Raw genomic sequence first — 140679 nt, forward strand, 5'->3', positions numbered from 1 at the left:
CATTCATCTGTGTCCTCCCCACAGACCTGAAAGAAGAGAAAGGACACAAATCTTAAGTTATAAGTAAATTGTAAAACAAGAATAAAAATGTATTATGTATTACGGATATGATTAGTTGGAACTTGGAAGAGAATAATATTTCATTTCCAATTCATGTGAAAGAGCACACAGGTTCTTGCACATGCTCTCTGCTCAAGAAATTTCGTTCAAGCATTGTATTGGAGGATCCAACATATATAAACCAAACCATACCTGCATTGTGCAGCCTGTTTTAGAAGTGAGGAAATCTTGTTCACGCTACAAACATCCACAATGGTTAGGTCAGAAACGTGTGTGTTTCCGTTTGCAACAAGTTTGTACTGCTTGCCAGGAACACTATTGTCTGTTCGTGTCTGGTCAATCCCACATGGCCTATTTGATAACAAATCCCTGATGGTCTCATTATATATTTCCAAGCTTGATGCCTACAAATGTTAACAGAATATTTCAGCTCCCATTCATACGTATAACCACATGAAAACCAGGACGAAGTATACTAGGTACCAACCTGCATTTTGTACTTCCAACCCTGATCTTTCAAAGATTGACTAATCTGGAATATCTATTCTAGAGAACGTGGTATCAACCCTTTCAAATCTGGAGCATCAGGCCTGCCTATCCTTGTGTAAGTTTTCCCCGAACCTGTTTGCTCATACGCAAAGATACACACCTGCCATAACAAGCCATGACCCTCTTGTCAATGCAGTTTGTACCAAAAAGAAAACCTAAAGTGTTGAGTATGCCATGTCAAAGTAAAAAATCAACCTTGTATCCATCAAGTGCACTCTGCACCAGCGGGGATATGTCTAGGAATACGTCATTCTGAGAAGCGTCGTGATTAAACACCCTGTCAAAGGTAAAAAGATGCTTCTTCCCTGTTGATCATCAACATGGCATTGTTATACTTGTTTGGCAAGCATAGGCACTAAGTGAAAATCATAACAAACAATAATAGCAGAGAGAATGGTGCTAAGAAATTTGTGCATATACCATTGTGAACCAATTCAATTCCCCGGCCAAGTACTTCTGTTGAAGAAACGGCCATCTTAGTTCCTGTGCCATCATCTGATAGCAAAGGTCCACACGGCAGAACACACGAATATTTCCTTTGAGCTCCTACAATTTGAAAATTAGAATAATGACCATTGGTACATTTGACATACAACTGAAGAGGAAATGTGGAGATGAGTATTACCATATTGGTGTTGTGCATTTCATTCCTCAGCTTCTCTCTTTCAACTATTTGAACTTCCTTAGCTGCTAATTTATCCTGCAGTTCATGTATGATTCTGGTCTGATCTTCAAGCATAGACCTAGCATCCATCTAAAAAAAATAAAATAGATGTTGGCATCAAATCTAGTAATCAAATGAGGACTATATATATAATACCATTTAATTATTTCCAATAAAATTTTAACAAAGCCACAAAGGTAAGAAACCTCTCCATGTGATACATATAAGTCAAATTGCCCTACCTCAACTTCTTGTGAGTTGCTAACTGCTCCTCCTGTTTGGATATTATCTCCTTTTGAGAAGAACAAGTCTCCTATAAAGAAAGCCCACTCTACTACGATATTATAACTTATGGGCACAGAAGTGTATAATAAAAAGGATAAAAAATTACAACGTTGGAAATCTGTACAAACCTCAATGCTGCATTTGTTTCTGAGAACAGGATAGGACAAGACACTGATGGACAGAGACACAAAATTTTGTGTTCTTGTATTCTGTTTGGTGATAAATTAGAACAAATTATGAAAATCCAATTTATTCTCATTTTTTTTGTTCAAAAAATTTAAGATGAAAAATATAATAATAAAAAATATAATTATGAAAAATTAACAAGAATAATAAAAGAAAAAATGAAAAATAAGTTGTGTCCCTTATTAGTGTCTCTGTGTCTTTTCTATCAGGATGGACACAAAATACACTAATTCAGCGTCTCTGGACACATTATTTCTGTCTATGTCTTTTCCGCCAAACATGATTTTGTGTCTCTGTGTCAGTGTCCTCTCTACGCAGTCCAAGGGCCTTTGTTTTATCTATCAAGGAATCCAATTGTTTACATGATTCCCCCATACATTCTTTGCACTTTGCTACTTCTGCTGTTAAATCCTTTACTTGCTTCTGTTGACAATCACGGTAAGCAAAGTGAAAGAAAGAAAGACCATGTTAGGAATCAGAATACAAGTTGAATTCCAGTGCCATCATGAAGAACGATGCCAGCATAGAAAACAGCAGAACTGCATTAGCAGGTGAGAAAGAAAGATCAGACTAAAAAAACTTACTTTAACAGTCTCGTTAGCTGCTTCAAGATCTGACAGACGACTCATATTGTACTCTTGTGATCTTTGGTACAAGTCCTCATTTGAATTTGCCTGCAAAATTCAACAGTTTCAAAGAAAAAATGATAAATAAATAACAACGAGGGAATCACCAGGAATCAAATAACTGACTAGCATCATTAAATCAAGTGAGGAATAATCCAAGAGAGAAATATTTTTGCCTGACATATTTGACCAGTTTTTTTTTGAAAGAAAGAGCTCAACACACATGTGGAGCAAAAAAGATAAAATAATCCATAATAGTTGTGCAACTCCTATGTCATCTTCGGCATTGCCATCAACAACATGAGTCACTTACAACACCATTCCGTGGCATATGAAAAGGATTGATCAACGCATTCTCTAACCCCTGTTATCTTATTGTGAAAAATGAGATCATTCCTGCGTAACCAAATAGTCCATATCACTGAGAAGAAACTAACTAGCCAATACTTGCAAACATCTTTTCTCATTGGGACAGATCTCCAACTCTCAAATTGCTATTTCACAGTACCAGGGATAATCTACTCCTGGCCAAACGCCAGGTCCAAGCACACCACACCTGCCAAGAGTACTCACAGGTAATAAGCAGATGTTTTATATTTTCAGCTTCTTTCTTACATAACGTACACATAGTATCATTCTGTTGTATGATTCCCAGTCTACTAAGCCAATCCTTTGTATTAACTCGGCCTACCAAAACAAACCATGTGAACAACTCCACTCGTGGCGGAACTAGGCCTTTCCAAATTTCTTTTGTGAATTTGTAGCTCAGCATCTCCTCATCCATAGTCTCTTCCCGTAAAAGCTGCACAAATGAATTAGTTGAATAAATGCCTTCCTTGTTAAATTTTCACACCGCTCTATCTTGCACATCTGCTATCAATCTAACAAATTGCAGGACATGTAGTAGTTGGTTCAGTACATTTGTCTCCCATTGTCATAGTTCCCTTCTCCATTGGAAGTGCCACACCCACTCTATCCCATCCCAGAACCCACAATCCCCGACAATTGATACTTTTTGGTTTGAAATCAAGAAGAGTCTCGGAAAGTTATCTTTCAATTTTCCCACTTGTAGCCATGTATCTTTCTAAAATCTGGTGGACCTACCATCTCCTACTTCCAGAGCTAGCCCATCAATCATCTTCTGTCTGACATGTTGCTCCTTTATTTATACTTGACATATGTCTCTCCACAGTCCTCCCCTCTTTGGTAGTATTTGAGTTGACAACAAGTGATTTGGGTTCAAGCTATTGCAAGAACATACAATCCTCTTCCATAGGGGGACAATCCTCCTTAGAGAACCGCCACCACCATTTAAACAATAATGCTGTGTTTTGGACCACCACATCACCCACCCCCAATCCTTCTAGCTTCTTTGGTGCCTGGATCATCTCTCATTTCACTAGTGCCATACCAGGTCGTCCATCATCTTTTCTCCAAAAGAATTTTCTCTGTAGAGAGATAATTCTCCGTGCAACCGCGTTTGGCATCTTGTACAAGCTCAGGTAATAAATAGGCAGGCTGTTGATAACTGACTTGATGAGTACCAGCTTTCCAGCCTTGCTAAGAACCTTTGCTTTCCACAAGCTGAGTTTCTCTTCCACCTTATCAATCACCAGCTTCCAAGTTTTTACCAACCTTGGATTCGCTCCCAAGCTAATTCCAAGGTACCGCACCGGCAGAGCTGCCTCCTGGTAACCTAGTAGCTAACACATCCGGTTGACCCACTCCTGGCTGCAGTTCACTGGTATCAAGTTAGACTTCTCGAAGTTGATGCTCAACCCTGACATCATTTTAAAGCACCTCAAAAGCCTCTTGTAGTTCCTGACAGTTTGCTCCTCTGGCAGACAGAATAAAATAGTGTCATCAGCAAATTGTAGGTGTGATAGCTCTATCTTATCCCTACCGACGAATAGAGGAGATATCCGACTGTTTCTAACCGCCTCCCCAATCATTCTGTTCAGGACATCTATCACTAGGACAAACAAAAACGGTGATAGCGGGTCTCCTTGACGTATCCCCCTTTCCATTTTGAAAGGTTTCGACGGTGATCCATTAATTAAAATAGATATAGATGCCGATGTAACATACTCCCTCACCCACGCCCTCCATGTTCTTCTGAAACCCATCTTCTCAAGTATATTGTCAACGAAGCACCATTTTACTCTGTCATAAGCTTTTTGGAAGTCTAGTTTAATGATCGCTGAAGCCTTCTTCTTCAGTTTTAACCATTGCACAGTTTCACATGCTATTAAGCCTCCATCATGTATCTTTTTCCCTTTTACAAAAGTACTCTGTGATTCCCCCACTAGGCTTGGCATAACACCCCTCATTCTCTGTGTCAATATTTTAGAAATAACTTTATAGACACAGCCAACCATACTGATAGGTCTGAGGTCTTTAATCTCCTTTGCCCCAACGAATTTCGGAGCCAATGCTACCCAAGTGACATTAGCGCCTGTTGGCAATCTTGCAGTCTCAAAAAAGTTCATCACAGCTGCAGTGAATTCTGTGCCAATCTCATCCCAACATATTTGACCAGTTTATCAATGACTATCTTTTCTAGACTATAGCACAGTATTACCTTTCCCTCGGCAGCTGATTTCTCGCTCTGAATCCGCTCAAGCTCAGCTGATTTCTCTTTACAAATTTTCTCAGCCGCATTCCTGACTTCCTTTTCTTCTCTATAACGATTATCTACTTTCTAGTTTTAAATCTGAGAAAACTTAGGCCATTAGGCAAGAGGGGAAAAAATAGACTCTTCAGTTGGGATATTCAACCAAGAATTCTTATTCTCCCTTTGCAATTCTCTCTTCTAAATCAGAAATTCTCTTGTTCAATTCCTCCGTCTTCTTCTTCAACTCGATCTCTGAGAAAAACATGACAAAGGAAATGTAAGTAGTATGTAGCCTTTTAGAAACAGCAGCCAAAGCAACAAAGTAGAAAATTGAAGCTTTCTTCAACATCAAATTGTTAGGAATTTGAAATCATTAGACATTTACACTAAAGAAAGGCATCCCTATTCACGGATAATACTCTACATCTTAGATGCCACAGTGTAAATAATAGTAGAATTCAAGGAAGTTATCATTCAACCACATATTTAACAAAACGAGTTGGGAAAACACTATAAAACTAAAACATCAACATAACAACCACCTAAGTACTTCAGCAAAAAAATAATTATCCAAATAAGATCTTTAGTGGGTATAACCTTACATAATAAGCTAAGTTCCCATGCCATTATTATTTGTGTATCTTATTCAGTACTATTCACTTAACATTTTATTGATGACAAAACATCTCTTAGCATTCACAAATCACAATTACCAAATTCATTGATGTCACTTTGCTTAAATTACTGCTTACTCCTTAGCTTTAGAGAACGCCATCAAAATGCACAAGATATGGGTATTTCGGTATTGTAGAGAGTAGGGAATCATAATATATTTGACTTGATGAATGACGATGACATAAATTTTTGGGGTGCTATGAGATATATAATGCACCACACGGCGTACAACATAAGTATTTGTGGTTGTGGATGGTAAAACTAAAACAAGACTAGAGGGTTAAGTAGATGTTTTTGTTGTATCTACAGTTAATTAATTAGGCTTAAGGCCGTAAGTCGTAAGGGAAAGCACTAGCAGTCAAGCAGTAGCAGCAAAGTAGGCTAATGGGCCGACAAGAGCGGCATTGATGTAAGTTGCAGGCTCGGAGTGGCTGTAATCACCGCGCTCATCGGGGAATCCGTCATTCTGGTTGGGACCTCCAACTATGGCTCCAAGGAGTATGTTAGGGTTTGGATTCATTGAATAGTAGAATGGTTGGAAGCCTCCATCACAACCTATTGCCTGCGGATGAGCTGATAGTGAAGGCAAGGAAGATCCTCTGTGGTGAATCCTCTTGGGATAGTATGGACCATACCCTACCATGTATGACATCTTCAATGGGTTCTCTCCTAATATGTAGTCTACCTGCCTTTTCGCAATACTCCTCAATGTATTTGGAGTCACCAGGACTCCCCCACCGCAGTTGAATGTGTGCTTTGTGGCCGCCATATACTTGGAGTATGTTGTAAGCAAGAATGTTATCGATGTCACGTACTGCAGGTTGCTATCAGGAAGCTTGTACATAAGTCCCCCTGCGCGTCAATTCCTTAATTAATTAATTATATTTTCATTTTCAAATTATATTTATTTCTTACTTTTACTTACCTTGTGTATATTGTGTGCTTGAAGACGGAGAGTTGGGCAAGATCTTGCACATGAAATTCTCTGCTTCTTGCTTATATTGTTCAAAGTTCTTATCACCGTTCACCAATGCTCTCTGCATTATAAACATAACCAGGCACCATTACCTTCTCTCTCTATATATATATACACTTTTAGATGGTGCATTAGATTACTTTACCCTGGAAAGAAGGACATGTGCACCGGCATATTTGTTGTCCCAGCTGAAGATATCTGGTTGATCATCGGCTCCAAGGGACTTGACCAAATTATAGTAGTAAACAGCATTTGTTGCTCTGAAAAGCCACGCAGCTCCCCACAATAGCTCATCCTGAACAACCAACACAACAAAATGCTTATTAATGAATAAATTAGTGAATTATTCAAATGAATAATAACTGGTGTGTAGTGTTACCTTGAAACCAGAATAGGAGCAATAAAAAGGGCAAACTGCTGATCTAAGGGAACTACTATAAGAACCCTGATGCTGATATGCAAACTGGTAAACCTTCTGGGCATTCCTCAACAAGATGTTGGAGTATGTTGGGTCGACGGTTCGGAAGACAATGGAGGCAGCAGCAAGGGCAGCAGCAGTCTCAGCAGCCACATCAGAACCAGGGTTCTGAGGAGACACCCAATAAACAGTTCTAAGTGTGTCCATGTCCTCTGGCCTCTCCCAACACTTGTGGTCCACATTTGGGTCTCCAACACCAACATAGAGCCTCCCAGGTGTCGAAGTCGCGCACTTTAGAAGGTAGTCTGTGGCCCAACGAATTGCAGCCCTTGCTTCTTTGATTTCCGGACCCATCCTCTTCCCATATTCAAGTGTCCCCCATGATAGCATCGTTGTCGTGAATGCCATTGGAAAATTGAACTTCACATTGTCCCCTGCATCGTAGTACCCTCCACTTAAATCCACCTGCAAAACAAAATTTCATCTTCACTTTTCATTTTGCAATATATATTCTACCCCTCAAGTGGAAAGCTTTAAAAATAATTAATCACTGTATATAAAAAAATTAAAAGAACACATTATAATAAAAACCGAGATGAATTATGTAAACAAACATAAAAAATAAAAAGAAGGAACTATCAGAGAAGATGGTGATACAAAGGCTTCTTGTTTATGTTAATGATTATTGTTTTTTGTTTTTAGGAAAAGACATTATATACTACATAAGAAGAATGATTTTTTTTTTCTATATTAGAAATATTAATGAGAAGATAATAAAAATAAATAATTAAGTATAAAATAATGTAAAGCAAAAAACATATTTTTCTAAAATACAATATCCCCTGTTTTGAATATGGGAAACTACGATAATGGGTCATACGAATTGACTGGTCAACAAGTTTAGGAAAAGTGGAAAGTGAAATGGACTAATGCATGCGAAGAGTAGAGCAGAGTAGGGTGAAGATGAAAGATAACAACAGGCACAGAGGCACGCATCGCGCAGTACAAAGCTCCAATTAGCAAAGGGGAAAGTGATGTTTCCAATCCAATGACAGTGCCAAGATTCAGGAGACCGTGACTATTCAATTTTTTTTGTTTGACTTTTGTGTGCAGAAAAGAATCTTTCGTACTGTTTAAATCGAATCGCTCGGTATTAGGTAATGCTCTAAAATAATAAAACTCTCATGTCCAAAGCAATTGGAAAAGAAGTAAGTATTTAAGATGATTTCAGTATTGCAATGTCCTTTATTTGTTTCTGGATGCGTGTAGTCTCGTGAATAGTTAGGACTAACGTGGATTTATTTACTAACTAATAATGAATTAACGATATACTTAGCATTGTTGATGATGAAGAAGCTAGCAGTAAAACTAACGAGAAGAGTAAAAGAAAAAAAAAACGTTAAGCAATGTAGATCATGATGAAAAAGTTGAATGGAAAAAAGGGAAAATAAGTAGAGTGAAAGTGATGAAGGAAGGAAGATGAACATACATTGGCTAAACGACCATCGAAGAGGGCAGAGTTGGACCTCCATTTGAGCTGCTGGTCGGGAGGGAGCCTTCCAGACCTCTGTCCTTGGAAGAAGAGCAATGATTTTGCCAACGCATCCCTGTAGTTCACTGGGTTGCATTCCGCCACCACTAACAACAACAATGTCAACACCCCAAACAAGCAATTACTACTACTACTTGCCATGGACATTCTTTTTTTTCTCTGCCTCACTTGATGGAAATGAATTACAAGCTCCTCCCCCTTTTATAATACTACCTAACTTAACAAAGCTATCCAAGAGACTTAGCCCATACAATCACGTAGCGTAATTCAAGGCTTTTTGCTAGCCCCAAAAATAAATATTTATACACTTGCTTCGCCCTTCAATAGGGGTTTTGATAAACTTCAAAATGCCCCCTTTTCCGTCCATGCAAATTTCAAAATGCCCCATATACATTGGCTATGTGTTTATCTCAATTTTTATTTATTATTAATTTAATCATTTTATCAATTTTTTAACAAGTATATCATTCTTTATGCCAAAACAGTAATATGACATGTGATTTCAATTTATAATTTTCTTAAAAAAATAATATATACACACTAAAAAGTTATTCATCAAATTACTTATCATATATTTATACATAAATATATATATTATTTAATTTATTTTTAATATATATTTTATACAAATAATTATTTTAGGTACTGATTTTTTATGTACCTAAAGTATAATTGATTTGTTAATCATTACTTTCGCATTTATTTACAGTTTTACACCAAATAAAACAACGCTTTCTAACCATCCCTTCGTATCTTTTGCTAATTTATGCATGACACAATTTTCTACAGAATATTTAGCGACCATTTTGCAAATTTAATATCTTTCAATGTCTAATAACACCGTCCATTTATTAATATGTGTTCTATTTGCGTATTTAAAAATATTTGTCTCATCCATTATATCTAAATAGTCTTTGATTCATTTTTAGTTTTTAATCGACGATTTTATTAGTTATTAACTTATTATTGCCGACTTGCTAACCAAACAGTCATAGCATTAGTAATAATTTGGTCTATTCACATAACTTTCTATTATTAAGAATTTTTGTTTATATCATCGGTATTTTGGGACAAATAATTTGATATCAGAAAATAGAATGAATATTTTCAGTTCATTATTTTTTATTCTTTTCCCTTCTTTTGAGTATGTGAAACAAGAAAATTGCAAATCATCAGCAATTTTCTTCTTGTTGGCTCCCGTGCAAAATTTAGCAATTGCATATAAATTATAAAAAATGATTTAATTTTCAATTTTAGTTTGCACATAAATTACAAAAGAATAAGGATATGTATATTGTTACGGCAGGATTATCATTTTATTTCATCCAATGATCGTTATGATGTTCACGTCAAAAATAAAATAAAACCAAAATCATTATGATGTTTGATAAAATCTTTGTTTGATGTATAAAAATAGTAGTAGTGGCCAGTGAGCACTCCATTGGCCAATCCATTTAGGCTTATTTTATTTCATAAAGAGGGAAAAGACATGAAAATTCAAATGAATGAAGAATGGCCTAGTTAGAAAAAGACTATACAATATAGAATAATAATGTGACATGTTTAGTAGTATGATAATTGATTAGATCACACGAGATTGTAGGACCATTAGCATCAAGAATTTGGAAAACACACATGACATATTCCTCTGATTATGTTCCTCTTGTGATTGGCTTGTGTTCCGCCATGGAATCACATGTATCCTCAAATGGATCAAAACCAAACCTTTGTTTGGGAGCAGTTAGGACCGGACGAACTCATTCCTCAAAGACCAAAAGCGCAAAGTTACCAATATTCGCATTGGCTTATTATCTTTTGTCAACATTCACATGAAAAGAAGGGGCGTGAATGGTGCCATTTTACTAATATCATATGCTCCTCGAATTACGCTAAGCAAACGGCGCCCCATTGAGTTTACCATATAATCACATTTTCCCTATTTTCTTATTACTATTTAATTAAGGAAAATCTCTTGCTTTTTCAGTGTTTTTGCTTTCAAATGCTGTGCTGCTTTTCTTGCTATCTCCCAAATCCTGTCTACTTTCTACTTTCTTCCTATCCTTGAGCCAATACTTTGAATCTCCTCGTTGCGCGCTTCAAAATTGTCTATTTAGTTTAACTACTGTTTATGCTAACCAGCAGTTTTCATTTTAAATGCCCTCGTTAAATTTATCATAAATAGAAAAGTAATATAAAAAAAATCTTTAGCTAATTTGTTAATTAATACGTGCTTGGTTAATACTAGCTATTATTATGAGAATTAGATGAGTATAAATCACAAAATCAACTTGCCAAAAATTTGTTTAGATACTCTCTAATAATATATTAGAGTTGAGGGTAAATATACGATTATCATTGATCAATTTTATAAGATTGAACATTTATAGCGATCTACCAACAATCTTATAATAAATTATAGAGTAAGATCATAATAAAATTAAGTGAATTTGACTCCAACTTACAAAATTAGCTCATAAGTGATGAAATATTTAAATCTTTATTGTTCTATCTCTGATAAACTTTAACAAGTATGATAAGAATAAATAAAAATAATTCTAGAAACTGGCGCTTGCAGATACCGGATATCATGTCTGCAGTACTAAGAAATTAAAAATCAATGTTGAAAACCGTTACTGACAGTTGAATATGCGAAACCTGCATGAATCATGCATCAAGAAAGGCTTTGTTGTTTGCTTGACTCTCTGCTCTACGCTAAGTCGCTAAGTGCGTCGCTAACCATTACCATTAGTTCTCTTTAGCCTTCAATCCAAAATAATTTAGTCAACTAATGCTGCTGTATTTACTATTTAATTTACTCATTCCACATGAATAAAGTTTATTATAATATTTGGAAAGCAAATCAAGTTCACCATTTTTTTACAACTAACTTATCTAATTAAAAAAAAAAAAATAACTAACTTCTATGTTTGTTATCCAATAAAAAATATACTACTACTATCGTTAACAATTATATACGAAGCCATCTTTTCTTTATCCTACTGGATAACCGTACCATACACACACACACTAAATGTAAATCACTTTCTTGTTTATTATATCATATTTAAAAGCACATTTGCATAATATCTTTAAACAAAATAGAAATCACTTAATATCTTCATAGTTTTACATTGTATGTAATAGCAGATCGAGGCTCAATAGAAATAAGTTTATATAACTTTATTAAAGAATATTTTCGACTATGAATTACACTACATGATACAACGGCTTGTAAGTCGTAAGTTCGTAACGAAGATAACGTGGTGAAGCATTCCAGCACCTTTGCCATAACAACAATAATATTCAAAGCAACAATGTTATAGAACTCATTTTTTTTAAGCCAATATCAATTATTTTTTTAAATTATTTTATTTATCTCTAAATATTAGATCATAAATTATTAATTTTAAATTCTATATTATATATATCTTAAAAGAAGATAAATAAACATGCAGTGACAAATAAAACATTGGTAGCAAGAGAATGTCAGAAACACCAAATAAAGAATAAAAGAGGTAGATCAAAGTGAAAAACCCGAATTTGAAAAGATAAGTGTACTTTTCATCATCATGAGAAAGAACATTGGAACGAAGAAAGACTGTCCGAAATTGAGAACAAATAAAAAGATCCTCGGAATGCAAATGTGGTTGAGTGTGAGAATGAAGATTCAAACTACTCGTTGATCGTATCATCAACCAAAATCCACTCATATGAGTGGCTTTTGAATCTAAGTTGCACCTATCATATGTCACTCATTCGAGAATGGTTTTCGATTTTGAATAACTAAATGATGGATTTATTTACATGCAAAATAACATTCCATCTAAGACAGGCCTGAGAAATCAAAATGGATTCGCCAGAATATTAGAGGATGTTTGATACGTGCTAAGTTTAAAGAAGAATCTCATTTTTCTTGGGGTCATAGAATCAAGTGACCTAGTGATAAAAATGAAAAATGGAATTCTTATAACAAAATCTGTAGCATTAGTACGTAGTGATAAAAGGCATCCGAAGAAACAACATGTATCATTATCAAGGTAGTATAGTTGTTGGAACAGTAGCAACAACGACAACAATAACAACTTCCAAATGATGATAAAAATGCAAAAATAACAAAGTTGCAACATTGGTGTTTGGGACATGCATACTACAGCAAATACAGAGAATAGCGGCAGTTAATTGGCAGCTATTTATCAAACCGCCACAAATTGGCAAGATAGCAGCAATTATGGTCGCGTTTTGGGCTTCTGCTATACAAAAAAACCAAGATAGCAGCGGTTAGCTTCCCAACTGCTGCAAATCAAACCAAGAAAAGAGCCAGTGACCCTAAGTGCCCCGTCACTTACTCAACCAGAAGTCCAGAGCTCTAAAGTCTGAATTACTCCCCCTTTTCCAGCCCTAGCTTCTTCTTCTTCTTCTTCTTCTTCTTCTTCTTCTTCTTCTTCTTCTTCTTCTTCTTCTTCTTCTTCTTCTTCTTCTTCTAACTTCGCCGAACAACCACCGCAAAAACACTTTCTCTCTTTCTTTTTTCTTGTCTCCTGCCTTCTCTGTCTCGTTGTCGGCTACCATCCAGCGCCACCGCGACCATCTTCTTCTTCTCCTTACAACCTCGCGCTGTGGCTCTCTAACTCGCCCCTGCCTCCCTCATTCCCAGTCACAGAATCAGAACAGGGCCACTCTAGTTTTAGCGAGTTCAGATGCAACAGTGGCGGACCACTGCCACTGCTTCCCTTTCTCTTGTGTTCTTGCTCTGTTCTTTGGCTCATATGACATTTTTTTCTATTTTGGTTAATTTAGGATTAGTTATATGTTGATTTTAGTGTTAATTTGATTTGGTCAGGATTAGAATTTTTTTATTATAATTAGTGTTAGTTTATATATAGTTAAACATGCTATTAAGAGCTTCTTAAGTTTGAATTTCAATTTGTTTGCATTGATTGACTGATATTTTGCTGAGTTGCTGTGAAATGCTATTTATTTTTCATGTCATTGATGCTTAATTTTGAATTGATATTGCAAAGAATACTTGTTAGTATTATTTTGTGTTATTTATGCTTCTGTATACTAAATATTCGACAATATGCCAAGTATTTTGAATATGTTTTAAAGTTCTATACAGATATGATCTATGACATGAACACTATGGATGGCAATGTTTAATCCATTTAGTACACCCAACCTAATAAAAATTCTAGTGTTGACACCATAGAAGTTGATGTGAATGTGGATACAAATGTTGGAAAGATGGTTGTTGTGCATGCTTGTTGGTTCATATCGTGATTTTGATTTAAGTAGTAGCATTACAAATATATTGGAGGAGCGAAAGGGAATTAAGAGAACTTCTTAAAGATGTTAATATTCCAGCAATATTGGCATCAACCGGGCGGCAAGCTTTTAAGGAAAGTTTACAACAAAAAGTTCTTAGTGCTGACAATATTGATGTCTCATTTTAAAGTTTCCTATATTATCTAAGGTGCATTCTTGCTTTTCGTTATTAACTTTTTTCTCATTTGATTTCCTAATATCTTTTCAATCTTAACTATTGGATTATTCTTTTACTGCGTTCACTTCTTAGATGTTGGTTAACAACTAGAATAATCTATATCTACTGTGTGATTTGATGGTTTACATTACTCTCTCTCTCATTTTCATTTTTTGAATAATCATTCATGCAATTAATGTTATCATTGCTGATGTGGTGTTAAATTTTATATTTATATATTACAAAAACTATATTTTAACTCTTTTTTCCTTTTTTGTTAAAAGATAAACATAGAAACACATAAGAATTTTTTTATATTGCGATTTCTTATTGTCTTTTGTAGTTTATACTAATAACTTTTTTTCTCTTATCGAAATCATCAAATATCTAAATTATCAATAATCTTGTATTGTAAATCCTATATCTATTCTTATCTTCTTTTATAGCCTGTAGTTACTGCTAAAAGATAGATGAGATCATAAGAAAATAAATATTGCATTCTTAGTTATAATGTTTCTATTTTTATAGCGACGCAACGAAGAAGACCGTTTTGATTACTTCGACATATATTCATTTGAAATGTAATGGCTTTAGAAAATTTGCCTCAGACCTCTCCTCAATGTCCTCTCAGTGCAAAGCTAGGATTTTTTCATGAGAAAAATGATGCTAACCTATTTGAGGTTGTGCCCGAGACTAGAATGCTTCTTAATATAGATAATGGCTCTGCTATGCCTCAAGTTAGCAGTACAGCAGATTATATTATTGATTTATTCAATGGTCTTATATGAAAACTTGAATTATCCTTTTTCTCTTTTTTGTTTTTGATGGAAGGTTGGTAACATCTTTGCAAGGTTATTCACATAACAGAAGAATCATACTTGTTAACTATTCTAGATATATTGTTCATCATCTTACATAAAATTACAAGTTTTTTAAGTTTACGTGGAATGTTTTAAAGGTAGTGCTAGTTTTTTGGAATAGATTCATACTAATATTTTTTTTACTTCAGTTATAAGGAAAAAGTTAATTTGTTCACTAGATCGAGAGTTTTTTAAATATATGAAGAGATTATAAACATAAAAAAATTTTCTATACACATTAAGTTTAGTGGTAATAATTATACTTGATTCTTAAAGTTGAACTATATGCTATAATTTCTTATACTTTAATTAGATTCTTTGAGAGGAGAGAAAAATAGTAGCTGAACTATACGCTATGATTCCTTGTATTTTTTATGACAAGCTAAGTGATGAGGAAGCACTAATTCATTCATTCGCAGCTATTGGTCGTTATATATAAATTATAGCTTATAGGCATATTAAATTGAATAAGAATACATGCATAGTTAGGAGAAAAGCTTAGCTGGCACGTTTGACATACATGATACATACATGTTATTATATATATGATTTAATCTGAATAAAATGCCGATTAATACCAATTCTCTGGCTTTTCTTACCACAAGTAATATAATTACTGTGGTAGCTAATGCTTTGCTGCTTCATCATGGTAGTTTTTAAACCTGTATTTGATTTATCCTTTAATTATTGTGCTATTCATGCTGCTTAACTCTCCTCAGATGACACGTTGTTTTATTTTAAGTAATAATTTAGCTATTGTGAGTAATCAAAAGGTTTTTGTAACATTTTAAGTTGATATTGATTAATATGATAACCATGTGTAAGTATGTTTGTAGTTATGGCTTGTATTTGCTGCTTTGCAATGGCTACAAGTCTGAGGATGTACACAGCTTGTCAGCATCTTCAAGCTCAAGTCAGGGCTCATGCAGCAGCAGCAACTGAATTACTTAGCCATATCGAATTACGACTTCATGTGCCACCATTCATAGAGTTTAATTTGTTCTATATGAATATTCCAAATATAGGAAGAGATTACAAGCACAAAGGATTTTTCTATACACACCGAAAATTCTGCAAAATTAATAACTAATTAATTAATAAAATAATTATTATTTAAAGAAATTAAAAAAATAAAATTTTATAGTTTAATAAGATAGAAATAATTAAAATATGAATTTTAATACAAATTTAAAAGATTTTGGTATAAAAACGAACCAACGAACCGAATCAATTTAACTAAGCCTGAACCAGGTCTAAAACTAGGCCAAGGCCCATTATATAAACGAGGCATTTAGCCTCCTTCCTTTCACAAGATGGGTTTTACGCCAAGGAAGAAGGAGAAAAGAAACGAAACCCTCCTCCGAAAATTCAATTCCATGTAACTTTTAATTTGGAGTTCCGATTGACGAGCCGTCAGCGACCACGTGTTCGTCTCAGAATTCTCTCCAATTTTATTTGAATAAAGTAAAAAATTTGCATTTCTTGACCAGTTCTTCCCCTCCTTAATTTAGTGGATTTTGAGTTTGGGTATTGAGGAATTGAATGATTTTGATGGCTTAGGTAAATTCTAGCAGCGAATAATCACTAGGTTTTGTCCAATTGATCTGTGGGTAAGGTAAGAAACTGTTGAACCCTTGTGAATCATTGAATTAGTGAATCCTATGATGATTATAATGATATTGTGTCAATTAGATTGTGTTCTTGTTGATTTGGAGTTCAATTGGGTGGTTTGGAACGAAATCTGGGTGATTAAGTTTGAGGAATTGACGTTTGGAAGTTTGGAGCTTGTGAAAGGAGACGTTTTTAAGGAGTTTTGAGCTTAGAGAGGAATCGACCAAGGTATGATTTTGGTTTCTCGTAGTTAATGTTTTATATTACGTGAAAACTTAGGCTAAAACATCATAAGATAGGGATGAACGGATGAATTATTGATGGATTATGTATATGGTATATGATGTGTGTATAAAGGATAAATAAATTTGTATGTGTTAGATTATGACTTGGTGAGTATAAAATAAATATGATTGTTGGTGTGTTGAGAATTGATAGTGAGTTTGTGAAATTGAACTAAATGGATTGGTTGAGAGATGTGTGGTTTGATTTTGAAAAGATTATTTGATACTGAAAATAATTTGAATGACTGAGAGGGGTTTGGATTGATGGTTGGGACTCTTGAAGGGTGGCAGAAGTTTGAGTTTTTAGAGGAGATGTTGCCGAAATTTCTATAAAAATTGAAGATTTTATTTGAAGTGTTATTTTAGAAAGAAAAGAGATTATTATGTGACTTGTATATTCGAGACAAATTGTTGACCCTCTGTACGTAAGATACAATCGGATGTTTTAACTCCTCGGAATTTTTCATGCACACATATATATGTATGTATTTGAGCTTGGGTTGTCTCACCCATAGATAAATTGAGCTTGAGATCTTTTCCATGGATATTATTGAGCTTGGAGATGCATGTACAGAGGGCTATCCAATGGTTAGCCATCAAGACATGTCGGGTTGGCTGTATAACCGACAAATGAGCTCATTAGCAATAAGACAGGCATATATTATGTTCATTTGTATGTTTTGTTTGAGTGTGCATTGTTTTGGTTTGCTTAATTTCTAAACTCTACTTATCTGCTTCTTGTTATACTTGTTGTAATTGTACCTCTATCTGTGTTTTCTTTGTTTGATCCATATGTGCATGCTTCTGAGAGATCCTCTCTTGGTGGAAGAGTGAATGAGAGTTGTTCCACCGGTGATTTGGAAGTTTAGAATGACAGAAGGTACAGAGTTAGAATAGAGATGTGATCCTTTAGTTGGATTACCGATATTATTGGTTTAGAATAAGTTTTAAGATTAATCTGAGTGTCGAAGTGTTAGGAATGCCTCTGGCTTTCCCGAAACCTTATATATTATCTATGTGGGTACCTTTACCATAATGAGAACATCTAGTTCTCATTCCATATATATGTTGCTATTTTTCAGATGCAAGTCGGAAGGCACCGCACTGAGCATTATAGAGACCTTCTGGAAGCGAAGAGCTATATTTTGGGTTTTGCACCATGTTCTTATTGTATATATATATATATTACATAGTTATTCTCCGCTCCTTGTATTTTGTATTTTGTCCCTCCTATGAGGTTGACTTGGAGAAACATGTGTTCATTTTACAGTTTGGGGTTGTATTCTAGGTTTTTTATATATATATATATATATATATATATATATATATATATATATATATATAATATATATATATAAGCATACTCTAGCCGGCCTTAACTTCGCAGGTCGAGTTAGAACTTGTTATCTGTATTTTGGAATTCTGATCCATATGTATGTATTTTAAACCTTCCTTCCGAAACTTGCTTATCCATCTATACGTAACTTTTGTGAGTGATGCATTTTCTATTTCGTTTTTTATTAACTTCTTTTTCAAGGCTCCTAGTTACAACTTTCTTCAATTATATTACATTAGTAATTTTTTATTTTATTTTTAGAGGTCGTAGCGCCTCGCCACCTCTGGTTTACGTCATAGGTATAAAACTCTGTGTGGTAGGGTGTTACAAACACTAAGTATAATGGTAATAGTTATACTTGATTCTTAAAGTTGAACTATACGCTATGATTCCTTTTTTTTAATGTAGATTTCTTGTGAGGAATTGGTTCGATCCCTTATGTTTGGGAGTAATCCTATTTTGGTTCTTAATGTTTAAAGTGTCATATTTGAATCTAAAAAAGTTTCATTAGCTTCAATGTAGTCTCACCGTGAGGTCAAAGTTAAATAATTAACGGAATGTTTTGCATAACAGCAGTACAAGAACATAATCGATAATTTGGAGAACAAGTACAAGCTCCAGAGTTACAAAATCAACCATGTATACATCAATACATTTATTGACCATTCTCTTTAGTTCTATAGAAAATATTTTATTTAAATTATAAGAAAAATGAGAAATAAATATATTGATGCATCTACGGTTAATTTTGTGCCTTTGGAGCTTGTACTTGTTCTACAGATTATCGACATTGTCCTTGTACTGCTGTCATGTAGCACATTCCGTTATTTAATTAACTTTGACCTCACAGTGGGACTACATTGAAACTAAATGAAATTTTTTTGGATTCAAATAGAACATTTTAAACTTTAAGGTCCAAAACAGGATTAGACCCAAACATAGAGGACCAATTTAATACTTTACCTTAGTAGTTTATTTTGATTTTATTTTTTCTCTTTTGTTTTACCATTTTTTGTATTGCAAGAGCTTTTAGTGGGTATTGCACGATCCTTTGTATTGTTTAATATTTTTTTAATACATAATTTATAAATAAATATTTGTTTAGTTAACATTTTGGAATTATCTACAAATTTAATATTGTTTATTTAGTATTTTTTATATTAAAATCTCAAATTTAATAAATATGATGTAAAGAAAATAGGTTATAGGAAAGAAAATTGTATAAAATATTGTAGTTGGTCATTTTTTTGAGCTTGTGTATGAAATTGCGGCTGTTCAAAACCGTCGCAATTTTTAAAAAAAAAACACACATAAATTTGCTGCAATTCTGTAACCATCAAAAATTATTTTTTAAAATCCGCTTACTAAAAGAGCAGCAGTTGTGCCAGCGGTTCATTAGAACCGCCGCAAAATTAAATTTCCACATCTTAAACCACAACATTTGTGAAACCGTTGGTTTGCCATATTGCAGCGGGTAAAAACCGTCGCAAATTAAAAAAACCACCGCAATGTTCCTATTCCCTTGTAGAGATGCTGGTGAAGAAGTCTTGCAAACTCTAGCTAAATCGGGATTGCTTAAAAATGTTAAAACTCTGTAAATTTGAGTTTTATGAGCATTGTGTGATGGAAAAGCAAAAGAAAGTAAGATTTGGCATTGCTATTCATGATACTCAATGTATTTTGGATTACATGCACTCTGATGTGTATGGCCCTTAAAATACTCCATCTCTTGATGGTCGACATTATTTTGTCACTTTCATTGATGATTTCTCTAGACAAGTATGGGTATATACCATAAATACTAAAGATGAAGTAACTAGAAGTTTTCTAAAATGGAAGGCCAAAGTAAAAAACCTACAAGAAGGAAGATAAAAATTCTCGAATCGAAAAATAATGGAAAATATAAGAGTGATCCATTTCTGGAGATTTGTCCGAAGTATGGAATTACATGCCATTTTACAATAAAAAAATACATCACGGCAAGAATGGGGTGGCAGAACGCACAAACAAGACTTTGGTGGAGAAAGTTCAGTGCATGTTGTCTAGCGTTGGATTAGGTAGATAATTTTGGACGAAATTTATGAGATATTCATAACATCTTATTAATCACTTATCATCATCTGCAATCAATGGTAAAATAGCATTGGAGGTATGGTCTGGAAAACCTGCAACTGATTTTGATTCTTTGCGAGTATTTGGTTTGACTACATATTACCATATAATTGAGTTGGAGAAAGTGAGTTGGAGATACGATACTGTCTCCATCCTTCTATTTAAAGTTTTTAATGCCTCAAGTTTGTCTTTCTCACAATGAGGGTGTACTTGTAAGAATTTTGATGCTCAAGTTAGTATCAGTCACGAGAGACATTAAATTAGAGATTATACTTGAATGTACATATTTAAAATAGTCTTTTACTTGAAATACTTTTTTTATGAAATATATTTTTACGAAATACTCTCTTTTTATATCATATTCTTTTTTCATGTAGATTTATTTATCATTAATATTATAACTTTTTTTTAAGAGTAGAAATAATAGTTATAATAGTGTCACTAAATTTATAAAATTGAGTGATAAAAAATTAAGTGGATTGATAAAGAATTATTATTGTGGTTTATACTTCTAAGGTATAACATCTTAAAATATAAAGTAATTAACGAGTGGAGTAAAAATAGATTTCAATCAAATCAAAGTTCATGTCTTTAAGAGTTGGATTATATATATATATATATATAATTAAAGTGCATTCCAAAGGTAAAAGATATTAATATATTATTCATAAAGACTCACTATAAAGTATTTTTTTTATTAAATTCATCTATTTCTTTTTGAAGAGTATCATTTATCATCTTACTCAAGAATCTCCTCCCTAATAATTGATGGTGTAAACATTAAAGCAACCATATAATCATCATATTATATAAGGCTTCCTTCATTAACTTTTATAGAGGAAATGTTTGATACTCTTCAATATTTAAGAAAACATCTATCAACGTATTTTTTGTTAGTATATTTTAAAAATAATAAAATAAGAATTAGATCCTCAAAAATCAATTGAATAGTTCATAAATAAAAAATATCACTTAGATCCTTTATGATAATAAATAGTAGATATATATCCTTCTATAAATAGATAGTGAAAAACAAAATAGAATTGTACATGTATTTTGTTATTTATAGTGATGTGTGTCCTGCTGTTGTCATATGAGTATGAAAACAATGTAGTTTTGAGCAGTAAAGCATCTATTATCTTTTGAGTTTTATAAAACCTTTATCAATTGCGTTTTATTTATACGAATCCTATCAAAATAAATAAAATTTTGCTCTAAAAACTATTATCTACACAATAATATTTGATAGATAGACCCGTCATAGTAATTAATGATATATATAACCATTACCATTAAATTTTACGGGCAAATCACACTATTAAACTAGAGTAGAGGAGAAATTACATGATTCAACTAAAATAAAAAATGTAACATGGATCAACCAGAAGCGTATTTTTATGTAATTCGAATAAAACTAATTCGAATTATAAACCAACCGTAATTCAAAGTTGATCAATTCAAAATATGCAGCCAAAATTCGTACGTAATTCGAACCTACCTGATTCGAATTATGTATGCAGGTTGACCCAGGGTAATTCGAATTACACTAATTCGAATTATAAGGGATGCAATCGAATTACACTAAAAAACAAAATTATCTAGTATATTAGACCAGCTCAATGTTAATCAGATTTTTTATTTCTATTATAAAATATAAAAAAATGTAATTTTCAAAAAAAAATAATGTTATTTTTTAGGATTTATTTTTTTTATTGTGTTTTCATAAAGTTTGCACAAAATTCACCTATCACATTGACTAGACTTATTTATTTACGTAAAATTTGTTTATAGACTCAGCAAATTTGTTTACATTTTAATACAATTTGAATTGTATTAGTATATTTTTATTTTTAATCAATTTAATTTTATTTAAATAATTAAATTTTTAAATTATAAAATTTGTATTAGTTTATAATTTAAATTTAAATAGAATTAATTTAAATTAATAAACATTAATTTAAAATTTAAATATATATAATTTAAATAAACAACCGTTATTTTTTAAAAAATCGAATAAATATAATTAATCATATAAGTATAATAATACGAATACATACAATTTTATAAATTATTAATTTAAATGATATCTATTTAAATTTTAAATTACAAACTAATACAAATTTTATAATTTAAAAATCTAATTATTTAAATAAAATAAATTGATTAAAAATAAAAGTATATTAATACAATTCAAATAATATTAAAACGTAAATAAGTTTGCTGAGTCCATAAACAAACTTTACGTAAATAAATAAGTTTAGTCAATATAATAGGTGAATTTTGTGCAAACTTTATGAAAACACAATAAAAAATTAAATCCTAAAAAATAACATAATTTTTTTTAAAAAATAATTTTTTTTATATTTTATAATAAAAATAAAAAATCTGATTAACATTGAGTTAGTCCAATATATTAGATAATTTTATTTTTCTAGTATAATTCTTATAATTCGAATTAGTGTAATTCGAATTACCTGGGTCAACTTACATGCATAATTCGAATTACGTACAAATTTCGGCTGCATATTTCGAATTGATCAATTTCGAATTACTGCTGGTTTGTAATTCGAATTAGTTTGATTCGAATTATATAGAAACACGCTTTTAGTTGATCTATGTTACGTTTTGTTTTGATTGAATCATGTAATTTTTTTCCACTCTGATTTAATAGTGTGATTTGTCCAAATTTTACGTGATAAATTGATAAAAAGGATATAACGTATTTAGTATTTACTGTTTACTATTGTGGAGGACTAAACTGATAATATTTTTCGGTTACTAATTAATCAAAAATCAAAATTTTCAAAAGACCTAATTATCACTTTACTCTTTTAAAAATATCATAAAAATATTTTACTAAAAAAGTTTAAAAAGTTTTTTACATTTTTAAATCAATAAATTAAATATGTCAAAACTTAAAGAAAATTGTCATTATGCTATTAAAATGTTTTTCTAAAAATATTAATACTCAAAATTACAGATGTGAATAAATTTATAACCGGGTTGCTGGCGGAAGTCGTATTAATTTAATGAATGAATTAAATCCGCATAGCCTCCTACTTTGGCAGTGTGGAAATATTGGTACTTAGGGTTAGGGCTGTGTCATGGATGAGCGCGGTGTTGGGACTTATTATTATTATTGAATTTTGCATTTGAGTTGCACTTGGGAATTGGGATTGCAAATTTGGGATTCTTTTCTTCCTTCTTCGCATTTCATTTCTATCTTCTTCTTCCCTTCCCATACACCCTTTCTATGGATCCTCAAGCTGAAGCTATGGAGTGGGAGTTGCTTCACCACAGCGCTGATGTTGATGATGATAACGATCTGGACTTGGGCCCGCAGCTGGAGGATTCGGCCCTGATCAGGCCCAATCACTTCTCCATCCAGCCTCCTACTCCCGTTGCCGTCAGCTGCAATTCATCGTCTTCCTCCACCGATCCCAACGAAGTGGATCGCAACTTCGACGACACCTACCTCGCCGATCAGCTCTATCCCCAATTCTTACTCTCCAACCACTCTCCCTCGTCTGCTTCCTCTTCCACTCTCCAACCGCTCCCCGATAATAACGACTCGGACTCCGATTCCGATGCGAAGACCGAGGCTCACGTGAATAAGGAGGAGGATGAGGAGGAGCAACAAGGGAAGGAGATAGCCAAAGAGGAGGAGGAGGAGACGAGAGTTGCGTGGTGGAAGGTTCCTTTGGAGGTGTTCAAGTATTGGGTGGTGAGGGTCAGCCCTATACCCGCCTGGTCTCTCTCTGTGGCTGCAGCTGCTGCCTTCTTCGGACTCGTAATCCTCGGAAGGAGGCTCTACAAGATGAAGCGCAAGACCCAATCCTTGAAGCTCAACGTCGCTCTCGACGATAAGGTCATCACTTTCTTATACCTTCCTAATACTCAAATTTCAATTCCAAATGCTTTCTCGCTTCTTCATTCTATTATGTTTCTTCTATCCTCAAATTATCTGCTATCCAATACAAAATAAAACTGCAATAAATGTGTAAGTTAGCACTGCCCTGCCCCCCACGTACATAGTAGCATTGGCTAAAACGTTAATGTTGAGTTTGCACATCCCATTTTATCTTTTATGTATTTAGTTAAAGGAGCGGGATGCTAACATCTTGCATTTCAACTTTGTTTTGTTTTCAATCTGGTGTCTCAGCCTTTTTGACATTGTTCTTTTGCTTTTATTCATCCATGTTCCCATAATATATTAGATGGTAGCTATTAGATTGTAGCTATTAGATGGTAGCTATTGTACATAAAATTGTTAATGAACAGCACAGCCTACCATATTTGGTTGCCCCTACTCCCTTATATTCGTTCTGCTCTGCATATAGATGATCGAATCATTTTACTGCTCCTTTTAGCATGTGGACCAACTTTAGTGTAGAGCTATCCATGCTTGTTTCACTGCATTGCATAATCATTTAAAAAATATGCTGGGCGGAGATTAAAGAAGGAAAACATTCATAGTGCATGGCTTCAAACTATGGTTCTGTATTGTGTTTGTTCAAATTTAAGATCCTTGATTTGTGGAATAAAACATACTTAAGTATTTAGTTGGCAATTTAAATTGATATTTGTATTTATAATGTCCCATCCAATATTCCTAATAGTTGGTATTGTCATTATTGTGAAATGTAAGCTGTGTGTTTACTGTGGTTTTGATTTCTTCAAGTATTATAAAATCAGTTGTGGCACATGAGAAAATAGATTCAGAAACTGATGTGCATTTTCCCCTAGTCTACCAGACTTATTTGTTTGGAATTCACCTTCAATAATAAGGAAGTGATCCTACTGTAATTTCATGAAAAACATTATTATCTGCCTGTCTAGTGATTCTAAACCACTACTATCATGTTTGTGAGCATCTTTTTGGGGTTTCTTCTGTTGTTGAGGATTGGAACTGGTTGAGCAATTATGTGAAGGAGCATATATCAGCGTGGTTTTGTTTTGTTTTGTTAATTGCTTATCTGTTGTATTGTTTGGCAAATATGGTGACACTGGCAATGTTGACAACATTTGCAGAAGGCATCTCAGCTGATGGGTCGTGTTGCACGTCTTAACGAAGCGTTCTCAGTTGTGAGACGTGTTCCCATAGTACGACCATCACTTCCGGCCCCTAGTGTCACTCTGAGTATCAGATGAAGAATTTGACAATACTTAAATTGCAAGTAGTGTGAAATACAATAATGGTTGTAATATTATAAAAATCCTTTTGTTACAAAGCATGTATCTATTCTATTATGTGTGTGGGTGTTGAACTTACGAAGCTTTTCAGTGGCTTCTTGTATATGACATCATACTCAAATATTAATTTTCATGTCCTGTCCTGCCTGTATATTTCTGCTGCTGCATTTCTCTCTCTCCCTCTCTCTCTCCCCCCCCCCCCCCCCCCCCACAAAAAAAACACCCACCCCCACTTAATAGGATAAAGTGTACGAGAATCTGGGGTTTGGATAGTTTCATTTTCATTTATTATAACTCAGGCAAACCAAACTTAGTTTTTAAACTGAACACCGAAATATATATTGATCAGATTTTACCTTGGTGTACTTATATGTTATATGAGATCTTATATGTTATATATTATTGAAAGTTTTCAAGTATATCCGTATGCTGGATTAAGATTAATGGTTAAAAATCATTAAAATACTGATGTACTAGTATATTTAAAAGTTTTTCTATATTATATAGAGAAATATTATTTGTATGCTAAAATCAGCTATTAAAATCAGCCACTAATGTATTTATATATAAATATATGTGTGGTTTAATTTATTTTCATAATATATTTATATTTTAGCATATATTTTATACTAGTGACTGATTTTAGTGTAGATGTGATATAATCTTATTTGATGTAGTCCAAATCCAATTATAGTTGCTTTACTCGTCCATTTTGTCACCGTGATTGATTTTAACCATTTAGAGACTCGTATATGTAGTAGGTCATTTGATCTACGCCAATACTGCGTGGACAATGTGAGGTGTTTTTTTTTTTTTTTTTTGGTCTAGGACAATGTGAGGTGTTAAGTAACACAAGATGATCAGCAATGAGAGCTGTAAGTGACGCGAGATGCTTTATTAGAAAGTTCTGGGCTTTTGGGTATTGGTTTGGGTCTGTTTATCTGACCCGGCCCGTCCAGAAAAAAGGGATTAATATAAAAGATTTTGATCCTCTAAATTTTAAATTTTCATTTTAATTTTAGAAGATAAAATATAATCTTTTATCTTTAAAAAGGTGTTTTTTATATTTATTTTTAGTCTTATTTATAAAATAAATGATAAAAAATTACATTTTATCTTCTAAAATAAAATTTAAAATTTAAAGATCTAAATCCTAATATGAATATATTTGTATTGGTAACATGTGGCAAATCTTACGTGTTGAATTTGCCATGTCCCATGTAATGTCTAGTTCTAGATCTATCAATGCTCTAGATTCGACACATATTCTATACTAAATGTGCCATATGACCAGTTATGTGTTACTTAACAACACACATCAAGGATAAAATAAAATGACCCAAAATCATTCCGGCGGTGGTCAAGTCAACGAATAGAGACCTTGCTAGTTAGGCATCTCATACTTAGTAGTTAGTACTTAGTATAGGTGGAAATGGGTCGAACAATGTCGACTCTTAATTTTAAGGAGTCTGGTTATGTTATAAATAAAGGATTTGCATTTTTAAAATTTTGAATTTTATTTTAAAAGATAAAATAAAATTTATTATTATTTATTTCATAGATAAAATTAAAAGAATATATAAAAGAAAAAATATTTAATGGTAAGAAATGTTACTTTATTTTTTAATGTGAAAATCTAAAATTTAAAAGATTCAAATTTATAAATAAATGATCTAAATTTAAGTCTATTATTTTTTATAAGTTTTTTTTTATATTCGAATCCAATCTATTTAAAGCCTGATAAATCTACAAATCTATTTAAAAAACTTGTTTCATGAATTATAATTTAAAATAATAAATTTAAAATTTTTAAATTAACATTAAATATATTTTAAAATTTATAATTTATAATTTATAAAACATAATTTACTTATATATCAATGATTAGTTACCTATTATAATTATAATTATATTTATAATTCATATTTTTTCTTTGAATAAAAAAACTATAATGTTAACTAAGTTAATTCTAATATTTTTGTCACGATAAAGACTTAATTACAAAATTTGATTCAGTATAGAAATTAAACTAAAAAAATATATAATAAAAACTTAATTGAAAATTCGATAAAATTAGAGAGACTAGCATAATAATTATTTTTTTGGGCAAAACACTATAATAAGCCAATGCTAGGCTGAAATTACGTAAATAAGTCAAAACCAAAATCGTTTTAGTAATGAGCCAAACCATATATTTATATAATTCGAACCACAATGGTTCGAACTCCATTCGTTAATAATTCGAACCAATGCGGTTCGAATTACAGAGAGAGATACTGATTCAAGTAAATCGAACCAAGCTGGTTCGAATTATAGAGAGAGAAGCTGCATCAAGTAATTCGAACCAAGCTGGCTCGAATTACACAACCCCTAATTCGAACCAGTGTGGTTCGATTTAGTGGTAGACAGAGCAGTATATATAAGGTTGTAAACGTGAGTTGCTCTCATTAGAGGGTGTAAGATGGCTAGTGAGGAGAGTTTTGTTGTTTTGGTTCACCACAGAGGATCCATTAAGAGGAAAACTCGTTCCGGTGTGAAGTTCACAGATAAGGATCCTCTCTGTATTGTCATGAATCCAACGACGAGCTATGATGACCTTATTAGATCTGTGCTGATGAAACTTGGTCTGGAAGGTGCGAAGCAGGTTAAGAAGTTTTTCTATCGCATTCCAGTCACGGTCCTGCAGGATACCGTGAAGTATGATTGTTTCACGATTGGTAGTGATGAGGACCTGCAAGTGATGTTTCTTTGTCGGAGGCAGTTTCCGGAGGTGAGGACACCAGAATTGTTGGCAAAGCTGGTTGATGTGGTATCCAGCTCAGGGGGTTCGAACCGAAATACCACCACTGTAGCCACGGCAGCCGGTTCCAGTTCCAGGCCTGCCGTTGCTTATTCCTCCGTCCCTGTGTACGAGCCAGTGGTCCAACCTGTCGCCTCCCCGTCTTTTGCTGTTGATCTCCATGACGGCGTAGGCGACGAGGTATGATCATTTGATATTCTGCCGAACGCTTTACAGGGCGTTCCACCGGTTGGCGTCGGAGACGGATTGTTGGGTGATGCAGAGGAGGATGACGTCGAGCCAGATATGATTGAGGATGACAGTGGTGACGAGGTTGGAGCGACTGAGCCTGCATTGGCGGTCGGTGGTTCTAGTTCTGGCACACATCAGTATCCACCACATTTTTCCTCTTTGGACCTGGATGTCATGAGGCAGGAGGGTGTTTCAGGGCACTCTGTTGGATTCGGAGTTAGAGATGCGGAAGGGACTGCTGGTCTGACAGAGTTCCAGGTTGGTCAGCAATTTCAGGATAAAGATGAGGCCCTGTTAAGTGTGAAGACTTACAGCATCCGGCGAGGGATACAGTACAAGGTAGTGGAGTCTGATTATCGTCGGTATGTGGGCAAGTGTTCTGAGTTTGGGAATGGGTGCACATGGTTGATTCGACTGAGTCTCCGGCAGCGCAAGGGTGCACATGGTATGCCACGTCCTGGAGTGTGATCGTGCACTCTCCGAACGGCATATGAGACGTGTGCGTTTTCGGACGCCATCGCTCGACGAATGCACTGACAAGGGCCTCGTCTAACCGAAACCATCTATCGTTCAGCCTTGCAAGATGGTATAGACCGGCCATCTGCAAGTACGGAACGTATCTGTCATCCAGTCGCATGCCCTGCTGCCGCCGTATGCTCCTGATGCATCGCTGAGGCTGCGCATGAAATGCACAACTAAACCGCATAAATATACATGAACAAGAACTACATGCAAAACAAACCCATAGACCGCACAAGTAAACCGCTAACATAAAACAGCATAAGTAGAACCACTAACATAAAACAGCTTAACTAAAACCATTAACATAAAACAGCTAGCATAAAACAACTAACACAAACTACTAACATAAAACAACTAACAGAAACCACTTACATAAAACAACTAACATAAACCACCAACATAAGAAACCAACATAAACCACCAACATAAGAAACCAACATAAACCACTAACTTAAAAGAGCTAACATAAACCACTAACATAAACCACCAACATAAACCACTAACATAAACCACTAACATAAATCACCTACATAAACCACCAACTAAACCACCATCTAACCCGCATGCAAAACCACTAAGTCACATATACCACTAGCACGAAGTTATTTCCGTACTAACCTCGTCGTTGATGACCCCGACTATATGAGCAACTCCGTCCAAGCGATATAACCGTGCCGGATCGTCCCCCATTAGCAGAGTACTCCGTTCAGGTCTTCGTCGTACAGAATCTGGGTCGTTTTTTCTGAGATTTGGTGGGGTCGGGGAAAGGAAGATTTGGTGAGATTTGAGTCAAGAATTCATTCGGTTCGAATACTAATTTTACTTGTGGTGCGATTTGGATTTGATGATTTAAAAAAAAAAAACCCAAGTTCCGATCCAATTTTAAGCGGTTTGGATTGGATTGGATTGGATTTGCAGTTTTATAAATTAAAAAAATTAAATATATATAACAAGTCTCAACATCAAATTTTAAATAATCAACAATGACATAATAAGTCTTAATAATGTCTTAAAAAGCCAACAATAACATAACAATAGAAATAAAATTATAGGTTAGTTAAAATAAATAAATAAATAATATTTTAAATATAAAATATTTATTAAATAATAATATATAAATAATATAAAAATATATAACAAATTGAACATGTTATAAGTATAATTGTAAATATAATAATAAAATAATAATATTATAGCACATTATGCAGTTCGGATGGATTGAATCAGTTATAAAAAGTAGATCTGAAATTCGACAACGGTTTACAAAAAATAGAATCCGATCAAATCCAAATGAATACGATTTTAATCGATTTTTGGTTTGAATTGAATTAGATGAACGGTTTCAATTTGGATCGATTTAGATTTAAAAACCCCTATTAAATATTGTACCATACTTACGAGGAATGTTAAGTTTGAAAAAATTAATGTCATAAAATGGATGTTAAATATATCCTTTGACTTTTTTATAATTAGAAAATTTATTAAAATTCATGAATGTATATTAGAATTTATTCAAGTGATAGAATTTACAATATTTGGCTACAAATTTTTTAGTTGTATTTAGAAAGGTAAAATATTAAAGAAATGGGTTGTACAGTAAGAGGATTTGAAGTAAATTATTTGGTGAAGATATTTAAATTGTATGGTAATAAAAGTATGAAAGAATGAAAAAAAAAAGATAAAGAATATTGTATTTTATATTTTTTGATTGATTAAAAAATTATAAAAATAAAACTAAATATATATAAAATATTGACTACAAAAGATAAGAATAAATAAAGATAAGATAAAAATAAATAAAAAATATTAAATAAAGATAAGATAATAAATAAAAAAGATAAAAATTTAATATATATGATTATTATTAAAACGAAGGAAGAGTGAATTAAGTAGAAAAAATAATGTTCGCATAATCTTTTGTGTATATATATTATAGTATTATTTTTTATATTTTATATTTTTTAATTATATATTAAATTTATTTATAATATATATTTTATATTTTAAAATATATATTGTTTACGGTGGTAATGAAGGATTAATCGAAGTGTGTGTAAGAATTTATCTATAGTCATCAGTTAATAAATTGCATTCGAAGCTCCTACACTTGTGAGACATAAAAGGGTGGTAACGCTTGGAATGGAATACAGGGGAGAGAGATAGAGAGTCTTGTTTTGAATTTAAAAACGCTATAATTCTGTTTTATGTGTTTCCGTTGATGACACTCGACAACCTGGACACACTTTACACGCCCTCTCTTGCTTCGATGATGATGATCCCCAAACTAGAATTCAATTGAGATCCTCAACGCTTTTCAGCACACAGAGCAGTGAATTGGATTGATGTGCAAGTGCAATGCAGAGATCTCGCAAAGCTCTTCTTCAAAGAAGGGCTAAAACCTGCAGAAGCTATCTCTATAAACTGTCTATGTCCTTGGTTTTTGTTTTGTGGGGACTGATTTTCCTCTACAGCTTGTGGATAAGTCGAAGCCATGGTTACACAGCTACAGGTATACCTTTTCGATTTCATTTTATCCATTCTCAATCTTGTCACGTGAGTTGCCCTGTATGTTCACAATTGTAAAGCATTTGTGCTCCACTTCCCACTGTTAACTCGATTTAGATTTGAGAATGAAAAGATTTTGTTGCTTTTTGACCACCCATCTAAAGTCAATTGTTTAGAGTCCTGAAACCTGTCTGTCATGGCCTTATTTGTTTGTGCAGATGCAGATGGATCTGGAGAACTCCCAGTTGCTGTATCAAATGGCAACAAAGAAGAGGACACATACTGCAAGATTAAAGAAACAGATGCTCACGTTTCCGTTGAGGATTTGTCACTTCTCAGTGGAGAAAGCATAAGTTCTGTTAAACCCGGTGATAAGCAAACTAGAGAAGAAGATGAAGCTGAGAGATCTGAATCTGAGTCTGATATGCTTAAGCCTCTTGGTCTTGATGAATTCAAGAGCAGGGCAATCAGTTCCAAAATCAAGTCAGGTACTGGTCCCTCCGGAAATGTGATCCACAGAGTAGAGCCCGGTGGTGCAGAATACAATTTTGCTTCCGCATCAAAGGGGGCTAAAGTTCTAGCTTCTAATAAAGAAGCCAAGGGTGCCGCTAATATCTTAACCAGAGACAAAGACAAATATCTTCGAAATCCTTGTTCTGCAGAAGACAAATTTGTCATCATCGAACTTTCAGAAGAAACATTGGTTGGTACAATAGAAATAGCTAATTTCGAGCATCATTCCTCCAATTTGAAAACTTTTGAATTGCGTGCAAGTTTGGTGTATCCAACAGATGTTTGGGTATTCCTTGGGAATTTTACTGCCTCAAATGTGAAGCAGGCCCAAAGGTTTGTTCTTCATGAGCCGAAATGGGTGAGGTACCTGAATTTGAACCTCCAGAGCCACTATGGTTCAGAATTTTACTGCACTCTAAGTGTGATTGAAGTTTATGGTGTGGATGCAGTGGAGAGGATGCTGGAGGACTTGATACATGCTCCAGATAACCCATTTTCATCCGGTGAAGACAAGAGAGCTGCTGAGGAAGATGATGTTGGCCAAATTAATTTTGGAGGAGCCAATTCTGAAGTGTCTTCTGTAAACCAGGAGGCTGTTCCTGATCCAGTTGAAGAAATCCGCCAACAAGTTGGCAGGATGCCGGGGGATACTGTGCTCAAGATTTTGATGCAGAAAGTTCGTTTTCTAGATTTGAACTTGTCTGTTTTGGAGCAGTACATGGAGGAATTGAATTCTAGATATGTCAATATTTTTAAAGTGTACAGCAAGGACATTGCAGAAAAGGATATACCTATACAAATGATCAGAGATGACATTAGGAATTTCCTTCACCGGCAGGATGCTATGGTATTGTACTATCTGCACATGCTTGCTATGTTTGTTTATTAGTTATACAACACCAGTGCAACTGCATGTCTCCTTTCTGTTTATTTTAACAACAAATTGTGGCCTTGCAGATGAAACATGCTAGAGACTTAGATTCTTGGATGTCCCATATCTCCAGGCAGTTGGATCATGTACGTAGGGACAATGCTGTTCTGAGGTGAGAGCTGAAGAGACTCCCTTTGTTTTTCTACTCTTGGCTTTTGATTGTTAATTATTTTCTTCATTGATGCAGGTCTGAGGTTGAGAACGTCCGGGAGAATCAAGAATATTTGGAAATCAAGCTTGCTATCTTGCGGCTGTTTCTGGATACGGCTATAAGCATATACCGAACACTAAGTCATCAAAAAACAAATAATTCCAGGAAATTTTGTGAAGCTAGCTCTCCCTGGTTGCTCCTATTATTGACTTGTACCATTATTATTTTTATATTAACTATATGATGAGTCCAATCTTGAGCAAATCTCAGTTATCAAGGGTTGTTTTGATGTGCTTTCTAGAGCAAATCTCTTTTTAAATGATATTTAAAAAATAAATTGAAAATTTTATATGAAAGTATTGTTTAGAAACAATAATATAAAAAGTCTTTTTATTATATCAAAATATCTCTTTTTTAAAATAAAAAAATCGCTTGTTAAATATGCAAATTTTAGCTTTAAAAAAGGATTTTTATTTCAAAAATCTTTTATTTTTACTTTTATTTTCTTAAAAAATGGCCAGACATATCAAAAGTAAAAAATAAGACTTTCTCTTATAATTTAATGGAACCCAAACACAATTAAATCTCCCCCCCCCCTCTTTTTTTTCGAGTAATTCTATATTTAGGTTTAGTTTGATAAAACTTTTATTTTTTGAGAATAACTTATGAAAGTTGTCTTTTAAAATAAAATTATAACACTTGCGTTTGTTAAAATCAAATTAAATGTTAAAATCAAATTAAAAATAACTTTTAATAAATACAACCACTATAATTATATTTGTTAAAACAGCTTTTAAAATTTAAAAAAATTATAATAAATATGTTTATAACAAATAAAATAATTTTAAATAAAAAATTATTTTACATATTGGCTCATCTTTACAAATTACAAAAAATAAGACACATATCTCAAATAAATTCCTCTTATAATTATATATCTATATTTACATATGTATATGTATGTTGTTATTATAATTTTGACTAATGTTTATGCAAGGAAAATTTTATGATTAGTTTTCATAAACCAAGTCAACCTCTTCACATTTTAAAGAATAGATAAAAAATAAACAAACATCATAGATCTACTGAAAAAGTACAAAAATAATGCACAAAAAAATAATATAAATAAATAAAAGTTCATACCTAATATGTGAAAGATATGTATTTGTGTTGAAATTTGTGAAGATTAGGTTGAAAAATAAAAAATATATATATGAAGACTGTATTATAATTTGTGAAGATTAAGTTGAGAAGTTAGAAATATATGAGGATTTCAATAGTAATATAATAGCGAAAAATATATGCGGAAAAATAAATAAAATTTGATAAGCACAAGCCAACTTTAAAAAGCTCCCACTTAAATACTTTTAAAAATACTCCTAATTTTTAAAAGTCACAAACACAAACATTTAAATTTTTTAATTTACCAAATACAAAATAAAATACACCTCCTACAAAAATTTTACCGAATCAATCCTTAATATAGTCAAATGTATATTTCACCCACTTCTACCATTAAAACAAACCAACTTCAAATTTATCGATTGCATGTAATTAACAAGGGGGGAGATTTCCCCGTTACTTATTTAACTAATTTTTGTGAAACAAGATATTGGACGAGTTGCATACATATCTTAAGTGTATATGTTAAGAAAAGTGACATATGTCATGCGTAATTTGTGTAAGAGTATCGTCTCTCAAAATAATGTGTTACCTAAACAACTTTAATTGGGTATAAACAAACATTATTACTTAATTAACAGTTCATGCATGAATTGTTCTTCGTTCGCCTCGGTCACGGAATAGATAATTATGATATACGAGGCCATGAGGGCATCAAAGAAGAATAAATTAAATCAAAAGAATTCGGATTTGCTTCGTGTATTTAGCTTCAAGAAAAGGAATAAAAGATATACAGAGAATCAAAGCCATCCGTTTCGTATGTCCAAACATGAGAAGAAAAAGGTTTCATATTCTCATTTTCGGTTTTATTAGTTAGATAATAATTTTCTTAAATAATATAAATAATAAATTTTAAAATCGGTCTAATAAAATAAAAAATATACTACATTTTTATAAAAAATTACGAAAATTACAAGTAAAAAAAGGAGGTTCCTATATGCGTAACTACATTATTCACTAGAGAATCAGTTAGATAAAGATGTTTAAAATATTTTTTTTAGAAAAACTTAAAACAGCAATTGACAATTGCTTCAAAAGACAACGAGGTTTTTGACAAAAAAAATACACAACCCAACTCCTGAGTTTTACTTTTATGGGACTGATTAGTCTCTATGCCAAAAAAAGTCAATGTTATTTTTTTTTTTGCATAGAGCTAATCAGTCCCAAAAAAAAATATCATGGTTGGGTGTGTTTTTTTCTTGGAGGCCTCATTGTTCTTTCAAGATCATTATTAGGGGTCGGGTGGGGTATTCACTCTTTTTTTAAAGATGTTTTTAAGTAATTAAAATTCAATACATATAATTCATTAAACTATGTTATTTTTATCAAAATTAGATCAGATAAATTAATTTGGCAAAAAAATCGATATTATACCTTAAACCGGTCTAAATTAATATTTTTTTATAAACAAATAATTACAATATCCCTATTATAAAAAATGACTAAAATACTCTTATTATATATATATATTTATTGAGAATCCTAAATTTTAATTTTTTTTCTATGTTGTTATAAGGTTAAAATTTAGGATTTTTAAAATTAAAAATATATATAATAAAAATATTTTAATCATTTTTTATAAGGTGCATACTTTGGTGGCTTATATTTTTTCGTGGCTAAGGTGACTAAGTGGGCCAAACTAAATGAATGCTGGCATGTGATTTAGTAAGCAGAGATCCAAATGTTTGTTTAAATTTGCTAACCATAGGAACTTAGGTAATTATACAAGGTAAAAGATTTAGATGGTAAATTAGGAACATTATCTTGAGAGTTAATTAGATTTAGGAGAAGGGTCAATTAGAAATTTCAAAAAGTTACCCAAAAAAATCTAAATGACCAAAAAGTTCTCCACACTTGAGTTTGAAAGGTTTCCTGTGGACGGCAACCATGACATGGGTTCATGTTGCAGTTAACTTGGACCATTATTGGCGGTGAGTTATTAACCGGTGGTTTCATGAGTCAGCCCTCGTGTTGTTTCAGGAGAGGATTCTAGTTGTTGATCATCTTGTGGTTCGGGCGCATTCAGTACAGTAGCAGATTCAGTCACTACTGCGTCGTTCTAGGTCCGCAACAATTGCATAAGTTAGGGTGGCTGACGTCATCGAAGTGTCCTCCGATCTGCAGCTGTGTATCTTTTTGTTAGTAGGGTGCAATCCGTAAAGCAGTATATGCAGGCACTCAGCCTCATTCCAGGTCCACAACATTCACCGCCGGTTGGGTGGCTATCGATGTCGAAGTCGCCTTCGATCTGAGATAAGTGTAACCTTTGATTTGTTTTATTTTTTGCATCACATTCGTCTCTTGTATGATTGATGATGAATCTGTATGTTGTCAACTTAAATGCCCAATTAAATCCCAAGAAGAATTGCTCTGTGTGTGGAACATTTACACTAACTTCATGACCTACATACTATTTTTTGTGTTGTAGATTGTAATTAGTTTATTGTAGCAAATGAGTTCATCTTTATTCTTAGCCGTTATGGTTAATTTAAATCAATTAGTTTAATTCAATGGACGAATTTATCATCTTCCTTGTTAGCCATGATGGTGCATAGTGCTTTTGTGTTGTTGCCAGTTATTAATTTAATTCATCGCACCATGTTATCATGTTCTTTCGTAACCAATATCCTGCATGTTGTTTTTGTCTTGTTGATAGTGATTAATTGAATTGTAGTAATTATTTTAATTCTACTATCGATCTGTCCTATTAACCATTCTGCTAATTAGATATCTTGTCTCTAGTCTTTGGTAATAATAGTTAGCCTTTTTGAGAATGAGAATTTCTTTACACAGTGCTGCCGATTTGAGATGGAAAGCCATGGAGAAGGAAGTTCTGTTTTTTCTGTCCAATGGACTGATGGATGGAGCACGAGAACTCAACGAATGACGATGGAGAAAGTGCTGCAAGGTCACTAGAGACAGAGAAAGGTCAATCGGCAGCGAGGGATAGAGAAGATGGTTCAGTAGCTGGTGATGAGGGTTCCATGCTGGTACCAACAGAAATACACGTTGCGGATGACAATCCATACGGTGACAAAGAATTAGGATTTGTGGTTTTAACTGCCTCCGCATTGGAATCAGCTAAGTACAATAGTGTGGAAGAGGCGTACAAAGCATATGTGGCCTTTGCGAAGCGACTGGATTCGCTGTACAAAAGGGTGATTCTGTGAAAAATGAAGAAGGAAATATCGTGCGAAAGTTCTTTTATTTGTGTGAGAAGAAGCACTATCAGAGGGTCGATAGAATGAGGGCTCATATAGCAGAGACAAAATTTAAAAGAAACACGTGACACTTTTGAAGAGAGTAGACTAGAGGAGTTGATTGGGTCAAACACGATAAAACTTTTTATGGACAGGGATAAATAATTTGAATCTCTAATCAAAATCAATTGAACTTCTAACTGAGAGAGATTGCTAATAGAAAAACACAGCGAGGCAAGATCAAACGACTGCAACTCCGACAATAGGCATGCGAGTCCGCGACGGAATTGAGATGCGCCGGCAAAAAAAGACCATCAACATGGCTTACATTAACCTAAACGATGCCGGCGGGAGAATTAAAGTTGAAGGAAAAGGTTAGGCTAGTCCGACGGCTATGGCACTGTATGGCTGACAGAGAGTTTTTGGGCGATGAAAAATGTTTATTTCAGTAGCTGATAGAGTTCGGTCAGTATGATCTGTCTTTAGTTTTTGAAATTGGTTTCAAACTCACTTTGCTCGCAAAGAAAAAGAAAAAGATGAAAACTACTAATTAATTTAGTGTCTCACTTAATTTAGTTTTACTGTCCCTAAAAAAATGAGCTTATTATTATCAACTTCTTAATAGAAAATGTTGTATCAGTTTTGCAATTTTAATTTAATCATAAATTATTGCAGAATTTGCACTTTTTAAAATTTTAAAAAAGGTGGGTTATAAAATAAGTTTTCAACATCATTGTTACATTTTAATTATAACAAAATGTTACTAAAATGGTTTGATTTTTTTTTATCTCTCTTTCCAAATTAATTTAAAGCTTATAGTTTGTGAAATACGATGAAAAACAGGTAACATGAGGTTTTTTTTTTCTTATGAATCAATATCTTCTAAATGAAACAAAAAGTTGGTAATAACGTAATAAAATAAACAATTAATTAGTTTTAAATTAAAATAATAAAACATATTTTATAAAAGTTATAAAATTAATGATAAATTTTTTATTATTTTAATTTTTTCATCTTAAAATATTTAAATTTTTTATATATAAAAAATTTATTATTTCTAAAATTCATTATATCATAATTTGGAAGTAGCGTATTCATTTTCGCTTGATTTTGAGAGATGTAAATACTGTAGCAGATACCATAATAAAGATGGTGATAAAATCACACTCTATGCATGTCAAACTTTCAATACCTTAAAAGGAATTTGAATTGAGTATTCAACGAGACGTTTTACATTTTTTTCCGTCTTTTATGACTTTGTTTTTTCTTTTTTTTTCTCTATTTGGTTGTTTTTCTTTTCGGTCACAAAAAAATAATAACAAAAGCTTACTACATAAGAGATGATTTATATTTACTAATATAATATTACAAACGGATAAAATCTTAAAAACTCAATTTTTTACCATATTTAATCCAAAATACTATGAATCTAATAACAGTAAAGTCTTTAAATATCCCTTAAATTTAGCTACTTCTGATTTTTAATATTATATTTTTATTTGTAATAAGAAGAAAATATATGATATAATAAGTATATTTTTTACAAACGCTTTTAAAATAAACATATTAAAATATAATAAATATAGTCGTTAATTCAATATTTATCAATGGATAATTACCAAAAACAAAAAAATATTGCATAAATAATATAAATAATTTCATAAAATATAGACTAATTTATACCAATAAAAGAAAATAAAATAAATAACAAAAAATAAATATATAATTATAATTTTGATATATGGTACGATGTTATTTGATAACATAATAAACCAAATAATATAATAAACCATAATATTCCCGTACATAAGAATGTAAAATATAATATTACTCTTTTTTGGAGTTTATTTTTATACAAAGAATAATAATAATAGAATAAACTAATATGTAATACAATTAGAGAATTTAAGTAAAATACTAATTGATAACTTAAAAAAATAATAAAACTAAAGATAACTTAATAAATTGAATATAAAATAAAAAAATAAAATATTCTTTTTTATGAGAATTATGTAAAATTAATAATTTTTATTTATTTGAATAAAATCGATTGAATAAATTTCGGTCAAAGATATGATTCTGTTGAAAATAAGTTCTATATGCTTTTGAAAATATGAGAGCCTTGGTTATTATAGAACCTATGATTATATATATATATATATATATATATATTTTTTTTTTTTTAAAGATAGAAAAATTTAAATTTATGACTTCTAATTGAATATGAGGAGATTATAAGAGTCTTGATTATTATAGAATTTTACAATTTATTATTTTATACGTCATATATATTATTTTATGTTTGGCATTTCAGTATTGTAGTAATATAAAATTATGATAAAAATAAATGGCACTAATTTAGAACCTCCATAACCATAATTAATTTTAATTTTCAAAGTGTAAAAAATACGTTAAATTTTTTTTTTTTAATTTTTGTTTTTTCATCCACATTGGTCTCTCCAAATTATTATATGGTTTGTGTCCAAAATCCAAAATTCATTCATTTCTTTTTTTGTTGGAGACCAAACATGCTTCTAATTTGATTGGTTATTTTCCACACAGTTATAGGCCCACCTTGCATAAATGATGTTTGACCTATAAAATCATATAATTGTCATGCAGTAAACGTTTTGGAGTTACAGTACTTATCTAAAAGCCAGTTACATAATACAACATTGATTCACTACTTTCATAGAACTCCTCTTGTCACCTATCCTCAAATTATTGGTTGGTTAAATTTTAGGCATTTTTAGCCACTACTGCCGTATTATTACAGAATTTACCTTTTTATAATAAAATTATTATAATCATTTCATATAAAAAAATATTAATTTAGACTAATTTAAAATTTAATTTACTGATTTTTAGTCAAATTAATTAATTTAATTTAATTTTAACAAAAATAATATAATTTAATTAACTATATATATTAAATTTTAATTATTAAAAAATATCTTAAAAAATTATTTTAAACATTTTTATCAAAATAACTCCCTATTTATTCAACTTGTTGTTTACTTATACTTTTTCTTTACTTTTTTCCTCTATTTTTTTTTCATGCTGGGAAAGTCCTATATTGTAAGTGCTATGTAATAAGCCGCCATGTCTAACAATAATCATTGAAATAATTACACATAAGCTGCTCTATATATCCCTTCAATAAGGTGTTGATGATACTGGATATTATCGTGTTAATAATATATCCCAAAAATTAACCTTTAAATTAGTCATTTATACATAATATATATAAAAATATAAAATATATATTGAATAATATATCTTTATATATAAATATATAATAAGTAATTTAATAATAATTTTTAATATACACATAATAATTTTATCGAAACAATAATTATATGATGGGAACCACCTTTTTAGTTTTGATGTTGGCCTTCTAATAGTATTTTTCAGTAACGTTGAATCTTATGCGGAAGTTACAAATCTAATCCTTTAGATTTGTTATTTGTTATTTGTTATTTTAATTTTTTTAAAATATACAAATTTAACTCTCTGATTTATTATTTTAATATTAAATCTTTTTTAAATAGGTTATTTAAACATTTTTATTTATGTACTATAAAAGTTAAATTTCTATAAACTTTATTCTCCCTCGAATATAAGAAACCAATTTGTTAATTAAATTTTTTAAAAATGTTAAAATTTATATTAGAAGAAAAATATACCAACTAATCATCACATCAACTTACACACAATCTTCCTATTTTTTTTAGAAAAAAATTAGCTAATATAAACACGTGGATGCAAGTCAAAGAAAAAGAAAATTATAAGTGTATACACTAAAAATCAACTATAAATATATTTATATAATATTTTTCAAGGAAATAATAAAGGTTAATAAGAGAAGGGTAAAGAGAAGATTAGTTTAATTTTAAAGTAGGATAAAGTATATTTGTTTTAATCTCTCTCTCTGTCTCTCTCTCTCTGTCTCTCTGGAATGCTAGTGGCAACAATTTTTATGATTTATAGTTATCAAGTAGTTATTAATGATGTTTTTTAATGACTGTGAGATTTTATCTAATAACGTGGAATTACTTATTTTTTCTTTTGTTAGTTACATGATGACTAAAATTTAATAAAGTTGTTGATCTTTTAAGAGAAGTGTTAGGGGCCAGTAGATTTTGTGAATTGTAGCCATTAATTAGCTATTAATAATGTATTTAATGGTGTAAGATTTTATCTAATAATAAAAATTTATTCATTTTTTATTTTACTAGCTAACATGCTGGTCAAATTTTAATAAATCTCCTGGCCCTAGACTTTCTCGTCGCGTAAACCTTTCTTATATATATATATGGTGTTTGCTACGGTACGATTATAAATTCATATATACCGATACGTTTAATATATGGACAAATAACAATAAGCCATGTGGAATTTATTTTCCACGTCAACATTTAATTTTTTTAAAAGAAAATATATATTATATCACTAATTTTACTAAAATATCCTTATAATTTAATAAAAATAAAAAAATATTTTTTATTTAATTTTTTAAAAGACTTAAATACCCTTTTTTATGTTAGACAACAAATTACACTTTTAAATTAATCAAATGATTTAATTTTACTGTGTCAAAATTTAAATAATTTAAAAAACAAAAACACATTTAATTATTTATCTATACTAAAAAAAAAATTATTTCAATTATATTGACATTTTCTATGAACCCTAGTTAATCATTCATACAAAAAAAAAAAAACAAATTTGAACCGTACTAAAAAAATATCAAAATGTTCCTGCGTCACCCAACCTTCAAATCTCAGACTCACTGCCATAGTCTCTTCTTTGTCGTTTCTCCTTCACACTCGGCTCCGGATTTTCTTCGACAGCTCCTTTCTCCATCCTCTTCCTTCTTTTCCTCCACGGCGCCCTGCCAAGGTCACCGCAGTATTCGTCGCGCGCCTCACCCAGCCGAGGAGAACGTCGTCGTGTCAGAGAGCGTCGCCGTCTTCCTCGTTCCAGAGAGCATCGCCGTCTTTCTCGTTCTTCATCACCGTCGTCAGCCTCTCCCTTCCGGTAACTCCCCCTCTGTGATTTCTTTTAATTATTATAGCACTGTAGTGATTTCTGTAATTAATGGGATTTACTTTAATTTCTGTGATTTTATATTCGTTGTTGTTAATTTTGTCAATTCTTGCTTTAATCCAAAGTCTGCCTTAATGTCTGCAATCAAGAAGACTAACATTCAATTTCTTTATGATTCATCAAGAATGGAGCAAAATGTAATAATCCTGGTTGGTTAATTACCTTGTGGTTGGTCTTGAACCAATCACCAATGAGCAAAGTGAAATCACCAGCAGGGTTTGGATAAGGGATTGGGATGACAGATCTGTGATAGATATTGAGTCCTCCAAATCCTCCAGCGGCTTTGCGAAATGCAGTTGATGGAAAGTAGGAAAAGGTGCCAATCTGATCCATGGTTTAAAACTTGTATGTGTAGTTTGAGTTTGGAGGAATGGCACAGTTTGTTCCCAACACTCCATCTTGCCATGAGTTCTTCTTTTGCTTAATGCCATTCCTATATATGTTTTTTGCTTTTTTTTTTATTTGTGTTCAGAAAAATATTCCTGGCATTGTTGCTGCCATGAATTATCTTCCCACCTATATATGTTGTTCTTATGCTTAATAAATTTACCTCTCTTGCACCAGCTATGCTTTAGGTCATCTCAAATTAATGTTGGAACTTGCAGTTTAAAGCATTATTTTGGGTTATCATCTTGTGGTTTGACTATTATCATCTTGTTTGTTATCTGCCACAAGCATGATCTGTTATTTTCTATACACACTTGTCTATTTAATTGCAGGCATTGGTGAAGATGATGGCTGTTTGATGTACCTATCATCGAATTACTGCAAGTGCCTATAATCTTTTAGATGTGGTTCTTTACCAAGCAACTTATGGTAATCATGTAAAGATTCTGTTATATTTGCTTCTCATATAGTGTAGAAAGTAGAGTCTATCCATCATTATTGTTGCCAATGAACTTGTTCGAGTTTTGCTTATTTAGGCCACAATATATCAGCAAAAGGCGGTCGATATAAATGAGAGGGAGCTTGAGCTTGATCATCCTGACACAATAAAAAGCTATGGGGACCTTTCTGTCTTTTACTATCATATGCAACAATACGAGCTCGCTTTGAAGTAGGTTACAATGACTCTCCTCTTCAAAATGGTTTAGATGCCTATGCCATGAAGAATTTCTGTTGATTGTTGTATTCAGGGCACCAAAAAACTGTGACTCTTTTAATGCAGTGTGTCAGATCTTCTGGATTTTATAAGTCCCGAGCTTGATTCTAATGGAAATGAACAAGCTCAGAGAAAACAGCAGCGTGGGAAGGTTCCTGCCAAATTTTTACATGGTGTTACCTTATATATTTGACATTAATTGCTTTATTGTTATAAACTGCTGCTACCTTTGTTTTGTAAAATTTTCTATTGTGTTGCCTCATTATGCAAGTTGTCGATTATATCTCTAATCTTTTAGATACTTCTACCAATAAGTGAACAAAACCTTCAACGTGAAGATGCACCAAGCAATGTGGGTGTTGTCTATAATGGCTTGGAATATGCTACTGGTACGACAGAAAACAAAACAAAAGAAAGATCTGGCATGGTGGATTATGAAGTTATGAACGAAAATGGCAATAATGTCCCTATGTATAGTCCACCAGTGTCAAGTGAATCTATTCACCAGGAGGAGACATCATCAGATGAGGGCTGGCAAGAAGCCAATTCAAAAGGGCGATCTAGGAACACAGCGAATCACAAGCTTGGTCGCAAAGGATCTCATCTTTCAAAGCTGAGGACTACTGTTATCAGAGAAAGTCCACAGAAATCAAGTTCAAGAGTCCTCTCAAAAGTATTATCTCCATCTAGGCAATCAGAGCCTGAAAACTTGGCTTTCATAGAAGATTCTGCCGGTCAACTAAGTCCAACAAAACCTACTAGAGTGTCTAAAAGTTCTGCTAGCCTAATACCATATGACACGTTCATGTCTTCTGGAACAAATTTTTCTTTTCTATTTAATAAAATAACAAAGGAATTGAACTATAACCACATAATTAACAAGGTTCTTTTTTTACTTTACACTCTGCATAAAGAAAAACACAGAAAATACAATGAAAAGCCAGCATCTTAATTATGTAATGATATATATTTTTTATAATTAAGATCAATGGTTAAAAATCATTGAGATCAATGGTTAAAAATCATTAAAACATCAGGATATCGATACATTTTAAAATTCTTATTTGATTTATCTGCGCTTTTTTTAACATAATTGACTGTGTGCTTTCATCATTGCTTTCTCATCTGAATTAATTAATTATGTAAAATACATTCATATTAACATCTTAATATTTGTTCATAAACGTTTATCACCATTCAATAATTCATATCTTCTAGGTGTCGTAAATAAAATAAACAAATGATAGCTTTACATGTCAAAGACCCTCTGCTCAAGTATAGTATACACCTATCCCCCGGTCAATTTTAAACATTTATTTTTCCTTTTCTAATTAAATAAAATAAATTTAGAGATGAGATAATTTTGTAAAAGAGAGGAGAGAGAGAGTTGAAAGAAAACAAAAAGAAGTCTTCATATACAAATCCATACATTTGATTTAGAAAGCAATCAACAATAGAAAAGGACTGTTGCTTTTATCACTGTCTATTACTTTAATTAGAAGTACACTTATGAAGATAAGCAAGGCCAAGGTTTTGTAAATCTAGCTCTAAGAGCATCACTAATTGGCAAGTTTGTCAATATATGCTTCAATTTTTTGTCACCCTTTTCCTCTTTTCTAATAGCATATTTTCTTTCTAATGATAAACTTATCATCTCTGGCAGCAACTGTATTAGACTTTGGAGACTCATTTAGCCATAGACCATAGTTTCCTTTGCAGAAATGATATATGTACCATTGTCATCTTTTTTCTCCTTATGATATGGCTCATCTAAATTAATTAAAAATTTGAGAGCTGATCAAACATTAATGGAAGTCCTATCAGCATACAGTTCTATAGAAATTATTGAGCCTAAAAGAAAAGTGGTAAATTGCATCACTCAACTTCTCCATACTCGAGTCCTTCCTTGTAGAAAAATTTCATTGCTTCTAAAATTAAGAAGGATCTTGTGGTCAGACTTGGACTTTTCCACCAATAAACACACTGTCCAAAGGTCAAAAGTAGTGCCTTCTGCTATGCCCCAATTGTTATGTGCTAGTGTCATATCCCGTTGCCCAAACAGGTACATAGTAGATCAAGATTACAAGGACAAATAAGGCACACATTGCTATAATGGCATACACATAGGATCTCCAAGGATGATTGCTTTCTTTCATTGCATTGAACTCAGCTGCAAAAGTTGAGACAGTACTCAAACACCCCAAGAGACCTAACTGTGTTCCGATTACAATAGTGTCACAATCTTTGGTATTGACCTACAAAATTTGTAATGAGAAAAATGAGTTTTTCTTTTATTTTTGCAATGTAAAATTGGTTTCTCTTTATCTAAAGCTAAACTTTATATCACAAACCTTTTATAGACTTCGTACCAGCCATCGGATATCACATCAATCACACTACAACTTTTTTGTGAATGACTCGTATGAACCCACCTTTAGAGGTTGTTGAAGATTTGGATTTGTAACAATAAAATCCTTACATCAGGAATATATTGATGTATAAATGATTCTAATTTGCTATTTCTTGTATGTTTAACACAGTACTTTTGATGGTTGTACTAACCTTTTTTTGTACATTCATAAATCAATGTATCTAGACACAATTGTAACAATTTCTCAATGGTATCTAATTTAATTGTAATCCTATTACTATTATTAGGTTAGAGATTAGCAAATGCAGCAAATATTGGAGCACCGGAAGACAGAGCAGCACAAAAGAAACTTACTGCTTCCTTTACGGTGGAAAGTGCAGCCATTACACAAGCAGCTGATACATTGGCAATAAGAGTTCCAAATGACATCCATTTAAACAACCCTGCCCTTCCTAATCCACGATGGTTGAGCCGAGCTAAGAACCATCGAATCCACATGCCTACAGGTCAAACCATGCAAGCGAACCATAACTCGGCACCACTTCCACCATTCTTGAACTTAGCCTTCACCGTGCACCACTCACACCCCATAATACTCCTAAAATCACCAATATCGGCTGTTATATTCTTTCAACCTTCTAATAACTTGTACTGCAATATTTGTTTTTTTAGAATTTATATAATTGATAAAACTTGTATTGCAATTTCAAGCAGTAAGTGAGATAGATTATTAGATTTCTGGCACTAATATACAAATGTTCTATTCATGTCAGGAGAAGGATGCAAAGGATATTGAGATTCTAAATATTAGATGGGAAATTTTTGAGCTGATGATGAGGTCTAATAAATTCTGCAGCCATATCTTTTATATAAACTTTCTAGTAGTTTTTGAGCAACTAATATTCTTTTTATTTGATCGATGTCCAGATTTATATACACTGGATCGACTGAAATCATTCTAGATATAGCTCAAGACCTTCTCCAAATAGCTGATCAATATCTATTAGAAGGACTTAAGAGGCTCTGTGAATACACAATTCATGTGGTTTAGAGCCTCAACCCAAAATAACTCAAATATAAATAGAGGACTAACGGCAAACATTTATTTCCAGAATTCAGCCTATAACAATTAAAGAGATGGCTCTTATCAAGAAAAAGTCAATATTCTCCAACAACAAATTGATGGTATAAAATTGTCTAAACCTCTACACAAAGGAATAATGCAATACTCTGAAAAGGGAGATAGGAAGAATCAACTTAAATGTCAGGCAAGTAAACTAGCTTCTTATATTACCTCTTTATTGAAATTTGAAGAAGAAAGTTCTTTACCAACAGTCAACCAACCAGATCGGATATTATGGTCTTCACCAAATAGTTCTAGCCTCCTCCTTCCAAGAGCAAAGTGTTCAATAATCCTATACATATCTTCAGGCTTTTGTGTAGATCCTACAAATATATCAGCAAGTATTTAAAGAGTTGGATACCAGGAATACCAGGAACTGACGCGCCGAGGTCGAGGAAGAAGAAGCTGCGATTCTTGAAGGAGGAAGAAGCACGGACGACTAGACGACGATGGTAGTGCCTGAGAGCGACGGACGGCGGCAGTCTTTGCGGAGGCGGTGGAGAAGCTAGGGTTTAGGGGAGAAGCTGTTAAGATAGGGGTATTCAAAGAGTATTTTTGTCTAATCAAATAAAGGAAGGATGTTTAAGTCTTTTCATTAAAATTAAATAAAATTTATTTTCTATTTTTATTTAATTAAAAGGATGTTTTAGTAAAAGTGATGATATATTATATATTTAAAAAAGAAAAAATTAAATGCTAACGTGGAAAATAAATTCTACTTGTTTAATTGTTATTTGTCCATATTTTAAACGTATCGGTACGTATTAATTTACTAGCGTACCGTAGCAAACACCTATATATATTGCCATGTATATAAAGCAACGAAAAGAAAAGAAAAAAAAATTAAAAAAAAGAAAAGAATTGCATAAGCTAAAATGTAGGGGAGACTTCTAGTTTTAGGAAGGCGAGGCCTTACAGGAAACTAGGAAAGTGGATGGAGGTAAGGATGAGATAACTGCAGCTGCGGCGTGTGAGTGTGAGTGCGAGCGGGGAAATAATGTCAACGTTGATAGGTGGAAGATCGAGATCAACAGCGAGATCAGGAAGAAGAAGCAGCAGCAGACAGTTGCGGATTCTGATTGCGTGTCTTGCTCTTCTCGCCATTCTGCCTCCGATACTCTTCCATCTCCGGGTCAGGCGTCTCCACCGGATCCACCTCGCCAAGTGCGCCTGGCTTCACCAACCGCCTCTAGTCTGCGCCCACGGCGGCGACTCTTCCGTCGCCCCCTCCAACACCGTATGCCTCTTGCTTCCTCATTCCTCATCCATTCATATTCATCATTATCTTCTTACTTTAGTTCTTGTGCATCCCAATTGAATTGATAGATGGCAGCGTATGTGTCTGCTCTTAATTCCAAAGTGGACTGCATTGAGATCGACGTCTCTCGTTCCTCTGATGGCGTCCTCTTTGCTCTTCACGACAGGTACTCTTACTCCATTCCATTCATATCTCTTCCATTAATTATTTGTTTGCTCTCACGAGTCCCATGGTGGTGGCACAGGCAGGGATTTGCACCGCTTCTCTCCCAACGCTTCTTCTAAAGTTGGTCACTTTACCTCCAACCAGGTCTTGCTCACTACTCACTTCTCCCTTAGGGCTCAGAAATAATCACTTCAACTAACTAAGATCGTATTTTTTAGATAAGAGAGCTTGGTGCTTCTCTCCATTCTCCTGACAAGTTAAAAGATCAAAGTATACCTACCATTCAAGATGCCCTCATGGTATCATTCCTTTAATTCGTCTGCTATTGTTCCTGTTTACGGATCATATTCATTGACCCCTGCTTTGCAATGTATTTCTTAGTTGACTGCAAATTCAGTACGACAGATAATTCTAGACATCAAAGTTGGACCCCCGTTTTATGAGAAAGGTCTTGCCAGAGACATTCTCTCTATTGTAAGTGTAATTCTTCTGCCCTTTCCATCGCGCACACAATTCTTTACTGCTTTGTTGCGTTTTATTTATGTTTCAGCTGGAGAACACAGTGTGTCAAAACTGTCTCGTATGGTGTAAAAGTGACAATTTGGTAAGGGATGTAATCAAACTTTCGTCAGAAATTACGGTAACTACTTCACTTGCCTTTTGTTAATAGTGACAAAAAATTATTTACATCGTTACAAAGCTGCTATAGCTGGAGTCACATTTTACGAGTGTCATCTTTTTGCACTTCAATGGCCCCGATGCAGGTTGGTTACATCGTTATGAAAGAACCCTCTACTGGGGCTAGAACAAATTTGTTGAGGATGAAAGGTGCTGAGGTTGTTGGTGTCTACCACCCGTTGATTGATGAAAAGCTTATGAGAGTTCTGCACAGGTCTGCTTTTCTGTTGATACATCTCCTACTATATACTTATCCAGTAGCATTGATGTTTTCTGCTGTATTGATGATCCATCTTTTGCGTTGTGATCGTTAATAGAAGGAAGAAAAAGGTGTATGCCTGGACTGTTGATGATGTGGAATCCATGCAGAGGATGCTGTTTGAGCATGTTGATGCTGTTGTTACGGGCAATCCAACTTTACTTCAACGCCTAATGCAAGATACAAGAACGCAATGTCTTGAAGAGGGCTATTCATTACCACAGTAACATTTGTTCAGGAACATAACCGTTTTTTCACATTAAATTTGCCTTGTTTCAAATCTTGATAATCAATACACTAATCTTTATTGTTGTATGCAGTCTCCATTATTCTCGTGGTTGATTTGGGGCTTATACCTTTGCATTCATGATATTTAGTGGCTCCTTAAATATTTGTGGAGCAAAAAATTGGAAGAGAATAATTTGGGTTATGTTGTTATTGATTGGCCTGTACTAGAAGACATGTTTCGTGGTTCAGCAGCAGTGTTATTTTTGCATCAAGATTTTACATATCATCTTTGTATATGCTTCTTTATATGATTATTACTATTATGTTGTGGAAATTATGGAACCCGTCTCCGTATTCAGATTGAATGAATGAAGTGGAAGCAAGAAATGTTCTAGCTATATACACGGCTTTAATTCTACCAGAGACTTGTGCATCGGCCAGCTTATGGATTATTGAATTTAATGTTTGCAAGAAAATATACTTGTTTAATTTACTTCAATGGGGGAATATGTTGCTCATTCACATAAAAATCTCAGTAAATTAAACTTGAAGCTACATCAGCTTGCTTAGAGTTCTAAATGATGGTACAGAAAATAGTACTGAAGAAACATAAGAGTTGCCACTGATGAGACATACCAAAGTAGTACGTAAATATATAGTCTCCAAGACTTTATTAGCACTCATCTCACTAACATCACTTGGAAAGTAAATGATTATGTTGTTATCCGAATGAGAATGGAATAGGCTTAAGATGAAGTGGGATTCTTTTGGAGGCAACGAGGCCAAATGTCTCAGCCATATCTATGGCTTGTGGAGATTCCCAATTGAAGTAATAGAGAAGGTTAGCGAGCATATACTCAACAGAAGCAAGGCCAAAATTCATTCCAGGGCATCCTCTTCTGCCGAAACCAAATGGGATAAACTTGAAGTCTTGAGTGTGGCTATGGCGATGCCTCTCTGGAATGAAGTCTTCCGGGCTGTCCCACACTCGAGGATCCCTCTGGATAGCCCAGACGTTCACGTACAATCTTGTCTTTGCTGGGATGTCATATCCAGAGAGTTTCACGTGGCGTGTTGCCACTCTCGGAACCAAGAGCGGTGCAGGTGGATGCAACCTTAGAGTCTCTTTCACCACACATTTTAGGTACTCCATTTGGTTCACGTTGCTCTCTTCCACAATTGATTTGTGCCCCACAACCCTTCTCACCTCTTCCTGGACTTTCTTCAGTTCCATTGGATTTTTCATTAGTTCTGACATTGCCCATTCTACTGTTACTGAAGTTGTCTCACTTCCCGCTGCAAACATGTCCTGAAATCATTACTTTTTAAAATCAATTATACAGGACAATTATTACCACCATCTGATATCTTCATTCTTATTCTTCTTCAATTATAAAAGTTTTTAGAAATATACTAATATTTTTGCCTATAAAAATATAGAATTATAATTTTTTTAAAAACTAAATTAGCTTGGTCATAATCCTGTGGATTACGAACAAAAAAACTAGAAGTCTAGAATCAATTTATAAAAGCAAAAGTATATGTAACTAACTCCAAATCAGCAAAGAATAGAATACTTAATTAATTATAAATATAGTAATTAGTTTTATTTATTTATGATTTAAATATTGGTTATTAAATGTTTCACTACATTTAAATTTAGGAAGAGATATGTTTAGTATTATTGCAACGTAAATCACGGAAACTGATTCAATTAGCGTCCGTCTCTTCACCTTCCTTTCTTCTCCAAATGTCTAAAACATGATAAATCAGAAAACAGATTCAGAACCATCCAATTTATAAAGAAAATAAACATTCAAATGCCTAACTTAAGCACATTCCACGTAGAGGTTTTAGATTTACCCAGAAACATTTGGCTGGTTTTTTGTTGAAACCATCTTAGTTTCCTAGCATTATTGAATATAAAAAGATATTTATAAATGCTAAGAGAAGAGAATCGATATAATAAAAAAATTATATTCTATAATAAACTTCAAATATACTAAATAGAGGAATACCAAGGGCCAATAAATTTTGTAATTTAGAGTTATTAAGTAGCTATTATTAATATTTTTAATGGTGTGAAATTAAATCTAATAAATGCTAATTGATCATAATATATTCTAATATATTGAAGCCACTCTTGCATGCATTAAGGGAAAAGAAAAGAAAATAGAAGAAATGAAGAAGGTAACTAAACCAGAAGAATTGATTTGATGTCATTGTTGGAGATGGCGTTATTGGCAGCCTGCTGTTGGTCTTGAAGTTGGACGAGGATGTCAACAAAATCTCTGAGATCATCATCAGCTGCTTCTTTGTTGAATATGGAACTCCTGTGCTCAGCAATGACCTTATCAAACAAGGGATCCAAGGCTGCAAAAGTGGCTTTGAATTCTCGAACCTGGCCAGTCAAAACATCCACCCAACGCAACCAAGGAAAGTGATCCCCAAGGGTGACAACTCCAACCTGAAACATCACCTTCTTCGCCCACACCTTCACGCTGTCTCTGCGACGAACACCTTTTGCATCGTTCTTTTGTCCAAGAGCAGAGTTACAAATGATGTTGTTTGCTGCTTCAACGAGCAACTCACTCAAATTCAGTGATGAGCATGATGCTGCTGCAGCTTGGCGTACCTTGTCAACCAATTCTGCAACTGCCCCTTCTCTCACCAAACGAATCGACTCTGACTGCACCATCTTAGGGCTCAAGAGTTCACGCACGCATATTTTTCTTTTCTGCTTCCACCTTTCTCCATAGTTTCCAAAACCAATATCATTGGATCCATACAGCAAGATATTCGTGGCTGTGCTTTGGCCTCGGTTCGAGAGTGCTAAGTCGTGAGCTTTCATGATTTCGTCCACCACTTGTGCTGATGAAACCACCACAGTTGGAATGTGGCCTAACTGTAACAACATGACATCACCATACTTCTCTGAGAGGGCTTTGAAGGACCGATATGGCAATGCGCCTATCTGATGAAGATTCCCAATTATCGCTAACTTTCTTGGTGACGGAGGCAGATTTACAATGCCTTTGCTTTCCACTTTCACACTTGTTCTTAGCTTAAACACAATAATAGTAATAATCGTAGAAAACAACATCAGACATAGCTCAAAGCTGGGACAAGTTAATTCTTTCAAAGCCATTGTCTCTCTGTTTTTTGGTAAGTTCCACAGAGCCATAGTGTATATCTATAACAATATAACAAAAGTACTTATAAATAAGACATTTAACTATCGAAAATATATAATACAAGAAAGTATAGATAAACAAGGCATATAGTAAACAATGCAAATAATAAAATAAAAAATAAAACTAAAATTAATTTTAAAATTTCGATCCTTAATTAATTAATTAATTATTATCAAATTTTAGATTATAATTTTAAAATAATTAAACTAAATCATCATTTTAAATTTATTTTTATTTATATTATTGCTTGTTCTTAATTTATGGGATAACCATATATAATTCAAAAGGTGATTTGGGCAATGGTGGAAGCAACACAGCTGTGCGGCATAGACCAAAAGGCCATCTCTAAACCCTAAACCCTAAACTCCAGCAGCTGTCCTTCCCTCCCCGCAGTCCGTGCAGAGGTAGCGCAGTCACATCCGTCTGTTTCCGCTACCTTCCCTGCCTCTGTCTCTCCCATCCACGTGTATAAGAGCGCTACTGTCGCAGTTGTTGTCTTAACTATCTTTGTCCCTCTCTTTTCTGACAGCGTTGCTATAAGAGCAACTCTAATGGGCAAATGTTGAGGCCTTATTTTCTGACAAAAGCAGAGAATCACCGTTGGAGAGAAGAAAAGTTGAGTTCCTGCACATATTTCAAGGTGAGGGAGTCCCTCTAAAGAGGGACTCCAATCAACCAATAATAACTTGCCACTTGGCAAGTTATTAAAAAAAATATAAATATGAAATAATTAAATAATTATATTTAATTATATTAAATAATTAAATAATAATTAAATTAGTAATAATTATAATAAATAATCATATTAAATAATTATATTTTTATTTAATTAATAATTTATATTAATTATTTAAATAATAATTAATTAAATAATTAAATTATAATTAATTTATTAATAATTTTAATAATTAATTAGATTAAATAATTAAGTTTTTATTTAATCAATAATTTATATTAATTATTTATATCATAATTAACATTAAATATTATTTATATTATTATATTAAATTATAATTAATTAAATTTACCTACATTAAAAAATAAATTTAATTTTTACATCTTACAAAATAATTTTTAATTGAGTTGGTTATTTTTATTTTTAAAATTTAAAATTAGCAGTTGTAAATATAAAACTATAAATTAGTGTAATTTCGAATTAGCAGTTGTAAACACAAAACTATAAATTAGTGTAATTTCAAATTATATATTATGTATTATTATTATATTTAATATTAATATCTTTTAATAGTAAATTATTTTTAAATTTATAAATTTAAATAATATTATTGAAAAAAATTAATTACATTAATTTAAAGTATTTTAATTAATTAATTAAGTGGGACCACAACAAGGACTAAAGTCAGTTCCTCCTAATGGAGAAGAGAGAGATACTTTGAGTTCCTATTTACTGTTTATGACGCAAAAGCTGATGTGGAGTTACTTTTTATGACAGGTGGGCTATAAACAGAAACTGAGATGAGTTCCCTACTGAAGATGGTCTAATGTCGCGCCAACTCTCTCGTAGAATTGTTGCGGTGTCGCTGTCGGCTGTTGCTACACGAATTATGCCATTGCGCGCGGTTTTCCATGCACCATTATGACTGTCTTGCACTGTCTCGTCGTCGTCTTGCATCCGTCGCTGTGGTTCTTCTCTCCCCCTTTTCTTCTTCTTTTCTTTTTTCGGATATGAATGTTAATGTGAATGGTTATTTTTATTTTAGAATAGATGTTCATTTAATTTAAATGGGTTATGTTATGTGTACATTAAAATCAGTTACAAAAGTCAGGTATCAATATAAAATACATGCTGAAATATAATACACTGTGAAAATAAATTAAATCATATATATATTTATACACAAATACAACTGATTTTAATGTACAAATAATATTTCTTAATTTAAATTGAATTTAAATAAATATAATAAAATTTATTAAATATTCATTTTATTAGGTACATATATTATTATTATTATCAATTATTCAACTACCGCATACCTGTTTGCTATTGAATAAGTATGGTATGTCGACGTCATTTTATCACATTTGTGTGTGTCAATTTTGGGACATAATAGTTTTGATCAAAAATATCAGCCACGAGCCCACGACCAAGGGAAAAGGTGGACTATATAAAACACGACGGCCGACCTCTAAAATAGTAAACCATTATTAAATAATTTTTATATAATAATAAAAATTGATTAAATAATATATCCAAAAATTTTAAATAGTATCTAAATTTATTAAATTAATACTATATTTAGTATTAATAAATTAATTAACTAACTGATTTACACTAAATTTAAAAGTTAAGTATGATTTTGGTCCTAATATAGAGGTCGAAAATTTATTTTGTTTCTGACCTTTTTTTTCGCTACAAAATAGTTTCAAAAATTTCAGTTTATTTTAAAATAGTCATTTTTACTAATTTTTTTATTTTTATTATTAAATTATTCTTAATAAAAAATAAAAAAGAAAAGAAAAGAAAAACGGGTTAATGGGAAAGGGTATCACGCTTTGTGGGGGAAGGGGGTTGGGTTTGGGTTCAGGAAGGGGAAGGGGAAGGGGAAGGGGAAGGGGAAGGGGAAGGGCCACCGCTGCTGCTCCTCGTCATTGTTGCTCTTGTTTTTTGTCGTTCGGTCTTCGCCTCGCCGTTGCCCTCATCTCGTTGCACCTCGACCTTGCAGTGCTGTGACTTGAGCCCTAGCCTTGCCTCGTTGCGACGCATCTGGCCCACACCCTCGTGTTCCTCCTCATCATCGAAGAGGTGGTGGTTGCCCTCGTGTTCCTCGCGTTCTCTAGAGAGAATTTTGGTAATTATATTTATGGATTTTTGGTTCTTGTAATTGAAGATGAATTTGGGAATTTTTTATTATTGTAATTGCATCTGAATTTTGTTAATGAAAGGGGAAGAATTTTAGTTCTGAGTTTTGTTAATGTTTATGAGTTTCAATGATGATGAAAATGATTTTCTTGTTTTTCTGAGTTCTGAATTTTCTTTTCTGATTTTTGATGATGACGATGATTTTATGAGTTTTGGGTGGGGTGATGCAAATAATGATGGAGTGGTAGTGGGTGGGAGGTGGTGGTTTTTTTGAGTTTTGAGGGGTGATGTAGATGCAGATGATGATTTTTTGAGTTCTGGGGGGTGATGCAGATGCAGATGGTGATTTTCTGAGTTTATGGGTCTGCTTCTGCTTCTCGTTGATTTTGGGAAAGAAAGAGGGGTATTGTCGTTCGAAAGACGATTTTAGAAGGGTTAAGTACTTTTTTTATCCTTAACGTCTTAGGTGAAAATCAAAATCGTCTCCAATTTTTTTTTGTTATTAAAATCATTCTCAACATTACAAAACGTTATAAAATTTTCCTTTTGTCCTTAAACAATATTTTTTAAACAATTTTGTCCTTACACTAAAATTGAAAAACTCTCCCTACCCTCACCACTAACCCCTGCATCATCATCACCATTGCTACGCATCTCTTTCTCTCTTTTCTTATGGCCACCACCACTGCCACCATAACCATCTCCATTGGCATCTATCATAACCATCACCATAACTATCACGATTGGCATCATAACCATTTTTCCTGCCCTCATCTCCCTCTTGTTCATTTTCTTTTCTTTCTTCTCCCTCTTTTGTTCCTTTTCTTTATTTTGGTTTCATTTTCGTTTTTCTGTTTTAGGTGGAAAGGGGTGGGATAAGGGAGGATGGGGTAATAGGTGGGGTACTGTGGGAACTAGGTAGTGATAATAGGAAAGGAGTTTTATGTCATTTAAAAAATTATTATGAATAAAAGAATAATTTTATAACATTTTGTAACGTTGAGGATGATTTTAATAACAAAAAAAAGTTGGGGACAATTTTGATTTTCACCCAAGACGTTAAGGACGAAAAAGTACTTAACTCATTTTAGAATTAAGGTAAACCTTTGGGACCATTTTACAGTGAAAAAAAGATTGAAAACGAAATAAATTTTCGACCTCTACATTAAGGATCAAAATCGTACTTAACCCCTAAATTTAATTATTGTATTATTGCATTACGTACGTATAACATGTAAATTACTTAACTAATTAAAAACTTAAGTCACAAAAAAAAAAACTCATTAAAAATTTAACTACAATAAATATATTAATAAATATCTAATAATTAATTAATTAATTATTAAAATTTTAAAATATCTAATTTTTAAAATATGTTAAATCTATTTTACAAAAATTTTATATTAATAATTAATATATTAATATACATATATGTTATATAAATATAAATGATACTAATCGATCTAATATTGATTCTAATTTATTTTCTAATAAATTATATATAAAATATAATTCTAACAAACTAAAAATATATTTTCTAATATATAAACCTATGTTAACAATATTTACTAACTGAATATAATAACACATTTCTAACTACCGTATATTAACTAAGGGTGTTCACAGTGCGGTTTGGTTCGATTTTAAGGAAAAAAATTATCCGATCCGAACGTTTAATTTATGTGCGGTACAGTTTGAATTGGATGATTTTTTTTAAAAATCCGATCCGATTACAAGCGGTTTGGATTTGCGATTTAAAAAAAATGCATATAACAAGTCTCAACATCAAATTTTAAATAATCAACAATGACATAACAAGTTTTAACAATATCTTAAAAAGTCAATGATAACATAACAATAGAAATAAAATTATAGGTTAGTTAAAATAAATAAATAAATAACATTTTGAACATAAAATATTTATTAAATAATAATAATAATACATGAATAATAGAAAAATGTATAACAAATTAAACATGTTATAAGTATAATTGTAAATATAATAATAAAATAATAATATTATAGCACATTGTGCGGTTTGGATTGGATCGGTTATAAAAAGTAGATCCGAAATCCGATTCAGTCCAGCGGTTTGCAAAAAAATAGAATCCAATCAAATCTGAATTAGTACAGTTTTAATTGGTTTTCGATTTGAATTGGATTGGATGAACGGTTTAATTTGAATTGGTTTGGATTTGAACACCCCTAATATTAACTAGCATTTAATCAATATAAATAATATTAATCTTTAATATTATTATTAATATTTTTGTTGGATAAAAAAAAATTAAATAATAATTTATATAATTAAAATGATTGAGATAATTACTAATGTGAAATTTAGAATGATCAATATTTTAATTTTCAGTTTCTTTGATATTGTGTTGCTGAAATTGAAGTTTTTTTGGAACTTTAAATAAGTGGAAGAAGATTGAAAAAGAAAGGAGAAGAGAATGGGATTCGGCGGATTTCTGAGAAAGGAAATTGAGAGAGAGAGAGAGCTCGCATGGAATGAGACTTGTGAGAGAGAGCCCTCACGCGCGACACATAGGGCATGCACACTTTAGATTTTCGTACCTAAATTTAAATCAGATCCCCCGATTATTCTCTCTCCTTAGACAAAAATCAAAATACACGTGTGGACATTAGAGTATGCATGTTCTGCAATGTGTGGCTAACATGAGGCTAATTCTTTAATTTGCTGCAACCATGTTGCGTTTAGAGTCTGATCCAGGGATCCAATGATATCCACGTTGATTTTACGAGTAATATACGACATTATTATTATGCCTTGTCCAAAGGAAAAAATGAAAACAACATTATGATTCAGAAGATTGCATATTCTTTACTCCGTGTCCGTTATGATGCCCGATTGGCACATATATATGAAGCTAAGATTTTCCATTCAAGTATACATATGCGGTCAAGTGAAATCAACTTTTGAAATAATTTAATTTTTAAATTTCAAAAAGTTAAATTTGTGCTAAAAAAACACGTGACTTTCCACTCTACCCCTCTCACTTCTCTCACTCATCCGCCTCTCACTCACCATCTTTTGACTTCTACTATTATGAAAAAAATATTTGTGACCTGAGATAGATGGTGTGGCTATGAATTCCTATATGTATGTCTGTGTGCACCAAGTCAAATATATTTTCAGATTTTGTGTGATTTTTATCAAAAGCAAGCATTTTTGCTTTGCATAATGACATGAAGAACATGGTATCTCTGTTATGAGATGAAGTGAATGGAAAAGCATTTTTTATTTGTTGTATTTTATTACATGAAATGTGTCTTAATTGATGATGCTACATTGTTGCATCAGATGCATGAATGATCTTGTGTGTGTATGCAATATGAAGGACGGATGCACAAATATTATTATGGGCAATAACATATATAATATTTAAAAATTATGTAAAAAATTATATAATGTAAGATGTATTACAAAAATATACTGATAAATAATATATTTTAAAGTATAAAAAATATGTGTGTAATTTTTACTAACGAAGTGGTCGATTCTTCGTATCATAAAATTTATCGATAATAGAATTTGTGTCAAATTTTTCAGCAATTTTCTTTTCAATATAATTAAAAGGCAATTAGTAAGAAATTCATCTTTTATTTTGTTTCTTAGTCATCCTTCACAATATTCCTAGCTAAAAAGATCTTTCAGTTGTAGTAGTTAAAACAAAAAGAATTAATACCAAATGAATTAAGAAAGACCATTACAAAAAGAAAAAGAATTTACTTTATGAATTTTGAAAAATTTTTTTAATTAAAAAATATTAGTAATAGGAAAAGTATAGGAGCCAATGGAATATTTGTACAATGGATACAATAGAGGTTTAAGGAGTATTAGAGATATATCCATTAGTGTTACCTTTTCCCATCAGCAGAAACTTTTGGGATGAGTGATATCATGGCATGGTATTATTAGAGCTCTAAATCCGAGAGGTCAAGAGTTCGATCCTTGGTGAACCCAAAATCAGTTTAATCACATTGTACAAATAGTTCATTGTCTCCCTAGCGGGATCCTTAGTAATAATATCTTTTTCAAATTTTTTTAACATTATTACTTACTTTTTAGATATTAGAAATCATTAATATTTAGGTTAGACTAAACTTTTATTTATAATAAACTAAATATTAAATAAATTTCTTAAAAAATTAAATCATACTTAATAATTTATTACTATTATTTTCTTTTTAAAAAAAGTTGGAGCCGAGGCCTCCACTCACTCCCCTTATGTCCGTCCCTGTGTGTATGTGTAGAATTTACAAATTTAGCATGATCACCCTCGACTATAGTTATAGTTGTGAGACTTGATATTGTTAACATTGGTTTGATGTTTATTTATTTACAATCTCCTTTTTTTTTTATCGGCAGCTCCAATCATTTTTAAGATAAGTTGCACCTAATTCTCACAATTATGTGTATTGAACAAAAAAAAAAAAAAACAAGAAAGTGTATCAGTTGCTTTAGAAATTGAAATCAGATTATATTTAAAAGTTGGAACATATAACACATCAGTCAAGTAAAAATTTGCTGAAAAGAAAATTGTTCTAAAAACAGTTGTGACAATTTTAGATCCATTTGGCAAAATTACTTGAAGTGACTGAATTGTTTTAACAAATTGAAAGAAATCGAGTGAGAATGACATATGAACACTAGTTTCTATATCCAAAATTCAGTTATGACAGTTTAATATATGGTTAGAAATTGAGAGAGGATAGAAGGTACCTGCAGATGGTGCATGTACAGAAGCCAAATTTCCATTATTTGGAAAGTCACTGCATTGTTGTTGGAACAAGACAATGAGTGCTTCCTTTTGCTTATTCGAAAACAAGCTATCTAGCTTGACCTTTACATCCCTTTGGCTCAAAGGTTCAGTGCTCTTTTCTTCATTATTCGCAGTAGTAATAGAATTTATTAAGCTCACTTGACTTGACATATAGTGTTGTTTCCTTTGAATTGATTTCTTTGCATGTGTGGTGGAAATTCATGTTTGTGATAGTATGTTTCCACCAAATGTCCATTCTTTCCGCAATAAAAGCATAATTTAGGCATCCCTCGACCATTTCCTCTACCTTTTTCCCTATGAACCCGTCCTCTTCCTCTAATCAAGTTATTTCCACTGCTTTGGTAAGTCCTGAATGCATTGACCTCAATAGCATTCACCATCAATCCAGATTCAGGGTCAATAGAGTGTAACATTTGTCTTTCTTGTTGTAAAAGCGAAGAAAAAGCTGTTGCCACATTTAGTAAGGGGTTGACAAGCATGAGTTGGGAGCGCACATTTACATATTGATCGTTCAATCCTCAAAAGAACCTAATTACATGAGACTGCTTTCTATACTCTCAAATCATTTCAAGACTCTTTCCACACTTTCAACTATGCAGACAAGAACATACAAGATAGGTCTAAATTCATCTATTCCTCCCAAATACTCTTCAGTTTTGTGTAATAGGAAGTAATATTGAGCTCACCTTGTCTCATTGAGAATAATTCTTTTTCAAGCTATGCAATTCTAAACAGATCACCTTGGTAGAATATGTGTTTTAGATACATCCATAATTCCTAGGCGTTATCGCACCACAAAACGCTCTGGAATATTTTTGGACTTAGAGATCCATGCAGCCAGGACAAGACGAACGTGTTGCAGTGGTCCCAAGCCTCAAATGAAGGATCTTCTTTCTTTGATTTGAGTAAAGTTCCATCAATGAACTTGAGCTTGTTCTTTGATTTGAGGGAAATCAACGCTGACCTTGGCCACGGGTGGTAGTTCAAAGTAGTTAGTAGAGCATTCGTGAGAGAGATTCCAGGAGTTTCGCTAGAGTGCAAATAGAAATGGCTGAATGAATCTTGCAGCAAATTCGTGTTGGATCTTGTTGCTTGGGCTTGAAACGTGTTGAACTGAACCATCAGCGAAATTTTGCATATTGCTTGCTGAGAACATTTGGTTCTCTTGATTTGGCACTCTTTTATGCATGTTCGCTTCCATTGATGAACAAATCGTGCAAACGTTGCTTTACACGAATCATTTTAAAAATGTGATCTTGCACAAGGTGGTTACACTTTTTTACAACTCCATGCTCACTGTATTATGATAAAAGTCTGTTTAGCTGCGAAGTGTTTCGGTAAGAAAATGAAATTGCTTCATGCAAAAGAGTGACTCAAAGTGTGAGATATTAGAGAATAACAAAAGACATGACTTCATTATCATGAGCTAGTATATATACAGCTAATCTGAACCATATGAGGAATTCTCTACATATAAGCGTTTTTTCATACAAGTCATACAAGTCATTTATTTCTTTTTCTTTTTCTTTTTCCATGCCTCCTATTTTCCTTCTCATTCTTCTTCTTCTTCTTCTTCTTTGAAGTGTTTCATCTTCATCGTCGTGTTTTTCTTCGTTCTTTTTTTGATTTTGCAACATTATGTATTTTTTTCTTTGTTTGATTTTTTTCTCCAAAAAAGAATTATGAGAATATGAAATAGGAAAATGAAGAAGAAAAAGCAGCAGAAGATGAGGAAGAGAAAGAGAAAGAGTTCTGAATTATACATAAGGTGTACTTCAACGAATTTTGGGTGTATTTTTTAAATCCTTTAGGTGTATTTTTGTAATCCTTTGAGTGTATTTCTGTAATCGTTTGAGTGAATTCCTGTAACCGTTTGGATGTATTTCTGTAACCGTTTGGGTGTATTTTTGTAATCGGTTGGGTGTATTTCTGAAGTTTCATTATCTTCAAAACGATTTCAAAGTTTGATTTCAAAAACCATAAAAATCGAAAAAAACGAAGCAAGAATACTAGTGATAAACGCAGATTAAACAACGAATGAAAAAGCAAAGAGAGATCAAACGTACGAAGGAGATCGAAAAAATTTGGCAAGAAGCTCGTTTTCATGGAGGAAGAAGAAGAAGAAGAGTAGGAGAAGAAGAAAGAGAAGAAGAAGGAAGAGGAGGAGGAGAAGGAGGAATGCGAAGCACGCCATGAAAATCGTATATGGGTCAACGTGCTTTTTGTTAAGTTTCTCCCAACTTATATGACTTATAAACCAAATGACTTGTATGTGTAGCACTCCTCCATTAGCAACAGCCTAACAAATTTCTAACACAACTCAAACTAACTAGTTCGTTAATTTACTAAATAGGACAGCTTGCTATACATGCTACATTGCTGCAAAACTATCAGCTAACTAATCGAGCTATTCCACTCTAATCTGACTACAAATATGGTGCACTTAGAGGTCTGTATGTGATTTGTGAACACTCATAAGTCGATCATTAATCCAACAAAATAATTGATTCTTATCCATCCTCACTATTTTCTATAATAATAAAATAATTTAATATACTAAAATTTTAAATATATATTTAATAATATAATATTATGTTAATAAAAATAATATTATTTTACATTAATTACGTGAATAATAATGTAAGAAAGAAGAAAACGAATGTAATTAGTGTCTAAAATTTTTTATATTTATAGTGTATTAAAATTAAATTTATAATAAAATAGAAAATAATTAATAAAATTTAATAAAAAAATATATATGCTAAGTTCAAAGTTCTTTCCTTCCCCAAAAAGAAAAAGAAAAAATTGTCTTATTCCTCTCTCTAACATTTTGGTGTGTATTGGAGCTGGGGTTTCCAATCCCGTGGCTCATCAAACTTCAAACCTCAAAGTTGAAATCTTTGGGCGAATATGGCGACTGGGAAGATGGGAATAACCAGTTGGTTCCAGAAGAAGATCACCGATCCTCTTATCTCGATTCTCCGAAGGTTCTGTTTCAAACTCATCTCCCTTTCTCGGCTCTGATCTGCTATTTATTTTTTGTGCATATGTAATCACTAGATGAGATCTGCTTCTGAATTTAAGAGAGAGATCCTTCAGTGTTGATGACTATTCTTCACTCCAATCACAGAATAATCTGTGTTGAATATTGGTTATGCTAAGACGTTTCTGAAATGGAAATCTTTATCGGTTCATAGTGTCTGAATTTCTTCTCGGGGCTGTTTGTTTACAGAGGTGCTGAGCCCAGTCAGCTGGCTTTCTCTGCTGCTCTTGGAATTACATTGGGAGTATTTCCTATATGTGGTATTTCTAATTAACCTACCTGCAATTCAATTCTTAGAATAAGCTGATTTAATTAAAGAGGAATGCCAGGGCCATCAGAATTTATTGTTTTTGGCCCTCATTTAGCCATTAATATTTAAAAGTGTGAGCTAAAGTATGTTGTTGGATTACTAGACTAAAAGGAATTGGATTGATTGCTAAAAGTGATGGCCAAAAATAATAAATCTGATGAGTGATGACCCTCAAGCATTTCTCTTAATTAAATTGTTGCCTACATTTTGTTAGACATGCTAATCTTTTTTCTAATAGGTGTCACTGTATTCCTCTGTGGGATCGTTATTGCATTGCTTGGCTCAAATTGCCATGCCCCAACTGTCATGCTTGCAAACTTCATTGCAACTCCAGTAGAGCTGAGGTATGCTGCATTCAATTCTAATATCTATTTGCATCCGCATTCCAGCGCCATGGTGAACCATTGTATTTGTATTTTGTTGTTCATGTGGTTGTTAGTAGAACCCAATAGTTTTGATTGATTTATGTGGTTGACTCTACCAACTGGGAACCCAGTGCTTTAGGAGTGATTAGTGGTTACTAGTGAGAAATTCAAGTTTACACTCCCTATCTATTTTGGATTAGTTTTATATTATAAGAAACATATATGTTGTTAGCCTTAAAACCAATGAAAAATGGCTGGGATACTTCTAATGTTGCTTGTATGCCTTCCCCCATTATGTCATGTGATGGATGTTTATTTTTGTAATTTCTTATACATGCAGTTTTATCTTGATTCTATTATAGTGAGAATTATGGATATTCATTTGGCATTTCAGTCTCATTGTACCATTTTTACGCTTTGGTGAATTCATCTGTGGTGGACCTCATTTCACTTTAACATATGATGCTTTGAAGAAAGTTCTTACTGGCAGAGCTTCACATGAAGTCCTATTAAGTATTGCTCATGCGGTAGGTACCACCATATCCTTCTTCTTTGGTATCTGTCTCAAGAAGACTAATAGTGGTTTATTTGCTTAATATATCAATTTCGGTCCTGTTTTTCAGAATATGATTGTGATATCCATTTTAAATTAGTTGAACTGAGCTATATTACGAAAATGAATGGAGCTAATAGTGGGATGGATGCTTGAAATTCATATTATAATTATTAATCATGCGGAGAGTTGGGCTGCTTGTATTGTCTCCGTTGAAATATTAAAACAATCATTGCTAATGTTATCATAATCACTTATGATATAGTACGATATTCTGTTTTACTAGCTTGTCAAATGAATTCATGTTTTTCTATTCACAATGAATTCCTCTCTGCTTGAGTTGCACTATGATTTCTGCGTGATCCAACCTTCATTTCATTTTCAAAATTAAAATATTGATGACATATTAATAGTTATTTGTTTGTCGAAAACCTTTCCCAGCTATTAGGGTGGTTAGCTGCATCACCTGTTATTTTGGGAGCCCTATACATAGCACTTGTACCATGCTTCAAAGTTCTGGTCCAGAAGTTCTCATCTGTTCCTTCAAGTCCAAAGAAGCCGCTCCTCCGTCCACACTCAGAAGTTAGGCTGAAGGTAAGGGATGTCTGACAAAATAGTAATAAGGTCATAGTAACTTTTTCCACTCAATTACAGTTATAAGCCATTCGTATGTTCTTTCTTGATGAATTGAATTGTACATAATAATGCACAAATAATTAGAACTGTTTATATTATAATGCTAAGGTTGATGCTATTTTAAAGCTTGTGGTTAACTTGCACTTGCACTGGAGAAAAATATGGGAAAGGTTGGTAGAGAGAGAAAAATTTATAGGTCGAAGGTAACAGGGCTTTCAAATTCTTCAGGTAGAAGGGTTTTGTAGGTTGTGGATAGCATTATTAGTGCCCATAAAATACCAACCATAAAAGCAGGAAGATTGTCCTTTTACCCTTTCTAAGGGTAAGATTCGGTATTCTTACTTGGATTTCTCCATATCATCTTAAAATATTCTCTCCACTTAGTGAGACAAGGCTTTGTTGTTGTTGTTGTTGTTGTATCTTAAAATATTCTCTAATTATTTTTACTTTCTTTTTAAAAAGATATTAAATATCTTGTATGTTATTGGAAACTTGAATATTTTTTTTAATGCAAAACAGTTAGTTCCTTTTAATAATTAGAAGTATAGAAGCAGATGTATTCGCTACGATCAAAATCGTCCATGGCAATGTTCTCACTTCTCAGAGTGACAATGTTCTCTATTATCTGTGTTGTTCTCAACATGACATCTTATGGAAAGCTTTTAATCTAATGGTTCCTCTATATTAATATATACAGGAGATTGAGCAAGACAAAGGCGAATGAGTTTAAAGCCGTCAGTGTTTCATTGATATGCTAGGGCCTATACTTGCATTCCTCCAAGATTAAGAACAATAAAATGAAGTCTTGTAGAATAAATAAGTCTTAATCAAATTAAATCCATCAAAAGAGGATAATTGTTTGGAGAGGAAACTCTTTTTTGGAGTACAAGTTAAGATAAATTTATTTATTCTAGTTTTGATGTACAGTGAATAGTGATATAGGCTATTAGAACTTGTGTCACATTACGCGCTCTCACTACCCCAATTCGGGTAATAGAGAGTACATATAGTTAATTGATTCCCTTCGTTACTATTCCACAGGCGAATACATTTGTAAATCACATCAATTAGGTCCTTATGGGACACATATATGGCAATTGGCAGAGATCCAGAAAGCATCTTCAGACAGCATACACCATAAAATCGATGGACCAAAACCTTACTACTTGCTAATGTTCGGGGAGACCAAAGGCCACTTAAGATATAATGTAGAATATAATCAAAAGTCAAAACAAATCTTAAATGGCACTTATTATATATCCACGCAAAGTATAAATGGTCAAAACAGTATTTTAAATTTGGATCAAGATTCTCTAAAGTGAAGATGGTAAAGTAATAAAATGAAAAATTAATCACTCTTAAATTAAGATAGTGATATACATATTTTATGGAAATTATAAAAATAATAGTGATTACTTTTTTACTTTATCACTCTGCTAATTTTCATTTTAAAGGATTCAAATTCTTTAAATTTTATCCGATAGTTGATTTTCTAAATTTTCATTTAATTAAACCACCTGTTTCTCCTCTTCTTACATTGAATTGGTTTTTGTATTTTTCGTCTTTCCTTTAAATTTCTGTTTCATTCAAGTGTAGGGATTTTAAAAAAAGCTATAATTTTTAGAAACTAAACTTATTTGTGTGAGTTTTTAATATATTCTAAAATTGTATATCAAAATTTGTAGGATTTAAAATTCTACATTAGGTTTAAAATATAGCCATAACTTTGTGAGAGTTCCAACTCCCCGCCCCAAACAAGTTTAGAATTTAGATAAATAAAAATTAACTATGTTAGGTATATACTAAAATAATAAAATTAACCACTAAGTATAAAATATATATTAGAATACAAAATACAGATTGAAATGAATTAAACAACTCATGTATTTATATATAAATACATAGTGACTAATTTTAGTGGTTACTTTTAATATACAAATAATATTTTTAATAAAAATAATATGTGCACACAAAAAAAATAATCACTAAACACGCGCACACACATACATACATGAATTATTTAATTTATTTTTAATATGTATTTTATATTTCAATACATATTTTATACAAGTGATTGATATAGTAACTAATTTTTAGTGTATATATAATATAATTGTCAAATAAAACCCTCCCCACAGAAAAACAAAGTTTAGACAGAAAATTAAGGAAGAATATGATTGATAATTTGATTGAATGAAAATTTGAAGAATCAATTTAATTAACGAGTAAAATTTGAAAAAATACTTTGACAATGTATTTCCCCACAACCAAATGTTGAAGAACGGTTGGTTCACTATAACAATAAAAGATCAACTAATGTCCAACACCAAATCACTAACTAGTCTCAGTTTTCTTATTTCATTATACAATACAATTTTGAGAGTGCCTCGACACCTCAAATTAACCTATTTGTGAAATAAGTAAATTGAAGACCAGTTTGCCGTAATTCAGTTGACTATCTCTATCCCTGTCAGAGGCTGCCCAGCATGAAGTTGAAGAACGACGTCACCGACAGCCTGCGCCAGATCAATTGGCATGAAAAGTTATGATTTTCACAGTACAAGTTTTCCTGCTTACTCTCTCTTTCTTCCTCTAATGATAATAAATTATAATGGAATGTAATGGTTAGTGTGATCTAGAACAGTAATGTAAAACACAAAACAATTCCCAACGCAGCTAAAATGACTTGTTACTGATCCAAGTCCAGATAATTGTGGAGACGTACCTTAGCCATGGTTCTATAAGAATGTTCAGTAACGCCAGCAACATGAGGAGTCATGATAACATTCTTAAATTTCAATATCTGATCATCAGGGTTGAATGGCTCATTCCAGGCAACATCAGTTCCTAGCCCTCCCAAATGGCCTGATTCAAGATGTTTGATCACAGCCTCATAGTCCATAAGACCGCCTCTAGCAATATTCACCAAAAGGGCACCCTACAATTATTAAATTGTATCATAATAGCCAGATATTAATGCATCAAATGCTAGATATACTTAAATCAGATGCTATTTTTCTTGCCTTTTCTCATTTATGGTACAAATTGATGATGCTACAGCAGGTGAACGCAATAATGGATTCACAATGAAACAAGAAGCAAAAGCTCTTGTTTCAGATGTTAGGACTCTTCTAGCTGAGCAAGTTCAGCAGTACATATAATATATTATCTAACCTATATGAAATAAATATCCAATTCTGCAACCATATCTTCCCATAGTACATCCTCTAATCTCTCAAGTTAGTATTTGTCTCCCATCTCTCTTTCAAGAATAAGATCGTCAACAAGAATTAACAATCAATTACAGAAAAACTATTCTTTCTACTTAAGTGCATAATGAGCTGATCTAGCATATGAAGAGAAGTAAACAAACTACACAAGTTCATCTCCAATGGTGACAAACCTTTTTCATGGAAGATATGAAATCATTGTTTATAATACCAGCCTGTAAAACAAAATCACATCCATGTCAATAAGTATCTAAACATTTATTAACTGAATCCAGGGTCCAAGACGGTATATTTACTACTAAAGAAAGGTATAATAACAATCTCTGTTAAAATAACCAAGGATCAAGGAAGATAGGACAGAACACGAATAAGAGTGCCCGTTTACCAACTTAAAATATCATGTACCACCAAGAAAAACTTTCAGACATTTGAACCAACCATCTAATGTTCTAAAAACATTTTCACAGACTTCTTATACCTATAGTGAAATAAAAAGTGGAAGAAAACAAGCAAAAAGTAACAGAAATAATGAACAATGAAGGACTGGATAAAGCCACAAACCGTTTCGCTGTTTAAATGTAAGCAGCAAACGATGATGTCAGCTTTCCTCACAAACTCGTACATATCTTCATGATTAACCCTCTCATCAACAAGATCATCCACATTACCTTCAACAAAATAATATGGAACACATCATGAAATAGAAGAACAAACTAGGATTGTTTATTATGTACTAGTAATAATCCACAGCAATCGTACTTCTGATTAATTTGCTAGGGTGCTGGGTGCATGAAGTCCAACTCCGCTTTGTGGCAATTACTTTTACACCAAATGGTCGCAATCGATGTGCCAAATCCATTCCAATGTTTCCAAATCCCAAAATGAATATCTACATTATCATGAAGTTTAGATTTCCAAAAACAGTATATTCGATGATTGCTAAAACTACAGTCACACCAAGCAAGATATACAGATATGGAAAGTGAAAATATATTATCTTCATGATTTATCTACACATGATACACACTTCTGTCATTTGACAATATGACAATAGTATCAATTATATATTTTCCCAAGCAACCTATCAAATTATATAATTTATTTAGAGAGAAACAGTAGACAGTAGACACTTAATTTTAACAATATGCACTAATGATGTCACCAGAAAGAAAAACAATATTCCATATAATGCAGGTAACGAGAAAAGAAGATAGCAAGTCCAAGGCATACAAAGATTTATTTGTCTTAAAGAGAAGAATCAATATACTAACTGTTTTCCCAAGTAAGGTTTCAGTAATTGGCTCTCCAAGCTTCCTCTGTTGTATGGAAATTTGCAGTTCATTCTGCAAGAAGAATATTTTTTGGCTCCAAAAGATTAAACAGCCTTTTGATCAAAACAGGAGGGAACTTTTAGTTTTCAAAATGGAAGGTGGCATACTTGCTTTCGGAGGAGACCCAACATTAAATATATGGCCATTTCTGCGCATGAAGCAGAATTTCCTGTAGCATGACTTTGGATCCTAGCAACTTTGATTCCGTGCTTGGTGGCAGCTTCAACATCAACGCCTAGCTTGTTGAAATAGGTGAGTAAAGGGGGTTGAAGCACGGAGAGAGTAAATTGGGGAAGTAGAGAAAGTAGTACCTTCGATACCAACACCATACTGCATTATAAGCTGCATCCGAGCTGCACGAGAAATAATATGTGAATCAAGCTTCATGCTTTTAACTATGCAGACGTGATAGTTGGGAATTGCTTGGGGCACATGTTCGAGAGGGAGAACATCAACCTACATAGATATTACTATTAAGATATACAGTAGTAGTAGTAGTATTATATGAGATGAATAAAGGAAGGTATCGTAGGAGCGACCTTGATAAATGAATGGCTCTGCAAATATTGTGTCGTATATTCATGGGAAGCAGGGAAATGGGGTCCGCAAAAGAGAACACGAGTGATGCGTTGTTCCCCAGCAGCAGAAGCGTTGGTGTCCATGGGAGGAGTGTGATGACGATGGCGATGGCGCGGTCGCGTGAGCAGTGAGGCCAATTCGCAGCGGATACACGACCTCACCCTCCACGTGCTACTCTGCATCAATATCGATATCGATCCCAAACTATCTTGATATTAATATCAAATTCTTCAACATGAATCTTAGCTTAGGGCTCCTTTATTTCCAGTAAGGAACTTGACTATAATATAATATTTGAATTGAATAATGCTGCTGTTAATCTGTTATGTGTCCTCCGGCGGCGCACTGCACACAAAAATTATATTTGTACTAATTAAGTTAAATATATTGTCTTACAGAGCCATATGGGTTTACAACTAACGGGCCGGGCCAGGCCCTAACCTAAGTTACAACTTCTGAAGCCAAGAACGGTACAATTATTCCCTCCAAAATAAAAGCAGGGAGGGCGCTAGTATTGAGGAACAACCAGTAACCCTTGTCACGTCAGTTGCGAGTGTCGATAGACATGGAGATTGAACACGAAGAATCACCGGTACCACCACCAGAAGAAGAAGAAGCGAAGGAGCCACCGAGAATCCAGCGGCTGAGCGAGTCAGTGGTGAACCGAATAGCGGCGGGGGAGGTTATCCAGCGTCCTGTTTCTGCAGTGAAGGAGCTGGTCGAGAACAGCCTCGACGCCCACTCCACCTCCATCAACCTCCTCGTGAAGGACGGCGGCCTCAAGCTCATCCAAGTCTCCGACGACGGCCACGGAATTAGAGTATCTCCCTCCCTCTCTCTAATCCAATTTACTAACTAATTAATCAGTCACAACAAAAATGATTTGCTTAACTTGTTAGTTGGAGGACCTGCCAATATTGTGCGAGAGGCACACGACCTCCAAGTTATCTGCGTTCGAGGACTTGCAGTCCATAAAGTCCATGGGCTTCCGCGGAGAGGCCCTCGCTAGCATGACCTACGTCGCCCATGTCACCGTCACCACCATCACCAAAGGCCAGCTGCATGGTTACAGGGTCTCCTATAGAGATGGTCTCATGGAGAATGAACCCAGGCCTTGTGCCGCCGTTAAAGGAACACAGATTATGGTACTCCCAATTCCCACCCTTCTTTCTTTTCCCCCTCAACTTCACTGAGCCTTTTATATCAGTTTTCCTTCAACTTTTGAATGTTGTTGCATGTAAACACGGTATTTTCTACAATATTTGATATTAATAGTTCATTCCTCAATGTTAACAGTCAACGTGCAGATTTCACTAAACTATTTGTAATTTTAATTGATGTTTGCGCTTGTGTTATTAGGTGGAGAATCTTTTCTACAACATGGCTGCAAGGAGGAAGACATTACAAAACGCTTCTGATGATTATTCTAAGATTGTCGACTTAATAAGTCGGTTTGCTATTCAGCACATTAATGTCAGTTTTTCTTGCAGAAAGGTTGGTCTTTACCGCCTTAGAACTAGAACTTATATACTGCAATCATCTAAGCCACATTGTAAGTTCCATATACTGTTTGTCAATGTATGTAATTCTTTTGCAATCAGCATGGAGCTACTAGAGCAGATGTCCACACAGTTGCCACATCTTCTAGACTTGATGCCATCAGATCTGTTTATGGCATCTCTGTTGCACGCAATCTGATGAAAATTGAAGCTTCAGACAACAATCCAGCTACTTCAATTTTTGAAATGCAGGGTTACATGTCCAATGCAAATTATGCTTCCAAGAAAATCACTATGGTGCTTTTTATCAATGGTATATGTTACCCATACAACATTAACTGGCGATTTTCAAAATTTTGAGGTGTTTATTGTTTTCAATAAACCCTCTTGTCATTAGCAGTATATGGTGCCAGAGAATTTGTTTCATTAGTTATCATGACATGATTCATTTGAGTCTCATGTTTTTTTTTCCCTAATGAAAATACCCTTTTCTTTTGGGTCAAAATGAAAGGGAAAAATAAAGTGTCCTTTACCAGCTCATGTTTTCAACCCTAGACTGGATTAGTATACTAGATGAAGGGAAACTATTAAATGGTAAAGTTAATTGTTAGGTTAACTGGTCTACTTTGAATATCTGAAAAAATGCAAGTATGCATAACTGACAGAGGTATTTACGAAAGTAGCTACAGTCTGTGGGATATTTGGGCCGTTAATAGTATTTTCTTTAATATTTATGAAGTTTATATTTGCTAATAACATAATCTTATATTCAATTTACTATGAGTAAAATATAACTGGTTGCTCTGTCTTTTCTCTTTTGCTATATCTCACTTGTCCTCTCATCTCAGTGTGTTCTAGAAACTTGCACTATTCTGGAGAATATCAAAATTGAATCAGGGAGTTAATTTTATGTTATATATTACTAAGTTTTATTGCTGTGCATTTAAATTTCTTCTTTGGAAAATGTATTTGTATCTTCCATGAGCTACTTGTTTGTAGATTCTCATGAAATTGTTTGTATTCATGTTTTCAGATAGATTGGTTGAATGCTCAGCATTGAAGAGAGCTATTGAAATTGTTTATGCAGCAACATTGCCAAAAGCATCTAAACCTTTTATATATATTTCAATTGTTTTACCACCTGAAAATGTTGATGTCAATGTGCATCCGACAAAGAGAGAGGTAAAACTATCATTAATACTTTGTTTGTCCTAATTAATTAAAGTGTTCCATTTAATTAACTTTTGATGATGATAATATAAGCCTTCTGAACTGCACATGTTTCTCCACACCCATCCTTTGTTTTCCTCTCTTGGTTTCAATTTTTGATAATCTTTTACTTTAGTGTATTTCTGGTAAACGGTTATACTGTAGACCTACTGAAAACATGCAAATGAAACTTCATCATTTTCTTAATCATATTTCTGGATAGGTGAGCCTTTTAAACCAGGAAGTTATCATTGAGAAGATACAGTCAGTGATTGAATCAAGATTGAGGAGTTCCAATGAGACAAGGACATACCAAGAACAGGTATTTTTTAGCATATTGAATTTCATTCTTTCAACTGAAATTAGTGAAAGCAGGTGAAAGTCTTCTGTTTAATCCTCAAGCACTATGATTTGTAGTTATATTATGCCTACAGATTGCTTGGTTTATGCATTTGCAACTTGTCAATTTGGATTTTAATCCCCCCTTTAAAAAAATTGAAGTCATTCTTTAGATGAAGAATTATGATATGTCATGTATGCAGAGTCTGTCTTTTATTTAGGTTTTATAAATTACAATCACTCAAAACCTTCATTTTCTTTGCATATTTTGCCTCATGTCTATGTAGACAGCTGATCAATGTTCTCTGTCTCATATTACTAGCAAGGAGGCTAAGCTCATCCCTTTGCCAATGGGTATAAGAAATTCTTCTTTCTTTTTAGGTTATCCTCTGCAACTGTCACTTTTTTTATAATTGATTGATTATCATCATCACTATTATTATTATTATTATTATTATTATTATTATTCATGGTAGGTTCAAGATCACAGAAGGTTCCAGTGCATAAGTTGGTTAGAACAGATTCATTAGATCCTGCAGGAAGATTACATGCCTACATCCAAACCAAGCTTGATGGACATCTTGAAAAGAGAGCTACTTTGAATGCAGTAAGGTGATCCACATTTTCTTCTTGTACCTTTTCCAATATGTAGCAAGCTTCAAGCTAATACTTTGCCTTTAAATTGATTTCTAGATGCAGTGATTTCATAGTCCTTTCTTGATGTTTAACTTTCTTTGAACCCCTTAATCTGCATTTGTTTTTGGTAAATTTTATTACATTCTTTTAGGCTTTGCAGCATTTCATCATTTTATTTGAGCAGGGCCTATTTGCTACCCAAGTGTAGAATCTCAAAGTATCTAAAGTATAAACCTTATAAACTTGATACAACCATTTAGACAAGGATGGAAAGTGTGGGTGGGGGGTTCTATAAATAATAATAGTTAAATTGTCAAACTTAATTCCTTCCCTGCTTCCGCGTATTTGTGTTTAAAGTTTGTTATTTGATTTAGGCTTATTTTCATATTAACGACTTGTAGTTGAGTTTCTATATAATTGTTGAATATGTTTTCTTCTCTTTTTTCTTAACATTCTTCTAAGTTCTATCGAATGCTTGGACTTGCAAGAATAATCAAAACCTCCTTAGATAATTGAATTGAGAGGAATATATAAGCTATGGGCTCTTGAATTTCCCCCTTCTCTTTCTGTCTCATATATAAAGCTTTTTAGTTTGAATTAGGTCCCAATCCTTCTATGTGACAAAGAAGTTGTGTTGTCCCTTCTTAGGAACTCAATTCGACAAAGAAGGAACCCAAAAGATTCTACAGATCTAACTAGCGTCCAACAGCTTCTTGATGATATCAATAGCAACTGTCACCCGAGTTTGTATCTACCTTACTCATAATAATGACTCCATTTTGTGATGTATGTTGATGTAAAAAATGTTTCACTGGGTATCAACTTTATAGGCATGATGGACATTGTAAGGCACTGTACATATGTTGGAATGGCAGATGATGTTTTCGCTTTGCTGCAGCATAATACTCATCTTTATCTTGCTAATGTTGTAAACTTGAGGTAGGCATGTGTTTTTTTAAAGTATATGTTAAGTAACTTTTATAGCATATGAATGTTGAAACAAATTTGATTTAAGGTTTTCTTGTGAAACCCTTATAAAGTATGATTTGATATGTTTCCAGATTGCGATACATAGTTTTTGACCATGCTACTAGAGATTTACTAGTTTATGATCAATTAAGTCAGATATATAAAATTGTTTATGGGCCTTTACCTAATACTTTAAGCTCAAAGGGTCAAAGGGAGTGGTATTTGATGCTCTGTTTAATTATTTGCAGCAAAGAGCTTATGTATCAGCAAGTTCTTAGCCGTTTTGGCCAATTCAATGCTATACAACTAAGTGATCCAGCCCCCTTGAAAGACTTGATTATCTTGGCACTGAAGGAAGAGGATTTAGTTTCAGAATGTAACGATGATGACAACTTGAAGGAGAAGATTGCAGAAGTACACCCCCCCCCCCCGCGCGCGCGCGCGCACGCGGTGTTGGTTTTAGATCTGTGCCAGTTTTATGAATGCTACAATATATTGTGCAACCATATTTGCCTATCATAGTTCCCTATTGAATCCTTGTTGTTGATATAAATATGGGTATTTCTTTCCCTTTGCTTCAGATGAACACAGAACTGCTGAAACAAAAGGCTGAAATGCTGGACGAGTATTTTGGAATTCATATTGACAAACATGGAAACATTTCTAGACTTCCTGTGATACTTGACCAGTATACACCTGACATGGATCACATCCCTGAGTTTGCTCTTTGCTTAGGCAATGATGTAGGTTATAGCCCTTCCCCCTTCCTCCAAGTATCTCCTCTATTTTCACCTGTTTATGGAAAATTATCTTATTTCCTTTTCTCAGTATTTTCGGAACCATCAATATTATTATCAGCTGTTACTTCGTTTATACAATCAAAAGATTGTAGCATCTATGAATTTGTTGTTTATTTTGATAACATTCTTTGTAATAAAGTGCATTCCTCTTCATCCTTTTGTTATTCCATTGAATTCATTGCCAGTTGAATGTAGTCGATAGTGTTTGTCGATCATATCTATTTTTTTTTCCTCACCAGAGCATGCTGAAACATTGTCATATATGTTTTCGCAATAGGTTAATTGGGAAGATGAAAGGAATTGCATTCAGGCAGTTGCGGCTGCTCTGGGAAATTTCTATGCAATGCATCCACCAATCTTACCCAATCCATCTGGCAAGGGTTTGCTTTTTTATAAGAAGAGGAAAATGCTCGATAGTTGTGCTGAGGGGAATACCTGTGATGTTGGTATGACTTCACACTTGTTCTTTCTGGATGACCCACGTCCACTGATGCTTTGTAATGTAAAGAAAAATAAAATCTGCTGAACAGTGTCTTTTGGACAACTGATTCCTTTTGGAAGTGTTTGAGGTTTAAGTGGTTTCACATAGCAGTTGTTAAATCATATCAGCATGCAAATATGTGCCACATGACAATACTATCCCGCATTTTATACCTTGCATTTTCTTCCATGTCATGCATTATCATAGAACAAGGTCTCTTCTAACGAAGACCCAATATCCTCCTTGTAGAGTTTAGGTCTATAGGAGATGCTGACCATTAATAAATACCTTGATCAGTCTATATTGCGAGTCTTATACCATACTACTGTTTTAGGAGGCTTCTTTAGTTGGTGGTTATGATGAGCTTCCCTGCTTATCAGTTAGTGCTAGTTGGTAGATGACACAACACTTGACAGTCAGTATAAGAGCAATGTCTAGTTTGTTTACTTTCAAATAACCTAACTTCCTTACCGGCCTCCTATATCTGGGTCATAGGTGAACAAACAAAACAGCGAGGAGTGAAATATTGTTTTGATAAATGTTATTAGAGATTTATGTCCAAATGATCTTAGAGTTTGATATTTGTCACCCTCTGTTCAAATTGAAAATTTGATTACACCGGCCTTCACCCCATTTAAAATTCAGCCTAGTTCAAATTTTCTTTCAAATTCAATCTGGTTTAAAATTGCTGGTTCCTAGTTGGGATTTGGGAAGAAAAAATGAAAGCTATCATTACAAAATAATCTTTTTAGGGAGGTGTCTTGTGAATTGTGATGTTGACATGGCTATGAATTTTATTCTTCCATTATTTGTGCAAGTTTCTGCTTATTTTTTTTTAAGCTCCAATCTACGTTGTGATCAGGGAGTGACGTGATCAATGATAAAGTTGAGCAAGAACTGCTTTCTGAAGCTGAGACTGCATGGACACAGCGTGAATGGTCAATACAACATGTACTTTTTCCTTCCATGAGACTCTTTCTAAAACCACCTGTCTCTATGGCTACAGATGGAACCTTTGTTCGGGTAATGTACATACTTTTTTTTGTTTAATAATTCAATAAATGATATCTATTGATCATCGTTAGCATTTACGCCATGCAAATTTCATCCTCCATAGGTCACTACCGCAAGAAGTATTTCCTTTTTTTTTTTCATTTTAAAGAGCCACACAATGATACTTTTTATTAACTGAACAACAGATTTGTTTAGTGTTAATAATTTTATTTTGTATTTTTAATGATTAATTCATGTTTTAGAATTGAAAATATAACGTCATAATTGTTGTTGTGTGGCCTAATTTTCCTATTGGTTGAATGAGCCAAGAACTAATTATTGATAGATGATCTTTGTGATGTGAAGAAACGTACAATTCAATCTTAGAAAAGGAATTTCACTACTGCCATTATCTATTTCGTTTATTGATATTTTGTGTCTTTAAACTTTATGCAGGTAGCTTCATTGGAGAAACTGTACAAGATTTTTGAAAGATGCTAGGCAACCATATGGATTGTTGTTCTCTGCGATATCCTCTTTAATATTGTGCTCTTGTGAATATGTAACTATAGTATTCAGGGAGCTCGTCCCAAAGATTTCCTTGGTCTGGTGATTCTGAATCATGTTTCTTGTAAAGTACTTTCGAATGTAAAAGGCATTTTGAGAACAATTGAATTGGATGTGTTCTTGTGTATTACTTTCGTGTCATTGCAGCCAGCCAGCCAGCCACGAACGATTCTGATATCCTGCTTTGTGGTCATTCTTCGAGCAGCCAATCCTAATGTTGGATAAATACTTTCGGTTTTGTTATGCAGCCAACGTTTACCATTGAATTTTGTTGATATATATAAGGATTGACCAAGGATTCCTTTGTTTGAAGTAAGGAACTTTCTTAGAATGTAAAATGTAAATATAATATCCCATCACACACCGTGTAATGTACAAAAATCGATTGGCTTTGCTGAATGTGTCTCATTAATATACTCAGATTTTTAGATTATTCCCAAATCCCGATCAGTAACTTACTTCTATCAAGTATCGTGGATCAACGACAATAATAGGTTGTAACCTGAAAGTAATTTGCAGTTCAGCTTTAGCGGGTCGTGAAATTGTAAGGGAACATATTTGGTCAGATGGAATGAAGGGAGAATTTGGGTGGATCGCCTCACAACTTCTAAATGTTGTGTGGGTTCGAATGAAACGATACTCCCAACAGGGTACGGAGGCTCTATATTCTATACTAGGAGAAATGCATTTCCAAGAGAAAATAAAAGTGTAAAGGAAGATGACGGTTTAACAAACGCAACAATGACTGAAATATGTGTTTGTTTTGTTTTGGTACACGAAATAAGCTTGCAGTATCACTATTTGAAATATGTACAAAAAGATGATGGAGGCAGGCAGCGATCAGGAACCACCGTGGCGGAGATAGAGTACTGATCTATAAAGGGCAGCGACGTGCAGGAAACAGATGAGCACAATGAGCAGATCATCCAAGAGTCCAACTATTCCTAATATCCCTGCCAGAAATGTGACATAATATAAATGACAGTTACTATCTACAAAACAGAAAGAAATAATTTCTTTTAATACCTTCTGGAATGATGTCTATAGGGCTGATGATGTACACAACACTTAGTATCATCTGCATAAACAAACAAGACTTGGCTTGAGATCAAGACCAGAAAATCGCATCGAATTTGGTAAAGAAGATACGATATGATACTTAACAGCAATGTAGACGCGAGCTCGAATGACAAGTGGAAGGGATCTGCGAGGATCGGAGAAGTCCCGGAGAAGCCGACGCAGTAGGAATGGAAGATCTTGCAATCGCTGAAGAAGCCCGCCCTCACGCTCACCGAACAAGCGATTGTATCTCTGGATCTTGTCAAGAGCGTTAGCAACCTCGGGGTCATGGCGGTGGCTGAGGGAGTCGTCGGTGGGGACGAGGAGAGTGATAGGACGGCGGCAGAGGGGGCACTTGCAGGGCTGCACGGCGGATCCGTGGTGCCAGACGAGCATGATGCAGTTGGCGCAGAACCAGTGACAGCAGTTGGATTGACACGGAGTGTTGAAGTTCCCATGGCACACCGAGCACATATCGTTCGCAGGAGGACCAGGACCCTCCATTCTCTCTTCTCTTCGCCTTCCCTTTCTTTTCCTACGCTACAACTTCAACCGCCTCTCCCCTTTCACCTAATTCCGATCCTTTCTAACAGTTTTCTTTATAATATTTCTTTCTTTTATACTTGGCCTGTTGGCCATTAGGCTTAGCTCATTTTCCTCCCATCCTTCCTTGTGAACACTACGGATTTTTTTTTTCCCTTCAAAGTATGCTCATCTTAGGATTTTCTAAATTGTAATCTACTAACTAACTAATAGTAATAAGCCCATATTAACCAAGTTGGGTTGGTCTAGTGGTTAGTTCACTAGTCTGCTTAAGTAAGTGTCGGAGTTCGAATTTCGCCTTGTGTATGCAGCAACTCATTGTCCAGCGACAAACCCTTAAATGGAGCTCAGTATCGCGACGGATTAGTCCTTGACTTATCGGGTTGGAGAATACGGTGCAAAACAAAAAAAATATGGCCTTATTTTTTTTTTGGTTTCCCACGATATCAAACTTTATTTAAGGGTTTGTCGCTAACGAGTTGAGTTGCTGAACTCTTGTACTCTACTTCCTAAGTGGAGACTCTACCATAACCTAAACCATATAATTCCTCTTATCACATCCGGTTGTGTATCCTCAACTCCCAACCTTGAAAATTCAACATAGGCTCTTGCTATTTTCTTTACTCTTTTTTTGTTTTTTGCTAAATGGACAAAGCCATTATGGACTCTTTGTTTTTGTACATGACTGTCATTATGATATGTTTCGTTGTTGTTTATGTGGGCCTTTGTCTCATATGTCGCATCTTACCCAAATGCATTGCTAAAATGGGGCAAAAATAGAAGGACGAACATATATAATGAATCCTCAAGTCAACGGCCAGGGGTGGAGCCTTGTTGATCGGAAGGGACAATGGCCCAAGTCCAAACTTTAATTTTTAATTATATAAAATTTTAGTTTAACATCATTTTAGTTGATCAACCGGTCAATTTATTTGTCGTTTAAATTTTGTATATACAATCATTCATTGATCAACGATAAATCTTTAAACAAAGTTTATAACAAAAACCAAAACAAATATTTGTGATAAATTAATCCTTGAACTACGAAATAAAAAATATCATGGTCAAATATATATATATAACTTTTGTTTTGATCTCCTTTTCATTACAAAATTAAGTTTCGGTCTTTTTCTTAAAATTCAATCTAATTTCGTCCTTGTGCACACATGAACTCATTTATCTCATTATTTTTGAAAGAGTAGGAAATCGGGATTCACTATATATTTTTTATAATATAATGTCACACTTGTCTTATTATATGGTACATGCTGTTTTTGTTTAAAGTATATATAAATGGACCATGATCATTCTTTTATATTTTTATTGTTTTCTTAATGGAATTGTAGAAGAAAATAAAATGTTGGGTTTCATTTCCAAGTTTCCTGTCCTGTGCCTGGTAGCTTATATAGCGTTTAATTAAAGAGCAAAATGCTAAAGCAGGAGTATACAATCTCCAATGCATGGCATCAAGATCACTACTGCTTATGCCGATGTGTTTCAAGTTACTCTAATACTATACTGTGTTTGAAAGAATAACTAATGTAGGTACTAGTTGTAGTAGAGGGATCCGGGGAGTAAAATGTTTGAACAATTCAACAAGCGAAGGCTTATTTACCGTAAGAATATGATATGATGGAGAAGAGTATTAAATTAAAGAAAGAAAAGTGATAGGCAGTCCATACGTTTTGCAAGCTAAGTGACACATAAGGAACCGCATTATTGTCGGATCTTCTAGATCCGATCTTCTGAAGTTGCTCCCATTTTGTCGCTGAAACAATTAGTGAGTTCCTAGCTCAATTCACTGAAGTACAGCACTACTAGTATACTATATACACTTGAATTGTGGCCATCTGGCATTACACGTTTACATTATCGTCATAATTTCTTACCTAAACATTATTCTCTCCCACACCCTCGGAACCATGACTAATTCAGCAACGAACTGATGCACCATTATTTAAATGGGCTGAATGTTGACTACCATCCAGGAATATTAAATTCCATTTCCTTTACCATTCTTGGACAAACCCGGAGAATATCGAAGGAGATATCACTTGGAGGCAGCTTTACTAATGGTATACTATTCTCATCCAATTATTGTAGTAATTCTTCGCTCTTAAGATTCATTATTAATTATATTATACTAATTCTCAACGTATATACCCATGGAACAAACGGTTCAGGAGAATGCGGGTGAGAACGAAGGAAACAATGCTAATGCTAATAATGATGAAAGGGGTTCTAGGGACGCAAAATGGTGGTGTTCGACTTTCCACAATGTGACTGCCATGGTTGGCGCTGGAGTCCTTGGCTTGCCATTTGCTATATCCCAGCTTGGATGGTAATTAATATTAGCTAGGGATATGTATGTGTGTGTGTGATTTGTTCCTATATATATATATATATATGAATATGATGAATAAAGTACTGTTATTATAGGATTCCAGGTGTAACAGCAATCATGTTGTCATGGCTTGTGACATTCTATACACTGTGGCAACTGGTGGAGATGCATGAAATGGTTGCGGGGAGGAGATTTGATCGATACTATGAATTGGGAGAGCACATGCTTGGGCCTAAGCTGGGATTCTGGTTGGTGATGGTGCAACAGCTGACCGTACAGATTGCGTCCACCATCGTGTATTGCGTGACCGGCGGCAAGTCACTGAAGAAGTTCTTCGATCTCTTGGTTCCCGGCTGGAGTGGCGTCCGTCAGACATTCTACATCCTCTTCTTTATCCTCCTCCAGTTTCTGCTCTCACAGACTCCTAACTTCAATAAGCTTAAACTAGTTTCCATGCTCGCTGCCCTCATGTCTGTCTGGTAGGTAATGGGCATAATAAATATATATTATATATATGTATTGGTTCAGTAGGTCTCGATTATACCGACGTTGCTGCGTGCATGCAGTTACTCGACGGTAGCAGTGGTGACGTCAATAATAATAGGGGTGCGTCATCATCCTAGTCATTATGGAGTTCGATCTGACACCGTTGCGGGAATGACATTTGATGTGTTCACAGCGCTTGGGACCATAGCATTTGCGTTTGCGGGGCACAGCGTGGTGTTAGAGATCCAGGCGACGCTGCCGTCAACGGAGGAAGTACCGTCGAAGAAACCAATGTGGCGAGGCGTGGTGTCTGCATACTTGATAGTTATTTTGTGCTATATGGCAGTAGCAGTGTCTGGGTATTGGGCCTTCGGAAGTGCCGTTGAAGACGATGTCCTCATCTCACTTGAGCACCCCGCCTGGGTCATTGCCGTTGCTAATTTAATGGTCTTCGTTCATGTCATAGGCAGCTTCCAGGTACATACACCTTCAACTTCCTTCCTTCCTTCAATTTCCATATATATTACCCCTCTACCTACCTACTTAGCAGCTTATTCATTATCAAGGTTTTTGCTATGCCCGTTTTTGATACCATTGAGTCGCTCCTCGTACGAAAGTACAACTTCGCTCCCTCCAGGACTCTTCGCCTCGTTTCTCGAAGCCTTTTCGTCGGTAACAACCCACTACTTTCATCAACTCTTTTTATTGCATTATATTTAAATATTAACCTCCCTTTTGTTATCTTTGCAGCTCTTGTGGGGTTTATTGCCTTATGTGTTCCATTTTTTGGAGGATTGTTAGGCTTCTTTGGAGGACTCGCATTTACATCAACATCATATATTGTGAGCTTTAACTTAATAATGTATAACTATCAAACTAAATTTCTCTTATCACTATATCCTAACCCAAAAATATTGGATCCATACAGATTCCGGGTGTATTGTGGCTTGCTGCCCCAAAACCAAAGCACTATAGCAAGGTCCATTCTTATGTATCAGTGGTACTACTTTTCACACTCAATTCATTCAATGCTCATTCTTCATGGAAATCATTTATACGTATATTCCAATCTTACCATTTCTTCTTGTCACAGGTTTGCATTACTATTGGTCTTTTCATAGCAATTACTGCACCCATCGGAGGAGTGCGAACAATCATTCTTTCCATAAAGACGTATAAATTTTTCTCCTAAACCAAGGATTCGTAATCTTAGCTAATTTTATTCTTTATTTCTTTTTTTTATGCTATACAATATTTCTTTTTTAGAATATTAATTATTTTGATGGATATCTATATGATATTATCAAAAAATAGATATCTTAAGTCACCAAAAAAAAAAAATAGATATCTTTTAATTTTTTTCCTAGCTAGAATGTTTCGTAAACATATTAGGTAGGTGCGATGATTTTTCTTTGTTAATGAATTCGTAGAATTTTTTGTACCTACGGATTCATGGTCAATTTGTAAATTATTATTTAAATATTCTATATATGTTAACTATGAATGTTGTCCCGATAGTAATAATATTTAGCTGTTCCAATTCATGTTAAGGAGTTTACTATCTTTTAAAGTAATAATGTGTAAGAGACAATACAAAATTAATCTAAAATAATTTAAAATTATTTTATTTTATATTTTTAATTATTGTTGAAATGTAATTAAATAATATTATATTTGATCCGTGCCTAATAACTCGAACCGACGTTATACCTTAAATCAGCTAAGTCAAAGTCAGTTGCACCAAACAAGAAATATTCGCGCTATACCTCAGCTCATATTCTAGGAAATCTCAGGATCTCAACAAACACACTTGTTCAATCATAAATAAGATGCTGCAAGTGACATAAGATAGATAACGAATACACACAAAACAGAACTAAAAAAGCCATTATTATTGTTATTTTTTTATCACGAACTGATTTAAGTATTGGAGTCCTTTTTGCGGGTTCTTCACATTGCTCGAACGAGAAAGGAACTTGAGGTGCAGCACATAGGAGAAGGACACCATTAGTGCTCTTCCAGCTGTCGCCGACCTATACCTCGGAGCCCAGTTCCAGACCGGAACATTTGGCGCCACCGTGGGGTCGAGTTTATTCTAAATTAACCCCACCTGCTCTTCATCTTAATATTTTTTGCAGCACCATTGCTGATGACGCCATACCTCAGACTCTTCCTCCCCCTCATGATAAATTGGTAGCCATGAATGCTACCCTCCTCGCTGAGGTTAAAAGGATATCCGAGCTCCTAGAGTCAACCCACAATGGAAAGTCCAACGCCAAGGACCCTAAGAACACGACTTCAAATGTCACACGATCTCAGGAATTAAGTTTTCAGGAGATCACCCTGCCAAAAGAAAAACTCACTATAGACAATTTTTTCGAAAAATATTGTCAAATTTCAGATATCAAGAACTTTGTGTTGCCTACCGCACTCAAGTCATATGAAGGACTCGGAGATCCCCTTATCCATATTAAGAAAATTCAATCCATGATGTTCTTTAATGGTGCCTCTGATCCTATATTTTGTTGATCTTTTCCAACTTTTTTAGACAGTACTGCTTTAATCTAGTTTTCTAAGATACCTGCAGGTTCAATCTCTTGTTTCAAGAACTGGCAGGGTCTATCGAATACTTCACGGCTTCAAGAATATATGTGCATGGGTCTGACTACCTTAGCACTATCAAGCAAGTTCCACATGAAAGCCTAAAAGACTATATGATGAGGTTCGCCAAAGCAACAATGGAGATACCTGACCTCAGTCCTGAGGTGCACCTGCACGCACTAAAGAGCGGCCTCCGCCCCGATAAGATCCAAGAGACCATTGCTGTCACCAAGCCAAAAATATTAGCATAATTCAGAGAGAAAGTTGCGGGTCAAATGGAGATCGAGAAATTTCGTGAAGCACGGCAGATAGAGAAGCAACAACCTCGCCGAGATGAAGAAAGATAACCAAGGTCACAGACTAGCAAGGAGCTTAAAAAGCCTTTCAAGCTAACCCCAAAGTTTGACTCCTACACCAAATTCAATACAAAAGGGAGGATATAATCAAGGAAATCCTTTATAACAAACTCATAAAGCCACCGAGCAAAGCAGGTACCTATCAAGACCAAAAGTATGTGGACAAAATCAAGCACTGCACGTTCCACCAGAAGTTCGGTCATACCACTGATGAATGCGTGGTGGCCAAAGATTTGCTAGAAAGACTTGCACGACAAGAACTATTGGATAAATACATCAGCAGTAGGATGCAACGAGATTCATCAATCTCGGCAATGACAGAACATTAGACAACAAACACCAAAAAGGACCAATGGCAGCATAATCAATCCCACCCACTTAATTGATTATCAATTACATATCAGGAGGATTTGCAAGTGGTGGAAACACAAGATCGGCTAGAAAAAGAAGCTACCGGACCATGTTGACATTACAAGATGACACACTGTCAAAAACATCTACTTTTCCCGTTTTGTAGATCACATTTGCAAATAAAGATTTTTAATCCAAAACCCCTAACCTCGATGACCCTGTAATAATCTCAGTGCCAATGTCATGTTTTTATCCACATTAAAAAAGATGCAACTAAACGACAAGGCGCTGCAACCATCCTCCGGCGAATTGGTCGGGTTTTTCGGGGAAATAGTCCCCATAACAGGTTATATCTAGGTGAGGACGGCCTTAGGGGAGTATCCTCACTCAAAAACTTTAGATATCTGGTATTTAATTGTCGATTGCTTTAGTCCTTATAATATTATTCTAGGAAGACCATCTCTAAATGCTTTCAGAGCTATAATATCCACAATTCATTTGTGCGTCAAGTTTTTCTTGCAGGACAGAACCATAGCAACAGTATATTCAAATAGAAAGGAAGCAAGACAATGTTACAATGCAGGCCTTAAAATGTAACAAATGCCAATACCAATAAGGATAAATTCGGTCTACAATACCAACGATATACCAGATCTAGCCGAACTAGATCCTCGGCTCAATCACGAGCAACGACTTGTTCCAATAGATGACCTGAGTGAGGTAAGCATTTCTAACAGCAAAAATCAGGACACTAACATTGGTTTTGCTTTATCTGCAGGGTACGTGAAACAAATCACCAACTTACTCCAGGCAAATGCCGACCTGTTCGCTTGAACCCCTATTGATATGTCGGGGATAGACCCAAAAGTCATATGCCACAAACTCGCTTTGGATCCTAAAGCTCGTCCAGTAAAGTAGAAGAAGAGACATTTAGGACAGGAAAAAATAAATGTAGCCGTCAAAGAAACACAAAAGCTATTAAGTGCGGGTTTCATTTGGGAAATTTGCTTCACATCCTAGTTAGCAAATGTGGTGATGGTAAAAAAGAATTCGGAAAAATGGCGAATGTGTGTGGACTTCACCGACCTAAACAAGGCCTTCCCAAAAGACTCTTATCCATTGTCGTGCATTGACAAGCTTGTCGAAAATACTTCTGGTTACAAAATATTTAGCTTTATGAATTCATATTCGGGCTATAACCAGATACTTATGCACCCTTCAAATGTCGACAAAACGGCCATTATAACCGAGCATGGGAATTTCCGTTACAAAGTCATGCCTTTTGACCTCAAAAACACAAACGCTACATACCAACATTGGATGGACAAGGTTTTTTAGAACCAGATCGAAAAGAATATAGAAGTGTACGTAGACGATATGGTCGTCAAATCTGAGACCGAAAAAAGTCACATGTCCAATCTCAAGGAGGTATTCGAGCAACTAAGAAAGTACAACATGCGCCTAAATCCTGAAAAATGTGCTTTCGGGATACAAGGGGAAAGTTCTTAGGATTCATGTTAACCTACAAAGAAATTGAAGCAAACCCTGACAAGTGCAATGCGGTCATACAGATGAAGTCGCCAACAATGATCAAAGAGGTACAACAATTGACAGGAAGACTGGTGGGCTTGTCAAGATTCCTACCAACGATGGCAGCAAGATCAACCCATTTCTTCAACACATTACGCAAGTCAAACAAATTTGAATGGTCGGATAAGTGCGAGGTAGCCTTCACCAAGTTCAGGAAAATTATATCATCACCTCCGATATTGAGAAAACCAACACATGGTAACCCACTATATGTATACCTTTCCATTTCTGCTAACTCGATTTTATCTGTTCTTGTAACAGAAGCAAGTCGGGAGCAGCACCCAGTCTACTTTATCAGTAAAATTTGACAGAACGTAGAAACTCGATACCAAACCATTGAAAAACTTGCCTATGCTCTGGTAGTTACAACACGACGCCTATGGCACTACTTTCAAAGCTACAAGGTCGTAGTACAAACCAATCAACCACTGCGGCAAGTGTTAACACGATCTAATCTTCTAGGAAGATTAACAAAACGGTCCATCGAGTTATCCGAACACGATATCAACTACCAAGCTCGGGGATCACTAAAATCCCAGGTACTAGCCGATTTCATTGCAGAATTCACCTCAACATGGGAAGTTTATCCATAATGGGAGCTATATGTGGATGGTGCTTCTAACAAAGACGGTGGGGGAGCAGGAATTGTTCTCAAAGACAAAGAGGGAGTCTCTGCCAAGCAATCAATAAAGTTCATGTTCCCAGTAAGCAATAACCAATCCGAGTATGAAGTACTTCTGGCCGGCCTATGATTAGCCAAAGAGAGTGGAATTCAACACATTAAAGTCTATTGTGACTCCCTCCACGTCGTTCAACAGGTAAATGGCATTTTCTAAGTACGTGAGCCTTTATTAGAACAATATTTAACACAAGTACAACATTTAGTCCAGGGATTTCAAAATTTTCAAATCACACATGTTCATAGAAATGAAAACAATAGGGCTGATATATTATTCAAGTTAGCTGCTTCAAGAAAAATAAATACATCATCGAAATTGTTACAAATAACCCTAGAACGACCTAGTATAGGCAACAACCTTGTTTTAAGTTTATCACAGGTAGAAGACTAGAGAGCTTAATATGTTAATTTTCTAAAAAATGGAACGATACCAACAACGGAGAATAATCCAAAGGTCTTCAAGAAAAAAGCAAGCTACTTCACCATCATTGGAAACGACCTCTATAAACGGGGATTTTCCCGACCTCTGCTCAAATGCTTGGGGACGAAGACGCTGCCTTAGCAATGTCAGAAGCACATGAAAGCATTTGTGAAACACACATAGGTGGCCGAAGCCTTGTAGCAAAGTTACTAAGAGCGGGATGTTATTGGCCTTCACTAAATAAAGATTGCATGAACAAAGTCCAACAATGTAATAACTGCTAAAAGTGTGCACCAATAATTCACAACCCAGCCGAGACATTGCACACATCGGAGATCGGATGGCCATTCCACAAACAGAGGCTGGACATCCTCAGTCCTTTTTCGATATCACAAGGCTGGGTAAAATTCCTACTTGTAGCGATTGACTATTTTACAAAGTGGATACAGGCTCAACCACTCGTCAAAATAACATTGAACAAGGTACAAAATTTCATTTGGAAATTTATTATATGCCGATATGGATTACCTATGGACATTGTTACTGACAACAGTAGGCAGTTTACTGATAAGAAAATAGCATCTTTTTTACAAACCTTGAACATAAAACATCATTTTTCATCAGTCGAGCACCCACAGACTAACGGGCTTGCCGAGGCAGCTTATAAGACCATTTTGCAGGCATTAAGGAAAAAGTTAACTCTAGGCAAAGGACAGTGGGCCGAGTTGATATCAGAGATACTTTGGGGATAGAACACCACCCCCACAAAGCTCGACTAAGAAAACGCCTTTCAAATTGGTGTTTGGATCCGATGCCATGATCCCGGTAGAAATAGCCCAAGGATCAATCAGAACCAATCATTTTGACAGAGAGGCGAATGACCAAATGAGGAAAGCCGAGGTGGATACAATAGAAGAAGTACGATAAGATGCGAGGATACGGCAAGAAGTGATGCAGCTCATGGTTCAACACAAGTACAACAAAAAGGTCAAACTACAGCCACTACACCAAGGAGACCTCGTCCTCAGATGACTTGAAAACTTCCGAAAACCCCCAGGACAAGGCAAGCTCGCTGCAAATTGGGAATGTCCTTTCTGAATTTCACAGGTTCATGGCCGAGGAGCGTACTCCCTACAAACTCTGTAAGGGGTAGACTTACCAAGTACATGGAATATTTCGTCATTACGCTTGTACTTAAGGGTGGCAAGCGGGGAAGCCCGCCCCGCCCCACTTAGTGAGGCAGTTCTAAAATCCCACCCCACCCCGCCTAACTGCGGGCTGCCGGGCTAAACCCGTCAAATCTCTTTTTTTTACTATTAATAATTAAATAATATATATAATTTTACAATCATTTTAATAAATTTATAATTTCTAAAATCATAAAAAAATTATAATTTTTATATTCACAAATATTAAAGTCTATGTATTTATAAATATCTAATAAACATAATTATACACCAAGTTTTCATCCAAAATATAATTATAAATATTATCTCCAAAGTAAAATAAACATAATCCAAGATATAATTATAAATATTGTCAACAAAGCAAAATAAACATAATCCAAAATATTCAATTTTCATCTTCATTCTCTTGTAAGTCGGGTTGGGGGAAGTTGGGTTTTGGCAAAAAAATCGCAAAATTACCCCATTGCAAAAAAAAAAAAATAAGTCTAGCGGGGAAGCCCGACCCGCCTTGCCAAAACCCACAGTTTAAGCGGTGCGAGTTAGGCGGGCTTTTGCTATTTGGCGGTCCAAATTTTTCAACCCGACCTGCCTTTTTGGCGGGTTACACGGGTCGAGCCGGCGGATTTAGGCCCGTTTGCCACCCCTACCTGTACCACACTTAAACATTTGTATGCATTTTTAAGGTCGGGAGGTACTCTTTTTCCTACCACAAAGGTTTTTTCAAAAAAAGGGTTTTACTCGAGGAGGTTTTAACGAGGCCGACCACTTCAAATCTATAAAGCATTATTCAGTTTATCAATTTATACATTTTATCTAAACAAATATTCTATCTACCATACAGTAGAAATACAACCAAAATAGCAACAAAACACGATGCAATGACATACAAGGTCATAGTCATTTTTTACAAAAGGAGTTCAGATAAACAGAACAAAAGTCTAATCATCAAATCCAGACAAAATACAAACTAAAGTCGAAATTCATTTATCAACTGCATCTGTAGTCTTATACTGGACCTCCCCCTCAGGTTCATCATCAACCAATTGGCCATTCACAAATAAGATGTTGCGAGTGACCTAAAATAAATGACGATCACACACAAAACAGAGTTCAAAATCTATTGCTATTGTTATTTTTTTTTTTATCACAAACTGACTTAAGTATTAAAGTCCTTTTGCAGGTTTTTCACATTACTCGGATGAGAAAGGAGCTCGAGATGCAGCACATAAGAGAAAGACAGTGCTATTCTAGCTGTCGCCGACCTATACCTCGAAATCCAACTCCATATTGGAATAATATTATATATATAAAATTATAAATATTAAATTAAATAAAATATCTTGTATTCCTATCATTACTGTTTTTAATTATAATTATATTTTGTTGATTTGTAGCACTTGGACGTAACTGGCATATCACATAACCTGCTAACCCATTGGCGTCCCATTGGCGTTCCTCATAATGTGGCCAACATTTTTAGGAAAATATAGCCACCGGGGGCAAGGGGCTTATAAATTCAAATGTTTTCAATGCTTATCTAGTTATGTCAACATAAGTGTTTAAAAGAGATAATTAAGGGTGGTAATAGGTAAGGTATGGTAGGGTTTGGAGTTAATCCTAATTCTACCTGCAAATTGAGATTTTTATATAAATTTAATTATATTTTATCTGTGAGTTGAGAATATCTCAACTTTAATCTTACATGTTATTAATTTATGGGTATCTAATCCTACTCGCAAATTACAAAAGAGATACAATATTATTATATAATTTGATGATAATTTAAAATAGAATTGACTTTTTTGTAAAAAAAAGTATTAAATTATCAATTAATAATATTCTTTTAATGATTAAAAATATTTTGTATTTATCGAGTGACAGAGAGGATTCAGTGGTTTGAAAATTTGATAAAAATGAAATTTTTTCTACTAATTCTTTTGTGCAGGTGCTTCAAAATGAGACTCTCCCAGCTGACATCACGAGTTACAACTTCACAAGCTCCATTTGGAAAGGCTTGGTTCCTCCAAGAGTTGAACTCTTTGCTTAGTTTGTGTTAGTAGGCAGGGTAAATACGAAGGAGAGGCTAAATAGACTTGGCATTATTAATCATCGTGACAATATTTGTGTATTGTGTAAAAAGGACATAGAATTTGTTCATCATTTATTTTTTGCATGTGAGTTCACATGGCAGGTATGGTGTGCATGGCTGACGTTTTCTGATAGAGCTTGGGCCATCCCGGGAACCACTAAAGAGTTCTATGAGAGCTGGATCGAAGCAACAGGTAGGAAGTCTGAGCAAAGAAAATGACTGATAGGATTCTGTGCGGTTATTTGGAACATCTGGTTGGAGCGGAATAGTAGAATTTTCCAACAGGTAGAGACAGGTGTTGAAGGAGTAAAGATCATGTCCTTCTTGAGTTACAAGGAATGGTGTGGAGTCAATTCGTTTGGTTGTTGATGGCAATGCCGGAAATGACAACGGATACCAACTCTTCACTTATGTCTGTGTTAATTTTAGTTGCCCTTGTTCCTCTGCTCCACTTTATTGTGTTGAGCTACTTTTGTTCAAAAAAAAAAGTAAAAAGTCTTTGATTTAACAACTACTCAAAACATATTTTTATACAAGTATACAACATATAAATATATAAAATGTGAATTAGTAGCCCTATCCTATTCACCCTGTACAAAAATCCTATTCGCAACTTATTTTCTCTGATGCGAATCGGGGTGGCACCCCTACCCACCGAATAGAGTCGGATTGTGAATAGTGTGGATGTTGACACCCCTAGAGATAACTCAATTCCAAACCAACTGGATAATAATTGAAATAAGAATGAGAACTTGATCCATCAAGTGCACACGAGACGACAACACAGATTCACAGATAGGTAAGGGTGTGGCCAAAACATGTCGTTGTGGTGCTCCCCTTACAACTTTCTTCCCCGTTCTTCATCTTCTCCCAATTGCATTGGCTTAGCAACTCCAATTCTCTTCTCCTCAGACTTCAAACCTCTCCAAGTTCCCTCCCCTTCCCAGAGATTCAGAGTTGCAGCTAAATCGAACTCGGGAACGGAGCCGTCTCCCCCCACAAACACAAGCTTTCTCGCTTTTCTATGTCCTCTGCTCAAGCTTTTCTCTGTAACTTCACTCCACTCACCCTGATAATACCCTTATCCTTATGCTTTGTTCCTTCAATGACATGTTGTAATGTTGTTGCTGTCTCTTACACATTCGCAGGGAGGAGATCCTTCTAAACAACGCAATTTCACTTTCGAGGTCAACAATCCCACTTCTTCCTCCCTATTTCATTTTCACGTCCAAAATTTAATTCATATGTCGAATGGCAGGTGGCAACATCTTCCTTGGCTACCCTCTCAAGATTTCCATGGGGAACAAAATCCAAACGTCACACTTCACTCAACACTCCCGTCACCTCAAATCTTCCTGTTAATCTGCAGCTTTTTGAATTTGGTATGCTTCTTCCACTTTAGCTACATGTTTTCCAGCAATCCTCACATGCTATTGCTAATAATTTCATTTACTTATACTGCACAACGTTCTACAAGATATTGATTTATTTCTTTTGAGAACATTATATTATTGTTAAGCCCCGCTCTTGGTCTCACACTCTCACTCAATGTTAATATTTACTGTACCAGTTCTCATCCAAACCCTCGTGATTGTTGTGAATTTATCATTAAAGTTTGTACTTGTCCAATATTATATCTTGAAAGCTGAAACATTGTTTGTCAACAGAGGCATGCCCCTTTTGTAGAAGGGTACGGGAGGCCTTGACTGAACTAGATCTTTCTGTGGAGGTTAGCTTCAGATACATCATATGGTCACATACAACTTCCTTTCTTTTTTTTTCTATGCACATAGTCACATACACTTACCAGTTACGATCCTGTTTATTAACGGGCCTTGTGTATTCGTTTTCATTAGTTTATGAAGAAAAAGCAAAATCGGTGAAAACACAAAATCCTAGAATTAGAAAACATTGAAATATGAAAACAAACTCTTGACTTTGTTTTCATTAACCTGAACGAGGAATTGCATGAATATAAACATGACCGGCACTCATTTATTTGATTATTGATTTTATTTTATTTTATTTTTTTGTCAAACAGAGTAACTGATTAGAGCAAAACAGAACGATTTGATACTTCCTTTTTGTATGAGAACTTAATTACTGTCAATGAATTAAAATATTTTTAGTTGAGAGTTGTGACATGACGAAATTGATTAAAGTTCACTTTTATCAATCAGTTCGGCTAATATTAACCCTTTTGGTGATATCAATTCAAATAGGTTTATCCTTGTCCTAAGGGTTCTGTAAGACACAGAGAGGTGGTAAGAAGAACTGGTGGCAAAGAGCAGTATGTGATTCCCCGTGTCATATCATTTCTTATTGGTTGATGATTTTATTGCAGTATAGCTGAATATCGATAATCTAAAAGCAACTTTCAGAGTACCATATGTCTATTATTTTTTAAGCATATGCCCTTTCTTTTTTCTTTTTCCCTTTTTAAAAAAGAAAAAGAAAAAACTTGTTCCAGATGTTCATTTTGATTTCTTTTTATAAATCTTTTGTAGGTTTCCTTTCCTCATTGATCAAAATTGTGGTGTTTCTATGTATGAAAGTGGTACGTGAGGAAGCTCTATCTCTCTTCTTTCTCCAAGTAGTTGCTGCTTATCTTGTATAGTCGCAGTGTCATAAATCACCAACATTTGCGGTGCCTTTAACTGGTTTGAGGAGACCATGTTAACAACTTATTTTTCATCTCCAGATTTCTTGCATGAAGTTTCACTTTTTTTTTTTAGTTGTATTAGTAAATCATATTTACTAATTCAATCCATTGAGTGTTGTATACAGATTTGTGTTACTAGATTTGCTAGGTTACTAAATGCAAGTATGCAACGTAGCCTTTAGCTCGACCTGATTCTGCATGGCTTCTTCCCTTTTATTTAATTCTTCGTGTCTTGTTGTAGGTGATATCGTGAAATACTTGTTTGAGCGATATGGAGAAGGTAGAAGTCCATCATTGGGTTTACTGGAGAGGTATCTGATACAAGAATTGTTTTGGATGTCATTAATTAGATCTATCAATTTCAAACCGTCGTAGTTATCGATTTACAGTAGACTAGAATATCTTAATTTAATATGTACATGAACGAGTTAAGGTAGTCCCTGAGCAGTGTTTTCCCAGCTCAGGAATACTTTGAGGTTTAACTCGTACATAACAGTGTCTTCCCATCTTGGGCAAATCACAAAGTAACCGTGTAATGATTGTAAGTCTTAATACAAAGAGTTTAAGAGATGCCAACATTTACGAGACTAATTGTACCAATGGTTGCTCCATGGTTTTGACGAGGATAAAATTAAAGTTGGCTTTTTATTTTTTCTATTTATAGGGGTTGTTTGGATTAATTTCTAAGAAAATATTTTTTTCGAGTTAATTTTTTTAAAAAAATCTTATAGAAAAGTAAGAGTAATTTTATGTTCATATAAAAAATTTTTTTATTTATATAACAATATAAAAGTATTTTTTGTTTATTTATTATATATAAAATATTTTTTTTAAGAAAAAAGATATAAATTGTGACTTCTTAAAAAAATATTTTTTATTTTTTTAGTATTTTTATTTTTACTTTTACTACTAAAAATTTATCACACATTAAAAAATTAAAAAATATATATATATTTTTTCATTGGAAAAAAAAAAATTATCAATTTAACGGCACCGAATAAACACTAAGTTACTCTTGTGCAGCACTATTTTTACTGGATGGATGCCAACAATACTTCGAGCAGGTAGGGGAATGACCCTTTGGGAACGTTCCAGGCTTGACATTCCTCCAGGGAAGTTGGAGCTCTTCTCATACGAAAATAATCCAGTAAGATAATAATTTTCTATCTCTAGTTTGTGGAGGAAATGCAAATGCAGACACTCAAACTTGCTTTTTAGTTTCCACTTGGTCTAGACTGGTATGGAAAGAGAGCTAGTGTTGTTTGACCGTAGTTTCCTTTGTTTAAATTCAACTATAATGGACAGAACACATCCACATATTGTGTTGAAGTTATGGCCTGTTATTATTTTTTATTCTTTTTTTTCTTCTCACAAACTAAACAGATGTAAAATTGCACCCTACAGTATGCACGAATTGTTCGTGAGGCATTGTGTGAATTGGAACTTCCTTACACTCTACAAAATGTTGGAGAAGGATCTCGCCAGATTAAGTTACTTTTGGATGCTTCCGGATCTAAAGAGGTCAGATTTAGATCAACAAAATTGCTTACGAGTTTAACTGAAATGAGATCTGTATGCTTCCAGATTCGTTGGTTGTTTGTTCAAAATTGGAAATTGAAGTTTTACAGTGGACAACCTTAAGCAAGTAGGTGGTTATGTCCAATAATGAAAAAAAAAAAATATTGACAACAGAACACAAAATGGTAAGAAGGAAGATTGCAAAAGATTTTTAATTTCTCTCTACTCAAATATGAAAATTGTCTTTTACAGGTTCCTTACATGATTGATCACAATACTGGATTTCAATCTGGGGACTATAGGATGATCCTATCTTATTTGTTTGAAACCTATTCCACAGCTATTGTATGATTTCCACTCTCTGTAGCCGAAGAATTTTCGTGCTTTGGATTGGAATCACTATTCACCAACAAGCCTGTACAGAGGTCCAGGGTATAGGCTAGAGAGGATTGTATAAAGTAGAATAGGACTAATTAAGTAAATATGTGTACAAAATGGATAAGTCGACCGAATCTCTTGAGTCTTGATTTTATTTAGAATAAAAAGTGATATGGAGTAGCTTTTTCCATTAAGGAGTAGAGGATGTATCCTGGTCATTTTTAGAGTTAGTTGAACATATTAGGTTTGATTTCGGATTTGTGCTACCCTATTGGTTAGTATCAAAATGTCATATGCCTTTTGTTTTAATCTTCACCATTCATGAAAAATAGCCCTATTTGATCTTCTCACTCTTCTAATATAAGAGAATTAATAATTGGAGAGCACTTCCATAAAGACACTAAAAATGTCTTTTATTTAAGATGTTTATATGTATGATGATATTATTGGACATTTTTATTAGACCGATTAAGAATTTATTTTTTAATAAACCCGAACAAAATTGGTTTATGATAGCAACAATAATAAACTTAATTGTCCGCACTATAATTATTAGACCCGATTTGATCCGATCGATTTACACAATCTAAACCGAATCATGTTTAAATTTTTTTATAAAAAAACAAATATATCCCTGATTTTTGTTTAAAAAATAAAAATAAAAAAATCATAATCCAGTGGATTATATAAATTGTTCGGTTCGAACGGATCAGATAACAATTGGGTTTATTGTAATTGTTATAAAAAAATCGATTTTGTTCATACCCTGGCCCAACAGTAAAAGTCCAGGTCCAAACAAAAGGCCTAATCCCACGGATTGAGCCTCACCCAATACCGACCTTCGTCCAATGAAGTCGGTTCTAACCACGACTTACTCTAAAGAAGTCGGGCACGAGAGTTAGCTGGCAGATAAACACTCATTCAAGTGAGTAACTGGCCCTAGAATCTCTCTAACCACTTCCAAGAGCCATATCCTAACATCCCTAAGATAATGAGACGGTTAACGCCCTAAAAAGATGGCACTACTCCAACGGTGGTTATTGGTTCACCACTATAAATACACTGACACCCCTCAGGTATCTCCAAGTCCCAATACTCTCTAGACCTGCTCACACCCTTGTTAACTTAGGCATCAGAGTGTCTTTGCAGGTACCACCCCCTTCTCCTCATACGAGCAAGTCGGACGGAGGCCCCCGAGGTGCAGACCCACTCGAAGGCTTCCTCTTTCAAGCGATTGGACCAATCAACACCATCCAATCCATTAATCTCCGGTTACCCACCGTAACATTGGCGCCGTTGCCGGGGACCCGAGAGATCAACCAGTGATGGCGGACAGATCCCCCGAAGAGGGTCAGGTGGAGTCAGATTTTGAACAAGAGAATCTGGACACAGGTAATAATGATGCAGACTTGACCCTCCACCAGGGGACTAATGATCAACACAGGGAAGGTACCTCCGGAGTAAAAAATCTGAAGGTAAACTCTTCAGAAGGGCGCGAATCAGAGAAAGAGGGACTATCCCATTCAACTGAACTCGTGGGATTAGTCCACAGTCGCCTGGAACAGTTAGAACAAGAACGGGAGCGACAAAAGGAGACCGAAAAGAACCTAAAAGAGGAGATGGAACGACGAAAAGAGTTAGAACAAAAACTCTTAAAGTTGGAATCCTCCCTCAAAGGCCGAAACTCCCGTGACAAGCAAGAAGAACCGCCCCTAGGAGGGGAGGATCCTTTCAGTGAGGAAATAATGAGGGCAAAAGTTCCGAGGAACTTCAAAAGCTCCGATATGGACCTCTACGATGGAACCATGATCCGAAACACCACTTAAGCAACTTCCAAAGTTGGATGTACCTAGCTGATGCCTCCGACGCTACACGATGCAAAGCTTTCCCGACCACTCTATCGAAAGCAGCGATGAAGTGGTTCGACAGCCTCCCCCCGAGGTCAATCACCAGTTTTGAAGACCTCTCACGGAAGTTTCTGATGAGGTTATCTATCCAGAAAGACAAAGTGAAACATGCACCGAGCCTCCTGGGAATAAAACAGGAAGTCGGAGAATCCTTACGAGCCTATATGGAAAGATTCAACAAAACATGTTTAGAGATTCAAGACCTGCCCACAGAGGCAGTCATAATGGGGTTAGTCAATGGACTTAGAGAAGGCCCCTTCTCACAGTCCATATCTAAAAGACACCCCGTCTCTCTAAGTGATATACAAGAAAGAGCTGAAAAGTACATCAATATGGAGGAGAATGCTAAGTTAAGAGACCTGAGTTGGCGACCTGGGCACCCTCCCTCAACAAAAGAGAGGGAGAGGGAAACCAAGAAAAAGGAAGAACTCGGTCTCGAGAGGTCAAGAAAATACCACTCTTATACTCCTCTGAAAGTCTCTATAGTGGATGTATACAGAGAGATTTGTAATACTGAAAGGCTGCCGCCCCCTAAACCCATTAAAAATAAAAAAGGGGGGAGCCGCAGCGACTACTGTGAGTACCATAAAATATATGGTCACTCCACAAGCGACTGCTACGACCTTAAAAATGTGATAGAAAAGCTGGCTAGAGAAGGTCGGCTTGACAAGTATCTCATAGAAAGGTCGGACGGTCATGGAAAGAGAAAGCGAGATGATATGGATAGAAGAGACCCACCACCACAAACTCCGGAGAGACATATCCATATGATCTCAGGGGGTTTGCGGGAGGGGGACTCACTAAATCTTCTCGCAAAAGACATCTTAAAAGAGTCTACCAGGTCAGAGAGGAGTCATCCGACCTCCCTACCATCTCATTCACAAAAGAAGAAGGACAAGAAATAATCCCTGGACACGATGATCCAGTGGTAATAACCATGATCCTGGCAAATGCCCACCTCCACAGAACCCTAGTAGACCAAGGAAGCTCAGCGGACATCCTTTTTAAACCCGCTTTTGACAAACTAGGGTTGGATGAGAAAAAGTTAAGAGCCTACCCCGACACCTTGTACGGATTAGGCGACACGCCAATAAAGCCACTGGGATTTTTGCCCCTCCACACCACCTTTGGAAAAGGGGAAAAATCAAAGACTCTGAGTATAGACTTCATAGTCATCGATGTGGGGTCAGCATATAATGCTTTAATCGGCAGAGCTACCCTTAATCGACTCGGAGCGGTGGTATCCACTCCCCACCTTTCTATGAAATTTCCGACTTCAGCGGGGATAGCAACGATAAGGGGAGATCAAAAATTGGCAAGGAAATGCTATAATGAAAGCCTAAATCTGAGAGGAAAAGGCAGAGAGGTTCACACAATAGAGCTCGGTGGTGCAAGGGCCAGAGAAGAGCTGCGACCACAGCCGGGAGAAAAAACCGAGGAGATACAGGTCGGCAAAGAGGAAGGAAAAAATACTCACATAGGAGCCAACTTAGGGGAACCCTAAAACAAGGATTGACTAAGCTCCTAAGAGACAACTCCGACCTCTTTGCCTGGAAGGCCTCCGACATGCCTGGAATAGACCCCGAGCTCATGTCCCACAGGCTCTCGGTCTACCCAGGGTCCCGACCTGTACAACAAAGAAGACGCAAGCTCGGCCCAGAACGAGCCCTGGTAGTAGAAGAGCAAGTACAGGCGCTCCTAGAAGCTGGCTTCATCAGAGAAGTCAAGTACCCAACATGGCTAGCTAATGTAGTGCTAGTCAAAAAACAAAATGGCAAATGGAGAATGTGTGTCGATTATACCGACCTAAATAAGGCATGTCCCAAGGACCCTTATCCGCTGCTGAGCATTGATACCCTAGTAGACTCCAGCTCGGGGTATCAATACTTGTCGTTCATGGACGCCTACTCGGGATATAACCAAATCCCGATGTATGAGCCAGACCAGGAGAAGACATCATTCATCACGCCCCGAGCTAATTTTTGTTACGTGGTCATGCCATTTGGATTGAAAAATGCAGGGGCCACATACCAGAGGTTGATGAATAAGGTGTTTGCCTCTCACCTTGGGAGCCTAATGGAAGTATACGTCGACGACATGTTGGTAAAGACCAAGAAAGAAGTCGACCTCTTGTCAGACCTTTCACAAGTCTTTGACACCATAAGGCTGCACGGGATGAGACTAAATCCCGCAAAGTGCGCCTTCGCGGTGGAGGCAGGAAAATTTCTAGGGTTTATGCTAACACAAAGAGGGATCGAAGCCAATCCCGATAAGTGTAGAGCTATCCTGGAGATGAAAAGCCCGACTTGTTTGAGAGAGGTCCAGCAGCTGAATGGCCGACTTGCAGCCCTCTCCAGATTCTTGGCAGGATCAGCACTAAAATCCCTTCCACTGTTCTCCTTATTGAGAAAGGGATGTCAGTTCGAATGGACCCCTGAATGCGAGGAGGCGTTCCAGGAGTTCAAAAAGTTCTTAAGCCAACCTCCTATTCTGACCCGACCCGTAGCTGGAAAAGACCTCGTCCTATACTTATCTGTAGCAGACAAGGCTGTCTCATCATCCCTGATAAGAGAAGACGAGGTCGGCCAACATCCAGTATATTTCATCAGTAAAGTTCTACAAGGCCCTGAGCTAAGGTACCACAAACTAGAGAAGTTTGTCTACTCCTTAGTAGTAGCCTCACGAAGGCTACGGCCTTACTTTCAAGCTCACACAATAAGAGTCCGTACGAACCAACCCATGAAGCAAATCCTCTAAAAGACGGATGTTGCAGGGAGAATGGTTCAATGGGCAATAGAGCTCTCCGAGTTCGACTTAAGATATGAAAATCGGACGGCGATTAAAGCCCAATGCCTCACCGACTTCGTTGCAGAATACGTAGGGGATCAGGAGGAAAAACCAACTACATGGGAACTCTATGTAAATGGATCCTCCAACAAAACAGGAAGCGGTGCAGGCATAATACTGGTAGATGAAAGAGGAACCCAGATAGAGGTTTTCCTAAAATTTGAATTCCCAGCTTCAAACAATTAGGCAGAGTATGAAGCCTTGATTGCTGGATTGAAGCTGGCAGAAGAAGTCGGTGCTACAAAGGTGATGATATACAGCGACTCACAAGTGGTGACCTCCCAAATAAGTGAAGAGTATCAGGCAATGGACCCAAATATGAAGAGGTACTTGGAAAAAACTCTGGAGCACCTTGGGCGCTTTGCAGAAACCGAGGTTAAACACATAACTCGGAATCTAAACAGCAGAGTGGACGCCCTATCCAAGTTAGCAAGTACCAAGCCAGGAGGGAATAACAGAAGCCTGATCCAAGAAACCCTCTAGGAACCCTCAGTGGTGAAAATAGAAGACAAACAAGAAGTCCTTGAGGTAGTCGGTTTAAACCTCGGATGGATGAACCCCTTGGTCGAATACATAAAATTTGACATCCTCCCAAAAGAGGAAAAAGAGACCAAGAAAATCCAGAGGGAAGCACAACATTACACTTTGGTGAGAAATATTCTCTACAGAAGGGGGATATCAACACCATTGTTAAAATGCGTGCCGACCTCAAGGACCACCGAGGTGTTAGAAGAAGTCCACAGTGGGATCTGCGGAAATCATCTCGGAGCAAGGTCACTAGCCAGGAAAGTGATCCGAGCTGGATTTTATTGGCCGACCTTGCAGAAAGATGCCACAGAATTTGTGAAAAAGTGCCAACCATGTCAGATGCATGCAAATTTCCACGTGGCTCCCCCAGAGGAGCTCATCAGTATCACTTCTCCATGGCCCTTTACAAAATGGGGAATGGATTTGTTAGGTCTTTTTCCCCAAGCGCCAGGACAAGTCAAATACCTGATCGTGGGAATAGATTACTTCACAAAGTGGATAGAAGCAGAACCATTGGCCACCATCACCGCACAAAGAAGTCGGAAGTTCCTCTACAAAAATATCATCACAAGGTATGGGATACCTTATTCCATTACCACAGACAATAGAACCCAATTCACCGATTCTACCTTCAGAAGCCTAGAAGCCAGTATGAAAATAAAACACCAGTTCACCTCGGTGGAGCACCCGCAAACCAATGGGCAAGCCGATGCAGCCAACAAACTCATATTGGCAGGGCTAAAGAAAAGATTACAAGAGGCAAAAGGAGCCTGGGCTGAAGAGCTCCCACAAGTGCTATGGGCTTACAGGACAACGCCCCAATCCGCCACTGGAGAAACACCCTTCCGACTAGTTTATGGCGTAGAAGCCATGATACCAATAGAAGTCAACGAACAAAGCCCAAGGGTAATTCTCCATGACGAGATCGGGAACATACGGGGGCACAAAAAGGAGCTCGACTTGCTCCCCAAAGTCCGAGAAGAAGCCTAGATAAGAGAAGCAGCGTTAAAACAAAGGATGACTACAAGGTACAACAAAAAAGTCATTCGAAGAACGTTTACCCCGAATGACTTGGTCTTGATCAGAAACGACATTGGAGTCAACAAGTCAAGGGAAGGAAAACTCGCTGCTAATTGGAAGGGACCATACAAAGTCAATGAGGTCTTAGGAAAAGGTTATTATAAAGTGACCGACCTGAACGACACCGAGTTACCGAGGTCGTGGCATGCTTGTAACATGAAAAGGTACTACAGTTAAGAGCGAACTCTACTCCCTAATGTACTCTTTTCCCAACTTCGTGATTTTTTTCCAAAATAAAAGGTTTTTTTCTGGAGAAGGGTTTTTAACGAGGCATCATAGTAGGGGCTAATGGAAATAGACTGTCAAAAACCCTTAGTAGCAATAAAGTACCTCCCCAATTAATAAAGATCTTTTTCATCTTACAAATATCTCTTAAATTCCTTTTTTGTTTTCTCCTTCTTTCTATGAAACGCACCGACTTAAGCTCGACAAAACGTGAAAATCCCATGAACCGACCTAGATGGTCGTCAGGATAAAACGACGAGGTACAAGTCGGTGTAAAGAGGTTATGGAAGTTGATCGTATGAAACTCGGAAACACTCCGACTCATAAGTCGGAATGAAAAACCGAGTAGAAGAAAAATGCATCACAAAAATAACCTAAGTTATAAAAACTCAACAAAATCATAGAATTGAGTATAGAGGAATAAGCGAAAAAGAGATCGAAAAACTATTGAAAAGACTGTCCTAGGTTCTTAAAACAAAAAAAAGTACAGAAGAACAGACAAGTCGAACAAAAGGTTTTCAGGAAAAGATCGAAAAAAACTTCCTAAAAACATCAAAAGCAAAAAGGCATGCACGCAAAGGTAACTTAAACCCTTATCCAAAAAAGGATATTTATTTTTTAAACTTAAACCCTTATTAAAAAGGGTATTATAAAGTGTTTTTTTTATGGCCTTAAAAAGCCAAAAAATTGTTCAAAACATCACCATCAATAAAGAGTTTAAAGGGGACCCACAGGCCGGGCCCCAAATAGCCAACAAAAATTACTTTTTTGGAAGAGGAGTAGACGGATCACCACCACCAGAGTCAGGAAGAGCGCCACCAGGACCGGGAAGAGAGGCATCCATAGGAGATGAAGAGGAAGTCGGAGGAACGATAGAAGAGCTCGGAGCGTCCTTAGGGCGAGGACGGGACTCGATGATCCTCTGTCCCGAGTCTTCAATTCTGACTCGGAAACGATCACGGGGGCAGGAGGATCCACAATGGCACCATCAATAACAACTTTGTCAGGATCCAAAGGAGAAAGATCCAAGTCAGGAGCAATGACTCTGACTTGCTCCTTAAAAATCCTCCAAGCCTCTTCGGCCCCATCAGCAATAGAGTCCTCCAGCTCGGTATAGGCCTTCCGAGAATTCAGCAAATCATTCTTCACAGACACAAGATCTTCAAATAAACTTTGATAGCTGGCCTGTGCTGTTTTCCTCAAGTCCATCTCCATGTTGCATCAGGCTTGCAACTTCCTCTCCTTTTCCCGGAGGTTATCTCTCTCCTCCCTCAACTTGGCAACTTCCTCCTTCAACTCCCTCTCATGCTCTTGAAACATAAGAAGCCTCCCTTCCAGCTCTTCGACCTTCGAGGTCATTCCCAAAGAGCTGAGGAGAACCTTCTCAAAAATATCTAAGAGTTTGCCACAAACCCCCGCCGCCTTGAGACTCTCCTCAACCAGAGTGGTAAGGTGGCTCCGAACAGAAACATCATCCATGCTTATGCGAACATGGGGGTAGATGTTCTTTCGGACGAATGCAAGAGCATCCGCCTTAACCTCGGAAGAGCCAGACTCTAAAGTCTTGCGCTTCTTCTTCTCTGGCTCAGGAGAAGGTCGAACGGAGGGGGGCGGCTGAGAGGAAACCGAAGAAGAAATCACAATGGACTGGGAAGGAGTCCCAACGTTCTGAGGAGAAGGAGGAGGAGAGATAACCGCCCTGGCGCCACCAGTCCTGGTGCGGGACCTTGCTCTGGCCTCCTAGACTCTCTGATAAGACTCCTGAGCATTTGTCTTCGCCATCTCTGAAAAAACAATAGATAATAGATTAAGACAAAGTCGAAATAGTTAATCAGACAAGTCGGAAATCTAACAAACAAATGAGAGCTACCTAGCTGTGCCTGGACAAAGGTCGGAGACCCCTGGAGAAACTTTTTAGTGTCCAAATATGGGGCCCTCCCCCACGCTTCTCGGAGGAACCCCACAATGGCTGCTTCTACCTCATCCAGGTCGTCCAGACCATATTTCTCGCAGGGGGAGGCCTCCAGCCATTATAAAGGAAAGCGGGGAGAAGAATTATCATCCAGAAAAAAGGGGTGGTGACCCTCTACAGCTTGCACTTTGAAAAAATAATTTTTGAAGTCATGGAAGGACTCATCAAAAAGGGTGAAAACTCTCCGACCTTGTATGGCTCTGAAAGACACCCACTGTTGCTTATTGTTTAGCCCACTAAAGGGTTTGGTCATATGGAAAAGATAGAAAAAAATCCTCAAAGAGGTCGGGAACTCCAAAACCTGGCTAATAAATTGATAAATTTTCAAAAAACCCCAAGAGTTGGGGTGAAGCTGGGTAGGGGCAACTCGACAATTGTGCAAAACAGACATCTCAAAATTCGAAAAAGGAAGAAAAACACCCAAACGAGTGATCATACATTCATACATAAAGAAAAAATGAGGGGTCGCCTCGTCGCCCCTCCCAAAACAAACCCGGTCTTCTGGACCCGAGACCACCAACTCATACTTCGGCTCGTCCTCCTCAGAAGTACAAATTTTGTGGCGAGTACGAAGGTGGGTGATAAACTCAGTATCGACCAAGGGTTCCTCCCCTAGGACCGTGACATCAACCCACGGAGAAAGAACATCTACGGAAGCCATTTCTTTTCTTAAAAAGGGTGACAAAAAACCTACAAGGGAAAAGAAAAGGAAAATCAAAAACACGGTCTCTAAAGGGAGGGAATACGGAACTAAAGTCTACAAACCAATCTATCTATCTACAAAATAAAAGCATGCAAATATAAGGCATGTTACAGAAGAAGAAAAAGCTAACCTTTATCTGAAAATGAAGGTTGGAAGAAGTCAAAAAACTTCGGAACACAAGAGTGCAGCACGAACCAATGAAGAGGAGATTTGAAAAATCGCAGAAACGAAACAATGAGAGAGAGGGAAAGTATTTATAAGTACGTTAGGGGCACAATGGTAAAAGCGGGGCAGTCATTAATAAGAATGCACCGTTACCAAGACCATCAATCCCTACGCACATCCCTAACGGACACGACGCTTGATTAGACGTAACCGTCAGAACCAAAAGGCTACGAAAAGTCACGTCGGTTTCAGACCATCACGTCGGTCCTTCTACAAGTCGACTATGACCCCGAGTAGAATACTTGAACCTAAATCTCGAAAAGAAAATTGGGCTCGAGTAGGGGCACTGTTCATACCCTGGCCCAACAATAAAAGTCCATGTCCAAACAAAAGGCCTAATCCCACGGATTGAGTCTCACCCAATACTGACCTTCGTCCAATGAAGTCGGTTCTAACCACGACTTGCTCTAAAGAAGTCGGGCACGAGAGTACACTCATTCAAGTGAGTAACTGCTCTAGAATCTCTCTAACCACTTCCAAGAGTCATATCCTAACCTCCCTAAGATAATGGGACGGTTAACGCCCTAAAAAGATGGCACTACTCCAACGGTGGTTATTCGTTCACCACTATAAATACACTGACACCCCTCAGGTATCTCCAAGTCCCAATACTCTCTAGACCTGCTCACAGGCATCGGAGTGTCTTTGCAGGTACCACCCCCTTCTCCTCATACGAGCAAGTCGGACGGAGGCCCCCGAGGTGCAGACCCACTCGAAGGCTTCCTCTTTCAAGCGATTGGGCCAATCAACACCATCCAATCCATTAATCTCCGGTTACCCACCGTAACAGATTTTATTCTAGTTTATTAAGAAATTAAAAAATAATCGATTTATTAATACATCAAATAATAATAATACGATAGATAAATGTCTTTATAAAAAGACGTTTTACACGTCTTTATAGGAGCATTCTCCTTAATAATTTCTTTCATTTAAAGCCTTCTTTTAGTATTTTTCATTCTTTATTTTGGGTGTGTTTGGATTTGCGTTGGAGAAGAGAAAAGCGCGTTTGAGCTTCTTGAACGCTTCATCTTTGTGTTTGGTAACATTTTTGTACTATAAACGCATAAGTGATTTCTATGATCAACCCAGGTTTACCAAAAGCTATAAATTCTAGCTTTTCCGTTTAGCTTTTCACGTTGAATTAAAAAATATGTTCTATGTACCAATTATGTCCTTCATTGTTTATATGTTTGTTTTTTTTTTATAATATTTTTCTAATACTCTCTTATGCATATTGTTGCTTTTTATAAAACTTCTGTTTTTTTTGTTTATATGAGTTTTTTTACTGTTATTATTATTTCTTTTATACATGGAATATTTTTTTACTTTGTATTATATTCTATTAATCCTATTAGAGTACTAAAGAATATTGAGAGTACTAAAAAAATATTAAAATTTATTTAAATATTTAAAATAAAATTATAAGATAATATAAAATAATTATTTAAATTCATGTCCTTTTCTGTAATTTTTCACCTAAAAGTGATTTTGAATAATGTAATCCAAACAATATTTAGTTTACTATAATCTATTTTGAATAAAAATTGCTAAACATAAATCACGTTAATACTAACTCACTTTTAATCAAAATCAATTTTACAAAATCAATTTTATACAAACCTCAGTTTGCAAATTGTAATCCAAACACACACTTTGTTGTTTACAGTTTTAAAGTTTTTAATCAAATAATAATAATAATAATAATATAAAAAAACTAATAAAGTTTTTACTATCATATATTATTGCAAAAACATCACAAATATGCACGTTAAATATAAAAAAAATATTTATAAAACATTTTATTTATTTTATGTTTGAATAAATAATTATATTATGTGTATATTAAATAGTTATTATTATAAAATAAATATTAAATGATAAATTAAAATATATATTTATATATAAATATATCATATAAATATTTTTTTTGAATAAAATTAAATGTCCAAACCTCCACGGTGTCATTTTCATTCTTGTTTCATTTTATATAATATTATGGTATGTATAAAAAGGGAAAGTGGTTTATAAATGTCAATTATTCAACCTCTCTGCTGTTCTACCAACTATAGCCATATTTTAGGAGCACATAATGCACGTTAGTAGCTGTTTTTTTCTTCTTTTTTTTTTGGTTCTTTTTTTTTTTTTCGTCAAATCATCATGGGAACAAATTTGTTTAACCTTTTTTAACTGTCATGTATGATTGAAATAAGGATATGAATGTGATCATGTTTCTCAAGATCTCAACCATCTCTGTCATTTTATCTGGCCCGTTTCTTTTATATAATAATAATAATTATAACTAATATTAACTTGGCAAACAAAAAAATCCCTTAAGATTCCATTAGTTAATATTATTCAATTAGCACCAATACCAGCACAACAAACGGTAGGTGTGGCTCCCTCCACCTAATGATAATTGATCTCTTTAGTAAAAGACACGGTAGGTAATACATATGAGTCATCATGACTAATTGACTATAAATCTCGTGCATTATCCTACTATATAATTTTTTTATCCAAACAATAATAATATTTGTACTAATTTTGGTGAAATGTTTTTTTTAAATCTTACAATCGAAAATTATTAAGTTATGTATAATAAATTTATATTTTTTTCTGTTAAACAAAAGAAATAAAATTAAAAATAAACATATAAAATGAAATCTAAAATAATATAAAAAAAAGATTTTAAAATTAGTAAAATTTATTATTTTTATCAAATAATTTTAACTATTAATCTAATATTTTTTAATTTAACAAATTAATAATATATATTTCTTCTATATTTTTAAATATTATTATTATTGTCTAAAATCAATTAATTCTACTAATTCTGTAGTATTTCTCATAGTATAAATATCATTTTCCACCCTCCGGTCTCTTTGTCACCACCTTTGCTTCCCTTTACTCTGAAGCAAATTCAGAGTTCCAACGCGTGTTAATCTGCATACAAATGCCCGAATTCCATCTTTAAATTAAACTGACATCTACCAACCCTTAACTTAAAAGACGTTCCTGCTCTGGCCATCGTAAACCCAACCCCCGCCGGGCCGCCGCCGGACACGTTGGCTCGTTAAGTTATAGTTGTATCCATAAATTGAAGCATGAGATCCAAAACGCAATTCACAGGCACTTTGAAGGTATCACTTCTGTGCCTTGGATTTTTGGTCCTCTTCGTGTTGATATTCCGGTCAACCATATCCTCCTTCAATTCATCAAAGTCAAACACAAGAAGAGCTAGCTCTGCTACAGAAGAAGCGCAAGGCAGAGAAGCAGAGAGCGCAACAGTGGCGTGCCCGTCAGTGGCGCCATTGACTCCGACATGCAGCAAAGCCCCTCCATCTCTGGCGAATGCCGTGATCCACTACGCGACGACGAATATCACCCCTCAGCAGACCCTCCAGGAGATCTCAGTGTCAGCCAGAGTCCTGCAGAAGAAATCACCCTGCAACTTCCTCGTGTTCGGCCTGGGCCACGACAGCCTCATGTGGACGTCCCTCAACTACGGCGGGCGCACCGTGTTCCTGGAGGAGGACAAGGCCTGGATCGACCAAGTCCAGCAGAGGATTCCCGGCTTGGAGTCGTACCACGTGGCCTATGACACCAAGGTCCACCAGGCGGACGATCTCATCAAGATTGGAATGGAGGAGGATGAGTGCAAGAAGGTCAGCGACCCCAGGTTCTCCAAGTGCCAGCTGGCACACAAAGGCTTTCCGAGCGAGGTTTACGACATTGAGTGGGATGTGATCATGGTGGATGCACCCACGGGCTACTTCGAAGGGGCGCCTGGCAGGATGAGCGCCATCTACACGGCTGGCTTGATTGCCAGGAACAAGGAGCAGGGGGAGACCGACGTCTTTGTCCACGACGTTGACAGGAAGGTCGAGGACACCTTCTCCAAAGCCTTCCTCTGCCAAGGCTATCTCAGGGAGCAGCAAGGACGGATCAGACACTTCACCATCCCTAGCCATAAGGCTCGTTTGGGCAGACCCTTTTGCCCCTCCTGAGTCCTCATACCTTTTGCAATTATATTATTCTTTAACTTCCCGAGTACTGTTTCTCATCATTTCTTTACTCAATGGGAGTCTCCAGCCATAGCCAACACAAATAAAAGAAAAGGGAGAAAACGAAGCCTTCTTATATTGCATTTTTTTTCATACTATATATGTCACCTTGTTTTTTTTTCCGGAAACTCTCTTTTACAAAAGCGAGTAAGTTATTTTTCATCGTTAGCAAGACACTTAATTGGTACAGAAGCTATACTAGGCGCACACCACTACACCAGCAACAATATTAAACATTGCCTTTACCACATTCATTAAAGGGATAACAGCCACATTTGTAGTTGATGATCTTGTATATTTAAAACAAGGTTCCAAGAACAACGTACTTGATTTAGAAACTAGTAACGGAATGAGAAGAGATAGCTGCCATTCTCTTGTCAACGTCAACAAGCAACAGTAATGAAAATTATGTGTTGCTTGGTACAAAGACAAAAGCTGTGAGTCGTGATTAAATTTGAGCAAAGACTTACATTTATTCCTGAAATTTGTTGATTCAGTTGTGAAGTGCTTTTCGTCACAAATTCCTTAAAGAGCATGCTGCTTCTACGCTGGAGATCCTAGGTGCTAGCTGATGGGCCAATTCAAACTTTAGAATCAAATTGTTCTCTCCATCCCCTCATCATCACCCCTGCTGTTTTCCAATTTCTCATAAATACCAATCTCTCCTGGTTCAATACTCATCAATAGGTAGCACGAAATATAAATGCATGCAAGTTTTTTCATCATCAGTACAAATATTTTCGATTAAATATGCAAATGATTATATATAAGAAAATAAAATTTTATTCTACATATTATTTTTGTCAATATTTACTAACACTTTAGATCAATATTTTATTTTTGTATTATTAAAATTTATTATTTAAAACTCACAATTTAAAATTTAATTTTGATGAAAAAAATATTAAATTTTATTAGTCAAATAGCATTACTCTTACAAAATTAAGCGATTTGTAAAGTCATGAAAGAGTAAATTATCAATTTTGCTTACAAATTATTAAGACGTTGACAAAAATGACCCTCACTTTTGTTAACCACAAAAATGCCCCCCTAAATATGTAAAAACGCTACAGAAATATCAACCGTTAAAAAAAAGCCTCATTCACTAACGGAACATACTAATATGACATATAAAATATACAAATGACATTCTCTCATTTCACATTTCATTTAGGTGAATGCTATGCTTTTCAAATAAAAAAATTTCTACACCTATAAAATATTCGTGTCATATTTTTAGGACGGCTGAACAATTCTGAAATTTCAGAATTGATGTAAACACGTATAATTCATAAGTACTTTCATTTTTTGCAGGTAAATTCATAGCTCCATTCAAAAATAAGTATGACAGTATTTTAAAATAATTTATTATGTGTTGGGCTTACTGCATTGGGTCGGTATGTTGCTTCATGTAGTTGTGGGCTTATAAAAAATAATAAATATAAGAGTTAAAGTATGATTTTGGTCTCTAACATATAGGTCGAAAATTTATTTCATCTTCGATTTTTTTTTCGTTACAAAATAGTCCCGAAAATTTCAGTTTGTTTTAAAATCGTTATTTTTACCAAATTTTTAATTTTTATTCCGAAATACTTCTAATTAAAAAAAAAACACAAAACGTTGAATAAGGAAAGGGCGAAGGGAATCGCGCGCGCGGGTGGAGTTGGTTTAGAAGAGGGGGAAGGAAAGGTGGAGAAGGGAAGGGGAAGGGAAAGGGCCACCACCGCTGATCTTTGCCGCTGTCACCGCTGCTCCTCTCTCCTTCGCGCTTACTCCAGAGCAACCGCGACCCTCTCCCCTCTTTCTCTCTTTTCCTGTCTCGGATCTCCTCGAACCAGAGCTCACCACCAGCGATCCTCCCCTGCTTCACCACCGCGCAGCAACGTGGAGCCATTCTTCCCCACTGTCCGTACGTGCCATCTCGCCCCTGCCTCCCTCAATCTGTGTCGCAGAAGGAACCAGAGCCACCACTGCCCGTTTCCCTCCCTCCAGCCCTTCCCGTCATGCCCAGACCGCCGACACTCCACCATTGCCTCCCCTGTCCCCTCTTTTCTATTTTCTATTTTCATAATCCAAGTTACCATTTTGCTTTAAATTTCTGTTTTTGATTAGTGTTAGTTCCTTGATTTGATTCTGGATTAGTTTAGCTGGATTTTGATTTTCTGTTAGTTGATTTTAGGTGGGTATAATAGAATTAGCTTAGATTATTGAATTACTTAAAGTTGCTGTTGAATTAGCTTATGTTTGATAGAATTAGCTTAAGTTGTTGAATTTCTGTTAATGGTTAACTGTATACATGATCCATTGTTGTTCTTGTTCTTCTTCGTCTGGTTGTTGTTGTTTCATTTTTTCTGTTTCTGCTGTTGTTCTTCTACTTTTGTTTCTTAGTGATTTTGGGGAAGAAGTAGAGAGTATTTTTGTCCAAATGATGATTTTAAAACAAACTTTGAAACCATTTTATAGCAAAAAAAAAGTTGAGGACAAAATAAATTTTCAGCCTCTACAATAAGAACCAAAATCTTACTTAACCCTAAATATAAAATTAATTTATCATATTTAAAAAAAATAATATTTGTGAAATATAAATTAATTTATTATCATTGTCCAACAGAAAGTCATCATCAATTCTAATTCACCTTTTTCGGCTTTTGTAGCTTTTTTACTATTAATGTACTATATTTTTAAAAAAATATTATTAAAATATTATTTTTTAAATTAATTATTTAAATATTACTTTTTTTATTAAGATGACAACAGATTTATTATTTTTTTTTTGAGTTATAATTAATTATCATAATATAGGAAATGACATCTCAATAATTACTTTTTTATTAAGATGACAACAGATTTATTATTTTTTTTGAGTTATAATTAATTATCATAATATAGGAAATGACATCTCAATAATTAATTAAAAAAATGATATTTTGATACTAAATTTTGAAATAGACGCACAATAATAAAATTATTAGTCTTTGTCACATAAATATATAAGAGTAAAAACACTAATTGGTTAAGTATTTTAATTTGTCTAGCACAATTTATAAGTTTAACCATAACGATAAATTGAATAAGATCGAATCAATATTAATCCATTTTTTCTTATTTTTTTTCGAAAAAAATAAAATAACAATCACATCTCTAAAATCATAAAATTATTCATATGTTGTTGAACACCAATTTTATTGGCTTTCCTTTACTTTTTATTATGATCAATTGAACCATGTTCCAAATAATTGGTGTTTGAAATAGAACAATATTAAAAGGTTAAATTACACAATTGGTCCCTACACTTTCAGTGAAATTGCAAATTAGTTTCTACACTTTAAAAGTTTATAATTGGGTCTATAAAGAGAATTAAAATTTGTAATTTAATCCCTGCCGTTCAAAAAGTGTTTGATTTAACAGAATATTCTCAGAATATTTTCTATTTTAAACATTTGACCTGCACATGTTTGACAACAGGGACCAATTTGCAACTTAAGTAAAAGTATGGGGACCAACTGTATAATTTAATCATTTGAAGTGACAAAAAATTCCTTAGGCTATCTAAAACTACCCCGTCCCTCCCCAACTCTCTCACTCTCGCTTTCTCACTTTCTAAAACGACATCCGAACCCCACTGCTCTCTATCTCTCACCTCGGTTCACCGTTGCTACGCCGAATTCACTTTATTTGTGCTCACAAATCGGGTCTCGCCTCCTTTCTCCATCTCGCCTCTCTCATCCGATAACTTTTTCTTCTCTTCTAATCCCAATACTGAACACCGACGATAAATGAAAGAGAACAATTCCAATCCCAAACATGCTCAAAGCAAACAATTTAATGTCTAAGAAAAAATAGCAACAAATCAACACAAAAATAGCAACTCAATTTATTAGTGAATTTGGCGTGGTGACGGAGGCGAGAGGCACGACGATGGTGAGTCGAGGTGAGAGACAGAGAGCGTTGGGGTTGGGGTTGGGGTGCCATTTTAGAAAGTGAGAAAGTGAGAATGAGAAAGTTGGGGAGGGGTAGGATGGATTCAGATAGTCTAGGGAGTTTTTGGTTATTTTCAAATGGTTAAATTATACGGTTGGTCCCCATACTTTCACTAAAGTTGCAAATTAGTCCCTATTGCAAACATGTGCAGGTCACATGTTCAAAATAGAGAATATTTTGAGAATATTCTGTTAAATCAAACACTTTTTGAACGGCGGGGACTAAATTACAAATTTTAATTATCTTTAGAGACCCAATTATAAACTTTTAAAGTGTAAGGACTAATTTGCAATTTCACAAAAAATATAGAGACCAACTGTATAATTTAACCATATTAAAAAAATAAAAATAATTCTAAAAATTATTTATTTGTGGTGATATAAAAAATATAAAATATACATTAATAAAGACCGTTTTCTTGAATTTCTCATATCACAGTTTTTACCAATTCAATAATATTCATACACATTTTAAAAGAATTTGCAAAAAATATGTTATTAAGAGCAAAAATATATTTGATTATAAATAAATGACTTGAAATTACAAATTTTAAGGTGAGATTAAATTATATTTACACCTCTTGTAAATTATTATTTTCCCTTTTTATATATTAATAATTATATAAATAAATTACTATTACTGAAACTTTATAATAAAAAAATAGATGAAATAAATTATATAACTTTTTAAGAATAAGTTCATCTCATTAGAAGCAAAAATCTATCTAAATGTAGCATACAGTATCCAATTCCATTATTATATTTACAAGCACTCAATCAGGTGAAACAAATATATTGATCCAATGTAATAAGTCCAAGACACAATAAATTATTATAAAACACTATTTTCTTAATAAACTTATGAATCTGCCACGATAAAAAAAATTTATTAATCTGTCTGCAAAACTGTAGGTGACAATTGATGGAATAGTGTCAACATCAATTTTAAAAATTTGAAATTGTTCAGTCTACGAGATGTTTATCTTATAAATGTGCCACGACAATTTTATAAGTGTAAAAAACTTTTTTTTTTTATACCATAGAGTACACTTTCGTTTTATCTGATTCTCTTTTTCATCTTCACTTTTTACAACTTTTTCTCTTACTTTCTACTATTTTCATCTAATTTCTTCCTCTTATCACATTTACTATTGTTGTCGCACTACCGTTATTGGAGATTTCTGGTAGCCACCGTTCACGCAATAGTGACCTCAAATGGACCACCTTGACTGACTTGTGCTCTTTTCTGGCTTCCAGTGTAAGCACCTCGCCCTTCACTTTTGTCAACGCTTAGATGCGCATCATGCCATCACGGATAACATCAAGACACTTGACACCGTGTCTTTTATCGCTTCTGTCAGAAACTTCTTAAAAACAACTCTTGGTGCTCCTACAGCTATGCGGATTCTGAGCATTATTTTTTGGTGAGAATTTTTTTTTTGTGAGAACGCTATCTTTGTGGCTATTGTTGCGTGTAGCTAAAAGAGGAGAGGAGAGGAGAGGAGATGGCGACTATGGAGAGAAACAGAGAAGAAAGGAGAGGATGGCTACTATGGGGAACATGAGAGGGCATCGCTCATTATAGGTAGTAGTGTTAGTGCTGGTGGTTGTGATAGTGTTGGAGGTAATGCCCTAAATGGTCCTTGAAATTTCTAACTTACTTCAATTAAGTCCTCCACTTTTTGAAATGACCAAATGTACCCCTCACTCTTATAAACTTGAGTCTTTGTTAGTACAAATGTCATTAGTCGTTTTAATATTACTGATGTGTGTAGTCAAGTGTCAACTTGGCAGTTTGCTGCAAGCTGACATGGACAAACAATGAATTTAATTCAAATTAGTGTCCCAAATTTATTTAAAACACTTAAATTAGTCCATACGCAATTATAAAGCCTTAATCCTTAAATCTTCATCTTCATCATTTGTTCTTCCTCCCATATTCTATGATATCCTTCTCCTCATCTTCATCATCTGAATTGAACCTGGTTCTTGCCATAGCGCTATCTCGACGCCATCAAACATGCTCTTTTTTTTTATCAAATATCATCAACTGAGAAGAAACATTCATTTCACTTCAATTTTGTTTGACAAAGTAAGAAACAAGAAGGAATGAACTAACCTTGTTCAAAAGAAGGGTTGCATGTAGAGATTGGCAACAAAGAGTTGACTTCAACAACATTGAAATGGTTGTTCATTTATCTAGTAGTTGTATCATCACTCTAATATAAGAGTACTTAAGATGTGTACCCACCATTAGAGTTATGTAAGAGGTGCAGAACGTCCAAACAATCTGTTTCCCATACAATGTCTCTCAAACCACAGTTCTAAACTAAGACAAGTCCCACCATACTACAAAAAACTCACATATGGTGATAGATCAGGGAGGAGAACTACTAAAATAGTCTGAGATCCAACCCCATTAGAGTCTTTAATAATACAGCTGACGATTGGATTTTTGATGGTATAGAATTTTACTATTGAAGTCTCGTTGCAAGTATAGTTTCTAAACCAACAATAATCCTTTCATACAAAAGATTGTTTGTCACAAGTAATAAACCCCTAAATTTATAAACCGAAGTATTCAAACCTCGGGTCGTTCTCCCTAGGAATTACAATAAAGTGTCTTGTTATTGGTTTGAGTTGTTTTGGGGTTTTGGACAAGAGGCATGAAAGTAAATGGCAATGAAAATAAACTAACAACTATAAAAGGCTCTTGGCAAGGTATGAAAATTAGAAGTTCTATCCTAGTTATCCTTCTCAATTGTGATGGGAATTGTTCATTGCTACCACTTAGTTAACCCTTACTAAATAAAGGAAAGTCAAGTGGATGAATTGACTTGAGCCACAAGTCCTAGCCAACTCCCAAGGAAAGACTAGCTTTAGTGTACTCCAAACCAATTAGCAATCTCTCCAATTATCAATCAACAAAGGAATTAGATAACTCAAGTGTCACTAATTACTCTACCTAGGCCAAGAGGAACAAAATCTATACTATATCTAGAAGAGGCATTTCAACAAACACATAGAGTGCAATAGAAGTAAACATTATTAAATGCAAGAATTAAAGGAATCTACAACTACAAAAATAAGAGATCAACAATAGAAAAGCAAAGAAGAACAATTATTATGAATTACCTCTTATTGAATTGGAAGAATGTAGAAGGAACAATACTAGATCTACAACAAAATATAAGAACAACATAAAGGAAATTACAACAAAAGAGTAGAAGAAGATGAATGTAGCAACAAAGAATTGAGAAGATAGAAGTAGAAGAAGGTGAATTAAAATCTAGATCTAAGAACTAAACCTAATCCTAATCCTAGAGAGAAGTGAGAGCTTCTCTCTCTAGAAACTACTTCTAAAACTAAACTATAACTAATGATAACTAACTTCTAAAGTGTGAAGTGTGAGAGTATGTGAAGTATGTTGATTCCCCTTCAATCCTTGACTTAAATAGCATCAAAAATGAGTTGGATTGGGCCCACAAGGCTTCTAAAATCGTTGGCCACATGTTGCACTAAGTGAACTAGGTGGCAGCAACGGCGCGTGCGCGTACTTTGCGCGTGCGCGCCACCATACGTGTAGCAACTATGGCAAATCTTATATCGTTTCGAAGCCCCGGATGTTAGCTTTCTAACCCAACTAAAACCGCATCATTTGGACCTCTGTAGCTCAAGTTATGGTCGTTTAAGTGCGAAGAGGTCGGCTTTACAGCTTTCCGGTTCTTTCATTTCTTCATGAGTTCTCCAACTTTTCATGCTTCTTTCTTCATTCCCTTGATCCAATCTTTGCCTTCTAAATCTGAAATCACTTAGCAAACATATCAAGGCATCTAATGGAATCAAGGAGAATTAAATTTAGCTATTTTAAGACCTAAAAAACATGTTTTCACTCTTAAGCACAATTAAAGGAGAATATACAAAACCATGCTATTTCATTGAATAAATGTGGGTAAAAGGTGATAAAATCCCCCTAAATTCAATACAAGATAAACCGTCAAATTGGGGTTTGTCAACCTCCCCACACTTAAACCAAGCATGTCCTCATGCTTAAGCCAAGAGAAAGCAAAGGGATCAACATTTATTCAATGAAAATTACTAAATGCAATCTACCTATATGCAACTATCTACATGAATGCAATTGCTTGATCAAAATAAATTAATTCCCAAGAAGCATATATAAGCACAGGGGCAAAAGGTATTAACAACCATGCCAAACCACAATTGAGTTGAGCTATTAAATATTTTTACAAACTTGCATGAAAGGGGATGATCATTGGTGGAAACATGTAATTGAGCATCAAACCCTTACCGGATGTATTTGCACTCTATTCGCTCAAGTGTTTAGGGTTGATTCACTCAATTCTCTCCTAATCATGCTTTCTAAGATTTGTTTTTCTTCTAACAATCGACATATATTTCATGCATGCATACAAGTATCATGAGGTCTTTTCTTTAGGTTGTAATGGGGCTAAGGTCAAGGTAGGATGCATATTTGGTTAAGTGAGTTTGAAATTTGAATCTTTGATAAGCTTAAACTTCCCACCTAACCTATGACATCCTATACAATTAAATTCCAACCTAACTACCCATTTTTCACTCTTTCACATACTCATGTATTCCTTTTTAATTTCACAACACCTATGCATTGATTTTATTGGACTATACTTTGATTTGGGGCATTTTGTCCCCTTTTTATTCCTTTCTTTTTTTTCTTCTTTTTCTTTCTTTTTCTATATATATTTTTTTCCTTTTCCATATTATTTTTTCCTTTTTCTTTTGTTTTTCTCATTTTTTTTCTATATACAAGAATCTCAATGCATAAGGTTTTACATTTGATCAATACATGAGTATGTACCCAATTCCCAATATTTTCAATAACAATACAAGATTACCCTTTTATTCACCCAATGTCCCAAGGTTCCCACACTTGAATGATACTCACATACACTAGCCTAAGCTAATCAAAGATCCAAATTAAGGACTTTTATTGTTTTCCGCTTTAAGGCTTGTAATGTGCTAAATTAAGAACAAAGTGGGTTAATCGTAGGCTCAAATATGGCTAACAAAGGAAGATAAAAGGTAAGGCTATTTGGGTAAGTAAGCTCAATGAAATGATGGCCTCAATCATATAAATGCATGAATACACAAAATAATGGACATAAAGAATCAAACAAATCAAAGATTACAATCATAGAAAGAGAATAATGCACACAAGAAGGAAAATAAGTGGTTATAGGATGTAACCACACCATTAGGCTCAAATCTCACTTGCTTGTGTTCTTAGCTCAAAAATATGATCCACAATATATATATATTTCAAGCAAGTTCTATGAAAAGTTTTCACTCAAATCAATTAAGGTGCCCTATAGATAGAAATCTTGAAAAATTTCATTATTTTGACTAAGCTTATTGTGTATATGTATGCAAAAATTAAGAGAATATAAGTAAAAATCCTAAAATCCTAGAATGAAATGCAAAAGTGTTGGAATTAGAAACTTGTCACCCAAAATCGCCGATCGGTCGAACGACCTCCCCACACTTAAAAGTTTGCACCGTCCTCGGTGCATTGAAGGATGAGCAAGGTGGATGGGTTGCTACAATTGATGAGTTCCTCAAATGGTAGTGCGGATGACTTGTTTGTTGCCCCATTTAAAGCTATTCATTTCGCCCTCCTTGGTGGCCAACCTAAAAGGGGAGGAAAGAAGAATGATAATTAGGCCTACAACAAAGATATCAAAACAAGTAGAACATAGGCGGGGGCTAATGCCAAATAAAGGGATGGTACTCTACTACATGGTAGCTACAACATGTAGAGGAGGAAACAATAAGAGAAAATAGCATATCAATGATACTTGATGCAAGAGTAAGGTCAAAACATGAAGAGTGTATGGCACATCAAGTTCACATAAGAAGAAGTGGGTCATGAAAGACAATATGAGGTCATATCAATGCACAAAGACATAAGAGTCATACAAGATGAAGCATTGATTTAAAAGTTTCATCACCCAACAATATCAAACAAGTCAAGAGGCACCAAAATAATGCAAGAATTTCTCAACAATTGAGTGTAAGAATCCAACACCATTATTGAAATGACTAAAAAAAACCGAAAACATGCTACAAAAACTAAATGAAAATGGAAAGAGTAGAAGTATGCGAATGCAGTGAACAAAAGAAAATGGAAGATGAGAAAAAAAACTCTTTTTTTTTTTTACCGACGCTTGCGCGTCATGCGTGCTTACGCGTCGATGGGTATATTGGTCGAAGGACGCGTACGCGCCAGGTGCGCGCACGCGTGCGTCGAGTTAGGCCGGAGGCATAGTGTCGCCCCAAGTCTGGCACAACTCTCGGGTCAGAGTACCAGGAGTGTGGATCGTGCAATCGACGCGCGCACGCACAGTGCGCGTGCGCGTGCATTGCGGATTTAAGATGATGTGCGCGTACGCGCCAAGTGCGCGCACGCGTGCATAGACTTATGCCTTAGGCCCAATGTTTGCACAGTACAGGCCTAACTCTCGGGTTTTTGGCTGGAGTCGAATTTTTTTGCATCCACGCGTACACGTACAGTGCGCGTCCGCGTGGGTGGTCGAAAAATGCTCAGGTGCGCGTACGCGTTAGGTGCGCGAACGCGTGGATGGTGTTCTGTTTTTCAAAAAATATTTTTCTAAGTTCTTACACCAATCCAAGCCCTTCAATCCTCCAAACAGCTACCAAAATGCCCTAGAACCTTATTCAACATACTATACTACTAACCAAACTTGATAAAATAATAAAAACAAGAAATTAAACTAATTCTACCAATATTTACAAAAGATAAAAATGAAAATGAGAATCTACCTATAATGGCAACTCAATTCACTTATTAACAAACTAAAAGAGTATGGAAAGAGTTTACCATGGTGGGGTGTCTCCCACCTAGCACTTTTATTTATTGTCCTTAAGTTGGACTTATGGGGAGCTTCTTATCAAGGTGGCTTGTGCTTGTATTCATCTTGGAACTCCCACCAATGCTTGGTTCTCCATTGTGCCCCAAGATTTCTCATGGATTGAGCCAAGTGTTGATGGAGTTCTTCACAAGCTTGGGACTCCCAAAGTTGATCCTCTTCTTGTGATCCGGGGTCCCACACTTTGTTTTCACACCCGTCTTGAGGTTGATCATCATTATTAGTCCAACCGGGTGGTGAGTAAGGTGAATTCTCTATAAAGTGCCCAACAATCCTTCTAGACCCATCTATTTGAGCACTACTCCGTCCTTTATATCTCATGTTTGATGCATCAACCATAATGAGCCTTGATTTGCAACGCCCACCACAAAACTTTTTCCGCTTACGCTTCATCCCGCAAACTTTCCTAAGTTGGCCATCCATTTCAAGCAAACCATATTCAAGTGGGATAATAAAACTAATAGAGATGAATTTCACCCGCTCAAATGAAGGTGTGGATGGCAACCTAGGCAAAGATGCTTCCAAAGATCTTGACAAAGCGTATTCCACTCCCATCCTTCTATTTCTAAGGACTTCCACCTCTTCACAAGATTTCTCTAATTCAATCCTTTGTTCATTAATACTATCTAAGCCTTTTCCCTTAATCAAACTATAATTGGGAGGGTGAAAGAAGTTTACCTCCACAACATTTTCAAATGCACCGGGAGAAGGTTCTTCAAGTTCAAAGGATTCTCCACCACTAGGACTTGATGCTTGCTCTTCATTGCCATGGGAACTCAATTCTTGCTCTATCCCATCCAAGTCTTCATATGGAATATGCCTTGGAAGGTGTGCACTTTCCTCCCTAGCATCAATTTCAATCATCTTGTAGGGGTTTTCTTCAAATTTATGTTCCCATGGAGGCTCCGCATCTCCTAAGTCTTCTACCACTTCTTCCTTGTCTTCAACAATTAAAGCTTCCTCCAATTGTTCCAATACAAAGCAACTTCCCTCATTTCCCACCGGAGTTTCCAATCTCTCCTTCATGCTATGTTCTTCATTTGATTCTCCACATGTAGCCATGGGAGTTCTTTGAGTGTTCAAGCATTGGGAGGCTAATTGATTTGTTACCACATCCAAGGCGGTCATGAAATTTTGCACATCCCTTTTCATCTCTTCTTGCCCTTGAACAAGAACACCAAGGGTTTCATCCATTAGAGATTAGGGTGGGTGGAAGGGTTCATCATTTTGGGGAAAGGGTTCATAGTAGGAAGGTGGTTCTTCTTGGTAGAGTTGTGGTGGTTCAATGTTTTCCATTCTTTCCACTTGTTGCACAACACACTCCATGGTTGCTTGAAATTGATCCAATGCTTCCTTGAGATGATCCCTTGACTCTTGTTCCTCTTGGATAATATGATTAGGATCATATGGCTCTTGGATCAATGGATATGAGTATTCTTTCATGGGAGGTTGTGGTGGAAAGTAGTATTCATCTTGTGGTTGAAAATTTTTATATATTGGAGGTGGTTCATCTTGGTAATAATATGGAGGGAGTGGCTCTTGAAAATATTGATGTTGGAGTGGTGGTGGCTCTATGTGTGGTTCATATTGCTCATATGGTTGTTGGTAGGATGGATGTGGATTAGGGTCATATGAAGGTGGTTGGTGAAAAGAGGCTTGTGAGTGTGGTTGGAGGCCATGTTGAGGATATGATTCATAGGCATATGGTGGTGGTTCTTGAAAATCACAAGGAGATTCACCATAGCCATTTGATTGGTATGCATCATAGAATGACTCTTCTTCATAGTGCATCGGTGGAGGTTGTTGCCATGAAGATTCATCATATGCATATGGCTCTTCCCACCTTTGGTTGTCCCATCCTTGATGCATGTTATCATTGAAATTCACATCTCCTAAAACATAGTTGTAATCATACTCAAAGCCAAAATGAGAATTCATGATAGTAAGAGAAAATAAGAAACAAAAAAAACTAATAAGAAATAATGAAACAAAATACTAAGACTAGCAAAAAAAACTAACAAGCAATCTAAAAAGCAAGCTATTCACAATATTCACATATATACAATAACCAATAACACAACACCATTGCAACTCCCCGGCAACGGCGCCATTTTGACGATTGGATTTTTGATGGTATAGAATTTTACTATTGAAGTCTCGTTGCAAGTATAGTTTCTAAACCAACAATAATCCTTTCATACAAAAGATTGTTTGTCACAAGTAACAAACCCCTAAATTTATAAACCGAAGTATTCAAACCTCGGGTCGTTCTCCCTAGGAATTACAATAAAGTGTCTTGTTATTGGTTTGAGTTGTTTTGGGGTTTTGGACAAGAGGCATGAAAGTAAATGGCAATGAAAATAAACTAACAACTATAAAAGGCTCTTGGCAAGGTATGAAAATTAGAAGTTCTATCCTAGTTATCCTTCTCAATTGTGATGGGAATTGTTCATTGCTACCACTTAGTTAACCCTTACTAAATAAAGGAAAGTCAAGTGGATGAATTGACTTGAGCCACAAGTCCTAGCCAACTCCCAAGGAAAGACTAGCTTTAGTGTACTCCAAACCAATTAGCAATCTCTCCAATTATCAATCAACAAAGGAATTAGATAACTCAAGTGTCACTAATTACTCTACCTAGGCCAAGAGGAACAAAATCTATACTATATCTAGAAGAGGCATTTCAACAAACACATAGAGTGCAATAGAAGTAAACATTATTAAATGCAAGAATTAAAGGAATCTACAACTACAAAAATAAGAGATCAACAATAGAAAAGCAAAGAAGAACAATTATTATGAATTACCTCTTATTGAATTGGAAGAATGTAGAAGGAACAATACTAGATCTACAACAAAATATAAGAACAACATAAAGGAAATTACAACAAAAGAGTAGAAGAAGATGAATGTAGCAACAAAGAATTGAGAAGAAAGAAGTAGAAGAAGGTGAATTAAAATCTAGATCTAAGAACTAAACCTAATCCTAATCCTAGAGAGAAGTGAGAGCTTCTCTCTCTAGAAACTACTTCTAAAACTAAACTATAACTAATGATAACTAACTTCTAAAGTGTGAAGTGTGAGAGTATGTGAAGTATGTTGATTCCCCTTCAATCCTTGACTTAAATAGCATCAGAAATGAGTTGGATTGGGCCCACAAGGCTTCTAAAATCGTTGGCCACATGTTGCACTAAGTGAACTAGGTGGCAGCAACGGCGCGTGCGCGTACTTTGCGCGTGCGCGCCACCATACGTGTAGCAACTATGGCAAATCTTATATCGTTTCGAAGCCCCGGATGTTAGCTTTCTAACCCAACTGGAACCGTATCATTTGGACCTCTGTAGCTCAAGTTATGGTCGTTTAAGTGCGAAGAAGTCGGCTTTACAGCTTTCCGGTTCTTTCATTTCTTCATGAGTTCTCCAACTTTTCATGCTTCTTTCTTCATTTCCTTGATCCAATCTTTGCCTTCTAAATCTGAAATCACTTAGCAAACATATCAAGGCATCTAATGGAATCAAGGAGAATTAAATTTAGCTATTTTAAGACCTAAAAAACATGTTTTCACTCTTAAGCACAATTAAAGGAGAATATACAAAACCATGCTATTTCATTGAATAAATGTGGGTAAAAGGTGATAAAATCCCCCTAAATTCAATACAAGATAAACCGTCAAATTGGGGTTTGTCAACCGCCAAAACTAGCCAAGGGAATAAACTTGCATCACAATTAACTTTAAAGTTATTACCTAGTAGTGATTCTTGAAGGTGCTGAAGGAAGAACACCAGTGCATATAAAATCTCAGGTCCATGATAGTGCTTTTAATAAGGGCAATCACCTTGTGATCCATCCAAAGATTTTTAACATTGAGAACATCATTACACATATATCTCTATAATCACCAGACTCTAACCCCAAAAAGAACCTCATTACCAAGTACGTCATTTCTAAACCAAGCCTCAATGGAAGTGCCTTCAAACGAGTCAATAAAACAAGCGGTCTAACATTTGTCAAAGACTCTAAAATTTAACACAGTCCTGCAGGCAATGTTCAATTGTCTTGTGAGTCGCATTGCATCTCTGGCATAAATCCAAACAAGTTAGATGCTGCCTAAATCGAAAAGCCTCTGTCGAGAGAGTGTTATAAAGCTCAAGCCACATAGTGAATTTGATCTTCTTCGAAAGATTTAAATGCCAAAGCCAACTTCAATCACTATTTCCTCTCTAATTCACTTTATGCTTCAACAACTAACTGTAACCTTCTCTTGCACTGTACCCTTTTGCCCTTGCAGGCCACTAACTCCACCCCGGATCTAGGTCTGCCAAATTTGGGTAGGGAAGGCCACAAATGAATTGCTTAACTGCAAGAGAAATTCTCATAGCAAGCGTATCTACCACCCAAGATCCATCACGCCACAAATTACTCACTACGAATTCCAAACGGGGTCCATTCATCATACCACACGGATTGCTGCACATCCACTGCATTCTACCTAAACCCATCTTTAAGAGCCTCATATGTTTTAAGAATGTCTTCCAAGTGGCTGATGCATTCTGTCCATGACTACCACCAAAATTATTTGTATTTTTGCATCACAATCTGCACCTATAGTTTGTTTATATTGTTAAAGCAAACCCAAACCAATTTATCAAGAAGCACCAGATTAGCACTCTTACACACAAACTACCCGTCTTTTTAGGAGTAATAGTTACTTCCTACTTAACCAATGGTAACCCTCTCCCCTTATTATGGCCTCTCCATAAGAACTATCGCATCAGTGAATCATTCTTTTCACATGCACACTTCGAAAAGAGAGTAACTTGTATGTTGTAGACCGGAATAGAAGCCATTACCAACTTAATCAAATAAAGTCTTCCTGCCTTATTCCGCAGACACCCCTTCCAATTAGCAAGCTTGTTCTGAATTTTCTCAATGACTTCTTGAGCCGTCCTCCTAGACGACCTTTCATGCCCAATATTAACCCCTAGGTACCTTCCTAAGTACTAACAAAAATGAATACTAGGTACTCCTGAGAGCATCTCCTTCCTTCTCACAGAAATATTCTTTGAACATTGAGCCCTAGACTTAATAAGATTCACTTGCAGGCCTAATGCTTTGGAGAATAAGTCCATGCACTTCATAACTTCCTCTATTTGAGCTTTCGTACCTTTACAGAAAAGTAGTAGATCATCAGCAAACATCAAATGGAATATTTTCAGGCTATGTCTAAAAACTGACACCAGTATCTACGAACATTGAGAAACCTGATGGACAATAAAACAAGCAAGACACTCCATACAAAGTACAAAGAGATAAATGGACATGGGATCCCCTTATCTCAAACCCCTTTAGGGATTAAAGTTCTGGAGTTTATCATCATTCCATAAAATAGACAAAGAAGATTATGTCACACAAGCCATAATAAGATTAATAGTAGCCGTCAGAAAGCCAAACTGAACCAAAGAAGCTTCAAAAAATCTCTAGTCCACTCTATCATATGCCTTCTCCAAATCAATCTTAAAGACCATGGTTCCTTTCCTAAACTTAGTGTTCTTCATGAAACTCATAATTTCCACTACAATGATGATGGTCTCCATAGTACCTCTTCCCGGGATATAACCACCCTGAAGCAGACTAATGATTTCTAAAAGAAAGGATCTAACCCTGTTCACCAGCACTTTTATAATGATTTTGTAAAGAACATTACATAAACTGATGGGATGAAAATCTCTTAAGGAAGTAGGAGTTTCAACTTTAGGAATCAAAATAATATATGTCTCGAAAATTTTAGCATTTAGAATCTCTTTCTTAAAGGCTCTCTTGACTAAACCCCGCACATCATTGCTTAGAGAGTTCCGAAATTCCTTATAAAACAGGACTTGAAAACCATTTGGTCCCAGAACTTTGAAAGAATTCATAGTCATTACAGCTCTTTTTACCTTTTTCAACGCCACCTGTTCAACTAACTTTTGACAGGCCTCATTACTAAAGGAATGACTGGAAAATTCTCCCATTGCATTTAGATCAATATTCCCTCTTGTCGAAAAGAGGTTTTAGAAGAAGGAGTTTGTTTCTTTCTCTAGCTCATGGAGATCAGTAGCCCAAGTTCCATCTTCAAGAAACAATCCATGAATCTTGTTCCGCTTTCACTTGATGATCATTTGCAAGTGAAAAAACTTAGTGCTCCTGTCACCATACCGAACCCACTAATCTCTCGATTTCTAATATCACATAAGCTCTTATTGGAGAAGGATAGTATTTGGCTCATCATGAATACTTTATTCTTTCACCCTCAACCTTAGATCCTCAATACTCTTAAGAAAAATCTGAACATCATTCAATTACCTCTCCAACTCCTTCTTTTTAACAAACACATTACCAAATATTTTCTTATTGAAAATAAGAACATCCTTCTGCACCTCGATCAAACTTCTAATAACATCAGGGACCCCTTTATTCCAAGTTGCACGAACAACATTGCTAAAAATAGATGAGTCATTTAGGCAGCTTGGAATCTAAATGGTTTCAAACCTCTCTTGGCTTTCACAGCCGATGTACATTTAGCAAGCAAAGGACAATAATCAAAATGAAGACGTGCCAAAATCTCATTATAATCCTCAAGAAAGAGCATGCGCCACTCCTGATTAACAATAGCTCCATCCAATTTTTTCACAACCTGCAAACCCCACTAACCTTCTTGTACCAAGTAAAACTTCTTCCAATAATCCCCATATCAAACAAAAATAGTTTGTCAAAGTCTCCGCAAAAACCTCCGCCCTAGTCTAACTGAAAGCACCCCCTCTAACCTCACTCTGCATCAAAATCTCATTAAAGTTCCCAAATACAATTCAGGGACCCTGAATCATATTGAAAATCCTAATCAAATCATTCCACAGACCCATTCGCTTATGAATATGGGGATTAGCATATATAACACTACAATAACTAGAACCACTGCCCATAGAGATTTCAAAACTAATACATTAGTCAGCCATATCTACCATTTTGACAGTCAGCATAGAATTAAAGTACAACACTCAGATTCTCCTATTGTGACCTCTAGCCTCCACAATCTCAATATCATGATAACTAAGTTTACTCCAAAAGAGTTTCATTCATTCAAAAGGCACATGAGTTTCATAAAGAATAAAAAAAGTTGGACTAAATTTATGAACTAACTCTTTGCAATGCACCTGGACCATTTTGTTAGAAGCTCCTCTAGTGTTCCAAGATAAGAAATTTGTATCTAAACGATCCATAAAAATAATTAGACATAAATGGAACCAACTTTAGCAGTGGACCTTTAGTGAACCGATGAAGGACTAGCAACCTCCCGTGTTCTTTACCTTCTCGGCACAAATAGCTGCTTAGGAATGCTCCCCACTGCAACGGAAGCCACCATCGGCGTGTTATCCTGCTGTTGTTGTTTCATCGCATCGTCACTGTCCTGGTGTACCGGCGAGTTTTGCAGCGTTGCTAGTTTGTGTCTCTTGTGGCCATTGTTGAGCGTGGGGGTAGTCGAAGACCCAGCTACAGATACGCTGTTGAGCTTCCCCCTTGACTTCGATGGAGTTCGGCGAGAAGAAGAAAGCAACCCGCTACTCAATCCAGCCTTCTCGTAACTGGTGTCCAAAAAGGGGGGTGTCAAGTCTTTAGCCACCTATTGGGCCTTAGTTTTCTGGCCCAATTTTCTTCTACCCCTTCTAAAAATTTTGGTCTAGCTCTCTTCTCTGTCCAACCGCTTCTTCACATCTGCTTTTCCATGCAATGTAGTTGTCTGCATCTTCTTCACAGAATCCACTACTGCCGCGGCATCAATAGATGCAATTCCAAATTAAAAAATCTAGTGATTCTGATTCACTGAATGGCTCTCATGAATAACTGGTCCTGCTTGTACATTCACAGCCACCAAAGGAACCATGTGTGTGCTACACTCCCCTGCTATATTCCCGAAACAATTACACTTCTCACATATCAATGGCCTACATTCATACTCCACACTATATTCAACGTCGTCAACAACCACTCGCCGAATAACTGAGAGTCCCAGATTCACTTGTATACAAGCCCTAGCAAACTTTCTCTTTCTGCCGACTTGGTTGCGAGATCCTCCTTGACAAGTTTGCCTATAGCCGAAGCAATCCGCATCATGGCCTTTTCATGATAATATCATATGCTCAACCCTACAATCCGTATCCAAACCATTGTGTCCCTAAACGATGCCCACATAGTTTAAAATTCGGAGTCCATGGCTTGACTGCAATATAATGCCCTAACATCATTCATGGACCCTCTAATAATACCTTTTCCTTGTCCTTCTTAATATCAAATTTGACTCAAAATAATTAAAACCAACATCCAAGATTTCATAGCCTTCTTTAAGCCTCCATATACCTTTCAGTTTATGCACCAAGGCCATATAACTAAAATGCTTCTCAAGGACTTTAATCATGATGGCCTCCTTGTAGGGTTCAGATAGAGTGTTTCTAGCCTCCTCAGAAAACCTAATTTTTGGAGGCGTTAGGCTGCCTTGTTTCTTCGTGATAACCGCCATTGAATCTTCATCTAAGGCATCAACCCTAGTGAGCCCCAAGGATTTAGAGAAATCGATCACCTTATCACGGAATAAAGCCTTCAAAGCCACCCTAAAACTACCTTGTTGGAAATCCTCCTTGTCACTTTAAGATTTGCTTATGTTTATGTCTGTTTTCACAACATAATTATATTTTATTATCTAGTAGTTGTATCATATTAAAAAATTTAAAAAACATTAAAGTATAGAAAACAAGCATGCATACAAACAATAATTTAGAATTAGTGATATCACCTGTGTGTTTGGCTATCTTGAAGGACATTGTTAGTTTTCAAAGCTGTTTGAATAATACTATCGCCATCACCATCATCATCTGACTCTACCAAATGATTTTCTTAAGCCATCGATGTTTGCTTTTCTTACCTTCTGGTTTGATGTCATCAGAAGCATAAACAATGTACCTACCTATATTTGTGAATATCAAAAGACATTGGAAAAATTGTAGAGGTAATGAAAGACAAAAAGGTATTGTTTTTTATTTATATTTAAGTCTTTCGATTTAAGAGTGCATCAAAACATGGTTCAAATTCCATTAAAAGTACTCTACAATTGCAATAATTAATATCTTTTTCAAAAAAAATTATACAAGATCAAGTGGAAAAAAGTCAAATAAAACTGGAACACACACAAGCAAGATAGGAGAGGGATGAACATTGAACGTGCCTTCATTGTAAATAGGAAATGGCGGAAAAACCTCCGGATTAGGATTATCATCAATAAAACGATCTTCCAAATCATCTTCATCGCTGCAATCTGACCTCTCATTCTTTGTGTCAACAATATCCATCCCAAATGACTTTCTGTCCATAGTAGTTGAGGAAACAAAAGGAAAGAAGAAAGACAAATACAGTTGGAGAGTGAAGGATACGAAGAGGGAACAGCGAGGGAACGCGACAGAACCCACGGACAAACTATGTAGAGCAGAGTAAAGCAGACAGATGGACAGCGCAGAGCAGACCAGAAGCGACGGAAGACCACCAGCCGACAAATGCTCACGCCGCCATGGACGACAATGCAGATGGACGACGACACCCACGAACGGAAAAGAAATGCCACCGAATAAGAACTTCAGAGGACAAGTTAGGGCTGAGTAGGTTCTCTCACTTTGGACAAAATATCAAGAATTGTTTTGATATTTTTTAAAAAAAATGTGTGGTTAATTAATTATTAATCATTTTAATCTAATTACAAGAATATTCGATTTTTTAATAAAATATTCTATTATCTTAAACAATTTTATTATTGTAAAAATTAAATTAAAAATAAATATAATGTATAAAGGTTCGATTAAAAAAGAAAATATAAAAATTTTATTAAATAGAATATATATTTAGAAGTTTATTTTGTTAAAAGAAAATACTAAGATCCAGTTTGTCAAAATAAAAAATTTTTAGGTGCTAAAATGGTTATATATATATATTCTTTTTTTAATTATATAAAATTATTAAAATAAATATTAAATTTCATTAAATATATTTAAATTGAAAAATAAATATTTTATGATAAAATATTTTTGTTTACATTTTACAGATGATCAATAAAATATATTTTTTATTTTGCTTTTTTTGGTATTGAATTATTTTTTATTTTAACGGATTGGTTTTTCTGCTGTGGATGTAAAAAGGACATAATAATGATTAGGGCTTTCTGTTGGGCTATTATAATGAAAGTTAGGGACTTATAAGGCCCATTTGAGAAGATGGGTTAAACAAAACAGACCGAGAGGGTTAAGCTTGGTCTCCGTATATATATATATTATATACGTCATAAATGAATATATCCAGAAACAAATTCCAAGCAGAGAGCAGTTAGCTAGCCTAGAAGAGAGGGACACACCAGTGAGAAGGAAATGGCCGAATACGACGAGAGATACGAAGGTAACGGTGAAGAAGAAGAAGAGCGCCTTCACAACTCTCATTCTCGTCCTGATTCGTCTCCTCCTCCTCCCGACCCTACCAACGACGATCTCCCCGACTCCAAATCTCACGTATCCTCTCTCTCTCTCTCTCTCTCTCTCTCTCTCTGTGATTCCATTTTAACTAGGGTTTGGTCCTTTTATTGCACTCTACATCTATCAGGGTTTTAGATGCCTTTTACCTTTTCTCTGCTTTTCTATGTCTTGCCATTCAGAGCGGGTTTTCTTTTTTTTTGGTTCCTTCTTTAGAATCGGAACAGGGCAAAGCAATTACTAATTAGATTTATATGTGTAATTATATGTGTGTATGTTGTGTTAATATTTTCTGTTTGATTACGCTCCCCTTTGCATGATTATAGCTTGAGATGTTAAGGTTATTGTGAGCTTTTTACTTTGCGTAATTATTTTTTGACTATTGAGTCTTTCTAAGGAAGCTGCTACCAAGATGATTCTTTGTTGTTTTTAATTCTAAGGAAGAAAGTCTCTCTGCTGCTTTTTTTTTTTTTTAATTTTAAAAAGTAGGTTGAAATATGTAATTCGTACACCATATTTGATGTTTATGTTTATATCTGCTGTTTATTATTGGCTGCCTTGGCTTTGAGTCCTTCATTTTATTATCAATTAGGTGATTCTGATTGTGGATTATGTATACCTAATGCTTGCTTCACATGCAATACGGACTATGTGGCATATATGTCTATTGACATTACCCTTATTTTTGTATATATTGCTAGTTATTGGGTATGTAAATACGTGCTTCATTACTCTTTTGTTGTTTATATTTCTATTCGCAGCATGGCTCTCGGGAGTATGACAGAGAATCTTCAAGGAGCAGAGAAAAGGAGCGTGAGAAGGGAAGAGAAAAGGACAGGAAACGAGACAAGGGGAGGGACAGGGATAGAGATAGGGAGATAAGCAGAGACAGGGACACAGAGAGAAGTAGGGAAAGGGACAGAGATAGGGAGAGAAGCAAAGATAGAGAAAGAGATCGGGATGGAGAGAAGGAAAGGGATCGGGACCGGGACCACCATCACAGAGACCGCCATAGGGATCGCAGTGAGAGAAGGGAAAGGGGAAGAGATAGAGATGATGATGATTATTACAGAAGCCGGGACTATGATAGGTAAATAATCCATCTCAGGTTTATTCCTTATATCTGAGTATGAGCTTGTGTATCTTTGTCAGCACGGGTTAGCAGATCTTCTAAGAATTTATTGTTGATTTCCCAAGATACTTGCTTATGCCTATATTTTCACATTCATTTTATTGTCTTTTGTTCATTTTCTTTTCCAATTTGTTTCTATATCTTTTGATGGTACAGACGAAGGGATTATGATAGAGAGGATAGGCACAGGCGCAGGTCTCGTTCACGTTCTGGATCTCATTCGAGGGGTAGATCTGAGCATAGATCAAGGTCACGGTCGCGTTCGCGCTCAAAGAGGTATATTGTAAAATAATTCTCGATGCATTTGACAACAGTTGATGGGTGCACAGTTGAAAGCAATGTAATGTTGTATGAATTTCTATTCTTGATGTCAGGGAAGGATTATATTATATCAAGCTTATCGTTTTATGCCTTCCAATCCTAGTAAAGCTTCTACCTACCTTGAATATGGTCATTGAGAAAGCTTATTTTAAGATATAATAACAATGTCTGAAACTCAACTAAACAAGTCTATGTGTGCCTCAAAAGTGTAATGGGAAATGAAAGCACCTATACGATACAAGGATAAAATCATGAGCTCATATTTTCAGTTTATTTTCTCAAATTAAAACTGTTTACAGGTACTATTTATGATTGGAAATTAACTATATTTACTTGCAGCAAAAGGACTAGTGGTTTTGATATGGCTCCTCCTGCCTCTGCAATGTTAGCTGGTGCTTCTGCTGTTGCAGGTACATTTGCTCCTATATGTATATATTATAAACTTTTAATAGTCTGAACTGTTTTTTCTTTGGTTGTCCTAGTATGGAAAATTCATATCACATTGCATGGTGTTAACTTGGTAAGCTATGTTCAGTTATTATTCTGGTATATAGCTCTTTGAAGAGTGGTTTCCCATGGTGTGTAATTTTGTCTTTCTTTTTACTTGGTGATATACTTCTGGAACTAAAAGATGCTTTGGTTTTTTTGTCTTGTGTTTGGTGTTGTTTGTTTTGTTTCTATGTCTTGTCTTGTGTTCTAAGAAGGCAATGTTGGGCTACTAGCCCCACTGTGCTGACAATGGGCGTGAGCCGACACTGTAGCTTTTATGTCCACGGAGGAATCAATGCACCGGTTTTGGTGGGTCTTGTTCATCTTCAACTGGAAACTATTGACTACTTTGGTGACTTACAAATATTATCTCTAAAACTTGTTTATAATGTTCTTTTAATCCTATTCATATTCATATATAATACATGCAAAGAAGTTAAATTATCCTTAAGCTCATGCAAACTGGAGCAGCAGGAGTCTTTTGATACTTAATAGGATGGGAAAAGATTGAAATAATGACTTTTTTTTCCTGAGATGTAATGTACCTTGTCTGCAGGCCAGATTACTGGAGCAAATCCTGCTATTCCTGGGATGTTTCCAAATATGTTTCCGTTGGCTACTAGTCAGGTATCTTCCTTTCCTTATTCCCGCCTCTATTTTTCTGGTACAATATTTTCACTAATTTCACCTTTTTGTTTCTGTCATTTCAAGATGCAGCCATTTAGTGCTCTTCCCGTCATGCCAGTTCAGGCTATGACACAACAGGTAAATATAAACCTTTTTCCTATGATCACGGTTTCTTTCTATTCTTCTAGTAGCATCAAATTTTGTCTCTTATTTAATTTGCCAAATATACAGGCTACACGTCATGCTAGACGGGTGTATGTTGGGGGCCTACCTCCTACGGCGAATGAACAGGTACTACATTATCTTATTCTGATTCTTGTGTTTTGTGTTGAGAAGGAAGTTCTAATTTGTTTCACTCTTACTGATACTATATAAAGTGGCAAATGGACCATATATTTGTTCTGTTGATTTTGTTTGTGGCCGCTTTTAATCTCTCTTCTATTATCTTTTTCCTTCTTTGCTGCAGTCAGTTGCTACTTTCTTCAGTCAGGTTATGGCTAAGATTGGAGGAAACACTGCCGGACCAGGTGCGGTAAAATCTTCATTGGATTGAGCCAGTTTGCAGACATTTTAAGTTACCTAATTCATTCAATCTTATTGTGGTCAGGTGATGCAGTGGTCAATGTTTACATTAACCATGACAAGAAGTTTGCCTTTGTGGAGATGAGGTCTGTTGAGGAAGCTAGCAATGCTATGGCTTTGGATGGGATTATTTTTGAGGTATTCTTTTTCCCAACTACAACTTAGCTCGCATTCCATTGAGTTGGTTTGAATTTGTTGGTATCAATAGGTTGTTGTTTTAGTGAATTTTGCTTTTGTACTTCAGGGGGCACCAGTTAAGGTCAGGAGACCTACAGATTATAATCCTTCTTTAGCTGCTACCCTAGGTCCAAGCCAACCTAATCCCAATTTGAATCTCGGTGCTGTTGGCCTAACGCCCGGGTCAGCTGGAGGACTCGATGGCCCTGATCGAATTTTTGTGGGTGGTCTTCCATATTACTTTACAGAAACACAGATAAGAGAGCTTTTAGAGACTTTTGGTCCTCTTAGGGGCTTTGATCTAGTGAAAGACAGAGAAACAGGAAACTCAAAGGGTTATGCATTTTGTGTTTACCAAGATCTTGCAGTTACAGATATTGCCTGTGCTGCTCTCAATGGAATAAAAATGGGAGATAAGACTCTTACTGTTAGACGAGCTAACCAAGGTGCTAACCCACAGCAACCTAAACCTGAGCAAGAGAGCATTTTAATGCATGCACAACAGCAAATCGCTCTTCAGGTATAACATATTTGTTTTTTATAACAATATACTTGTTACCTAGTCTCTCTGCATATCTTGAGATATGTAATTTCCATGTGGTTGGTTGGTGTAGAAACTTATGTTACAACCAGCTTTAGTGGCAACAAAGGTGGTGTGTTTAACCCATGCAGTTTCTTCTGATGAGCTCAAGGATGATGAGGACTACGAAGAGATTCTTGATGACATGAGGCAGGAGTGCTCCAAATTTGGTAATTCGGGATTTAGTTTACCTTTTTGTACTGCAGACTATGCTACTATGTATTGATTTTTGTTGTCTTATTTATTTGTTTTACAGCCATTTGTTCCGCATTCTCCGAAAAAAGAATCAGGCCTAGTTTTACAGACTGAAGCCTTTCCATAACCTTCTATTTCCGTTGATGCATATTTTGTTGTTACATGCTTTGGAAACTAATTTGTACACTCGGATTTTATTTTGTTTTTACAATCTGTAGGTACTTTGGTGAATGTGGTGATCCCTCGCCCACAACCAAACGGTGAAGCTACCCCTGGCGTTGGAAAGGTTGGTCCCTTTCAGCTATTTGTCTGGAAATTCAATCTTCCCATTCTTTTTCCAGTTTCATTTTTGTATCATTAATAGAAATATGAAATATTGCTGGTTTGCTTTCTGAATATGAAGATGCTTTGATAGTGCTGTTTTATTTGCTATATATTGTGGCTATATTACTTAATATTACTTGCAGGTGTTTTTGGAGTATGTTGATGTTGATGGTGCTACAAAAGCCCGTGCTGGATTGAATGGACGGAAATTTGGCGGAAATCAAGTTGTAGCTGTCTTTTACCCTGAGAACAAATTTGCCCAGGGAGATTATGAAGGCTAGTTGCATTAGCGTCGCTTGGATTGTATTTTAAAAGATTTCTTCTTAGCATGGATTTTCTTTTATATTTTAAACTTTTAAGCCGAGTCGTGGACATGTATTCCATAAAGTGATGATGAATTGTTTTTACATAGGTTGGAGTAGTAAGAAAGTGTTATGATGGGAGAATTTGTTAATACACTAACTAACCTCTATATTGATCCGTAAACCTTTTGTATCTTTTTGAAATTTGTTATACGCTTTAGTTTGGTTTGCTTAAAAGTAGGCCTAACACTAATTACATTAAGAATTTGGGTCTAGGGTGCTTTGGCTTGCAATAACTTTTGATCATTAAATCACTTCGGAAAAATAATAGTGACATCATTCGATTGAAACACTCATATTCGAGATGGGTAATAGAGAAATGATAGAGATAACAATCTATATTCGCTTTCCCGTGTTCCCTGTAGAGTTGTCAAGTGAAGCGCACCCAAATAATCATGTTCTGTAGCAGCAAACTATGTATGGTGGTTAGGGGTGTTCAAATTCAAACCGATCCAAATTAAAATCCAAACCGCACAATGTGTTATAATATTATTATTTTATTATTATATTTACAATTATATTTATAACATGTTCAATTTGTTATACATTTTTCTATTATTCATGTATTATTATTATTTAATAAATATTTTATGTTTAAAATATTATTTATTTATTTATTTTAACTAACTTATAATTTTATTTCTATTGTTATGTTATCGTTGGCTTTTTAAGATATGTTAAGAGTTGTTATGTCATTGTTGATTATTTAAAAATTTGATGTTAAGATTTGTTATATGTATTTAATTTTTTTATTTAAAAAATCGCAAGTTCAAACCGATTCAAACCGCTTGTAATCGGATCGGATCGGATCGGATTTTCAAAAAAAGTTCATCCAATTCAAACCGCACCGCACATAAATTAAGTGTTCGGATTGGATGACTTTTTCTCTTGAAACCGAACCAAACCGCACCGCAAACACCCGTAATGGTGGTGTCTATGACGAGTATAAACGTACGATTGTTATTTCTTCCATTTTTGCTTTAAAAGAGAGCTTTGTTTTGTTAAATAAGCTAGGGTCCCTAGGATTGTTTGGCGTAGCCCACACATACACCACCTAATTAAATTTGTTACATACTTACATTCTATTATTATTATTATTAAGGAGCGGATAATTTAAGATAAAGATGTAATAGAAATAAAGCATATAATGGGAGTGGTATTATAAAAATTGGATTGACAATATTTCCCCTCCAATTTCATAAAGAGAACTCTTAATTAATTAAATGACATAGAGGTCAGCCAATTCTTCCAGAGAGTCAGCAGTGAGCATTGGATCTGCCTTTTCTAGCATCCACAAGAGATGATCAAAGAGAACTACCTCACAGTTAACCACCAAAACATTTTCATAATCATCACCGTCGTTTCGCTTTGACTTATTGATTAGAGCATTCATAAGAGGATGATTCAGATATTTGGAGCTGATTACGTACCGTTTCCTTGTGCTGCCAACAAATATAGTTTCAAAATTTTCATGTTCCTGCATCTCATTTCCAGCCCACAAATTCTCCTTCACAGATTTGGACCTCAAACTGCTATATGATGAAGATCTTCCTAGCTGCCAATTTGACAAGCTCTTGCACTTCCTCAGCATTATATTGATCTTCATCTTCTTCATTGTATTTGGATTCAGGCAAGTATGGAGGGGATGATGGGAGACACGGAGAGTAGTATTGATAAGGAAGAAGCGAAAGATGAGAGAGACAAATAGACTTAGAACACACTCATAACAATTAACAAGTGTGGTACTTCTAAAGAGAGTTAGCGAGGTGGGTGCAAAGTCTCTGTTCTCGGCCGCTAGAAGTGTGGGGTCAATTTTCGATCAAACATTTATTCTAATTTTTTTTGTGACAAGAACAAGTAACCTTTTGATGTTTTTATTAGTGTTCATGCCCGTGCGTCACACGGGAGAGAATTGCAACAACCAATGATTGAAGCTCCCGTATATGCCAGCATGCATTTGAAATGTGGTCTGATAGTTTGAATTCATGCTATAGCATTTGAAATTGAAGATTCTAGTTTTAACTTGAGAAATTAATAAAATTGGTTTCGTAGTTCTTAATTCCTATTCCCTTTGGTTAGTTTTGAGTTTATGAAAAGCATATTTAGAACGTTATTTGTCATCGTAAAGAACTATTAAATAAGTTGACATAATAGAATAATAACAATAATAAAATCTTATTTTACTAAGTAGGTTTACCTACATAAATTAAAAGACACTATTGTATTTTGTTATGTTTGTAATCAAACTATTGATATGTAGATTTTTTTTCATCACTTCATGCATGGTTTTTTTAAGTCTTTCTCTAACTTGTATCTTACTCATCCTCCTATTCGAGTATTCTAGTGATCTTCTTTTCACATATCTAAACTATCTAGGACGAGATTTTACGCTTTTTTTGTAATAGATATCGTTCTAACTTTTCTCTTATATCTTCATTTCTTATTTTATCCATACGTTTGTGGCTATTCATCCATTACAACATCTTAATATCTACCACACTTAACTTATGTTCATTCTTATTCTTTTGCTTTCTAACACTGTGTTCCATACAACATAGCCGTGGCAATGTGAAAATTTTTTTCTTAAAGTCTTAAAGGTACTTTTTTCTCGCATATAAAACCAGGCGCACTTTACCACTTTGACCAACCCGTTTGTATCCGATATTTTACATCCTCCTCAATTTTTTCATTATCCTACATCATAAACCTAAGATACTTGAAATGCTTTACCTGTAGTTGAATGGTTTCTCCAATTTTTTACTTTTGTATTAGTATTTTTTCTTCGCCTATCAAACTTACATTCCATATATACCGTCTTACTGCAACTTATACTCAAATTGTACCCCTTTAGTCCTCCTCTCTACAATTCTAACTTCTAATTTAAATGTTCCTTTGTTTCTCTCGTAAAAACGATATCATTGACAAAAAGCACGTAATATGGTATTAGTTCCCTGATATGCTCTGTAAACACCTCCAAAACTAATGTTAAAAGATAAGGGCTTAGAAATGATACTTAATGCAATTCTACACCAATAAAAAATTCTTCTGTCACACGTCACTTTAAGTCTTTACATAAGTTTTAATCTCATTGTACATTTCTTTAATTGCATGAATATATTCATTCTTTATCCTTTTTTCTCCAAATTTTTTAATAGAATCTCTCTTAATGCTTTATTATATGCTTTTTTTTAAATTAATAAATATTATGTGTAGATCCTTTTTGTTATTTTGATATCTGCCCGTTATTCTTCTTAGCGATTATATCTATCCATAAGACCAAACTGATTTTCTGAGATTTGTATCTCATATTTCAACTTTCATTCTATTACTTTTTCCCATGATATCATAATGTGACTTATGAGTTTGATCCGATTCTGTAGTTTTTAAAATTTTATATGCCTCCCTTATTTTTGTATATAGAGACTAATGTACTTTTTCTCTATTTATCCAACATCCTCTTAAACACTAAAATATTATTAAAATACTTGGTTAACAAACCGACATCCTTTTCTCCTAAAATTTTTCACATTTCAATCGGAATAATAACTAATCTGATTGGCCTTCCAATTTTCATTCTCCTAAGAGAAAATGTGTTTTATTTAATTTAGTTTTTTTAGAGACTAATTTTTTTGTTATTTCTATTTAGCAACGAATTTGATGTTAAAATGTAAATCGAAAATATGATTATTACATGTTATTTCACAATTTTAGTTATAGAGAAATATTAGAGGTTTAACACTTTTTATCGGTATTAGTTAATATTTTTAGCTAAATACTTTGTTTTTATACCATTAGAAATTTTTTTTGTTTGGTTTCCCACGGTATTCTTCAACCCGACAGGTCAAGGACTAATCCGTCGCGGTACTGAGTTCCATTTAAAGGTGTGCCGCTGGCCAATGGATTGCTGCATGCACAAGGCGGGATTCGAACCCCCGACACTTGCTTAAGCGGACTAGTGAGCTAATTACTAGACCAACCAAACTTGGTTTATACCATTAAAATTAGTGTTTAGATTTTAAAATTTAGAATTTAATACTTATAATTTAGAATGTTAATTAAATATTGACAAAAAATAATAAAATTTCTTAATAATATAGTATTACTCTTAGTTAAATATTCCTTCTCTTATAATCTCAAGGCTCCGTCATTATACTTTTATTTTTCTAACAAACGCTTTCATTTATATTTCTAAAATAAAAATCTTAAATAATTAATTTATAATTTATATGATCAAACTAAAATTCTCTCTTAACAATTTTCCAAACTACTCTTTCGTTTAAGTTGAATATATGATTACATTTCATTAACAAGTTTTAAAACTAAAAATTCTTGGAATCAACCATTTCTTTACCAATACTTTACTAACACCAAGATCTATCAAATTTTTTCCGTACACAGAATTGTGAATTTGTAATATTTCCGTAGGATTC

The 140679-nt window shown here is 35.0% G+C and overlaps 15 protein-coding genes, 1 long non-coding RNA gene and 1 other non-coding gene across 39 annotated transcripts in view; 10 read left to right on the forward strand and 7 right to left on the reverse strand.

Moving 5' to 3' along the window:
• LOC112803137 (kinesin-like protein KIN-14C) overlaps window positions 1-5104 on the reverse strand; it is a 5638-nt gene extending 534 nt beyond the window's left edge. The window contains exons 1-9 of the mRNA XM_072237943.1: window positions 2329-5104; window positions 1687-2167; window positions 1516-1586; window positions 1235-1363; window positions 1030-1155; window positions 805-914; window positions 548-709; window positions 253-464; window positions 1-26 (exon numbers count right to left, since the gene is read on the reverse strand). The exon at window positions 1-26 is cut by the window's left edge and continues 56 nt beyond it. Of these exons, the coding sequence (XP_072094044.1) occupies window positions 1-26; window positions 253-464; window positions 548-553 (244 nt within the window). The 5' untranslated portion in view covers window positions 554-709; window positions 805-914; window positions 1030-1155; ... (2 more) ...; window positions 1687-2167; window positions 2329-5104. The remainder of the gene's footprint in view (window positions 27-252; window positions 465-547; window positions 710-804; window positions 915-1029; window positions 1156-1234; window positions 1364-1515; window positions 1587-1686; window positions 2168-2328) is intronic.
• Window positions 5105-5789: 685 nt separating this feature from the next.
• On the reverse strand, window positions 5790-8966 carry LOC112803135 (endoglucanase 9). The gene is made up of 5 exons (XM_025846636.3): window positions 8543-8966; window positions 7015-7518; window positions 6781-6930; window positions 6585-6696; window positions 5790-6511 (listed from the first exon to the last, which is right to left on the reverse strand). Exons 1-5 carry the CDS (start codon window positions 8750-8752, stop codon window positions 6018-6020), a joined length of 1470 nt encoding a protein of 489 aa, XP_025702421.1. The 5' UTR covers window positions 8753-8966; the 3' UTR covers window positions 5790-6017.
• A 14327-nt stretch (window positions 8967-23293) lies between these two features.
• Window positions 23294-25634, forward strand: LOC112803138 (uncharacterized). The gene is made up of 2 exons (XM_025846637.2): window positions 23294-24158; window positions 25322-25634. The coding sequence occupies exons 1-2, from the start codon at window positions 23544-23546 to the stop codon at window positions 25439-25441; spliced, it is 735 nt and encodes a 244-aa protein (XP_025702422.1). The 5' UTR covers window positions 23294-23543; the 3' UTR covers window positions 25442-25634.
• Window positions 25635-31076: 5442 nt separating this feature from the next.
• Window positions 31077-33405, forward strand: LOC112803139 (SUN domain-containing protein 4). The gene is made up of 4 exons (XM_025846638.3): window positions 31077-31545; window positions 31760-32901; window positions 33012-33097; window positions 33173-33405. The coding sequence occupies exons 1-4, from the start codon at window positions 31392-31394 to the stop codon at window positions 33378-33380; spliced, it is 1590 nt and encodes a 529-aa protein (XP_025702423.1). The 5' UTR covers window positions 31077-31391; the 3' UTR covers window positions 33381-33405.
• Window positions 33406-42184: 8779 nt separating this feature from the next.
• LOC112803140 (uncharacterized) lies at window positions 42185-44596 on the forward strand. Its single transcript, XR_011881605.1, has 5 exons — window positions 42185-42558; window positions 42752-42943; window positions 43347-43443; window positions 43551-43684; window positions 43796-44596. It is a non-coding gene; the product is annotated as an uncharacterized lncRNA (long non-coding RNA).
• Window positions 44597-45116: 520 nt separating this feature from the next.
• On the reverse strand, window positions 45117-47788 carry LOC112803141 (uncharacterized). 5 transcript variants are annotated; one of them, XR_003202656.3, is made up of 4 exons: window positions 47594-47788; window positions 47395-47488; window positions 46455-46698; window positions 45117-45984 (listed from the first exon to the last, which is right to left on the reverse strand). It is a non-coding gene; the product is annotated as an uncharacterized protein (transcript). The 5 variants fall into 5 exon arrangements; XR_003202653.3 differs by having other exon boundaries at window positions 47395-47515; window positions 47594-47784; XR_003202654.3 differs by having other exon boundaries at window positions 47585-47761.
• A 259-nt stretch (window positions 47789-48047) lies between these two features.
• Window positions 48048-50209, forward strand: LOC112803143 (glycerophosphodiester phosphodiesterase GDPD4). 2 transcript variants are annotated; one of them, XM_025846642.3, is made up of 8 exons: window positions 48048-48460; window positions 48550-48647; window positions 48730-48790; window positions 48865-48945; window positions 49028-49120; window positions 49197-49286; window positions 49411-49538; window positions 49642-50209. In XM_025846642.3, exons 1-8 carry the CDS (start codon window positions 48221-48223, stop codon window positions 49808-49810), a joined length of 960 nt encoding a protein of 319 aa, XP_025702427.1. In that variant the 5' UTR covers window positions 48048-48220; the 3' UTR covers window positions 49811-50209. The 2 variants fall into 2 exon arrangements, with proteins under 2 accessions (XP_025702427.1, XP_025702428.1); XM_025846643.3 differs by having other exon boundaries at window positions 49645-50209.
• Window positions 50210-50329: 120 nt separating this feature from the next.
• Window positions 50330-53606, reverse strand: LOC112803142 (phenylacetaldehyde oxime monooxygenase CYP71AN24). The gene is made up of 2 exons (XM_025846641.3): window positions 52012-53606; window positions 50330-51120 (listed from the first exon to the last, which is right to left on the reverse strand). Exons 1-2 carry the CDS (start codon window positions 52993-52995, stop codon window positions 50533-50535), a joined length of 1572 nt encoding a protein of 523 aa, XP_025702426.1. The 5' UTR covers window positions 52996-53606; the 3' UTR covers window positions 50330-50532.
• Window positions 53607-63412: 9806 nt separating this feature from the next.
• On the forward strand, window positions 63413-66582 carry LOC112803144 (uncharacterized). Of its 2 annotated transcripts, none has more exons than XM_025846645.3 (6): window positions 63413-63624; window positions 63870-63940; window positions 64229-64334; window positions 64750-64882; window positions 65350-65502; window positions 66242-66582. In XM_025846645.3, the coding sequence occupies exons 1-6, from the start codon at window positions 63548-63550 to the stop codon at window positions 66266-66268; spliced, it is 567 nt and encodes a 188-aa protein (XP_025702430.1). In that variant the 5' UTR covers window positions 63413-63547; the 3' UTR covers window positions 66269-66582. The 2 variants fall into 2 exon arrangements, with proteins under 2 accessions (XP_025702430.1, XP_025702429.1); XM_025846644.3 differs by lacking the exon at window positions 66242-66582 and adding an exon at window positions 65653-66080.
• Window positions 66583-67733: 1151 nt separating this feature from the next.
• On the reverse strand, window positions 67734-70866 carry LOC112803147 (uncharacterized). The gene is made up of 9 exons (XM_025846652.3): window positions 70645-70866; window positions 70417-70561; window positions 70213-70340; window positions 70046-70117; window positions 69534-69663; window positions 69336-69442; window positions 68948-68989; window positions 68270-68482; window positions 67734-68060 (listed from the first exon to the last, which is right to left on the reverse strand). The coding sequence occupies exons 1-9, from the start codon at window positions 70864-70866 to the stop codon at window positions 67992-67994; spliced, it is 1128 nt and encodes a 375-aa protein (XP_025702437.1). The 3' UTR covers window positions 67734-67991.
• A 383-nt stretch (window positions 70867-71249) lies between these two features.
• LOC112803146 (DNA mismatch repair protein MLH1) lies at window positions 71250-78304 on the forward strand. Of its 6 annotated transcripts, none has more exons than XM_025846647.3 (15): window positions 71250-71504; window positions 71584-71829; window positions 72044-72178; window positions 72286-72496; window positions 73217-73365; window positions 73616-73714; window positions 74019-74112; window positions 74208-74343; window positions 75016-75110; window positions 75198-75306; window positions 75585-75750; window positions 75918-76079; window positions 76414-76582; window positions 77480-77640; window positions 78067-78304. In XM_025846647.3, the coding sequence occupies exons 1-15, from the start codon at window positions 71250-71252 to the stop codon at window positions 78109-78111; spliced, it is 2232 nt and encodes a 743-aa protein (XP_025702432.1). In that variant the 3' UTR covers window positions 78112-78304. The 6 variants fall into 6 exon arrangements, 4 of the variants coding, with proteins under 4 accessions (XP_025702432.1, XP_072092596.1, XP_072092597.1 ...); XM_072236495.1 differs by having other exon boundaries at window positions 74019-74085; XR_003202657.3 differs by lacking the exon at window positions 76414-76582.
• Window positions 78305-78902: 598 nt separating this feature from the next.
• Window positions 78903-80318, reverse strand: LOC112803148 (uncharacterized). Its single transcript, XM_025846653.3, has 3 exons — window positions 79342-80318; window positions 79204-79255; window positions 78903-79130 (listed from the first exon to the last, which is right to left on the reverse strand). Exons 1-3 carry the CDS (start codon window positions 79738-79740, stop codon window positions 79018-79020), a joined length of 564 nt encoding a protein of 187 aa, XP_025702438.1. The 5' UTR covers window positions 79741-80318; the 3' UTR covers window positions 78903-79017.
• Window positions 80319-81944: 1626 nt separating this feature from the next.
• On the forward strand, window positions 81945-83801 carry LOC112804065 (lysine histidine transporter-like 5). The gene is made up of 7 exons (XM_025847499.1): window positions 81945-82120; window positions 82219-82602; window positions 82690-83086; window positions 83176-83281; window positions 83360-83451; window positions 83538-83609; window positions 83703-83801. The coding sequence occupies exons 1-7, from the start codon at window positions 81945-81947 to the stop codon at window positions 83799-83801; spliced, it is 1326 nt and encodes a 441-aa protein (XP_025703284.1).
• An 8669-nt stretch (window positions 83802-92470) lies between these two features.
• Window positions 92471-96785, forward strand: LOC112803150 (uncharacterized). The gene is made up of 10 exons (XM_025846655.3): window positions 92471-92932; window positions 93032-93070; window positions 93142-93265; window positions 93551-93612; window positions 94106-94173; window positions 94391-94440; window positions 94787-94856; window positions 95569-95692; window positions 95950-96066; window positions 96316-96785. The coding sequence occupies exons 1-10, from the start codon at window positions 92702-92704 to the stop codon at window positions 96412-96414; spliced, it is 984 nt and encodes a 327-aa protein (XP_025702440.1). The 5' UTR covers window positions 92471-92701; the 3' UTR covers window positions 96415-96785.
• Window positions 96786-108805: 12020 nt separating this feature from the next.
• LOC112803152 (glucuronoxylan 4-O-methyltransferase 3) lies at window positions 108806-110123 on the forward strand. Its single transcript, XM_025846658.3, has one exon. It carries the CDS (start codon window positions 109036-109038, stop codon window positions 109936-109938), a length of 903 nt encoding a protein of 300 aa, XP_025702443.1. The 5' UTR covers window positions 108806-109035; the 3' UTR covers window positions 109939-110123.
• Window positions 110124-131276: 21153 nt separating this feature from the next.
• On the forward strand, window positions 131277-136393 carry LOC112803153 (splicing factor U2af large subunit B-like). 12 transcript variants are annotated; one of them, XM_072236501.1, is made up of 14 exons: window positions 131286-131499; window positions 132222-132550; window positions 132749-132868; window positions 133253-133323; window positions 133618-133711; window positions 133959-134029; window positions 134120-134167; window positions 134261-134320; window positions 134496-134556; window positions 134637-134749; window positions 134856-135308; window positions 135403-135538; window positions 135782-135849; window positions 136031-136393. In XM_072236501.1, the coding sequence occupies exons 6-14, from the start codon at window positions 133994-133996 to the stop codon at window positions 136166-136168; spliced, it is 1113 nt and encodes a 370-aa protein (XP_072092602.1). In that variant the 5' UTR covers window positions 131286-131499; window positions 132222-132550; window positions 132749-132868; window positions 133253-133323; window positions 133618-133711; window positions 133959-133993; the 3' UTR covers window positions 136169-136393. The 12 variants fall into 12 exon arrangements, 10 of the variants coding, with proteins under 10 accessions (XP_025702444.1, XP_025702445.1, XP_072092602.1 ...); XM_072236498.1 differs by having other exon boundaries at window positions 131291-131499; window positions 133618-133754; window positions 134114-134167; XM_072236499.1 differs by having other exon boundaries at window positions 131291-131499; window positions 133618-133754.
• A 1075-nt stretch (window positions 136394-137468) lies between these two features.
• On the reverse strand, window positions 137469-137864 carry LOC112803154 (auxin-responsive protein SAUR78-like). Its single transcript, XM_025846668.3, has one exon. The coding sequence runs from the start codon at window positions 137862-137864 to the stop codon at window positions 137469-137471; it is 396 nt and encodes a 131-aa protein (XP_025702453.1).
• Window positions 137865-140679: the final 2815 nt, after the last annotated feature.

This window comes from Arachis hypogaea, chromosome 5 (genome assembly GCF_003086295.3).
Source record: "Arachis hypogaea cultivar Tifrunner chromosome 5, arahy.Tifrunner.gnm2.J5K5, whole genome shotgun sequence".
Lineage (NCBI taxonomy): Eukaryota > Viridiplantae > Streptophyta > Magnoliopsida > Fabales > Fabaceae > Arachis > Arachis hypogaea.

What these genes read in the sequence shown, in the direction of transcription:
- LOC112803148 (XM_025846653.3), bottom strand. Translation starts at nt 79,740, where the DNA reads ATGGAGGGTCCTGGTCCTCCTGCGAACGATATGTGCTCGGTGTGCCAT. An exon ending in GAGCTCGCGTCTACATTGCT is followed by an intron (nt 79,256 to 79,341) that starts GTTAAGTATCAT and finishes TTGTTTATGCAG; the next exon opens with ATGATACTAAGTGTTGTGTA. An exon ending in TATAGACATCATTCCAGAAG is followed by an intron (nt 79,131 to 79,203) that starts GTATTAAAAGAA and finishes CATTTCTGGCAG; the next exon opens with GGATATTAGGAATAGTTGGA.
- LOC112803143 (XM_025846642.3), top strand. Translation starts at nt 48,221, where the DNA reads ATGTCAACGTTGATAGGTGGAAGATCGAGATCAACAGCGAGATCAGGA. An exon ending in CCATTCAAGATGCCCTCATG is followed by an intron (nt 48,946 to 49,027) that starts GTATCATTCCTT and finishes TGTATTTCTTAG; the next exon opens with TTGACTGCAAATTCAGTACG. An exon ending in AACTTTCGTCAGAAATTACG is followed by an intron (nt 49,287 to 49,410) that starts GTAACTACTTCA and finishes GCCCCGATGCAG; the next exon opens with GTTGGTTACATCGTTATGAA.
- LOC112803150 (XM_025846655.3), top strand. Translation starts at nt 92,702, where the DNA reads ATGTCGTTGTGGTGCTCCCCTTACAACTTTCTTCCCCGTTCTTCATCT. An exon ending in TCTGCAGCTTTTTGAATTTG is followed by an intron (nt 93,266 to 93,550) that starts GTATGCTTCTTC and finishes GTTTGTCAACAG; the next exon opens with AGGCATGCCCCTTTTGTAGA. An exon ending in TCTCATACGAAAATAATCCA is followed by an intron (nt 95,693 to 95,949) that starts GTAAGATAATAA and finishes TGCACCCTACAG; the next exon opens with TATGCACGAATTGTTCGTGA.
- LOC112803153 (XM_025846659.2), top strand. Translation starts at nt 131,362, where the DNA reads ATGGCCGAATACGACGAGAGATACGAAGGTAACGGTGAAGAAGAAGAA. An exon ending in TTCCGTTGGCTACTAGTCAG is followed by an intron (nt 134,030 to 134,113) that starts GTATCTTCCTTT and finishes TGTCATTTCAAG; the next exon opens with ATGCAGCCATTTAGTGCTCT. An exon ending in GCAGGAGTGCTCCAAATTTG is followed by an intron (nt 135,539 to 135,781) that starts GTAATTCGGGAT and finishes TACAATCTGTAG; the next exon opens with GTACTTTGGTGAATGTGGTG.
- LOC112803142 (XM_025846641.3), bottom strand. Translation starts at nt 52,995, where the DNA reads ATGGCTCTGTGGAACTTACCAAAAAACAGAGAGACAATGGCTTTGAAA. An exon ending in ACATCAAATCAATTCTTCTG is followed by an intron (nt 51,121 to 52,011) that starts GTTTAGTTACCT and finishes TAATGATTTCAG; the next exon opens with GACATGTTTGCAGCGGGAAG.
- LOC112803146 (XM_025846647.3), top strand. Translation starts at nt 71,250, where the DNA reads ATGGAGATTGAACACGAAGAATCACCGGTACCACCACCAGAAGAAGAA. An exon ending in AAATTCTTCTTTCTTTTTAG is followed by an intron (nt 74,113 to 74,207) that starts GTTATCCTCTGC and finishes TATTCATGGTAG; the next exon opens with GTTCAAGATCACAGAAGGTT. An exon ending in CAGATGGAACCTTTGTTCGG is followed by an intron (nt 77,641 to 78,066) that starts GTAATGTACATA and finishes AACTTTATGCAG; the next exon opens with GTAGCTTCATTGGAGAAACT.
- LOC112803135 (XM_025846636.3), bottom strand. Translation starts at nt 8,752, where the DNA reads ATGTCCATGGCAAGTAGTAGTAGTAATTGCTTGTTTGGGGTGTTGACA. An exon ending in GCTCCTATTCTGGTTTCAAG is followed by an intron (nt 6,931 to 7,014) that starts GTAACACTACAC and finishes TTGGTTGTTCAG; the next exon opens with GATGAGCTATTGTGGGGAGC. An exon ending in CACATGTCCTTCTTTCCAGG is followed by an intron (nt 6,697 to 6,780) that starts GTAAAGTAATCT and finishes TTTATAATGCAG; the next exon opens with AGAGCATTGGTGAACGGTGA.
- LOC112803144 (XM_025846644.3), top strand. Translation starts at nt 63,548, where the DNA reads ATGGCGACTGGGAAGATGGGAATAACCAGTTGGTTCCAGAAGAAGATC. An exon ending in CTTATCTCGATTCTCCGAAG is followed by an intron (nt 63,625 to 63,869) that starts GTTCTGTTTCAA and finishes GTTTGTTTACAG; the next exon opens with AGGTGCTGAGCCCAGTCAGC. An exon ending in ACTCAGAAGTTAGGCTGAAG is followed by an intron (nt 65,503 to 65,652) that starts GTAAGGGATGTC and finishes TATAATGCTAAG; the next exon opens with GTTGATGCTATTTTAAAGCT.
- LOC112803152 (XM_025846658.3), top strand. Translation starts at nt 109,036, where the DNA reads ATGAGATCCAAAACGCAATTCACAGGCACTTTGAAGGTATCACTTCTG.
- LOC112804065 (XM_025847499.1), top strand. Translation starts at nt 81,945, where the DNA reads ATGGAACAAACGGTTCAGGAGAATGCGGGTGAGAACGAAGGAAACAAT. An exon ending in GCTGCCCTCATGTCTGTCTG is followed by an intron (nt 82,603 to 82,689) that starts GTAGGTAATGGG and finishes GCGTGCATGCAG; the next exon opens with TTACTCGACGGTAGCAGTGG. An exon ending in TTCTCGAAGCCTTTTCGTCG is followed by an intron (nt 83,282 to 83,359) that starts GTAACAACCCAC and finishes TTATCTTTGCAG; the next exon opens with CTCTTGTGGGGTTTATTGCC.
- LOC112803154 (XM_025846668.3), bottom strand. Translation starts at nt 137,864, where the DNA reads ATGAAGAAGATGAAGATCAATATAATGCTGAGGAAGTGCAAGAGCTTG.
- LOC112803147 (XM_025846652.3), bottom strand. Translation starts at nt 70,866, where the DNA reads ATGCAGAGTAGCACGTGGAGGGTGAGGTCGTGTATCCGCTGCGAATTG. An exon ending in TCATATCTTCCATGAAAAAG is followed by an intron (nt 68,483 to 68,947) that starts GTTTGTCACCAT and finishes TAATAATTGTAG; the next exon opens with GGTGCCCTTTTGGTGAATAT. An exon ending in CTTATAGAACCATGGCTAAG is followed by an intron (nt 68,061 to 68,269) that starts GTACGTCTCCAC and finishes GATCTGGCGCAG; the next exon opens with GCTGTCGGTGACGTCGTTCT.
- LOC112803138 (XM_025846637.2), top strand. Translation starts at nt 23,544, where the DNA reads ATGGATCCTCAAGCTGAAGCTATGGAGTGGGAGTTGCTTCACCACAGC. An exon ending in ACGTCGCTCTCGACGATAAG is followed by an intron (nt 24,159 to 25,321) that starts GTCATCACTTTC and finishes CAACATTTGCAG; the next exon opens with AAGGCATCTCAGCTGATGGG.
- LOC112803139 (XM_025846638.3), top strand. Translation starts at nt 31,392, where the DNA reads ATGCAGAGATCTCGCAAAGCTCTTCTTCAAAGAAGGGCTAAAACCTGC. An exon ending in TTCACCGGCAGGATGCTATG is followed by an intron (nt 32,902 to 33,011) that starts GTATTGTACTAT and finishes GTGGCCTTGCAG; the next exon opens with ATGAAACATGCTAGAGACTT. An exon ending in AGGGACAATGCTGTTCTGAG is followed by an intron (nt 33,098 to 33,172) that starts GTGAGAGCTGAA and finishes TCATTGATGCAG; the next exon opens with GTCTGAGGTTGAGAACGTCC.